The 144,179-nt window shown below is 38.9% G+C and overlaps 1 protein-coding gene across 1 annotated transcript; it reads left to right on the top strand.

The window, feature by feature from the left end:
* Positions 1 to 71,652: 71,652 nt before the first annotated feature.
* Positions 71,653 to 131,840, top strand: brinp3a.1 (bone morphogenetic protein/retinoic acid inducible neural-specific 3a, tandem duplicate 1; the record flags this gene model as incomplete). The annotated part of the gene is made up of 7 exons (XM_079244944.1): positions 71,653 to 71,906; positions 98,553 to 98,743; positions 103,631 to 103,815; positions 119,790 to 119,895; positions 120,326 to 120,562; positions 124,734 to 124,956; positions 130,724 to 131,840. 7 exons carry the CDS (start codon positions 71,653 to 71,655, stop codon positions 131,838 to 131,840), a joined length of 2,313 nt encoding a protein of 770 aa, XP_079101070.1.
* Positions 131,841 to 144,179: the final 12,339 nt, after the last annotated feature.

The following is a 144,179-nucleotide window of genomic DNA, read 5'->3' as shown; positions in this document are numbered from 1 at the left end:
GCAAAAGTCTACATACTACCATCTAGAACATGAAAAAATGTTGATCTTAAAACATAAACATGCAGCAACACCCCGATATGGCCAAGACACCGTGGATTCATTGTGAATGTATCAAGAATATAACTGTTTCTCCAAAAATGAATGTAGGAATAGAACATAGAGTGGAAATGACAATATGTGTGGAAATAAGCTGCTTGCTGGAGGTCTGGGCTCTCCGAGTGATTTTCCACTTTAACACTGAAATGGCCAAAGCGGCCATTTTTGTGGATTTGGAATTTAACCTTTAACCACTTTATCAAATGAAATCATAAAGCCATTCTGGTTCCTGACTTTTAATAAAAGTCTGTGAATTTCCATCCAAGTTAGGTTTTACATTTAGAATACAAATGACAAAGAAAATATGAGAATTTGACCTACCTGGTATTTCTGCTGAAGGTGATCATATTGACTGTGCATGATTTTGTGCTGTTCTCTTTTATTTTAAGTTGTGTGTCAGATTAAATTGTGATATTTCATAAAGTGTGGTGCATGTAGGCTTTTTCTTGCCTTTGGTTTCTTGTTTTACAAGTAAATGTTGGGGTAGTTACTCTTAAAAAAGATATTCGTAGCTTATTGCTTCTCTAAACTCTAATGAGATTATTTTACTACACTGCAAAAAAATCCAACTTGTGTTAGTTGACCTGAAACAGTCATTTAAGTAGGTTAAACTTGAAAATATGTATTAATGGCATTTAAAGCAATAATGTTAGTAATCACAACCAAACAAGCAAGTTGTTTGCCCCAAAACAATTAGGTGAGTCGTTAAAAAAATGATATTTTTAAGTTGGAGTTCAATACAAGGGACAACAGTTCTGCTAACTTTAATTTCCTTGTTGTGAAATGCAGGAAAACCAACTTTTTGAGTTTGCTCACCTGGCTGTGTTGCCCCGAGCTGGACTCCACGCAGGTAAGTTTTTATTTAAATTAAGTTTAAATAAATGGTATTGGAATTGTTGACTAGTGTTGTGTAGTATGTTGTAGATTCGTGTAGTATGTTGTAGATTCATGGAGGAGGCAACCTACACATTTTCAACATTTAAACACAAACAGCTTTTCACTCAGCAGAACTGCTGCATGAGTTAGCAGCTAGCTTATCTGGGCTGATACCGTTCAAACAGGACAAGACGTGTTAGCTTCTACTGGTTAGTACCGTTCAAACAGGACAAGACGTGTTAGCTTCTACTGGTTAGTACCGTTCAAACAGGACAAGACGTGTTATCTTTTACTGGTTAGTACCGTTACATATTAAAATGATAAGATGTTAGTCATGTCAGAGTTGATAAAATTATTATAGTGTAATGAAAGGCCAATCTTCCTATTTAAAATATTGTGTTGGTCATAATTTAGGCCTGCCCTGAATTTACTCCATTGCTTTTGAACAAAAAAAGATTTAAATATTTGTACTATGACCCACTGTGGGCTCCCAGGCCTGGATATATTTTCCTTCTGTTTAAAAACATTGAAATACATTTAGTTGACTGCCCTGTTTTATACTGACTGCTGACTTTCTTAACCTAAACTGATGTAGGTGTTGGGTTAAAGTATAGATTTATAGTTGATAACCTTAAAACAGTTATTTGTAATTAATGTTTACTGTGGCAAAATATATTCCAAATAAAAACACTGAATGTCTAAATGTGTAGTCTTTTCAGCTCAAGGGTCGAGTCTAGTCTTTGCATTGTCATTAAATTTATAAAATGTTATGTGTAATGTATGACATTTCGACTGACAGCCACACTAATTCCCAGCAAATTGTCATTGTTTTTCAGATTGAAATGAATGCAGAATGCAAGTTCTGCAAGTTTACCAACTCCATGGAAGCTGTTCAGCTGAAACATTATCGGCTACATCACAGAGGTTCAACATGGCTTAGCCAACACAGGGACTGCTGCACTTTCAGAACCATCAGTGCTTTGAAATCACATATTTCATGACTGCATAAGACTGTCCAACTGTTCTTTTTTATGAGCACAAGTTGTCTTTCATTTTTCTTATATTGATAAAAGCACAAGCTGTTTTTTATTTGCCTTTTTATTTGATTCAATGCTGCTACTTTAAATAACACTAAGTTTTGAGGATGTATGTTGCATCTGTAATTATTTATGCATTTGATAAGAAGTGATTGAAATTAAATTATGAAGTTGAGTTACATTAGCAGTGCAATTTTAAATTACTCTTAAATTATTCTGCTATTCTAACTTCATCAAATTCAAGTGGATTTTGTGAAAGAATTTGAGTTATTACAGTGTAAAATGATACATTATTACAACTTATGAAAGAGTTAGAGCAAGTAAGGATTAAAAGTTATAATCATGTAGATTTTTAAATTAGTACAACTTGTGGAAAGTTACCAGAAGTAAAGATGAAAAGTTATTACAATATAATATTTGAATTTAGTGGAACTTACAATTGAGTTGTAAAAAAATCCTCATTTAGAGTTGAGCAAGCTCAAAAGCAAAACTTAATATATCTAGTTTAGCTGTCCAACTTAAAATTTTATCTAAGTTTGTAGCCTTGAAATTTTAAGTTCACCCAACTTTTTCATTTTTACAGTGTAGTTACTACATTTGAAAAAATGTCATTTCTTATTAATTTACTTTTCTGTTTCTTTACCATGTAGATGTATTGAGCATGCATTGTGCAGACATGTGCTTTTGCAGTCATATGCCTCACTGTAAAGTCCACAAACTGTCATGATTTGGGTTTTTCGGTGCTTTGTTTTTGGGCTTCCTGTTTTATTTTGTAGTTTTTCCTGTTATTGAGTTCACCTGGGTTCATTTAGTTAATTTGTTTCACCTGTGTCTCGTTTTGTTCTGTGTATTTATACTCCTCAGTTTTCATTCCTTGTTTGCTGGATCATTTGGTTGTAGTTAGTCCCTTGAGTGTCCTTTGTTGCGTGCCTTTGTTAAAATAAATCCACTAGCATCTACATCCCTGTTCCCCTCATCTCTGCGTTTGGGTCCACATCTCCACTGCCACCATAACAGAATGATCCAGCCAAACGAGGACCCAGCGGAGATGATCGAATTTTTTCGAACAGCGTGCCTCGGGACCTACGAGCCTCTGGACCTGGACCCTTACCGGACCTCATCCAGGAGAAACAGGCGCAGACGGCATAAACGACTGGCTTGCCCGGTGGAGGGCCAGTCCCCTTTTCTGGGAACTAGGCTCGCGCTCCGCCCATCCGGACCACTACCACCGCCAGCGCCCAGGTCCACGTCTCCGGCGCTGCAGGCTCCCACGCCAGCGCCCAGGTCCACGTCTCCGGCGCTGCGGGCTCCCACGCCAGCGTCCGGGTCCACGTCTCCGGCGCTGCGGGCTCCCACGCCAGCGCCCAGGTCCACGTCTCCGGCGCTGCAGGCTCCCGCGCCGGCGCCCAGAACCCGTCCGGCGCTGCAGGCTCCCACGCCAGCGCCCAGAACCCGTCCGGCGCTGCAGGCTCCCACGCCAGCGCCCCGAACCCGTCCGGCGCTGCAGGCTCCCACGCCAGCGCCCCGAACCCGTCCGGCGCTGCAGGCTCCCACGCCAGCGCCCCGAACCCGTCCGGCGCTGCAGGCTCCCACGCCAGCGCCCCGAACCCGTCCGGCGCTGCAGGCTCCCACGCCAGCGCCCAGAACCCGTCCGGCGCTGCAGGCTCCCACGCCAGCGCCCAGAACCCGTCCGGCGCTGCAGGCTCCCACGCCAGCGCCCAGAGCTCGTCCACATTCCTTGCTCCATATTCCCGAGGGGGTCCCGGGACGGGACGCTCCTCCCTTGCTCCATGTTCCCGAGGGGGTCCCAGGACGGGACGCTCCTCCCTTGCTCCATGTTCCCGAGGGGGTCCCAGGACGGGACGCTCCTCCCTTGCTCCATGTTCCCGAGGGGGTCCCAGGACGGGACGCTCCTCCCTTGCTCCATGTTCCCGAGGGGGTCCCAGGACGGGACGCTCCTCCCTTGCTCCATGTCCCCGAGGGGGTCCCAGGTCGGGACGCTCCTCCTCTGTCCCCAGTTCACGAGGGGGTCCCAGGACGGGACGCTCCTCCTCTGTCCCCAGTTCCCGAGGGGGTCCCAGGACGGGACGCTCCTCCCTTGCTCCATGTTCCCGAGGGGGTCCCAGGACGGGACGCTCCTCCCTTGACCCATGTTCCCGAGGGGGTCCCAGGACGGGACGCTCCCCCCTTGCTCCATGTTCCCGAGGGGGTCCCAGGTCGGGACGCTCCTCCTCTGTCCCCAGTTCCCGAGGGGGTCCCAGGTCGGGACGCTCCTCCCTTGCTCCATGTTTCCGAGGGGGTCCCAGGACGGGACGCTCCTCCCTTGCTCCATGTTCCCAAGGGGGTCCCAGGACGGGACGCTCCCCCCTTGCTCCATGTTCCCGAGGGGGTCCCAGGTCGGGACGCTCCTCCTCTGTCCCGAGTTCCCGAGGGGGTCCCAGGTTGGGATTCTCCCCCACCGGCCCCAGCGCCAGCCCCGGTGTCCGGCGAGGAGTTCGCTCCTTCTCCTCCGTCTCCAGTGTCCGGCGAGGAGTTCGCATCTTCTCCTCCGTCTCCAGTGTCCGGCGAGGAGGTCGCTCCTTCTCCTCCGTCTCCAGTGTCCGGCGAGGAGGTCGCTCCTTCTCCCCCGTCTCCAGTGTCCGGCGAGGAGGTCGCTCCTTCTCCCCCGTCTCCAGTGTCCGGCGAGGAGGTCGCTCCTTCTCCCCCGTCTCCAGTGTCCGGCGAGGAGGTCGCTCCTTCTCCCCCGTCTCCAGTGTCCGGCGAGGAGGTCGCTCCTTCTCCCCCGTCTCCAGTGTCCGGCGAGGAGGTCGCTCCTTCTCCCCCGTCTCCAGTGTCCGGCGAGGAGGTCGCTCCTTCTCCCCCGTCTCCAGTGTCCGGCGAGGAGGTCGCTCCTTCTCCCCCGTCTCCAGTGTCCGGCGAGGAGGTCGCTCCTTCTCCCCCGTCTCCAGTGTCCGGCGAGGAGGTCGCTCCTTCTCCCCCGTCTCCAGTGTCCGGCGAGGAGGTCGCTCCTTCTCCTCCGCCTCCAGTGTCCAACGTGAGGGATCCTAAGCCAGGCCTGCCCCCGTCGTCTGGGCCTCCCGGCCGTCCTCCAGAGCCGAGGCTGCCCCCGTTGTCTGGGCCTCCCGGCCGTCCTCCAGAGCCGGAGCTGCCCCCGTCGTCTGGGCCTCCCGGCTGTCCTCCAGAGCCGAGGCTGCCCCCAGACTGTTTCCTGAGCTGGGCCGTTTGGATTCTTCCCCCGGCCCTGTGCCCCTGCACTTTGTTTTTTTTTTTCTCTTGGTCCCTCCTCCGGGCCCCCTCCTCCCACCCGTGTCTGGACTCTGATCTTTTTGGGCCGTCCGGTGGCCGGCCCTTGTGGGGGGGGGTACTGTCATGATTTGGGTTTTTCGGTGCTTTGTTTTTGGGCTTCCTGTTTTATTTTGTAGTTTTTCCTGTTATTGAGTTCACCTGGGTTCATTTAGTTAATTTGTTTCACCTGTGTCTCGTTTTGTTCTGTGTATTTATACTCCTCAGTTTTCATTCCTTGTTTGCTGGATCATTTGGTTGTAGTTAGTCCCTTGAGTGTCCTTTGTTGCGTGCCTTTGTTAAAATAAATCCACTAGCATCTACATCCCTGTTCCCCTCATCTCTGCGTTTGGGTCCACATCTCCGCTGCCACCATAACACAAACAACATGATGAAGAAAAGTACAGGGTCATGCTGTCCTGATACATGCTACCAGAACTCCTGCTGTTCACCTCTACATCATCAACTACATGTTCTTATGTAAATCTGATCTATTAACACTTCCCTGGAACAACCGCACCCCCCTTCAGATCCAACCAGCTCAGCTCAGGTCTTGTTGGTTTTTAACTGGGATTATATTCGTATTTTATATATTATCTTGTACCCCATCAGCATTTCTAGATCTCTGCTTGTGGAAGGATTTCACACAGCAGCTGATTGATCAGAATCAGTTTTCGCTGTTTCGATGGGCTCACATTCCACAACAAACGATGCTACTGTTTACAGTGATGATCACAGTGCTGATGACTGGGTTAGTTCGGAAAATTTAATGGATTCAGTGGAAAAAAAAACAAAAACACACAAAGCTGACAAATTAATGCTTCTCGTTTACCATCAGGAATCCTACAGAACTTAGAATGAAATGTAACCTGAAAGTGTGCTATTTTTAGAGCTGCCCCTCGCAGTCTCAGGTAAGCTCGCCAGCTTTACAAGGGGGATGTGCAGGAATCGCACCAGTAGAAGTGGCATGACCTGGGATGGCAGCAACATGTAAATAGTTGTGTAAACCTTACTGTAAAGCTATAATTTATATATAATAATTACTACACAGCTATAATTTATAAAATCCTACCTCCATATAGCTCGCTTAGCCAAATTGGAAGTTTTTATTTTTCTACACTCCTGATTGTTCCAGAGCATAAATGTTTACACTGCAGAAATTGAAATCTAAGTAAGATTAAAAATCTTAAACTGAGTACACATATGCTTATTTTTTTTTAAAGGTAAGATAATTCTTAGTTTTTATGCCAGAGAATTCCTCTTGTTTTAAGAGTATCTTTCCTTGTTTTGGGAAGTCTTGACAAACCAAATTTTCTTGTTCTGGTGGCAGATAATCTATCTTATTTTAAGCAACATTTACCTCATTTTTGTATATTTTTTTCTTGTCTTTTAAGGCTGAGTTTTTGCAGTGTATAACCTGATCAAATTCAGACTGAAGATTTTGTGTTTCTGTAATAGATAAGCCTTCCTTTTCTTTTTTATAAATAATTTAGTAAAACATTATTGAAACATTACTGAACTATAATTAAATGAGTAAACCCTAGCTGAATGCATGTAAGGGGAATTATTTGATGTAATGGTGAAAACGACTGTTTCCAGTAGTTGCAGAACAGTAACTTTTCTGGTGTTAATGTGACCATTTTAAGCTCCTTATTCACACACACAGGAACAAATGAGGGTCTTCGTTGACAGTTCTGTGACTCATGGTAGGGAATCAAGTCCTCATTCCTGGAAGCAGTAGTTGCTGACAGTTAATGTTGCAGTCATTGCACAGACATCCTCAGCAGAGGAGAAGTTCTGAGAGCTGAAGGCAGCAAAGCACGTCTCTACCAAAACCGTAGGAGGGGTGTCAACAAAATCAGCATCGCTTTTCGCTCTCTTCTATCAGTGACAAACTGATATGTTCCTGCCCCAAAATGAGATTTCTCAAATTTAGTCACAATATATTGATTGTGCAAGTTTTTGCTTTTTTTTAGTTGCATGATTTGTATGCATTAGAGTTGTTCTTGCAGTCTTTTGTGCATGACAAATAATTAACAGCTGTATACACTTTCATTCCTGCTTTGCTCATTAAAACGGGGGATGGCAGCTGATGCATTCGAAAAGAAATGAAATTGAGACTGGGTGCAGTGGACACAGATATTAATTTCTCAGAGGGCAGGGCCTGCTGTGGGGCATCAGATAAAATGTAATTAGGCTCACATTTCATCTGAGATTTTCACGACCGCAAACACAGACCTGAGGTGAACCCAGGCCGTTGCTTTGATGATAAGTAATATTGGATGCCAAATAATGTATCAATCAAAGCTGCAGGCTACTTAGTCAGAATTTACAATCTTTACTACCTCATTTTGAATATATAAGGAAAATGTTACAACTTCTCTGGGTATGAACATTTGCCATGAGAATGAGCATTTATTAAGCTATAGTGAGTTGCAGTTATTGAAAACATATTTATACCAATATTTTATTGTCAGAAAAACCCATCTTAAGGTTTAATGACTTCCTTGCTGTTTCAGTATTCTCGGTTGCCATGGACTTGAAATCCAAACTGCATACATAAAACATGCAGATCATTTGCAGAGTGGGTGTGCTGTCAAATTAATATTTCACTGGCCACACATGCCTTTAATGGCAGGAAGTTCTTTGAATTAAAAGCAGAACAACAAAGTCAGCCTCTCTTTCAGGATAGTGTGTTTACAAATTTTGGATCCACAATATTGCTGAGAAACAGAAAAGTTGTATTTTGAGGACGGTAACATCTGCAGACTACTTTATACCATGGCTGTTTTTGGAAAATACGACTCCACAGACTCTCAGGGTGACGAAGGAGTTCCATGTGCACTGCAGACATAACATACTTAAGTACTACAGTGGGGAAAGGCCGCGCACACACACTTGTGTTGATTGCTCTAATGCTTCACTTACTTTTTGATTAGAATGATCACGTTGGAGGAACTGCTCCATGAATGATCTGCATTCCTTATTACTAAACTCTCAATCCTTACAGATTCTTTCACACATGCTAATTTATGTGTGTATGTGTGCATAAATATATATATATATATATATATATATATATATATATATATATATATATATATATATATATATTATGTTCTTATTTCCAATACCAATATCGTTCAGTGCCAATATTGAAGATATATATCATGTGCATGTTGTTTAAACATTGTGTTTAATGTCCATATTAGCCAATAATGTTGATATGCTGATATCAGACATCTGGTACACTATATATATATTTATAAATATTCTTCCACCTGAAGAACATAAGCAGTATTTCCTCCCTGTTCTGCATCTGTAGCCCTTGTCACATCCAGACTTCTGCAATAGTATCAGTTGTTGTTCATCACACAAAGTTTTTAACAAGCTTCAATAGATTAAATAAATTCTGCCCATCGTCTCCTGGCTCACATCTCTACCCGTGACCATATCACGTCCTTCCTCCAGAAGCTCCACTGGTATACTACTTCACAACTAATTCAATTCAAAATCTTCCTTCTAACATTCAAAGCTCTTTATAACTTGCCCTCCTCCTATTTGACTGACCTTTTTCATTCCTGTATACCATCCTGTGATCTCTGGTCCTCTGATACCAACCTTCTTTCTATTCTCTTCATGATAAAGTGCAAATCCTGGGAGGTCCAAGCTTTCTCAACTGCTGCCCACACTCTCTGGAACTTTCTACCCAAAGAGATCTGTGATTGCTCAGATCTGACATTATTCGAAAAACTCACCAAAATGTATCTTTTAGACTTGCCTCTAATAGTTTCAATGATGTAAAATGAATTTTTGTGACAAGGTGTCCTAAGAATTTTACTGTTATGGATTGTTTTAATGTTTTTCAATTCTTATTCTTGCTTCTCTACTGTAAAACATCTCTTGAGTGTACTCAACAGCTCTCTATAAATAAGATATATTATTTATTACATTACATTTCCAGTCCCAGCTTGCCACATGCTGATGTTTGGTCACTTTTCATTGCAGGAAGCCCTTTGCTGTCTCTTTCTGATGCGCAAGAAATGACTATATTGCCAGTTAACCTTTCGCAGTAGTAAGTGATGTGCCGTCTGCTCCAACAATAAAATGCTTCCAGGAAAATATCATCCCCTGGAGCTGGTTTCTCAGCAGCACAGATTGCAAAAAGCTTAAGGACTTGGATTTGTATCTTCTTTGCTTCCTTGGTTGTTACTTATTCGAGGTATTTGGTTAAAGTCAAGAAAGAGCATGGTCGGACATTAAAATATGATTTATTTCCACCACAGAAATTTTTCTTTACATATCCTTAAGAGACACTTTGGGGTACAAGTCCAGTTTTTATGCAGCAGGTTCTTGACCTACGGTCAGTATGTCACAAGTTAAGAATCATTGCTTTGTCCATAAGCACAGCCTTCTGAAAGGACAGATGAAGAGAAGGATCTTTCCTGTGTTTCATTGTTAACATAATATTTACCTGAATCTAGCAAAGCGGTACTCAGCACTGGTAACCCAACCACAACAGCTAGTCAGATCAGGACATCTTAAACCCTTCTTCTATGTTCCATTAGAACATCCAACGGATTCAATAACACAGCCAGACAAGCAGCTTCCTCTAGCAGACAGATCAATTTTACCATCTGCTAGCTTGTTTCACAGACGTGTGTACAGCTGGGCAAATTGAACAAGAACTGACGCTGACCACTGAACATCATTGTAACTTAAAGCGATTTACCTTCCGTTTCCAATTTCAGTCCATTCAGACAACGAACAGCCAGTGACTGGTTAATCCAACCTTTTAGCAAACCGGATTTTAGATCAACTCTGCAGGAATGGTGACTCATCCACAAAACTAATTGAAACAGTAGGCAGAACAGCAGTGTGTTTCAAAAAACAGAATAAAATTGTGCACGCTACACAGTAAAACCGGATCCATCTGAAAAACAGATTCATCAATCAAACAAGAAAAGAAAAGCATCCAGCTAATGAAACAAAACCAGTCAGGTTGCTGATTTCTGTCATCTTTTCATGCATGCAATTTATGAAATCAGGAGAAGAACTCAAGCACAGCTATTGGCAAGGCAGGTTTGTATAGAAACCAATAGAATGACTTCAACTTTTCAATTGACATAAGACGTTGGAGAAACAAACGCGGTCATCTCAGCAAATGAGGATAGTTCAAGGAGAGAAAAACTTACAAGACAAAGTAAAAGCTCCCACCGTTGCACATCTTTTCTTCTGTTCTGAGTCACGATGCCGAAAAACAGACTGGAAAGTTTTTCCTCAGAAGATTATTATGACCTTTGGCTTCATAGACATAAAAATCCATTACTTCTTTATTTGATAATATTTTTGTGAAACTTTGTCATCAAGTATCCAAAAAAATGTCTTTTCTCAGGTTGAATGACCTTTGAAAACCAATATTTGATCAGTTCATTTTTCATTCCAGATATATGTGCCAAATTTGAAGAAATGTGAAGGAAGTGTTCCTGAGACATTGTGCTCATAAAACCGTGACAGACAGATAGACGAGACATTTTGCTTCTGGTGATGGCTAGTGAGAATCAGTCATTTTTGGTTTCATTCATCATTATGTCTCTGTTGGTGCCATAGATGGGTTTAATTATCATCAAAGTTCTACCTTAATTATGTTTTTATGATCTGATTAAAAAAAGACGAAATGCAACAGGTTACATATAAAACAAGTAACTTCACAAAGATGACCTATTTACTTAAAGCTTAGTGCCTTTTCTTATCCCTGTTATACAAAGCAAATTGAATTGAAGTTTTATGTTTTAAATGGGCAACACACACACACACACACACACAAAACTTCACCTTGCTAGAGTATAAAAATTAACAAGACATTACATATTAGCAAATGCATGTGTTCCTTGTTAGTAATTTAAAATATGATGCCTGTAGGTATTTCCAGTCAACACAGCATGTACCTCTATGATATGTTTCCTTCAACAAGCCAAAAAATCCTCAAAGGGGGATGGAAAGTGGGTACATGATGTCCCTATTAGTACTTTAAGCTGTGCAATTTGACCATAATCCAACAGCCACATCTTGCTTCCACAGCATCATTCATTCACTCTATTCCTACAGTCTAAGCTGCCATTTAATGCCTCACAATCACCCGTTTAGGGTTTAGCAGCTCAGTTTCCTTCTTAGGTTCGGTGTTTTAAAACATTCAGGGTCATTAGATTTATGGTTTAGAAGGGATACAAAGGCAAGATAAAAACTGGAATGAAATACATTATGATGGTTGCTCAGCTTTCATGCCAGCAGGGTTTTCTGCATGTGTTTGTTCACACAACATAACAGTGATGGTGTAGTTCCTCCAAAAAGCCATTAGTTACTCGTTACTTTTGTCAACTGTGATTAGATTAATTTCACTGCATTTCTTAATTTATCATCTAGAAAGATGGAGCATACACTGTGCAGACACGCTGTCTGCTGGAAATATTATGCCTCAGTGTAAAATCCACAAACAGCAGGATACAAGAAGCTGTGATGAGATCATGCTGTGCTGATACATGCTACTACAACTCCCTGAGCTGGAGTTTCTGTAGGGCTGAAGCCCCTCATGGCCGATCAGCACCTCAGCTCCTCATTCAGATCCAACTTCCGGCTCAGGTCTCTGTTGTAGGTTTTACTGAGCGCGCTAAAGGAAATAATATTTGTAATGAAATATAATCTTGTATGCCTCCAGCGTTTTCAGATCCCTGGTAGTGGAGGGATTTCACAAGTAATCAGCTGATATAAGAGACAGAGGGGTTTTCTTCCACTGATCTGCAAAGTCAAATATAAGAATTTCAGTAGAATGAAAACTCCAGTTAGTGAGAAACCATCTTGTTTTATTCTCCAAAGTCTAGATATGGGCATGCGAGCAGTTACCTCACTCAAACTGATCTCTATGGCAACATCTCCGTACAAGGAGACACACACAGGCAGCACGCATGAACACATCACTTTGACCAATCAGAACTTTAACTTTACACAGGCAAACGCAGCTTGTGTAACACAGGGAATCCCATTCCTGCAGTAAAGTCATTTTGTTACTGATGTTTCAAGTGTAATGAGTTGCTTTACTCGGTTACACAAAAAAGTAATATTTTTTAGAACATAAACAGTTTGTAATTTGAACAAATAAATGATGTTTTGTTCAAGGTTTAATGACAAAGTTCTGAGTTCATCTCTGAGTTTTCCTCTGCTGCTTTGGCTGCTTCTTCCTCTTTTACCAATGCCTTCTGCAGCTTTGGAAGATGGCGCCTAATCGGAAGTAGAGACAACAGGCCTTTCTTATCATCCATCATATCTGTCTAAAGAAGTAAATCATACACTCTACCAAGCTCATATTTGTTTCTATTTCTGTTCCTGTCTGTTTAGAAATGAGGAGGGTTGTTGAATGTTGATGATTTGAATAACACTATAGGTGTCTTTTGTTGTTTCATTTGACACAACAAAGCTGTAATATATAAACATATGCCTTAAAATAAACTGATTGACCTTATCCACTGTATAATAGACATTTTACGAAACATTTATGATCGAAAACAGACTGAAATTTATAAAACTGATCAGCAAAGAAATTCATAAATAGATAGTTTAATTTAGATAAGGTAATATTTAATCTGTCTTATGTTGCCTTGGACATACACAGAAGTTTTTAATTAAAAATGCAGATATAAAGTGTTGTTTTTCTGTCTATAAAGCCCTGTGTTGCTTCACATGAATTTCTTTAAGCTATAATCTGTACTGTAAGATCTTTAATAATAATATTTTCTCTCATATCCTCTCAACTCTCTTTGCTCTTTGTGTGGAAGTTAAATCTTGAATAAAAATATGCTGACAAGGTCAACTTCTGGACCAGCTACCATGTTTTAATATTTTACAAGGAACATCACAGGGACATCAATCAGACAGAGATCAGACATCCCTCAGTAAAATAAGCCCAGAAACAAAAAAATTAACAAAGATAACTCACTCAGACCAACACATACAGTAAAATAATCTCCAGCTCAATGTTTTCTTTTAAAAATCAAGCTTTAACTGCATGTATGCATGAAAAGATGGTAAAATGATGAGTTGCACAGGTGTGAGATCTTTGTTTCATGTGAAGGGGAAAGGCTATAGAGGGGGTTTAAACATAGTTCAACACAAAGCCAACAGACTGCTTTCTATTGCTTTCAATTTTCAATTTCAATTAAATTTTTTCAATTTTACTTCTACCGACTCCTTTTTGAATTTGTCTGGTTTTGATTATACTTACTTTTTTTTTGTGGTATGTCTTTTATTGGATATATATTGAAATAAACTTATGCCATCCAATTTCTCCACATGGAAGAAGGTCTTCAAGCTGTGGTTTCTCCTTTAAACTACCGCTAGCCACAACATCCGCCCGAGGCTGGACTGCCCTCACTGCTGCATGTGCAAGGCAGTTATTCTCCCATGCAAGAACTCAGTATGTCTGTGTTCTGCACCAAATGTTCTTACCAAAATACACTCATCCAAATACATGTACCATGTTAAAATGACATCTCTTGCATTTCCAAGGTAGCAGCTTTACCAAAGCACCTGGAACTCGTGCCTTAATCTTACTCTTTAGTTTGCATTCGATGATGGTCAGCATGGAAATTTTGGTGCAATTTTGTCTTACTTCCCCAAAGAAAGTCACTCAACACGGTTCACAAAGTGGATTGTATAGCTTCTACCATATATTAAGTGTGTCCATGTGTCTGCTCCTCTCTTTTTGCCAGGTGATATGTTGTTGCACTAGTTTCATTACAGCACAAAGGAGCTAATTGCATCATCTTCCTGAGGGTAGCTCAAATGTGCACACCTTCCTTACAACACAGACATTAGGTTTGATTGCATTTCTTTCCAACACATGCCATCTTTTTGGAATGTGTATGATTAAATCTAGTTACTGACAAATATACATATCTGGGTTTTTTTTTTTTTTTTTGGTTTTTTGTGTGTGTTTTTGTGTGTGTGTATTTGATGAAAATCTCAATATAATTCAACATGGTTTCTGTCCTTGTGCATTTGTACATTTATTTGGTTATCATCTTGTTTTTATATATAAAAAAAAAAAAAAAGAAGTTGTTGACAAAACCCATCGGTAAAAAACAGAGTGTCAACAGAGTGCCAGCAATACGTGTTTGTCCACTGTAGCAGAAGAAGTACAATTTTGCTCCGTTTGCTCGCACTTCACTTGTCACTATATCAAGTCCTGCTCATCCTCACAGAGGACAACTTTAGCTTTAAGATGACGTCTTACCCACGGCTGTTTTTTACATTTTCATTTTATTTCGAAATACCATAAACTTTGACAAAAAAAAAAAGAAAGATAACAATGACATCAACATTAACATAATTGTAAATGCTACACTCCAGTTGTTTCCAGTGTGTAAAGCTCTTAAGAGTGTTTAAGTGAGTTTTCAAGCAGCATTTTTTTTTCCCTTCAAAAAAAAAAGTTATTTTATTAACCTTTATATTATGTTCAGGGTCAATTTGACCCATTTCAGTTTTTGTGACAAACTACTGGTTTACCTTTCTATTTCTTTATGAAAATGTATGACTTTTCCTCTTCTGGGCTCATGAACTTTTGAGTGAAACTTGGTAACTTTGATGTGTAGTTGAACATCTGTGCAGTGTTTGTATACAAAGATGATGATGGGGGTCATTTTGACTGATACAATTTGGTGTGGGTAGAGTTCGCTGACTAGAGTCAAAAAATGTTCCTGTAATGTACTAAATTTTGATTGCTTATCTATTTTTTTAATGCTTTAGGGTAGACATTCATATACAGACACTCCGGTGTGTCTTGGGGATAAACTTTCCCGCCCCAGTACTGTAAGTCTGTGGAATGAATATCTTTCCAGCAACAATGTCTCTGGAGACATTTGACATAAAATCTCGAGTCATCTGATTTGATAACAGTGAAAACAGAGCGAATGGACATGAAAGAGGTAAGGTCGCTGCAATCCGATGAGTGGGATAAATAAGTTGAAATTCTACCTTGTTGTACAGTCTTGGTTTGCATGTTACTGTCGATGATCGGCTTATTTCATTCAGGCGGCGCTGTCCTTTCCGACAGTACATGACCAACATGCCTGCCAGGTATGGCTTAAAAATATGGATAGCCTGTGATTCAAAACCTAGCTATGCATAAAATATGTACGTGTACACTGGAAAGCCACCTGGAGGTGCATAACATCACATGTGACAACTTCTTTACATCCCACTGCCTTGGAGATGAACTTCTAAAGAGAAAGCTGTATGTTTGTAACAGTCAGAAAAAATAAGCCAGAAGTTCCAAGAGTGACATCTGCAGAAAACACACAGTTACTGTCTGTCCATCATCTGGAGGACGTTGAAAATGTTCAAACTGAGAACATCAGAGAAAATGGGGCAAGTTAAAAGTGTTTGTGAAGAGGGAAAAACTTTAAATAGTTCTTGAATATGGTGTTCTAGTTAAGAGATTATATTGAATGTCTCTTTTCTAAACGTTTACATGATCTGAAAAAAGTTGTTATTGATAGAACTAGAATTTTTTTAATGTGAGCAGATTTACACAGTGTGGGTCAAAATGACCCTCAACATGATCAACGTGAATTTTTTAAAAAATAATACAAGGGTTAATCTCCTCTTTAACGAACATCAGGACTTTATACCGCTTTGTGTCCCCTTTTTTTCCAGCGGACACCTCCATAACAGAGGAAGAAAACATCCTTAATATCACATTAAGTCCAGAGCAGGGGTTGCCCTATCTGTTCCTCAAGGGCTGCAGTGTTCCAGATGTTAGGAGTTTCCCTGCTGCAATGCACTTGACAGTCATCAGAATTAATTAGAAGACTTAAGCAGAGCTTGACACCAAACTGCTAATCACCCACTGATCTGAGTCAGGTGCGTTGCAGCAGGAAGACTGCCAACACTTGCTGGACTTCAGCTCTAACAACACTTAGCCAATTCTGGTGCAGAAAGGGAGGAAGAGACAGAAAAGGGTTTAGATCAGGAAGATCTAGATCCAGAGCTAAGACGTGCCGTTGTCCTTTGTGGGCCAAATTAACAATTAGGTTTTAAAGATGCATTATGTAACTTTCTGTCTTTTAAACTCTGCGTTTCAGATGTGTGTGATGACTCAGTGACATCATTTATGAGCATTTCTGGAGCCGCTGCTGCCAACCCGCATTCTGAGGCTGAGAAACCGCACTAAAAAAGTTATTCATCAAGAACGCTGCATGGCACTGCAGCAGAGTTTCACTTCACATGCTAGAAAACAGACATACCCACACACTGGTGATTCAGCAAAGAAACACAAGAAGATTAAAAGAAAGAAAGAGACAAAGCAGGAGTCACTGTAAGATCATCTTCTGCTGGCTAGAGAGAGCTAACAGCTCAGGTAGGATGCAAGATGGCTGCCTAGCTGTTAAAGGGGGACACGGAAAACGTCCAAAAACGGCAAAATCTCTGTAGTGTGTCTTGTAAATAAAAAAGTATCACATTCAGAGATGTTTACCAGGAAATACATCCCAGTACTTTTTTTTTTACTTGATGAAAAATATGCACAAGAGGCAGTGTTTTCTTCTGCATCTCCAACAAACCGGATTGCTTCATAAAACAGTGAAATACAGTATAACATGGTGAACATAAAAAAAGGTTAATCCTAAATGCTAAATCCTGGTTTTTCATGGATTGTTTAATAGCCTTTGTATTTTATGGATTTTTTTTTTCTTTTGTCATTTTTGGAAAATGTATTTATTCTATAAATTGAGTTTGAAAAGAAAAAATCTCAAAGCCCATGCTGGTTGACATCTTGCAAAATTTCAACCAAAAAAAAAAAAAAAGTCTATTCTTTGCAGTTTGTTGTTTTACAACCTGAACACTGAATTTATTTATAAAATAAAAAGCTAAAACTTCAAACACATTTTTCCACCTGGAGAATACCTTAATAAGCTCCTGGCTGTATTTGGAAAAGTGTGTATTGGTTATTAAAATGAATGATTTTCCTTTCATAATGTTATCTCACTCGATTATACTTTACATGCATTGATGTTGTTTTTATGCAAATTTTTTTCTCTGAATACATTTTTTCCCTGTGCTTCACACACTTGAACTTATTTATTTTTTAAAAAAAAAAAAACATCCTAATGTGCTTTCTTTCTGTTTCCTTGTTCCAAACTGGAGCCACAAGACACTTCTTTCCACCAGTGCGCAGGGTAATGACATAAATCATAAACATCTGCCTGCGTGGGTCACATCTGAATGAGTGTCAAGGAGTTCTTCTCTGGAGTCCCTGGATATCATATGCTCAGTAACATTTTCACCTCTCTGACAAAATAGGCAAATAACTGCTCTGTCTCAGTGCCATCCATACAGTCCTGCAGATAATGCATCTCTCGTTTGCGTTGTAACTTACACTGCACTTGTAAATTCAAAGGCATTTTGCAAAGCAGGCAGATGCATTAATCTAAATGCCACAACCAACCTCAACCCCCCCGCTTCCCCATCTTTCCAACTCCGTACAGAAAAACAATCTACAATCTGTTCTCCCCGTGGTGACTCCTCCTGACTTATGCAGAAATGAAATCTTGCAGGAGTAATTTATTACTTTCTTTCATGTTGGTGAATATATGTTCTTCCTCAGATGCTCGCGCATCATTACACACACAGAGACAGTGTAACCTGCTGACATGTCTTTAGTGTTAGCACTCCACACAAAACTCAAGCAGTGGTAAGCTTATTCAAGCCGAATCGGTGTGAACGTTACAGCTCTGAGCCTGGAATGGGTCACTGGCTTCACGTGTTCTGCCATTCAGAGTTCAGTTCTCAGTTTGTGCTCAGTTCATCTGGAGGACTTTAATGTCATGCCTTTCATGGTGAATCACAAGGACACTGAACCATGAGTCAGTGTGCGCACCATAAATGGGACTATTATTTTGAACTTAATGGTTTATATGAGGAGAAAATGCATTTATGGGATACGTAATATGAATTTAAATGGAAGAGTCATTTCCACCAAGCTGCTTTTTAACTACAAAGAAATTCTACTTGTGTCCTCATCCACAGAAAAGGTTTTCTGAAGCTACATTATAGATTGGCATGCTCCTGCTCTGTGGGTTTTGGTTTAGTTCCTGAGTACTTCCTTACTTCCTGGGAAGTGATCTTATGTCTGCCAAAAATGCCCTGAAGCCAGCAACAGGCAAAAGGGGTGTGTCCAAATGAAGCCCATCATGAAGCCCGTATTGTTTTCTCAATCATTACAGGACCAACTACAAACAGACCCTTGTCCTGAGTCTTCTGAGTGATTCGAGGTGACGTTGAGGATCAATGTGTGCTAAAGATTGATCGAGCTGACTAGAAAGAGGAACCACCAAGACAATAGCAGAGTTGTTTTGAAGCATTTTCAAATGATGCCAAACCAATATATAAATACAATGGCAAGAAATTAAACTTCCATGCAGTTGAACTCTATCATACAGTTCTTGCTACTTTAATTTACCACTTAAATCAGGAGGTGGGCAACTCCTGTCCTCGAGGACTGCAGTCCTGCAGATGTTTGGAGATTCCCTGATGCAGAAGGCATATTGTCAAGTGAGTTAATGTTAAAAACAACCCAACTTGGGTATTTTTTAACCCAACATCTGAGTAACTATTGGAAAAACCCAGCAGTAGTTAATTTTACCCAACAAAGTGGGTTGTGCAATCTAACCCAACTAGGTGGGCTACACATTCAATTATAAAAGCTGCGTCACAACCTTGGTTACATTCTACCATGTAAATTGGTTAAATATTATGCAAATTATATATTTTTTTTGTGAATCAATTAGTCCAATTAAGGACCGTGGGACGCTGGAGACAGGGTACACCTGGACAGATCACCAGTCCATCGCAGACCAATTATTATTATATATTATATTTTTACCTCAAAAATGGGGATTGTTGTGATGTGTTTTACTGTAACACAAAAACCATATCTCATAGATAGTTACCTTAAAAGGACAATAGACACTTTTAAACAATGTTATAATCTTAGAAATCTTTATTATATTTTTGGCACAAAGGATTACACTGCAAAACAAATGATATCATGTCATTTAATATACTGTAAACAAATTTGAATGCATCTTTAACAAAAAGGGACAAAATGGTTTGACAGCCCAATAAAAATGAACATCGTAACATTTTAAGAAAGGATGCTTCAAATATCCATTTGAATTATTTGCCTCAATAGGTACACAACCTGATTATAAATTGCTCCTTCTGAGCATGAGGTGACTAAATGCATTTCATGTAACAATATATTTTTAACATTAACACATTTGACAATTTAATCCAGACTCAGCATTTAGCAAGGTAGATCTACTCTCAACAGAAAACTAGTAGGATAGTTAGCTCACTAACAGCCAGGCTAGCACACCAGCGAGCTAGCTGCCTAACTCTGTGGATGTTTCATTAATTCATGCGACATGGCATGCATGGCAACTGTGTGTGTGTGTGTGTGTGTGCCACCATGATACCAACACCATAAAGATACAACTTTATTTGTAACACAAAACTGACATTGTGATTTAGATATGCAGTACACACACACCTCAGAACTTCCCTCGCTACGTCAGATGATTGGTCAGATTGCTGCCAAGTTCTTTGTGATGGACAAAGGGAGAATTCAATGTGATGACACAGAACTGTTGACCTTCCTGTTGACCTTCAAAGCATTCACAATCCAGGTGCTCGATTAACTGTTGTTTGTTGGGTTTATTGACTTCAACCATAGACTGTATAATTCAACTGTGTTTAACCAGTTGATTGGCTTACAAAAGTAACACAGGGAATAACTTCAATATTATAGAAACCAAATGGGTAACGCATTTCATTACCCAGCATTGGGGATTGGTGAAATATTTGGTTCCATGTAAACCCAGCTGCTGTATGGACTGTTGTTTGTTAAATAACCAGCAGTACTCCGACTTGAGCTTTTAACCTTTATATTATGTTAAGGGTCAATTTGACCCATTTCAGTTTTTGTGATGAACAAACTACTGGTTTACCTTTCTTTTTCTTCATGAAAATTTGTGACTTTTCCTATCGTGAGCTCAAGAACCTTTGAGTGAAATTTGAAGACTTTGATGAGTAATCAAACATCTGTGCAGTGTTTGTATACAAAGATGATGTTGGGGGTAATTTTGACCCAGAATTTTTAATGTGGGTAAGTTGATGATAAGAATAAAAAAATGTCTCTTTTATGTACTTAATTTTCATGTTTTTAATGCTTTAGAATAGACATTCATACACAGACACTCGGGTGTGTCTTGGGGATAAACTTTCTTCCCCCTGTACTGTAAGTCTGTAGAATGAAGATCTTTCCAGCAACAATGTCCCTGGAGATATTTGACCTAAAATCTCGAGTCATCTGATTTGATAACCATGACACCAGAGCGAATTGACATGCAAGAGACAAGCTAGCTGCGATTAGATGTATAGGATAAATGGGTTGAAATTCTACCTTGGCTTGTTGTACAATTTCGGTTTGCATGGTATAAGCACTTCGATAAGCACTTTATTTCATTCAGGCGGTGCTGTCCTTTTCAACAGTACATGCCCAACAAGCCTGCTAAGTATGGCAGAAAGAAAGAAGAAAGCTATATGTTTGTAACAGTCAGAAAAAATAAGCCAGAACTTGCAAGAATTACATCTGCAGAAAAGAAACAGTTACTGTCTGTCCATCATCTGGAGGAAATGTCCAAACTGAGAACATCAGAGTAAATGGGGCAAGTTAAAAGTGTTTGTGAAGAGAAAAAACAAAAATAGCTCTTAAATATGGTGTTCTAGTTAAAACACTTTGTTAAACGTTTACATAATCTGAAAAAAAGTTGTTATTGATAGAATTAGATTTTTTTAATGTTATGAGTAGATTTACACAGTGTGGGTCAAAATGACCCTCAACATAACCAATGTGATTTTTTTTCAACATCATACAAGGGTTAAATGGAAACTTGTCTGAATAAACCTTTTGCAAAGCAATTTGCCAGAAAGACGCGTCGCTTCATCACACAATTACTACTGGATGGGTTTGTGTTTTATGAATAGTTTAAGTTTTTTGGTTTGTTGATCTCGTTTCCTTTTTTTAATTTGTAGACATTTCCTCCTTGTGTTAACTTTCTCCCTGTTCATGACACACCTGGGCTTCAGAGTGGATAACCACACCCAAAGTGGATTCCCACAGCTGTTCCTCATTTTTGGTTTACTCCCTAAATGCTTCTTGGTTCTGTGTTTTATTGCCAGATCCTTGCTTTCTCCTGCACAGATTTAATGTTATGCTTGTGTTCCTTAGTCTGGCATGTGTTCTGGCCTCTTGCTGATTTTGAGTTGTGAATCTTGTTGTCTTGCATTTGCAGCGGTTTTTTTTTTTTTTAAAGCTCTTAGCTGATTTAATCAGCCAGACTCCTTCCCCCCCCGGCCCCATTATTAGTTGTCTTCTGCATGCATTGATGCAGACGTTCCCATATTTTGAAAGTCAATCAGGACTGCATCTTCCACATTATTCGACTGTGTGACTTTTTCCCGACTGATTTGCAGGTCTATGATTTTTCAAACCAACTGGCCCATTTTGTTTTGTGCACAGCAAGTAAATGACTGTGTGTGTGTGTGTGTGTGTGTGTGTGTGTGTGTGTGTGTGTGTGTGTGTGTGTGTGTGTGTGTGTAAACCTTCCGACAAACATTAACAGAAAAAAAGAGGCTGGATCAAGTTATGCTTCAATAAATATTTTTGTATTTTAAATTACAACTTAACTACTTATGCTCCTAGTTTTACCCCCTCTGCCCCCCCCCCCCCCCCCCACACACACACACACGCCCAAATAAATCTGATGCGAAACACAAATTTTCAAAATCAGCCTGATCATCTCAAGATCCTGAGGAGACTATTTATCTTGTGATAGCCAGTTACAGCAGCTGGTTAAATAAAATCAAAATAACAAAAAAAAAAAAGGTATGTTTCAAGTTAACGAAGAAAAAAAAAAAACTGGCAAATCTTCATATGCTGTCATTGGAAAAAAATAAATGCAGACAGGGCTTCTGGAAAATATTGTTGCCACTACAAGCCATTTAATCTGCTCTTTTTTATTCCTGCATAGAATAAACCAGCATGATGATCAGTGGATAAAGTTAATTTTACTTTTGCAGATAAGTTTGGAATTGTCATATTTTAATCAAACTGCAGGTGATTAATGCATTTTTAAAGTCATATTACGTAACTTTCTGATGTTAAAACTCTTCATTCTGCACTACTTCAATAGAACAGTAATGTTAAATTCTGAAGCTGTTGGTGCCCAGTAGCATCCCAATATGAAAAAAATCAGCAATATACTTCATCTATGTCTTCCAGACCGCAGTGTGACATTGCAGTTGCGTTTCTCTTTTTGCACTCTGTCACTGCTAGCAAGAGGATATAAACAAAGTTTCTATTTTGATAGATGCTGTGGCAGATTCAGCAAAGCAACACAAGAAAACATTACTGGAGGAAGAGAGGAAAAGTGAGAAAGGGACAGAGCAAGAGATAAAACACAGGCCAAGATAAGAATGTCTGACTTTTATTGGCTAAAGCAAGATGTTAGCGCAGGTAGGATCCAAGATGGATGCCAAACAAAGGGAACGCATCACTGAGAAAAATTGTAAATTTTCAGTAGTACTTACACGTACTAGATTACCAAAACATTGTCTCTGGATTTTTATATTTTGTCCTTTTTATGGACTCTATGTTCACATTTGTGTATTTAGTATTATTATTTGAATGTTGTTATTGCTGTTGTTACAGACCACAAGTCTGGAAACCCAGTTAAACGGGGGAACCGGTGTGTTTCCTGACTCCATACCTAAGTCACTCCACCAGTGAACGGAGATCCCATGTCTTCTTTTTAATAGCCTTGATCTATAAATTTTCCAAAAAACTCATTAGAATAAAAAGCCACAGTGCAGTGTGTTGCACTAATGGTGTTGGGAAAGGCTGCAGTAGAAATGTATCCCGTCATGACTCCAATTTTTTAATGAATGAATGAACGAAAGAAAAATAGTTTAATTATCAACTGACAGAAAATACCTTTGGGAATGAGCTAAAATTATTTTTTTAAATTATTTTCATTATTGTATTTCATTAAACTCAATAGCCAAAAACAATAAAACACTGAGTATTATCATGCCCCTCTCATATTAGTGTGACATGTTTTGTCTTTTTTTTTTCCCCCTTTTTTTTTCATCAGGATGATCAGGAGCACCTGGTCAGTTCTCCTGACAGTCCTTAAATACAAGTTCATAGTCTGTTGGTCCCTTCCCTCAGTAGCTAGCAGCATGTTTGGGGCAGTAGCAGTTTGTGTTTTAGACTATCATCGCTGTGTAACACTATTTGCAACCCATCCATCTGCTACGTCTACCATTCTGCTGACTTTCACACCTTTTATGTTTTGTTTGGTATTTTCTTTTAGTTGTGTTTAAATAGTTTCATTTGGTGGAAATCCTGCCTTGTTTTGTCATGGCTTCCAAGCCAGGTTGTGATAATATTCCAGAGCAGGGGTGTCAAACTCCAGTCCTCAAGGGCCGATATCCTGCAGGTTTTTGTTGTTTCCCTCTACCAACACAGCTGATTTCAATCAAATGGATCCAGCAGCTTCTTGTCAACCTATTTATGAATGTTGATCAGATGTGTTGGAGCACGGAGACAACAAAAACCTGCAAGATACCGGCCCTCGAGGACTGGAGTTTGACACCTGTGTTCGATGCATGTTATCCTGTGGCTCAAAGTTTAACCACTGACCTACGAAGGAAACCAAAATATGAATAATTTTATAAATGTCATAGTCTTTATTAAAAAGTTCATACATTTAGAAAAAAAAACTTGTTTGGAAGAACAACTAGAGAATGTGGCCCATTATTTTGCCACATATTTTTTCTTTTTTTTTTTTTGGTCATGATGATGATTTAAAAAAAAAATAATATATATATATATATATATATATATATATATATATATATATATATATATATATATATATATATATATATATATATATATAATAATTAAGGTTCAGATATTAAACCTAAAAATGACACTGAATGATATTCTATATATAATTTATATGATACCTCAATGGAGTTTAAGGCCCAGAGCACATGGTTATCTACATTTTTCAAAAGCAGAGCAGTGCGATTCTAATAGCAACTGTTGTCTCTTTGATTGATCATCGGCTTGAGTTCAGCGCCTCTGCAGAAGTCTGCAGGTAAAAACATCTCAAATTTCTAATTTAATGGGAACTTTGGGTTCATCTTATTGCCAGGAAGTGAAAAATCTTCCACTTTTCTACATTCTGAGCAACAGAAAACAGTAAAATATACTGTTGTAACATGAGCTCTGCCAGATGGCAACTACTTCACTTTCTCTGGATCTCTGGAAAGTGCTTTGTTGCTGCAAGCCAGTGTCAGACTACACATAGAGACATGGATTGAAAGGTCAGTCTAACCCATTCCAATTCCACCAGCCACTGCAGAGACAAGAAAGACCTGGAGGTTCATCTGAAACATTTTCGGACACAGTGAGGGTCAGAAAGAAGGGACAACCATCTATCTTGTTGCTAACATTACTGACAATTGGTTTCACAGAGAGAAACGGATGAAGAGGCATTACACAGGAATGTTCCTGTCTGTACTTACTTTCTTGTGTATACAACACAGAATTATGGATTTTTTTCTTGGCTAAGATATAACTGGTAATATGAGGCAAGGGAAATGAGGAGCAATGATAACAATATATGGGGAGGAGAAAGGGGGAGAAGTGCCTCCTGTACATTCTTTTTAATGGCATTCACTTGAGCAACATTTCTTCTTGCACTATAAGCAATTTTTGTTGGGTCAATAAAAGCCAGTATGAAAGTGTTTACTTCCCTTGCAGGTAAATCATTTCAAAATTGGTTTGATATTAAGGCTTATCCCTGGGAGTATGAACTCTCTGGTGATAGTGGGCAATTACAAAGTAAACCTCTAAAACCTTCCAGTAATTTGTAACAAACCCTGTAATTAGGTCCACCATCCACCCAGCCCAGCTTCTCCACACACAAGATAATGGTTAGGTGTGAATTTAATATGTTCAAAAGTGGGGTTTTTTTTTTGTTGTTTTTTTTTCTTTTTCTGACCAAGGTCCGTGCAGGTCTGCATGTTACATGGCCAAAACCAGTTTGTTAAGCTGCAGAGGTACATTGGTTTAAATTATATTATAAAAGTGTAATCAGGTTTCTATCCCTAAAAAATGTAATTGTAGAGATGAATAAGTATTTAAATGTGTTCTTAATTTATTAAAATCAATAGAGATATATCATTTTTACATATAATAAATGAATATGAATGTCATTTTTGTCAACCTTTAGTTAAATATTTTCTGGTCCCCATGCTGCAGTGTCAGACTCAACTGTCAAAATTGTGGGCGGGGCTAATGTTGAGGATTTATTCATGGCTTTGATTACTAAAGTCCACCCATCAAACATTTATACAAGAATAATTTAATCTAATGCCAATATTCCAACTGGCTCTGTGTTATTATCATATATTGCTAACTAGCATAATCTATTGATGAGTCACAGTTACAATTATGTTGATTCCCAATAGATTGCAGCCCAATGAACCAATCAAAATTTATTTATAGAGCACTTTTTCACGCACTGCAATGTAACTCAGTCTTTTACACACACACACACACCCACGCTTACTCTCAAACATTTTTATATAAAAAATTGGATGTTTTTATATAAAACATCGAATTAAATAGTAAATATTTCTGAATTTATTTCCATTCTTTACATTCTTCCCCCCCCCCCCACACCCCAAAAGGATCGTTTTCATTTTTCTGATCTTAATGATATGAGAGATTTCTTTTCATTCTCTATTTTTTACCAGACCAAGCGATTGGAGGATGTGACATACCGTGCCATGTCTCGGCTGTCACCTGCAGCTTTCCTCTGATACATCCGTTGTCGAGGTGTTATCCGCTGTTTTCAGAGGCGTGAACGTCCCTGATAGGTGTGTCAGTTATTGCATCCTTCCGAGTACAAAACAACTGAGGAGACATCTGCAGCTTTATATAAAGTTAAAAGAAAAAAAGAATTAATAAACGAAACCTATCCTCACCTATTTCTTTAAATTTCATACTGAAGTTATGCGTTTTTTTTCTCATTTTACACACTATAAATATATATATATATATATATATATATATATTAAAAAAAAAAAAAAGCTCATGTCTATGAATTTAAATGTTTGTTTTTTAATTTCCGTAGAAGTCTTAACTTTGTGAACACGGATGAAGAGGCTTTACCTTGATGTGAATGGCTGCCTACAAAGAATCATAATACTAACCTTGCTATGCCTTTTTGATTGTTTCATTGCACTTATTCTTAAGACTATTCTATTTTTTAGCACAGTCTTATGACAGATTTTATAACATGAACATTGGTGAGCAGAAAATGGGTCCCATTTTCCCCAAAAAGGCATTTTTTTTTTTTTTTTGTTAAATTTCCAATCCTCTGTTTCATTGGGATTCACTACTGATGACTTTTCCTCTCCTGATGTGGAGTGACAATATAAATTTGACATAATGATGTCAACAGTTACCACTGTCAACTTAGAAGAAAAACAACTAACTGTAAATGAGATATTTTTAGTTTCTTTTTTTTTTTGTCTTTTACATCCACAATTTTTTATTTAATTTTTTTGTTACTCGTAACGATTACACCTAAATGTTCTTGCTGATGGTTAAAACTAAACTATTAAAGACTACACATGTGATGCAACACTACCTAGCATAAAACTGCCTGCTAAAATTTTTAAATCTCACAACCTTCATACTGCAAAGACATAATTGCAGAAGTAAAATACTGCCACCGTGAAAGGAAAAACGTTGTGAGTCCAAGTTGCTGTTTTAATCAGTTAGGTTCAAATTACAGCTAAACAAAAACCTTTAAAAACTTGGCTGCATCACAGAGGGTGAGAAAAGCCTGGACATTGCCTGGCAATAAGCATCTAAAGATGCATCAGTTTAAATGGCTAATAAAACACCAGAATGATGACAAGAGAAAAGGTAACGAACTCAACATGCAAGTTGCAGAGAAAAGGAAGTAGCATAAACTGCTGTGAGAAAATCTTCATAAACCTGGTTTTGTTGCAGGTGAAGACAGTGATTACTCTTTCTCTAAAAGAAATTAGCAAACAGAGCTTATTGCAAAAGGGCTCAAAGAATTGTCTTTGTTTTGCACTGGAAACAAAAATCACATACACTCTAAAATATAAACAAGACTTATTAGAATGTGTATGTGTCCAGTTTATAAACTGTAGACAGAACAATGACTTGGCTTCTATGTAGCTGGAACATAACTTTCCCTGAAGGGTCCACAGTCATCCGCTTTGTTTAGACACCGTAACTCATCATCTAAGTACGCACATGGACTCTAGTACCGATTCGAAAAGTATCTTCATGTCCATTGTTTGCTTTATTTTATTTTTTATTATGTTTTCATCTGTTGTGTGTGCGTGTGTACATATGTGTGTGTTTGTGTATATATAGTTGTGCTCATTTGTCTTCACCCCCTTTCATTTAAGAAAAGGCTGAATTTACAACAGTCACTTAAATAACTGGAGATTTAAAAAAGCAACAATAACTAAACATTTGCAAAAATATAATTTAGTAATATAAGACACTGCTTTTTCATTTAATTGAGTTGAAGAAAGAAAACAAACAAATGTGTTCTGGACAAATGAGAGCACTTTTCTGTTGAACAGTGGGACAAAATACCTGTCAACAGGTGTAGAAGTCTGACTGAGAGGAACAGAAAACACCTGACTGGAGTGGAAACATCAAAGGATTGTTCAACAAAATATTAGTTTATGACTGATGTAATATGTAATAAATTCTTATTTGTTTGCTTTTTTAAAAAGTATTTCTATTGAACCAGAATTAGAAAAAAAAGGGGTGATTTTCAAAACCTTTTTAATTACTTTTGTCAATTTCAGCTCATTTTACAGGCAGCTGTTTTTTTTTTTCCTTCTTTAATGAAAGGGGATGAATAAATATGAGCACAACTGTATATATGTCACATATGACATGTTAGAACCTGTAAAAAAATTAAAGAATGTTTTCTGATGTATGAATTAAATAAATAACTTTATTTACCATTTTTATTGTTGTGCTTTTTTGACTGTAAGAAAATATCAACAGAGAAATAAATACTAACCATATCAATGCTTGCATAGTATTAAATGCAGTACAGAAAGAAAAGCCAGACTGGTCTCTTTGCACAGTTTTGTCCATCATGCTGCTGTTTACTTGTACAGATCTGTTGTTGTCATGGATTGTGTTGATGTCCATCATGTGCTCCATTAGTCTAAGGGTGATTAACTTGTGATCATCTTGTGTTTATATTGTCTTTTACCTGCCAAGTTTCATCCAGTTCCAACACTACAATAATTATTGTTATATTATTTCTTCCCTTTAGGTAATTATAAAGCACCATCACCTCAATGTAGGAAGATCACTGATTCAAACCTCAGCTGGAGCATTTCTGTGTTAAAATCTGAATGTGTTTTCCTTTTATAACCATTACAGATTTGTGTTAACATATTTTATGGTTCTTACCAGCCTGCTGAGTAGGATGCACCACTTGCCAACTGACTTTTCCATGTAGACTTTGTCAATCTGTGCATCACCTCTAAAGATCTAAAGTTAGTAAGGCTGCCTGCAGATTTGTTGTTCCAGCTTCTGGAGGATGTTTGTCGATGCATTTGCCCTTTTTAGATGTCTCAGTATACGCAGTGAGAAGGGAACGTATTAAAGAGCATGTCAGGTTTGCTCTGCGCTCTGCAAATAATGAGTGCCATAAGTAAACCACACATCTTTCTATAGAGCAGCCACTCCACTTGTGAAAGGGTTTGACACTTAACAAATTTTCAAATTCTCCATAGTCCTTTCAATTACACATTTATTTGAGCCCTTCGGGGATCATTCTCACTGAATGATTGCCTCTGGGAAAGGTTGTTTTTCACAATGAGGCGTGTTGAATTACCATACCAGCCATGTCTTTCAGCGCAATGAACAAATATTTCCTTTGTCAATAAACTACCAAGTGAAGGAGGAAGATGGTGATTTAAAGCAGAAGGAGAAATCCTGACTGCTGAAGTGTAAGTTTTTACCCTCACTGCACATTTGTCTTGTTAGCTGTTCATTAATAACAAACAGACTCCAGGAAGCAGTTTGTCAGCTCTTACCTAGCTTGTCTTTGTTTTCATACGGCATCATTCCAAAGCTCAGTGCAGTTCCTGCCCTCCTCAATGACCCATAACTCCAGACTGAAGCAACCTCATGAGGAAAACACAACAAGCTCATGAATCACAGCATGAGCCAGAATTATCTTGTCACACAAAGATATACAGAGAACAGAAAACCAAACACAACATACCCATTTTTGAATTATTAATTTGAAAGAAAACCTTTTGTATTACACATATGAAAAACAGTAATATCTGTTATGGCTCCTCAGTGCTGTGATTGATAAAGCACCGACTCTGCCAGGATTATTGCTTCTGTGTTCAACGCTGCAGGGACCTCTGAAAATAAATGAGCGAGCAGACTGTAGGAAGTGTCATTCGCTGGTTATTTAATCAGAATTCCTGTATTATGCTGGTATGGATTTCATTGTCAGTGTCTTTGTTATTGCTACATAAAAGTGATTGGCACTTTAATGCAATTGGAGCTAAACTCACACTTGGTAACGGCTGGCATTTATTACTTGATACAGTCACATCTAATTGTTAGCATGGGGATGGAGACATAGGATGAAACTGCTGAAACAGGACTCATTGTCAATACTGAATCTGCTGGGGTTTGGTAATTAAAGTTTATTTGTTGCATGCCAAAACAAGAAGAAAAAAAAAAAAGCACTGTGTATATCGAGCATTAAGATTTTTAAATTTCATTCACATAATCTGAAAGTACATTTAAATTGATGCAATGATTATTTAACATTTATTTATTGACAGAGGAATAACCCTTTGAGATGCACCATCTTGTTTTCAAGGGGGTCCTCTAAATAAAAGTAACAACACAAAACATGAGCAGCAGCGTCTACAAAAAAAAAAAGATAAATAACAAAAGAACAAAATAACAATATTATATGTAATACATGTAATAGTCGTCATCATCAATCATACATCCATACACACACACACACACACACTCGTAACCCCACTCTCTGGCCAAAACCTGTACAAGTTAAATACATAGCGACAAAGTGTGAAGATGTGATGCTGATAGCCACTCAGGAACCAAAAAGGGAGAGAGACGGAAGAGATGGAAAAAAATATGAAAAGATGGGCAAAAGATGGGCAAAAGATGGGCAGCGGATCCAAAGCTAAACCAAACCAATGTAGCCAAAAGACACGACTGTTGGAAAATAAGTGAGCTCATAAAATAAAATTAATAATAAAGAGATGAGCAAAACACGAGGGAAAAGAAAAACAGAAAACCACCATAGGAGTATGAGGAATTATATAAGTGAGGCAGAGAAGACGAAAGGTCAATGGAAATAATGAAGTAAGAGGAAGAGGAGGGAAATGTGATCGAATCACCGAAACAGCCCAAACAAATGAGGAAGAATAAAAGCGATGAAAATGAAAAAAACTGAAGAGTGATGGAGAGGGGTGTCAGGACAAAAGGAAGGACAGGAAGGTTAAGAGAAAGATATTGCAACAAGGCAAAGCAGGACAAGGAGAGAAAGACAGGATGGAGGGGAGCAAGAGAAAAATGAGAAGATGAAAAGGCAGGAGAGGATAAAAACCGATGAGGAGCAAGACCTTCACTGCAGAAAAGATAAACACTTGTTGTCACCTGTTTAATCCAAACTGTAAAAACACCGTATTCCTCAGTCAAACCATTCTGCACGCGTGCCAGCATGCATTTCTGTGCACGTAGCGGCAATAATTGCCCTCTCTTGTTCTGACTCCTTTCATCTTCAGTAATCCCTCTTTTATCTGTGGAAGTGTGGATTACATCCATGTGCGGTGGACTCAAGTTTTTATCCAGATGAAAACTTGACAACTTTCCTCATTCACCTTCACAACTGCTTGGCAACAAAAGCTCGCCACATGCCCGCCGTGCATGTGCCTGTAAAGAGGTGCATGTTTATCTTATGCTGCCAGAACCAGACAGACAGTGCAATTACATATGCTGCTGTCATGGCTGCCAGCAGCTCACCCGCACAGCCAAGCGGCGCTGATTTCCACGGAGGTAATCTGCAGTGGCAGAGGCAAGCGAAATTATGGGTAGAAGATGAGACTGTGGGCTAGCCATGGGCATCCCCCCAAGCTTTTGTCTGTCACGCTGCTATACTGAAGCACAGGGCACCTCTTTGGGGGATGAAAGGATCTATGTGTCTGTAACTGAGCTTGCAGAGAGGATGAAATGGATTTGGCTGGAAACGGCCTGGGTGAGGTCGGTGAAACATTTAAACATCTTTGCTAGACTTGAGTTGGAAAGCTGAATATATGCAGCACCACCGCTATTGGCTGGAACAGGTGTCCACAGCAACCATGTTAGACTGAATGGGGAAAGAAAAACAGCAGGCCCGAGGCAACCCACGCAGGCATCGCTTTCAACGGTGACAGTGTACCATCCATACAGAAACATGTCTACACTGTGAAGATGTTTCTTTCATTCATCATGTTTCATCTGCTGCCTGTGCCGGGTTGAAGCGCTCTTAGGCTGTTTGATGCTTTTCACGCATTTTCTGCAGATGCCTGAGCATGACGTTCTTTGTTCTCTGCAGTTTGTAAATTCCACGAAGCATAATTACGATTCCTACATCAAATAGTGGTTTGCTTTTAAGTACACTGATTCAATCTCACTGAATGCACATTAAAAAGTTAGAGAGGAATTAGCTATGTTTACACGGGAGTTTTAACCGCTTTATATGGTTGTTTTGCATCTGTTTAAACACTTAATTCCTAATGCTAATTTCTATTCGGAATTAAACTTAATTCTGATATAAGTGGCCGGTTTATTCGCATTTTAATTCCGAACTGTTTAATTCCTCTGTCATGTAAACCTTAATTCCGCTCTAAATTAATTCTGGTTGTTCTGAGCATGCTCGTTACCTTGTCCTGTCCCGATGACGCGCGTTGTTTTGCCTCCCGTGTTCGGTGGTCTATCCCTCTTCTTCTTTTCAGTTGCTGCAAAAAGTGAAGTGGTATGCTCGTGTTGAGCTGCTACTTTACATTTATAAAAAAAAATAGTGGTGAAACTTGTACTGATTATGTAGTTTTTATAAGTAATGACTGAAAAGACGAGAAGCAGGGAGCCAACTTTGTTTATTTCTAGTATACATCATATGTTACATGCACCCTCTGTCCAATCAGAACCCTTCTCAACCGCAGCTCTAAAAAGGAATTAAATATGTATATCATGTAAAACTCGTAGGAAAATATGTTAATTCCAAATTATTTAATTCCAAATTAAAAAACATCATGTAACTGTAGCCGTTGTTAGTTTCTACAGAAGATATGGCGTGAGCGGACACCTGACTAGGATGTGCACGTGCACCTTTTCATGTGTCTTGTGCTTTGTGTTTTGGGTAAAATCTGGTAGATCATGATTATCAGTTATTTTCCTTCACAAAGCACAGTTTGTATAAGGATGTTGCTCTTTTACAGGAAATGAAGATGAGAAATAAACATCCCAGTCGGGTGCGCTGAAGCAGGAAACACTGAAAACCAGCATGAGAGCTGTTCTCACAACGCTCTGCTCTTTTTCTTTACCTCTGGGAGGGAACACTGATGCATGTGATTTCAGTTTGAAAACTCTTCCTTTGTAACTTCTGCCAAGGATGTTGTAACTTCTGCCAAGGATGTTGTGTTTATCTGTTTGTTCGCAACTTTACACAAAACCTACCAGGTGGAGATTCTTTCTTTTTTTTTTTTTTTTTTTTGAGAATGCATCTGGGTCTAACTTGCTGTTTACGTCTTTCATTTGTGTGTGCAGTTCTGTGCGAGTGTGTGTGTGTGTGTGTGTGTGTGTGTGTGTGTATACACACCAACTTACCAAACTAAGCAATGACATTTACTCTATCAGTCAATCATCATCGGTGGGCGATGTCGTTTCTGCCACGAAGCCTCGGGTCAGATGAAGACAGCAGCCGTGTGCAGCATCACGCTGTATGTTACAAACTCCACGCGAAGTAAGAACTCATTTTGTTCTCGAGGCGGACGTGTTTGGTGACAGCCTGCAGCTGGTTCTCCACATATTATCCAAGCAGAGCTGTCTTGTCATGGGGCTCTAAAGTTTTGTTTGATTGGTCGGTTTAATAATCTCTGAATGCAGATTAGTGTCATGCTGTCCATTTGATTAATATGTTGTTTCTGTTCCTAATTTTTTTTTCTTTTTTCTAATGAATATACATATCACACAAAAACACATACACACAAACATACACACTTATTAATTAGGAATTTAATCTCGATTGTCATGTTTTGTTTTATCCTACTTGATGTCTATTTAATACTGTGTTAAAGTGATATTTATTTCTCTTAAAATGTTTAATTTTGTATTATTTTTGTCTCTTAAGTGTTAGGTGAGATATCCCATAAGCCCCTCAGGATTTTTTATTTTTATTTTATTTTTTTTATCTTGCCTGCACAATCTGTTTATTTTGTTGTTTATCCTGCAGTACACCTCCCATCCTATCGCAGAGGACGCTTCTTGTGGCGTCTGAAATGACTGGACTAACATGAACGATTTTCTTCTTCTTGCAGCTTTACGTATCAGAATAAAGTTTTTGGGTCTCCTGCAGAATGAAACAAACTTAACAAGATCCACGTCTTCAGCCTTATTAACTAAATTCTTATTGTGGGTCAGACAAATAATTCAGTTTTTGTGGTTTGAACATATTATGCTGCTTCATTCTTGGCATGCAGCCGGTCCAGAACACGGCACTGCTTCTTCTAAAACAATGGAACTATTCTTTAGTGTCAACTATATCACTGCACCACTTCTCCACTTTAACAGCACCACAATGTATTCCCAACAAATATGAAATTTATGTTTCATTAGTAATGTGCTTTTGGTAGCATGTTACCATCTGACTAATTACTCACTATTGGAGGAGAAATTGGCTAAGTGTTACTGCAGTCACGCTCTTTACTTCAACTCCCATCACTTGGTCATTTAGCCTCCAATCTTTTACATTCATTTTTAACACTAAACAGCTGGAAAAAGACAAATAACAGTCTAACAATGCACATGCAGGAAGATTTTCACCAGTCCCCAAGATGTCCTGGATGTCTGGGTGCATCTGAGGCCAGAATCACAAATAAAAACTGAGAAAGGTGTGTTAGTTCCCACTGGTACAAAAGTCCAAGAGAGCTGCTTGTAAAACTGAGAAGTAAAAAAATAAAAGCTGTAAAAACACAACCTGGAGATACTGCGATGTACTTTTAGACCTAAAGTTTATAAAGTAATGACTGCGGCAAAACACACGATATTTTGATTTGATTTAATATAAAAAGAAATGACAGAGGAAAGGAAGCACTCAAGGAAGCCAAATAAAATGCATTGTTTGCTGCTGGAGAAGAGTGTAATAAAAAGGAGGGAAAAAACGGCCCTTCTCCATCTACAACAGTATATAATTTAATTGAATGTTCAGTAAAGAAGATTACTGTTTCATCAAACTGAGCTTCATGAGGTGTATATAATGGAAAAGAGTATCTATATTTCATAAAACTGAGGTACAGTGCAGCACTTGAAGACAGTGTTTGCACAGAGAGGACAAAGTTTGCCGACCTATCTATTTCTGCAGTTTTATTTAGGTCTACTGTGGAAGATGTCAAACCACCCGAGGATATGAGTCAGAGGCGGTGTGTAGTAGATGGGATGTTACCTGTGGGGCGGAAGCATACAAGGTCAAGAAAAGCATTTGATGAAGCACCTTGTTTGTTAATGTGAAAAGAACTGATCGAGGATACTGCATGGTATTATCCCAAATATTAGGCTTCTTCTTATAATATGTACATCTGCATGCATGTGTTCAGCGCATTACAAGATGCCACGCTATGGATACAGCAGGTGTTAGAGATGGAGCAAACACTTAGCTGGGTAATCAAGTATTCTATCTATTAAGCAAGTAATTGGAGAAGAAATATTTTGTCTTTAAAGAGCAAAAACTGTTCCGAAATATGAACACAGACTGGTGTTTCGAAATGTTTCAGTCAGCACTTTTCCTTGAGAGGCTACAACAAATGTATTTATTGAAAGCATGTTAAAATGAAAATCTGGTTTTGGCTGAACTTCAGTGTAAAATGAGATGTGTATATTAACAGTTCAGTCTGCTCAGGCAGAGGATGACGAAGAAATTCAACAATTATTTATCAACATATTACCACTGGATTCAGATGATTCTCTCGTTCTGTTACATTCTCATTTAATTTTATGGGGGCTTTAACTGTGTTTTGTTTGTATACCAAAGCTTGGTCATGTCTTTTAGCTGAGTTTCTCTCCAACATGTCATAAGCTACATCTGTTTTTTTTTTTCTATAATATGCTACAATTTAGAACAGGTGCTGCCAATATGTAATATATGTAAGAATATTTACAGTTTTTTCCTAATTTTAACATATGATAAAAAAAAAAAATAAAAATAATATTATAGTCATGATACATTTAATAATTCATGCTTTAACCTGCAGGAATTATCAATAAATTCCTGATGAGCTTTATTTTTATAGCACAAACTTACGTCCTCTGAAGTCGGCTGAATGACTTTAAATTGGTTTGTTTGTGATGATATTGTAAGTTTGTGCTACAATAATAAAGCTAAAAGACACACACCCAATATCTAAGGTTTTTTAATAAATCTTGACATTAATTAGAGAACAACACTGGAAAGGGGGAAAAAAAACAAAACTTGTTTTTAACAGAAAGTAAAAACTTTCCCGGCTTGGGGGAAGGTGACCATCTGCCTCGACTTGCTGAGGTGAAGAGGACAAGAGATCAACAGGCACCACAACCTTTAGCCAAGGATACCTGCAGAGAAAGGAGAAATAATGATGCCAACACTGTCAAATGTTTAAACATGGATAATAAAGAGCAGAGAAATGAAAAGGGAAGGGAGTGATCAGTCAACACGAGACATCCATCAGCAGTCTCAGCCTTTGGTGGCATAACTACAGGGTATCTAACTACTACAAGGTTTATTGAAAAAGGAAGGTTTTAGGCTTGATCTTAAAGGTAAAACCCAAACTGGGTTTTACCTTTAAGAGAGAGGCTTGAGAGCCAAAAGCTCCACTTCTCATTATACTTGTCGAGACTGTGGGAACCACAACCTGCAGTCTGAAAGCCAAGTGCTTTGTTGGGAAAATATGGAATTATGTGATCTTTACAATAGAGTTTGGTCATGGAGACATTTATATGTGAGAAGAATTTAACATTCTATCCGGAATTTTAAAGGGAGACAACGGAGAGACCCTAAAAGTGGAGAAGATGGATCTCTCCCATTAGTTCTCATCAGAACCCTCGCTGCAGCTTTCTGCATCAAATGGAGGATTTCAGGACATCTGTGGGACAGTCCAGTAATAAGGACTTGCTGTGGTCTAATTGTGAAATCACCATAAAACATCCCACCACAGTACACGCTCACAATGGCCACTGTGTGTTGGTATCCAGGTGTTTGTGTTTGATGTGGTGTGTGAGGCAAACGTCAGCAGAAATGTGACACAGCATCCTGGAAGCACAAGTTGTAAAGTGGAAGTTTCTACCCTTGTTTTGTTCCAGTATCTTTATAAAATATGCATTTTGAATTGTTTTGATTGCACATTTACTGAAATCAGGAAGGGTTAAATAGTTGCACAACTGTCTGCAGAATTTTGATAATGCTGTCCTGTTTTTTTTTATCGTTTAGTAGAAACATTTGGTTCCATATCTTATATGGGCTGAATTAATACCTCAAATAGCTGATAGTATTTAGCTGCAGGTAACCAGAAAATTTGGAAGTAATCTGACATCAAAATCAATCACAGCAAGTAACTAATAACTCTGAGTTAACGCTACTGACCACCTCCTAACAGGCACGATGCCCTCTGCACCACTTGTAGGCGAGATCGTGTCCAATACAAGATCTTCCTCGCCTACAAGTCCCTCCATGACCTGGCTCTTCTCCACCACCATGACCTTCTGCAACGACACCACCCCATCCGCCAGCTCCATTCTACCAACACCACCCTTCTCACCAGTACTAGACACAGGCAAGGCTGCCACAGTGCACGGGCTTACCTGTAACTTGTAACTTCTGCTATCAAACAGCATCTTATGCACATTTGAGAGTGCTGATCCATCCAAATGAACTTGTTGCCACCTTGCCAAATCCCAACATGGACATTCTTTATATTGTGGATTTAAAGGACATAATGAAGCTTTCTGTGCAAAAGAGACCAGAAGAAAGTGCTTCCTAAAAGGACAATGTTTAGTTAAGGAATCTGCAGGTTTTCACATGTTGTGACTGCAATGTCTGAAAAGTCATGTTAAGATATTCCTGGTTAGGAAGCTTCACAGGGTTGTTTGATCTGTTGCTGCTGTTATTTATTCATTCAATATTGCATTCAATATCTTACATCATGGCCATGTTATTATGTTCATACAACTAAATATAGAAAACCTCGGTGTAAATCTGGATATTAGTTTCTATAATGAGCCTTGGCACATCTGGAGAACGGGACAGGGCCAACAAAATGTCTCAGCCTAGGGGCCCAGCAGTAGATTAAGGCGGCCGTGGGCACCTGGACCTTTGGGGACTTTAAACTACTCCTCAAAACCCACCTGTACAAAGTGTCTTGGTGTCCAAAAAACTCATAATACACAATCTGTTATCATTAATATTAATATTAATATTAATATTAATAACTACACCCATATCCTGCAAATATTCCTTCCCAACTCCAACATAAACTGGTTTTCATCACATAAAATATACATTTAAATCAAGTCTGCTGCGATGTAAACTGGCAGTGTTGCCAAATGCCCTTTAACAAAAATAGGAAACAAAAAAAAAACAAAAAAAAAAAAAACTAGCTGTTTGTTAGCTCTTCGATTTGTTGCCCAGGGGTACACTGACATCCCACCAAGTTGGGGATTGAACCAGTGACTGTATGACTGAAAGATGATCACTTTTCCTGAGGAGCTGCATCTGTTTCCAGCATTGCAGAGACATGATGCAGGATGCTTGTATGAGCCATTTTTAACTACACTAACAAACAACCTAAAAATAAATGTTATAACCATGCATGTATAAAACAACCATCTTTTTGTTTTATTCATGGTGAAATTATTTTTCATGGATGCATATATAGAACTCCCATCTGTTGCAGTGAAAGTTTTTCAGCAGGAACAAGTTTTCTTGTCAGAAGAATGATGCAAAAGATTGTATTTATTTATTTATTCATTTTAAGATGGTGGTTATTAAAAGAAACAAAACAAAAAAAAAACTTGTTTGTCACTTATTGATATTTAGATAACAAGAGAGACATGTTTCATTTTTCTCTCAAACAAAAGAAATTAGCAGATTTAATACCATGTTTCTTATTCATTTCCTCTATATAACGGTCATAATAGTGTCAACACACAGCTGCACCGGCTGTATATATTTCAGAACAAGTAATGATTATGCCCGATTTAGAAAATAAACAAAAAAGCCATAGCAAACTCCCTGCTGCAAGTAGAAAACCCCCAAATAATGCTACATGGCTACCTTGCATGAGCCACATTCTGGTAAAATCTTGTGAGCCAGGCGAGATTTTACAAGAGCTGAGGCTTATGCACTAAACACTGTTCAGTGGAAACACCTGCAAATGACAATTGTTGTTTGTTGAAACTTACAAATTTTGTTTTTATTTTGCAAAAAAAAAAAATGGGATTGAAATGCAGCTACAGATACAACCTGTTTGCCCCACTAGAGTTTAACATCTTCTTGACGAGAGCCCCCTGTTGAGTACAGAAGATATTAAAACACATTTGGTTGCACATAACACGATGCATTCCAAAATTATTAGTACCTAAAACACGTTAAACCCAAAGGAATAATAAGAGACTGTAACAAAAACATAAAAACATTACTATGTATCTGCTTTGCTTTCTCCATTTTAAGCAAACCACTGTCATATGAATCCACAGACTCTGTGGATTACAAAGATGCCCATCTTATCACTGTGTGATAAACACTGTGTGAGCCAGCAGCCAAAAAGCAACAAACAACTATATCACAATATCATAAAATATGTCTTGGATTTGTCGATTTGTGGTAAAAAATATTCTTCAGCCTTAAAAAAGAAACTGCGCTAATGTGTTCTCCTGTGACTGCCTTTGTTTTAAATAATTCATGAAGTTGCTGGTAGTTTAACATTAAAATGAAGGTGATATTATAATTTATATACTCTATGGGGGTTCACTTCTTTCTGGAATCTCTGTGTTTCTAAGATTAAGTCGGAGGCTTGTCCATCAATATTCCTGACTTTCAGGATTGATTCATGTGAATCAACATAGACTAATGGGTTACTGAGATACTTGCATGTGTAACACCTCAATTAAACCATCTGTAAGTCTGCCCAAGTTCACTCTTTTACCTTCTGCTTTAGCACTGTTCATCACCAGTCATTACTAATTCAGATGAATTGGGCTGCTATCAGTAATGTGGTTTTCTTTTAGGAAATGATAACCATTTTCTTCTACTGATTTCCAGGTGAATTTGCTCTGACACAGTGTCTTGATTCTGACACTTCTGTGGCAATCTCCCATCTATCAGGTTCCTTTTCAGACTCGGATTATGCTTACAGGTTGTGGAGGTGTGAACTAATTAAACAAAAAAAGGTTTATCTCTTCCATAATTGACAATTAGGTGTGAAATATTCTTTCAGACGGCTGAAATCCTGACAGTTTACTGTCAAAAGTACGAAATAGAAATAGAAATAGAAGTATCAGTTGAATGAATTTTGGTTGTGTAATGATAATCCATACTGTTTTCATCCAACCCCCACCAGGGCAACAGTTTAAACCTTCTGGTGTCTCATCCAATATAATTTGCAATGAAAATGTGAACTTCTTATTTTCTGGGAATCAATAGATATTATGTACATTAGGTACAGTTATTTTCACCGTCAACAAGCTTCTCAAGCAGTTATTTTTTTGTTTTCCATCTGTGGATGTTTTTATCCCAGCGGTCTCTGAAGGCATCCTTTCTCAGCCCTGATTGGCTGAGGCCTCCCACATGTGTCACTCCCTGTTTAAGCGTCTCCAACCCTGTTAAACCATATTCCTGTTTTCTGTGGATTCTAACCCCTTTTGTTTAGTTTTGAATACCCGTCCGCCGAACTATTTCCCTGATTTGTCCTTCTTGTGGTTCTTCTTGGTGTTTTGGATCTCGGACAGTTTTTGGACTTGGAATGTGGACTCACCCTGATTCTTCGTTGCTGATAAGAGTATATTTCTTCTTCCTTTCTCATTGGAATGGATTTACCTTGTGTGCCACTTTGCTAACCCTCCTATCATCTTCAGCTGCATTCTTTGTGAACATCTTCAGGGAAGGGTCATGCCATTCAACTGAAGAACCGGCTACCTGCTTCCCAGACTCAGTCAATAAATAAAATTTTACTCCTGATCCTGAGGTTTGTGGTATTTTAAGGTCTTAAAACTTTAAAAATGTGATTAGGAAAACGCTATATCCCTCCAATGTTTTTAGAGTAGCTTAGCCCTACCATGCTGGGGGGGGGGCAGCAGACAGCCCCACCAGGTATGACGGTGCCAGAATTCCAGCATCTATTCACCCCACTGAGAACTGAGAGAAAAAAAATATATATTTAAATGTATTTACCTCACAATTTGCTTTACATTTTTTTCTTTTTCTCATTGGTGTGAATGCACCATTGAAGGTCTTCTATGAACTGGAATGCTTTTAAAGCTCCTGATTGGCCACTTCAGTTATTGACTTGAATGCTCATGTAAACGCCCCCCTCTCAATCTGAATAAACATTTAGTTTAGGAGCTAATTTAGCCCCATAGTGCTTTGCCAATCAATCAGTGATTGATACTCATGACATATAGTGTGTGAAATAACTTAGAACAATATTTTTTTTTCCTTTTCATACAATGTACAAGCATGAATAGCAGTGAAAAATGCTGCAGTCTTCACATCAGGCTGCCATAATTTTCTGTGACATATGCTGGGAAAATTACTTTACCATTACACGGAGCTTTCCATTCCTCCATCATCATGAGATCTGCACAGTTGGTCTTCTTTTTCTTCTCCCACCATGAACCTTCAGAGGCAGTGGAAGTGTTGGCACATGAATCTTTACCAGGCAGGGAGGAGGCCTTTTGATGGAACTGCTGATGGAAACCTTGTGGTGGTGTTGGCTGTTAGCCTGTTGTGCTCTGCTGGACAGTCATTTTCTCACCAATTTGACATGCATGGCATTTTGTTATCGGGGAAAGACGGCCTGCTCAGGGGAGAGCAGATTATTCACTGAATGTCAAGAGGGGATAGTGATTCCCTTCCTGTCCTACAAGATCCTGAAACCTTCGTGACGGTTGTTCATTCTCTTTGCAATGGATTTTAGCAAAAAAGCACTTAAAGGTAATGACATTATGTTCTGATGCAATACCTGCAATGAGGAAAAGTTGGATTAAACTGAATCTGAGACAAGATGATGAGGAAAAAAAAGCATTTCTCTAAAAACTGTAGGAACTTTAAAAACAGTTTCCATTTTTCACCAATATGACTCAATGCTTCTGAGTTTAATTAGGTCATTTAAAGGTTACCATACAGATTTATCCAGACATATTTGAATTTTAAACTAAAATAGATGTAAGAATCAAAGGGTGGTTAAAAGAAAAAAACCTCAACACAACTCACAAGGCTATCTGGTGTCAAAATTAATTCTTGGTGCATTTCTTAGTGCTGACTAAATAAAAGTATTTCATAACCTGGAATCCACATATGGCACTGGACTATATTGATATTCAACCGTGTGTATAGCACCAATAAAAATTAAACAGCTTGCATAAACAGCAATGTCATCAATGCATTCAATCTATTGTCTGTATCAAATTACAAAGAAAACACAATACAGTTGTCTGATAAGACATGTCAGGAAGTATCATCATTATTTTCAAATGTCTTCCAAATAATTCGGTCTCACTCTACAGCTCCATCAGCCCAGAGAGTAACAGCATCTGTCCTTCTGACCACTCAAAGGGCTTTTATGCTGCAACTCACATTTCATTTCACACTCTAGCACATAAAATAAAGGTAAAAAAAAAAAAATACATAGCAAAAATATTATTTTGTGAATTGCTTAATGTAATTCAAAATGTAAGGATATTTATCATTTTGATATTGCCCAGGTGTTACTTTTTCATAAAACACTTTTGAGGAGGTGGATTGTGGCATCACACCTCCAACCATCATACAAGAAAATCATGTTTGATTCCCCACCGACCCACTGCTGTCAAACGTTTTATTGAATTTCAGTTGCAGCTGCTTCAGATTAAGACCAGAAAAGACATGGAAAGCTCTAGATATTATGAGTCGGGGTTTACATGATCTTACTCAGATGTGTTCAGAGCAAGGACCAGGTAAAAGACAAGCAGATAATCTGGGAGTTCAGCTGGAAAACCGATGAAACTAGAACCGTAACACGAAGGCCACCTGCAAGAAGATCCAGAGCCTACTCCGATTCTTGAGAAAGCCAAGACTTTCCAATGCATCTCTTTTAAAACTCTGTAGTGAAAAGCAAAGTCGGCTGCAGCATCAAAACCAGAAAGTTTAACAAAACTGGACAAACTGATGAGAGAAGTGGAAAGAAGTTTGGAGCTGCTGGAGTGAGAGGAATGCTGGTGCTGAGAAGAATCAGACACAAGTGGCTGAGCAATCCTTCGTGCCCTCTGCCCAACACAGCGAGGATGCAACAAAGTGAGTTCAGTGAGAGGCTTCTTCAGCTCCACTGCAACCATGCGGTGATTCCTGCCAACAGAAACTCTGTGAAAAAAAAAAAAAAAAAAACTTTAACAGAAATGAAAAATGATTATATCTTATGATATTTTATGATTTTCAACTACAGAAAGGACAGATGATAATGTAAAAAAAAAAAGCTGTATGCAAAAAGGAGAAGGCAAATGTTTACTCAACACCTAGCAGCATGAAAAAATGGCAAAAAATACATAAAAAGAAGAAAAACTGACACAGTATTTTGTTACCGTCCAGTCCTGCTGCCTCCACCAAGCAACACATGTCCAAACATCCTGCACAAACACCAACCAGAATCTGCCACCCCAGCTTAAATTCGTATGATGTTTAGCATGACATCGCCTGCGCTGTGAAGGGGTGACACTGCTGTGTAGTGTCTTGACACTGCCTATAACATGTCAAGTTGCATTTTATATTTTTCTTCCAAGTCTTGTACATTGACCCTGGCCCCGTACTTTTACCCTAATCTTATCTATTTGGTGTGTTATTTTAATTGAATAACCAAACATGTCAACCATCTGAAATCCATGTAAATGACATGCAAAAGCATGCCTGAAGGTCTGTGCAGTTAAGTCTTTGCCATGAGATCACGTTGGCCACCCTTCCCTGGTCCCACAGCCAGCCTCCACTATCTGTCACAGACATGAGATACTCATGAAATTCTTTGGCAGTACCGTCATGCAAAGTGTAAAAAAGGAATATGAGCAGATACAGGCTGCTGCACTTCAGGCTACATGTGGCTCATTGTTCAGTCCCGGGGTTCAGCGGAGACATCCTTCCAGCTCTCACTGGCGCTTCTTGGTTTTATGCTGTCACTTGCTCTGCCTTTAGCCACCACCTCTCCGGTGCACTGCTTGTCATTCAACTGGGCTGCTCTCTCTTCTGGGGCTTCTGCTCTGCTCCTTCTTCTCTCTTACTGTACCTGCTTCTGTCTATCCTCTACCACGGCTCCACACATGCTGCTGTTTGGCTAATTATAGCCTGGAGTTTATTAGTGTCTGTCAGTCTACTTTCTATCAACGACTCTGATACTTGCAGTAAGAAATGAACAAACAAAAAAAGTGCTTCAAGAAATTAGTAATCAAGGGTAAAAATATGTTTTACTATGGTGGAAAAGGATGTTTTATGTTTAGTAACAATTGTATTCATGTGTTTAAAAAAGGACTAGACTGCCAGTTTTATAGATGACAAATTCATCTGAAAAACATTTCAGAATCATTGAGCAGCTTAGGAGGAGAAACACAGAACTGAACTGAGCTCATAAAGCTGCTGCCATCTGTAGTAGCAAATATAACAAGTGAAAGTAAAAAGCTCACTACTTTAAAAGTGAAATTTATACCTGTCTCTGGGTTTACTTAGTCATTTGTTTCATAATTCATTTGTGGCTGTTAGGGTAAATCGTTTTGGGAGGATGTCTACCACATCCATTTCATTTCAAAGGCTGGTAGCAGACATCATGTAGAAACCAGCTTTAATATGCATGGAAGCAGAAAATAACAACGGATGGCATCACATAAAGCATGGGTTACAATGACAATTTCTTGTTCATGTCCTGATTAGTCCTGATCAATCAAGACCTAAACTGCAGTGGGAAAGTTCTGCAGTGGACACGCATTGAATTTGCAAACTAGGTTTGCATATAAATGCACTCATAATGATTCCATTTATGGACATCGGTCAGCTTCTATAAGCCGCACAGATAATATTTCCTGCAGGCCATCCAATGATCTGCATGACTCTCCTTTGCCTTATGTCAGTTTGTAAATCTTTAAAAGCGATAGTGGCTTAATATTATCCAAGAGCCGCTCCTGCACTTTCTGAGATACCTTTTATTTTTTAAGTGATGCCTGGATCTTTAGGTGCAGAAATCCCCCAAAAAAACTTGAGACGAGCAAATTGAAACTGGAAAATAAAAAAGGAAATTTTTATAAAACAATGCGTGAGATATTTCTTTCCCCGAACAAATTGCAATACTTTCTCTTTCTGTAACTTAACTAAAATACTGTTGGACTTTAACGCTTGTGGTTTTCTACCAAAAATGACTCATTCATTCATGTTCATTAACACGCCTTCAAAGGTTCACTTTGTATGTTTTTCTCTCCATGTTAGGCTATGTCCTCTTTTACTAATATAGGTAAAAAAAAAAAAAAAAAAAAAAAAGTAGAAAAGCAACTAGTTAAGAGTGAAACTCCAAAAATACTAGCCTGATATTGTAAATGTGCCGTCTGCTTTCTTTAACTTACCTCTTCAACTTTACCCAATGTCTCTTCTACTTGGAGTGACAGACAACCAGGTCATAAGATGCTGTTCTAACCACTAACTTTTGCTGCTGGAAAGGCATCCTGCTCTTCTGTAGCAGATCATCATTTCCAACTTAGAAATCCTGGCACAATGTTGTAATGAAAGGTATTCCCAATTAATATGTGCATACTCAATTCCACTTTTTGACACTTTCCACAAAAGCTGGTAGCCTGTATTTTCCTTTTCTCTGCAACAGGGTTGTCCAAAATTAACCTAACTTGTCTTATTAATTGTTTTGTTTTTACTTTTGTCTGTGATCAATGATGGGTAATATTGTCATTATACCTGCTTGATTGCTTAATCGCTAAGCTAATCAAGCAGCTAATCACCAAGACGTCTTTCCTATAATAAAAAAGTGGCAAATTAGTGTGGTACGATGTGTTAACATGCACAAATGTTTTATCACGGTATTCAATTCAACTTAAATATGAACTTATTTATTAATTTATTAATAAATAAGTTCAATTTATTAATATGCTGGTTAATGCATTGGATTGATTTTCAAATAAATACAAGTTTCAGTGAATGTAAATAAAAGAGAAAGAAAGTAACAGGAAACGGACTGATGATAGCAGTGAGAAGTAAAACCAGTGCAGAATGTGAGACCTTGCTAATTTTGTCATGCCTGCAGAGCGAGACTCCCACGTGGCAGCCAGCCTGCAGGTTGCAAACCTTCAGGCTTTGTATGTTTGCAGCGGCAACTTTGCAAAAAGATCCAGGGGAGCAGAAACCTTTCAAGGCACTGAGTTTTTGAGGCTTAACAAATGATCTTGTAATGGCACTAGTTAGAGCTCAGTCATTCAACACAGAAGGCAGTGACATTTCAGAGACCTTCGGGTAACTGAATCAACAGATTGAGGTCAGACTTTAAAGAAAAATAATTCATTTATGACCATTTCATGACCTCTAAATGCGTAGAGGGCTACACAGTAAAATATGGCAGAAATGCTGCATAGCTGGTTCAGTTGCACCAATAAAAAAAGAGTATAATGACTTTATGACCAGATTTAAATTCATGGTTCCAGCACTAATGCAACAGGATTTCATAATCATATTATCATATTACAAGCAGAAGGAGTTTGAGCGTAACACATTTCATAAGTGGCCATTTGGTAGACCAGTCCGTTTTCACAAATTAGACTCTTCTGGGCTTGTATTTTTAGAAAATTTAAATAAATACTGATTGGAGATAGAAGTCCATCAAAGGGGGAAATATTTGGGGCATTCACTTCTTAAGCAAAGACTCAAACTAGGCCATAAAATATGTAATCCTGCTTAAGGTGCCACAACTGTATATGGTTAGCATATAAATAAAATGTGTTTGAGATAATACAGATGGAGAAAAAATGAGTTGACTTAAATAAAATTATTTCTTTTAGAATTTTTTTTTTAACTGATCCTGCCATTCATCAAGATGAAGGATGAAACCCTGTTTATAACCATTAAAGATCACTCCCTTAGTTTGCATTTACTCTGTTGTGGTGTGTTTCTTCCAGTTTTTCTGAAATGTCAGTTTGTGCCACTTTTGGTCGAAACAGTTTTATCCACAATATTGAAAAGCCTCACACGCTGCACTGGTGCATTTATGTGTGTGTGAAAGGATGTGTTTGTGTGTTGAATCCACAAGATTCTTGTCTCCTGGCCAGCCAGCTAGCTAGCTAACTTTGCAGTCTGCTCACACCAGCACAGCTCTCTCCTTTGGACAAACACAGCAGTCTCCTTTGTGATGGATGTGGAGTCTAAGTGCCACCACTGTTTTTAGCCTTCTAAACATTTTTGCTCTCGCACAAACGCCTCCACTGGCTTCTCTGTTTGGCCTCTTTGTGTGCAATATTTGCACCTGTTCCACCCGTCTCTTTCTGCTCAACATGCTTCTTTTCTTATTTCCCAGTGTTTTGTTTCTGCCTATTTGTGTCTCTACTGGAAACTTGTTGTGGAAGCTATGCTAATTTTCCTGAAAGTGTGGGTGAGAAAACGTATTGGCTGTTATGAGGAAAATCTTTGTGTACACACCATGCATATGCTGGCTGTGTAGGCTTGCGCACGTTGCAAATGTGTTCATCTTCTCTCTACTCTGTATGTAAATTTGTTCTGCGTGCTGCTTCAACAACAGCAAAGTTTGACTTTTTTAGGGCTCATGTGATGCAGCATTACTGGAGAACCATCAACTCTATACTGCCGGTATTGTGCACCAAGCAGTCCCTTTATTTCTTAGATTTGTCAGAATAAAGACTGGGATTTGCTGCAGAGAGCAAGGTGACTGACATAATAAGTTAGTGGGACAATTCTGTTTGCAAAAAGCAAAACTTTTGGAAAACTGTTTGCAGTCTACTTAAAGTCACTGTGCAAAAGATGAATACCCAGTTCCATATAAGAATAAAAGTTTGACAGTTTGTCTTAACCCAGTTTTTGTTTGGTGGTCAGAATTCAGCAGCACCGCTTCATGAATGTATGTACACCATGAACTTTAAAGCCACTTTTGTAAGATATTTTTTTAAGGATATACTTTTGGAAGAAAAAACAAAGTATGTGATGTAATTCTGTTCATTTGAATTCAGCTTTATTTGTATGGAACACTTACCAACAATGTCATCTCAGGACTCCTTACAGAAACATAACTTCAAGACAACTCATAATAAAAAGGCTAGTTATGGAAAACCAACAGATTGCATCGAATCTTGACTTTGATGCAATCCCCTATCCTGAGCTGCATGAGGTGACAGTGGAAAGGAAAAAAGCTCTTCCCAGTTCTGATGATTTCTGGCTGATGTTTTGGTCACTTTTGAATGCTGGCGGTGCTTTCACTCCAGTGGTAGCATGAGACGGAGTCTACAACTCACACACGTGGCTCAGGTAGTGCAGCTCATCCAGGATGCCACATCAATGCAAGCTGTGGCAAGAAGGTTTGCTGTGTCTGTCAGCGTGGTGTCCAGAGCATGGAGGTGCTACCAGGAGACAGGCCAGTACATCAGGAGATGTGGAGGAGGCCGTGGGAGGGCAACAACCCAGCAGCAGGACTGCTACCTCCTTTGTGCAAGGAGGAACAGGAGGAGCACTTCCAGAGCCCTGCAAAATGAGCTCCAGCAGGCCACAAATGTGCATGTGTCTGCTCAAACAGTCAGAAACAGACTCCATGAGGGTGGTATGAGGGCCAGACGTTCACAGATGGGGATTGTGCTTCCAACACAACACTGTCCAGGACTTTTGGCATTTGCCAGAGAACACCAAGATTGGTAAATTCACCACTGGTGCTCTGTGCTCCTCACAGATGAAAGCAGCTTCACACTGAGTACATGTGACAGGCGTGACAAAGTCTGGAGACGCCGTGGAGAACGTTCTGCTGCCTGCAACATCCTCCAGCATGACCGGTTTCGCAGTGGTTCAGTAAAGGTGTGGGGTGGCATTTCTATAAATCCATGTGCTGGCCTTCATTATGTTTTCCCCTCTGTCTGTAAAGCGTCTTGAGATGGCATTGCCGTGATTTGACGCTATATAAATAAAGTTGAATTGAATTGAACAGAGGTAGCCTGACTGCCATTAGGTACTGAGATGAGATCCTCAGACCCCTTGTGAGACCATATGCTGGTGTGGTTGGCCCTGGGTTCCTCCTAATGCAAGACAATGCTAGACCTCATGTGGCTGGAGTGTGTCAGCAGTTCCTGCAACACGAAGGCATTGATGTTATGGACTGGCTTGCCTGTTCCTCAGACCTGAATCCAGTTGTGCACATCTGGGACATCATGTCTCGCTCCATCCACCAACTCCAAGTCGCACCACAGACTGTCCAGGGGTTGGCAGATGCTTTAGTCCAGGTCTTGGAGGAGATCCCTCAGGAGAACATCTGCCGCCTCATCTGGCATTGTATGGAGGTCATACAGGCACACGGAGGCCACATACACTACAGAGCCTCATTTTGACTTGTTTAAAGATCATTACATCAAAGTTGGATCAGACTGTAGTGTGTTTTTCCACTTTCATTTTGAATATAACTCCAAATTCAGACCTCCATGGGTTGATACCTTTGATTTTCATTGAACATTTTTGTGTGATTTTGTTGTCAGCACATTCAACTATGGAAAGAACTTTGGAAAAGTATTTAGTAAATATATTTTATTCATTGAGATCTGTAACATAAGTTAGTCTAGCGTTCCCTATCTACATATATATATATATATATATATATATATATATATATATATATATATATATATATATATATATATATATATATATATATATATATATATCCAATCTGGGGTATGTGGATACTGACATGCTGCAGGTCCCATTTAGTTTCTGTTGGCTGTATGAGCCCCATAAGGGATGTAGGTGGCCTAAGTGGGCATTGGCATAAACAGGGCACATTTAAACATGGGGATCCCATGTGGGCTGAGTAAATGGGTCTTAAATTAGGCTCCAGCAGTAATCCAGTCAAAACCATCTTGAAATCCATATGGGTAAATACAGGTGAGGCTAACATGGAAACTGCAGAAAATCCCATGTGGGACCCTTATCTGCAGCCCAAATTTATACATTATGTGTTTCACATACTGGTTGGGATCACAGTGGTTCTCCAACAGGGTGAGGACGGCCTGCTCACAAAAAGGCCCAGCTAGTTAAATGTATACTTAATGTGCTGCTAAAAAAGCTTTAACAGTGTTGATGTCAATTTAAAAAGGAGGCTCTGCAGTTAGAGAGCCTTTGTTTTCAACATCACAAGACCCAAATAAATGCATGGTTGTAATGTTCAAACACATTTACATTTTTTTTTTTCCCACCATTTTTCTTTGATCATCTAACATTCAGGAGAGAAAAACTAGAGATTTTATCATCAGTACAGTGGATGCTGGTGAGTACAATAAGCTTACTAAAATGGCTAATTAGCTTAATCTGCCTCAGCCTCACAACACATTATGAAACTCTCAAAATCTTTTGATGAGCTAAAACACAACTGCACATTTTATAATCATGGGCATGAGTACATATACAGAGTTGCACTGGACTTCAAAAAAGTATCCCTTAATTAAATTTTTATCAAGAAAGTTTTGTGATTTATTTTATTCAAATCATTTAATGATCCAATAATGTCAACCTTACTTTATAGCATAATGTAAACGTATCAGTCATAACTTTTGATCAGATCAGAGCGCCTACGTTAATGAAACTTCCAGGTTCATGTTTTCGCACCATTCATCCTGAACCTGTAGCAACACCGATACAGCAATATTTCATATCTTTGTCATATTTTCTTCATATTATTGGACCCATCTGCAGAGTTCATCTTTAGCAAATATTATAGCAAAACTTGGCTTATTTTGTCTAAAATTCTAAATACAGAATGTAGAGCACCATTTTTCATCATGTGGATCTCCGCAACAGATGCTAAATATATAGTGACTCCATTTCAAATGAGTGACCACAAATAAGAAAAAGAATCTGCATTTATTGGCTATAAAAACCACCAAAGGCAATGGAATGAGCGAAAGGTATAACTTGTGGTAATAAAAGGTTTTATGGTGTTATAGTGGGGCCCTAAAGTAACAAATCAATGTTAACATGGCTGATGCTCACACATTTATAGGCTGACAATGCTCCAAAAAAACTTGGTCAAAGGCTTTAAGGGAGACTTCATTCAAACAGACGTTTGCAGCAGCAGTCACAAACCGACCATGAAGGGAAGACATCAGTGCTGAGCTGCTGCCTGCCTCTTTAGGGAGGAGAAAGTGATGCCGGGAGACTAGCTAGGAGTCAGAGATGCACTGAAGGGTGTCAATATAATACAAAATTGAATTAAAGTGTAATTAGGGAAATCATTACCTGACACTTCTGCAGTGGGGGATTTGGTTAATTTACTGAACAATCCTTCAGTGAATGGACTATGTCTTAGAAGAATTTTGTGTCAAGGATGACTAAGTGCCTGTAAGTGGTTTGAGTTGAATTCATAATGCACTCCCTCAATAATGAAACGCAGATTGAATCAAATCAGCTTTAAATGTATTTATATGGTGTGAAAGATGTCAGAGTTGGTGCCGATGGCTGTAGAGCTTATACATCAAAACACGGGATTGACTGAGAGGTGAACGCTGTTAGAGGTAAACATCAGAAGTCTGTTTCTTAAATTACTTTTCTGTCTTTCTGATTAAAAATGTGGCTTCAGGTTGTATGATGTGGTGATTCAGTTGGCCGGGAGTACTGCACACGTGGAAATGTACATGTAAGTACATTAACAATAAGATCTGGAGCTAGAAGTTGATTCTGATCATATTGTGACATACTGGATTTTTTTACTTTCAGACACTTGATATTAAAAGTTCATATGTAAATATATCAAACAGAAATGTATACAATACAATATATTTTATTTATTAACTAAAGCAAAAAAATTTATGCATCTATGTAAATTAAAAAAAAATATAAAGACATAATTTTCCATACTACTATATGTATGTATATATATATATATATATATATATATATATATATATATATATATATATACACATATATATATATACACATATATACATAATTAACATAATTATTGATCAAATAACCTAAATAAAAATCAAACATAAACAGATCATTTAAATAATCAGATTGTGTGCTAAATATTGTTGAAACTTTATTTCTCTCTGGAAATTTCACGTTATTTCTTTGCATTGAAACAAAGAGAAATGTGGAGTTTTCATCGTTTTTAGCTTATTATGTTGTTGTTTTACTCCTCAGTGGCTCCTCAGTACTTTGCTGAGAATTTGTTCTGAAGGTACAATTGTAGCAAAATGTGCCTCTACTGATTATTTATTTATTAATTACCTCAGACCACCACTCACCCTTTTTAATTACCCTAAGGTTCAGGAGGATGAGACAACCTGAAATAAACTCAATTCAATAAACACAGTCTCAATTTGAAGGAGTAAATTCTAAGAACGAATGAACCAGAAATTGTGCATCAGAAATTATGACAAGTACGGATGAATTGATTACATATTTATTGACAATGATGATAAACAACACAGTAGGAGAAACCAAACAGTTAAACAGAGGTTATTAATGGAATGGTTTAATGGATGTCTGCATGGGTTTTCAATTCTGACATAAATAAGGAACGCTGAAATTAATTAAATGAGATGGAGCAGGAAGAAACTGGTTAATTAAGCAAATAAATCGGGATGATTATCTTACTTAAATCTTTGATAAGAATGTGTTCGATAATTCTAAATTTGGATAAGAATTCAACTTTAATTATTTCATTAAAATTTGATGTACTGGTTCATCACAAAAGTCAGAGCGCTATCAGATCCTACTTCTCCGGAGTGTGTCGAAGCGGGTGGTTGGTTCCCTATTCGGCGTGTTTCCAGGGAATTGGATCCTTGGAGCGTCAGAAGGGGTAGGTCTATGCAGCTACTCTGGGCTTCTGGGTCCGTTCAGCGGAGTTCCAGAGCGGCGTGATGATGATCCAGGTTGTCCCAAAAATAGATAGTTCCAGATTTTACGTGTTAAGACGCAGTGGAAAAAGTTGGAGCTACGGTTCTAGTTAATTACTGATCTCGGGGAAAAATGACTGGTTACAAATAAACACTTGTTGTACTTTCTCCCGTTCGGAAGAACGGAGAGGTAAAAGGCTTATAACGAAATAAAAACTAAGAAAGGAAGAAAAAGAAAGGAGAAAGCAAAAAGGAGAGAAGCTAAAAAAGGGAAAAAGCTAAACAAAAAGAGAAAAGCTGAGGAAGTCAGGCTGCAAGTCTAATTTAAACAGACCCGCCTTTCGAACTTCCAGCCAATCATGAGTTGCTTCTGTCAAAAGCTGACCAACCTTACCCAATCAGGTCAGCTCTAGTTCCTTCCCTCTGCATCTCATTAATGTGAACATGAGACTCAAATTCTATACTTTGTTTGACTCCAATACACATCAAATCACATTCTAAAGAGTTATGCAGACTCCTCGTTTGCTGGGAAGGAAAGCATTACCTTATAGTATTACTTTCACACATGAAAAGATTGGCTTCATGTATTTTTATTAAAGGTGGATTAATTAATTTTCATGACTCGTCTTCATCGGGCAATAAATCCTGAAAAGGAAACTCGCATTTTCTTCATTCACATTATTAGCTTAAGAGAGGTCTGAAGCTTGGAAAACATAATCAACAATTATTTAATGCAGTGTTCATGATTATTGGTATTATTGGTGTGTGATCAGTTCAAAGAATTAAATCACATATCAAGATAAAATAATGAAAAAGGATAAATTCAATCAAAACAATTAACCAAAGTCATTTAGACTAAGTTAAATCGGTTAGACAAACTTGTAAAGTAAGATCAATGAGGTTAAGCATCTAAAGTTTTCTTTAATTGGGGGAAGAAGTTTGAATCTCTTTCCAGTCTCCTTCTCAGTCAGGGGAGGGGTTGTTCTGGCGCCATGAAGTCTGGTACTTTGATGAAAGGTGTCATTTTTGACAAGAACCAGGTTTGGTCAGATGCGACTCTCGGCATCCCCCGACCTGCAACCATAAATTGCGTTCCACTTAGAAAAATCTCCCTGTGTTTATGCAGCTGCATTCTGTAGAGAGAAGGGAGAGTGTAAATCTCTGAGTGTCATCCTCCTTTGGGTCAAATGGTCACCCTTCTGTCTTGTGTGGACCAGTCTTACTGCAGAGAGAGAGAGAGCAGGAAACTATTGTTTAATCCAGTTCGAATGTCTTTTAATCCTGGAAGGTCAAGATCATTACACAATGTTGGCAAAAAATATTAAGAACCATGATCTAAGCTACTGTTAAAGGAATTTCTGTGATATTGACAAAGAATAAAACTGATTTCTTAATTCAATTATCCTTCTGACTTGTCTTATTTATTAACTTATCTGTTAAAATGGTATATATTACAATTTCTTTCAAAAGGAGCTTGGTCATTCCCAGAAGACAAACAGAATAATATTCAGACCACCAGTGACAGCAGTTACCCTTTATATTATGTGTCAACAACTTATTTTGCAGCTTGTCTTGATCATTTTGAGATCTTCTGAAAGCAAAGCTTGTTACTTATGCTATGATGACCAGCTGGTTATCTTGAAAAAAGACAGATGTTTCCACAACATGAGAAAAAGCTAACTTTGCACATAGAAATGAGCCTCATGAGCTTGATAACTGGATCATTATCATCTGACCGCAAGATAAACAATAGAAGAATGATCTCTGCTTCCACATGAATGACCACCTGAATCAGTGACCTAACGCTGTCGGAATATTTTAGGAATGTTACACAAGAATGAGTGATTTTTTTTCACACAGATTGTTGCTCTATTTGTTCATGTTTGCGGTGTAATTGGATATAATGCAGACAGGACTTGAGTGTACAGGCAGGTGCTACACTGGATGGAATAATGTTTGGCAAAATGAAGGGAAACGTGTGCGAAATGTAATCTACATGAGGATATTTATTATTTTATATTTATATTTTAGAGATAAACAGAAAACACTGGATGGAGCTCAGTTCACAGGCAATTAGAGAAAAGGGGAGCGCTGATACAGATACAGCTGACTGCCCTTTTGTCTGCAATAAGATTTTCATTGCTTCAAGATCCGACCATTTCCAGCCAACATGGAAGATGGTCAAAGCAGACCAGGTCGCGGGCAGACTGTGGTCCTGCATGGAGGCGGAAAAGCCACACGGTGTCTTCACTGCAGGCATTACTGAAGCTGTTCCCTGGTCGTCTTATAGAGAACACAGAAGGATATTATTGCTTAGTCTGAAAATTAATAACGTGTCATACATTTCTTTCAAAAGGACATAAATTTAGAGACTAGAATTTCATTTTAAGTATAGATTTTTCCTGGAAAGTATAAGTTATAAACTGACCTCTCTCCAAAACAGAACAGTTCTGATTTTATTTCTTTTTATATTCCGAAAGTAATTTATTTTATTGATTGAAATGTCTCTCCAACAGCCTGCTGTAAAGTTCTGTACAAGTCTGTTATGACTCATTAATGTAAATCAGCAGATTCAGATTATTGCAGCAAGGAAACACATAAATTCCTGCAGGACCTTGAACAACAATCATCCAGTTTCACTCAGCAAGACCTTGCTGCAAAATACAACTCTGAACTGAGTAAAATGAAACTTATCCAAATGATGTTACAGTGAATGTTTTGCTCCACTCAGAACTTTAGGTGGCCCTTCATTTGGGAGGAAATCCCACCTGATGGACTGCAATGAGGAAAGACCTTTGGAAAATGTTGCTGTTGGTCGACTATGGTTATTTTAAAGATCTTTTTTCTGGTTTGGAGTGCTTGTGTTGAGAAAACAAAAAAGATGAATTCACCACATGAGCCTGATTATTTTTATTTATTTATTTATTTATTTTTTTGTTGTCTTTTTTCCTTAAAATTTGTTAAAGAGCCAAATAAATGGTACTTATAAAAATATTTTGACCTTGCTTCTTTATTTTATTTATTTTTTTGTTTATGGGGCAGACCTTAAAAAGTTTTAAAAAATTGTCTATAATCTTGTTGTAAGTCAGAAAAACCAGGACTTTCTTCTTTTTTTTTAAATTTTTTAATCCATCCATCCATTTTTATTCCAATTCATTCGAGTTCAGGATCGCCAGCAAGCTGGAGCCAATTAGCATGCAGAATGGTGCACCCTTAGAAGGGTGCAGTTTATCACAAATTATTAAATTAATTCAGAAAAACTGAGCTTCTTTTGTTTTAGGTGAAGTTTGGTTCTTTCTGCATGTGTCTGAAATTAGAATGGTCTCATTTCATCACAATTTCCTCTAAAGTCTATTGAGAAGAATGTTCTTGTTATTTAAAAGAAACATATTTTAACATTTAAAGCGCATAAAAAAAGGAAAGTGAAGAACTGAAAAGTTGCTTCCAGGTAGATTCAGCATTAGCCAATGCTTGAGCCTGTGCCCCAATGCGTGCATTTTACCGTCCATGTCGTTGGATATAAATGAGCAAGCAGTGCTGGTGACATTGTTGCATGTTATGTGCTGATCTTTTTCAGGCTAAACAACAAAGCTACACACGAGCTACATGACCGCAATTAGGAACAGCAACTCCCTCTGGGAGAGAGATTTATGAGTAGGTGCGCACGAGCGTGTTTGTGTGTACGTGATCTTGAAAGTGTTGCACATGGGTAAAGTAGCATGGTGTTTGTAACGCCATTATTTTTACAGTGAAGCTGCGTTTGTTGGTCTTCTGAACAGATTAATTTATTCATGACAGTTAAAAATAAAACCAGGAGAGGACCCTTGTGAGAATATCAAGGCAGCGGAAGGAGCTGGAAGGGTGTCAAAACATCTGCTGGTCATACTGCAGAGCTGCAGCCACTAATGATCCAAAAGCAGAAAATGAAAATGTTACTTTAGACTCCATGGGTGCTGCATGATGGAACATGTTCTGTTTTTGTACTTCATCAGTTTATTTGGCAGCTCTACGGTCAAAACTTTGCATGTTTTTTGTTTTTTTTCACCTTGAGAAAAAAAAAAAAAAAAAAAGAGAGCTGAATCCTTAATCTTTATGTTTGCCTAAAATGCTCTTTTTGGATTATTGTCGAGGATGAAACCAGGACTTTAAGTTGATTGAATGAAAGGAAAAGTGAAGGATTTAAAGAAAGAAGCTTTAAAATGGCTGTAAAATAATAACATTTTAGCTTACTCCTGCAGGATCCACTGGATGCTCACCAGGTAAAACAAAATGAGGAAGCAAATGTAAACAATTTAAAGCAAAAAAAAAAAAAAGCTAGTTTTGCATTTTTTAATGCATATTTAAACTATTCCCCTCATGCAGTGCAATGATACAGGCGCTGCTTGGGTAATGATGCAACATAAAATAAAAAGGTGACCTTCAGCTGAATAACAACAGCCATCAGTTCTACTTTTGCTAAATCTTTGCAACATCTTTATCTTTTGTCTTACAGTCCTTGCGCTAACCTTCCCCCATACTTGTCATTTTCTGTCCCTCTTTTCTCTTTTTTTCCTCCCACCTTTCTTTGGCCTGAGTTGTGACGGCTAAGTCCCCACATCCGTCATTTTCCAGTCACCCTCCCTCAGATCACAACATTCCATTTATTTGGTAAGTGTTTGTGATCACATGCATTTTGGTTTTCTCTCCACTGTCCCACTGTCCCACTGTCGATGGCAGCTGATGAGGTCTTAGAGAGCCAAGCCTTTTATTCTCCTGAGATCATGTCCCAAAACAGCATCTGGCCATGCCTCACAGCCAGACACACACAGTCTGTCACACAAACACACACAACTATATTTAACCAGTTCGGTCCATCTCGCTGCTGCATTAGCTCTAAGTATTTGTCCATCTGTAGCCATTCCACTGCTTTGCAGTCTGTTGCCTGCTGTTGCAAACCTCACTGCTGTGTAATATTCTGATTGTATCGACATATGGTCTCTGATAAAAAATTATGTTGGGCCATATGAGAAGCTCAATTTACATTCATAAATATCACTCTGAGAAGAATTTGTCCACCTAAAACAAATGTATACTGTGTGTAAACAGCGGCAAGCTCATCATTTGCACACTTTAAAGCAGAGCGATGGACTGCAGACCTGCAGGCTTTCAATGTATCCCTGCTCCAACACGCCCAACTCAAACTAAATGCATCCAACAGTCTGTAAAGTTCTGCACAATGAGGCATTAACCTGCAGAACTGCAGCCCTTGTAGCACCCAACTGAGTCGCCTTGCTGCAAACATTCTGGACAGACAAGAGATGCAATATTTTGAAAATCTCAAAGTTTATTCATCTTTATGTAAATTATTTCTGTTGAATTCTTTACTTCAGTCAACATTTTTTCTGAAACTCAGCCTGAAGCCAAGAAATAATGTATTGTTAAGATACTGGGTTGGAAGGGAGAAGAGAAGAAAAGATTCAAAGACTTTTGCTTAAACTGCGACTGAAGTTTGCATGTCATTATAGCATAATGAGTTGGCTGGTGCAGCTTCTCTCCGGAAACAATGGTGACCTCAACAAGGTTATTTATAATGTGGGCAAACAATGACCGTAAAATTACTGCAAACATCTTGTGCAGCACTCTCCAACAATTCAAAAGTCTAATATTTACCTCATTATATCCTGGATTCTCTCCTCTCAAATGTGCTCATAAAGCCCTGCAGCACATCCAGGAGCCTTGCTGACATCTTCGAAGCATTAAGCAAAATATATGAAGAGAAATGATGACACCTGGAGAAAAAGCAGCTCGTTCAGTATTAATTGTGGTTGCAATCAAGTGAGGCATTACTGCTTCATACTGTCTGAGGAAAATAATGACTTTGTGTTGGATAAAAATCTTTCAATTAGTTGAGCTAAAACTTAATTAACATCATGCAGCTTTTTCTTTGTGTTTGCTTTTAAAATTCATTTTCATCTCACAAGTGATCAATGCTAAATAAAAGCGGAAGTATCATCTGAGGCATTATGTCCTTTTCTGTATCTTTTTTTCTGACTGGTTATTAACTGGGTCCTTATCTTGATAGTAGTAGAACGGCTGTAAATGTGACTTTTTTGTCCAGGTGAGTGAATTACAGCAGCTTTGCCTGCTGCTCTGATCCGTCACCTCCACTGTGGGTGTAAACTCTGGTTGAAAAAGCTGCTTTACCTTCTCTGCTTCTGCCTCCAGACTGAGGTCTGGGAGACACAGGGAAGATGACCGGCTCGCCTTAACAGTGTCGGAGCTAGACTTACATGGGGTATCCAGATGATGGGCAAGCCTTTTATCATCTGGATCAACCAATTGGAAATATTTCTAAGTTCAATGGGACTCATAGAAAGGTAAGCTGGTTGTTTTGGGGAGCAGCAAATGGGACTTGGTCTTGTAGTTATGGACTCATTGGCTTCATCCCCTTGCAGTCTGGTGGCTGACTGGATCTTGTCCCGGATCAATTAGAGCACTTTGCTGATGAACAGGGGGCAAAAATACTTGTCAACAGTTGCAGAAGTGTGACTGAGTTGCAGAAAATACTTGACTGCCGCGATTACATCGAAGGATTGTTTAACAAAACGTTTGTTTTCGAGTGACAGGAACTCTAACAGTTCATCGTGTTTGTTTGCTTGTTCTTTTTCAAATATTTCTTACTGAATAACAGTTCAAAGCAATGTCATGATTATAATAACACATTTATTTGGTATTACTTTTTGTCAATTTCAACTCATTTCAGTGGCAGCTTTTTTCCTTCCTACGGAGGGCATGAATAAATGTGAGCATGATTGCATGTGCTTATCTGGGAAGATAATTAGTTGTGATCTGCACATCGATACTGAAATATCAATTCCTTCTATATGAGCTATTTATATTCCACAACTGAGCCTCATGCTTAATTTCTCTGTCATATTATTAAGTAGGAATAGGTTTACTTCCACCATAGTAATATATGAAATAAGTCACAGAATTTGGGGAAGTTTTTTTCCAAGTCATTCAGCCTGTTTTTACTTTTTGTGCAGATGTTAAAACACCAGGAGCTCACTTTGATCTTAAAATGATCAAATCCCGTTATGTTCAAATGTGCAGTAATGAATCTGTTTATGAAATAAGTAATAAAATAAAGGCTACAACAAAGAACTGCTTGTGTTTAGCTAGCTTGGAGTAAAATGTGTCCCTGAGATCACCTTACATTAATTCAGCAGGCCCTGATTGTGCCCAGTAAGGTTACCTGAAGAGTAGATCTATACATAGACCAAGGGGTCATTAAATACTGAGCTGTGAGCTTAAAGAGATAACAAAACAATCTTATCAGGCAGTTTAATTTGTTCATACTTATGGGTAGCTGAATAATTATTAAATGTGAGGGTGGATAGCTGAGGTTGTTCATGTCCCTGTGATGTTTAAAATCAACAAAACTGAGCGTCTTCACACCATCCAGTGTGCATTACTGACCACAGAGAGATGTTTCATTATGTTTAGTGTCAGCTTCAGGCTCAATTTAATAAAAATAAATAGATAAATAAATATATATATATTACCATCTCATAGTATGTGTGTAAGACTGGAAGAAAAATTAAAATCACACACATCCACGATTTGATGAACTAGGTGCAGGAACTAAAAAAAAAAAAAAAAATGTAGGTCCGCACTCTGGAAATAGCTGCCAATGTGTTTTATTCACCAAGCAAAGGAGTCAGGTGTGGACAATTTTACAATAAACATGTTTGATACACTTTACTTCCTGTTTCTTCTACCAGAGGGAAGAAGAAAGCAAAAGGAAGAGGGCAGCATGGATGAGAGAGAGGACATGAGAGAGGAAGTGGTCTGTGTGCTTTTTAAATAAATACTGGTCATTATTTTGGTGTCTTGAAAGGTGTGGATGATAGTAAGTGGAGGACCTAAGTATTTCTAAAACCCTTGGGTGCAGCCTTGTCCACTTTTCAGGCCTAGCTATTTATTTAGCCACAAAAATAAAAATGGTTAGGGAAGAAAGGTGGGAGATGTTAATCCAGGAGGTTTTCTTTTCTATGATCCTTCCTCAGCTAAAAGCTGCTTGGAGAGTTAGGCAATAAAAGTCCATGATTTGGGTGTATAAGTAAGGAAATCTGTTTTTCCAGCTGTGATAGACGGCGACAAGTCCAGGGTGTACCCGGCTTCTTGTCTGCTAATTGTGAGGACAGGCTTCAGCTTCCCTGCGACCCTGGAATGGATAACTTGGTAGAAAATGAAAAATTAATGTTTTAACAGCTACGTAGACACATCCTGTACATTTTTACATTCATGCCTTGTGTCTAATGTCATGCGGTGTAACTGCTACTCAACAGGACACTGATAAAACATAAAGTATGATTTGCAGCTATGTACCATATAAAACAAGTGTCAAAATATACACACAATATATATATATATATATATATATACATATATATATATATATATATATATAGTTTTCTGCTTGGACTGAGTTTAATGTTGTTGCAAATCCTGAATCATGTTTGTTTGTTCCTCCATCAGGACACATATTTGTTCCCATTGCAGTTTGTTTATCTGTCAGTAAGATTGTGCAAAAATAGCGTAATTTCATGAAGCTTGATGGAGAGGTGGAGCATGGGTAAATGGAAACTGCATTAGATTTCAGAGCGTGTAGCTCACCTTAAATTAACGAAATGAAGCAGCAGCTCTGGTCCACGACGTGTTCTAGGAGTGCCTTTCTAGTTCTGACAGGTGATTTTAAAAACGTCAGCAGCTTGATGTCAAAGCTGTAGTTTATTGGTTAAAACAGTCACTTTGGGCTTCTCCTTAGTGTCACAACACAGCGCTATGAAGCCATTTGTGTCATTTTTATATCTGACGGCAGTTACACACTCAGTGGATGAGCAATCAGGCTAGTATATTATGTGAACACCATATGCAGATGATTCTTGCCAAGCTCTTGGGTATTTTGACTGGACCCTGCAGCCTGGGGACCATTGGCTGAGGTTATTCATCAGCAGCCAGCCTGGATATTGCCTATCCGTGACCCACGTCCCCTATAAACCAAGACAATGTTGCTCTAAAACTGGTTCTTATTCAGTGAAAAGTCTCTCATCATTGGAGAATTGTTTGCCTTTCTGTCTTTGAGGGGAATGCATTGTCCTTGGGTCTCTGGGACATTTTGACCAGCATCAAGAAGCAATAAGTCGAAAGAAGTAAAAGCAGAATACAGGAAAGATCCTTTTAACAAGGTTTATACAATAGGTAAAGCCAGCCAGGCAATGTGTTCAGTCAGATAAGCATTCTTGCCATGTTTTCTGAGACTCTTAACCACTCTCAGCCAAGCTGCACAAAAATGAAACCTGCAGCTAAGCTTGAAATTAGAGCTATTTTACAGAAAGAGGGATAAGAACATATCAGTACCTCTCTCTTTTTCTGTTTTATATTTTAATTGATATTTGGAAACCACCTCAAGTGCATCATTCAGCTAATAAACATGCCTCACATTTGTGATATAATCATAATCATCATAATAAATTGGAGACAATCACGTAAGTCAGTATTGTTTTCTGATGATGAATTTTGCTAGTTTTATAGACTGACAGTGATCTGAGCCGCTGTCTCTTTTCTGTCTGGGAGCAAAACATGAATAACTCTCATGACAAAGATGACATGAGCACCATTGTTCAGTCATTAAAAGGAGTCATGTGACACAGTTTAGTTGCGAGGAAACATTTTTAAAGTCACAGCTGCATCTTATGCTTCAAAAATTTAATTATTTCCACCGTCTGGATTTAACAACCAACAGATACCTGTGCAGTTAGGAGTCACTGGACAGGACTTCTTTGTATAATGTAGAAAAAAAAAGAAAAAGTAATATTCCTGCAGCTTGTGCACATGGGAACTTGGACCAGGATTCTTTACATCAAGTCCACCTGCATTAAGTTTCTCGACCAACACTATGTGTATACACTTGTTTTAGTAAATTAACAGGATAATTAAACTGACAATAAACATGATTCTCCGGTTTATGGCCTTGTGCATTTTCAAAAATGCATCCCTTTGAATGATAAAATATCTTTAAAAAAGTGGCGAAGATGCTGGGGAACCAATACCAATGTAAAAAATGGCAAGGAAGCCTTTTAGGTGGACGTTCTGCTATTTTACTTCAAAAAAGGATCAAAATTTCTTTTTTTTTTGTTTTGCATTTTTTTTCTTTATCTTTGGGAAAATATATATTCATACCACAATGCTATGTTATGTTTTCCTCGGTATTGGTAATGAAACGATGAAAACTCGGCCTGAGGCAACACACACCATTATGGTGAATTTGATATGTTGCCTTCAGGAAACATTGGACCATTATGGAATCAAGATGGCTGCATAAAATGATGGTATTGTGTGTTTAGGTGTTAAAAAGTAGATCCTTCATCACTACTGTGCTCTTATCTTTATAATTAAATAAAAGATAAACTCTATACTGACGCAGTGATGTGAAGTTCAGGCTTTTACTTTGTTCTGTTGGCCGTTCGCTGCTTTACAGTCAACTTCTCTTAATTTCTCATAATTTACACACAAATTCCTCCATTTACAGAATGAATTTAGTCACATTCTTTGCCTCTAGAAAGAAGGGGATATAAATCATAAGTCCAGTTGAGCATAGTGATGATAAATTTAAATTTGGTAGTTCCATAAGAGTTGAGCAGCAACATCACAAGGGGTGACATTGCATGGCAGGAAAGATCCAGAAAATGGATGGGAAACATGCAATAAATTTCAAGTTTTTTTTAGATGTTTCTCAAATAAAAGTTAATCAAGCTTGCAATGTTGCCTCTGATATCTAATCCCAAAAACTTGCAAAAAATAAAAAATAAAAAAAAAATAAGGAAAATATTAAAAAAATGTCCTTAGATTGCCATTTAATCTAAAATATTTTTATTTTTTTTAAAAATCATTGGCATCAGCATGTAGGGTATTAAAATGATATTTTATAGATTTTTTTTTTTTTTTGAAGAACATGTATTCAAACGGTTTTATGGGTGACATAAATTTATATTTAATTTTAAATAAATACATTTAAAATATTTTTATTGTTAATTTTTCATTCTTTTTTTCACATTGGACAAATAAATTTTTCTCTGTGTCCATAATCCAACTGGAAAAAGCGTTGAAGTCTTTGAAATTATTCTAATATTTTCTTTTTTCATTTTTTCTATTATATCCTAATCTTTTATGAGAATTGCTTTGATTCTTGGTTCCTTTCACTTACTTTTAGTTGCGGTGGTAAAATAATTTGAACATTTCCATTCACTGCGTGAACACCGGTTCCCATTATGCATGATGTCCCAGACAAGAAAACAAGGATACAGTATAATTGCTGTAAATACAGCATCTTGAAAGTTAGATATACTTTGGCTCGCCTTATTGGGCCCGTGTTTCCCCACTCAATAAAAATGCAATAATGTTTAATCATTACTATGCAACACAGTATATATTTCAATCTCTGGAGTTAATGGTTTCTCAACTGAAGTGGCCGCACTTGCAAATAACAATTTTGCTCCTGCAAATGAACTCAACTCCCTGATGAGGTGAAAAGTCTACCAGCCTTGACAGTGGGGAATGATTTTGCACAGGCTCCTTATCAAATGATATTCACACATGCGCGAACCCACATAAACACACCGGTTGTCAATGCAGTCGTGACTGAATATATGAATGTCAGAATCGTTCAACGGGAGAAGCAACAATGAAGAGACGCCAAGCAACTGGGGGAATCAGAGGGAAGTATAATGTTTTCCTGTCTTTGAAAATCCACATATGAAGATTTTATATATAGAAAAAAATAAAATAAAAATAACAACACTGATTTATATTATCAGCACAATCAATACAGCTTGTTCTTTTTATTATTCAGGCTAAGTACTCTGTATAAGTAATCATCATGGAAATTAATATGCAATAACTATGTTATTATCATCTATTGTGACTGTTTCTTGTTTTCTCAAGCTAAAAGTTGACATTACCAAACATTTTAATTCATTTTGAAACACTGAGACAGAAAAGATTAATATTATTTTATCGTATGTTTGTATTCAACACACAAGGTGCAATTTCTCTTGCACGTTGTCAAAAGCATGAACCCAACAGAGATAGAAAATCTTTTATCAAAACTGGTTCTTTTTTCTCTAAATGAGAAAAAAGTTTTAAAGGTTCAGGTATATCCAAATAATACATATGCTATTCATGTTTATAACTATCCTTCCATCCATGTATTGTATATATACCCACTTATTCCAATGTATGGTCATGTTGGGTGCTGGAGCTTATCCCAGCAGCTTTTAGGCATCCTGGACAGGCTCCCAGTCCATTGCAGGCCCAACACAGACACACAACCAACGATTCACGCTCATTCTTACTTCTGGGGAGAATTTAGAAACACCAGTCAGCCTACCAAGCATGTTTTTGGGCTGTTTGATGCCTGAGTACCTGCAAGAACCCATGCATGCATGGGGAGAACATACCAAACGCCGAGAACCAAAGCAGGAAGCTGCTTGCTCTGGGAGCAGTCCTACCCACCACACACCATGCATGTTCATTTCTAATACAGTATAAACTAACAGAAAAAAAAGACAAATTTAATAACATTAGTTTTGCTGTCAACGTTTAAACATTTATAACTTGGCTTAAAAGATCATTAGAAATTATAAACACAATAAAAATCTTTCTTGCATTTTTTTTTTCCGTTGTTGTTTCCAATAAAACAAAAAAAAATCTATAAGGTAAATAGGGAAGTCTGTGCAACCCATGATATGAACTACAGGAAGAATACATATGAGCAAATGCCCGATGGGAAAAAAATGCAAAAATCAGAATAAAGCAGAACTGTTTTCTGAAAAAGATGGAAATCTTATTTATCTAACAGTAAGATCTCCTCTTTTGGCACACAAGAATGAATTAATAATGGTAATGATACACCTATTTATGCATTTGCAGAGTAAAACAAACAGGAAGATGATACAGGCCCGGACAAGGAGACGATTTCTTTAGCTGATTAATGGCGAGTCTCAAGACCCGAATAAACAATAAGCAATCAACATTTTGATTAAAGCTCGGTCAGGCTATTGGCTTCTTTAATCTCCACATTATGTGTGCCTCTGACCCCCAGTGAGTTCTCTTTCTTCACCAGTGTCTGGAAGCAATTAATACTTGATACAAAGATGCATTTAACTGCCGTGCTGTGTGATTTAGTGCTAATTAGCCAAACAAAGAAGATGCACTGTCTTAATCATTAGATCTCATTTCCACAGATAACTTTGAAGATGCGTGCATTCTGAGCATAATCGGATCTACTTTGAGTGCCGGGGAGGCTTGTAGGTGAAATGTAGAAGATTAAAATGAACACACATTTTTAGCTTTTCTTTACTGTGTACTATAAGAACACAGGTAGAGCTAACAGTGTTGTGACAAAGCCGTGTCAAAGGCTGTCAGGTTCTCAAGCTAATTAAACCTCTGGCTCATTTTGTTCCCAAATCACTCTTCACAAAGACCCTTGAGTGGCATCAATGAGCAAGCTCAGGCTAAAGTGAATGTTTACCTTCTCTAATGACTATCTGTCTCGGTGCTGGGTAAAAGCGAGTGCCACGGTTCTCGGCGTAACTTGTCGAGGTTACACACACTCACGAAGAGACGAGACCTCGGTAAGAAGTCTGTGTGCCAGCTGTTTAATGACAAAAGACCATTTGCAGGTTGTCATTACTGTTGCTGTGCGTAATGATTGCTGAGCAGCATGGCAGCTCAATAATGCACCATGCTGCTTAACACAGATAAGATGCAAGGATGTCCTCACCTCATTTCTGCCTGCTTGGAGCTTTGTGCAACTTGGCTCCAGTTCTTGCAGAAATACATGGAAGAAGGAATCTTGGCTACCAGCTGTGATGCTATTGCATTTGGTCACAGACCATACATCCCGATAATAAGGAAATGAGGTGGTTAACCAGGGAGTTTTTTGATGATACATTCAGTTTTTTTTCTGCTTTAATGGAAGATCTCACAAGTAAACTTAGAATGTTTTGTCTTTCTGGATGTGTTGGATCAGGACTTAGCTCACAGTGTAATTAAGCTAACCCTGAGGGTGAAAAGCGTAATTATATAAGCAGTGGTTCCCAACCTATTTTCCCTGAGGACACTCCATCATGCAAATACTAAAAAGCAGCATCGGTACCATTCTTGCCTTTATGCTTTGTGATGTTCTTACTATAAATACTTCATCCTGGCTGAGTCTTGTCCGTAGATGACGCAGAAGTTAAATTAACAACATGTAGCCCTACTGTTTTTATTTCTAAATCATCTCCTCTGTGGTGTTTCTCAGACACGGTTCATTAATTAAATGGTGCAAGAAAAATCATGGTTGCCTGGATAAACATGAAATGCTTCACTACTGTAGCTCCACCTGCTCACTGACCCCAACAAACACCAGTACATAGATGGAAACTGATTGGATGCACAAGTCACAGACTTGCAACTGTTTTTTTCTTATTATTTTTTATGCGCATGTTGAAATAGATTACTCTTGTTAATTCTGCTTCCAGGCTCCCAAACACCATGAGAACAAAGCTTTCAGATGTTTAAACAAAAGAAAGCAAGAAACTTGAGCAGACACTCTTTGCTACAACTCATCTCAGTGCTGACACGGTCACAATGGCTCTGAATGGTCAAAGTCTCAGTCACCCCTTTGTGCCCTTTGGATGACCCCCTTGCAGGGTCTCGGACCCCAGGTTGAGACCCTCTCATGTAGAATGCTCAGAAGAGAGTCCCTTCTTGCACTAAAAGGAGCCAGCTGAGGTGGTTTGGGCTCCTGGCCAGACATCTCCTAATGAGAGGTGTTTCATGCATGTCTCACCAGGCAACCAGATCTCATGGCAGCAGGTGTGATGGTCACATCTGTCCACTTCAAATGTTGCAGTTTTACCAAAAAGACTTGAAAAATGGAATCATTATGTATTGAAATTGTTAGTTGGTACTCAGATTCAAACCTGAACCAGTGCATGTAAGATGGAAAACAAAAAGCATGCTTAGTGTTTTAGATGATTTATTATTCGTGCAAGTGTGAGGATAACCTCACATGGTTATTCACACACACACACACACACACACACACACTAGACAAGAGTCTTTGCATACATGGACATCTGATGGACAGGTAGTAATATCTACCTGTTGCAGTTTGTTTATGAGATTTGAGTTGAAATTGAGTTTATACCTGTTGGATGCATGAATGAGATCAGCTCACCAACCAGTGTTTATAATGCAGTGGTATCTAGCAGCTCAGATTGCACATGGCAACACCTTCAACACAACTCCTGTCCAAAAAACGCTGTAGTTATTTGTCTCATCTGGTTCGTTATAGTATAGTGTTATAGTTACAATATAGTGATGGTTGAGGCAGCAGAAGGGTGACTAATAATGACTTCTGATGGAAACAACTCATTTTAAGGTGACGGTGGCCTCCTAAACATTGCAAATTGAATGATGGGACTTTAACAGCACCTTATGGTGGAAACGCTTGTAACCAGGCACAGACATGCATTTAGAAATCATTTGAAGTCCACTTTCTGGCTCATCTAGAAAAGAAAAGTTCGATATGTGCCAACCTCTGAGGGAGGCTCAATTATGTTGTGAACTTTGAAGCTATATCTGTCGGCTGGAAAACAATAATAACAATAAAAAAAAAATTGTGTGTGTTTCTAAAGTTTTCAAGCACATGAATATGAGCTATTTGACTGTTTATTGCAGGTGTTCTCTGCTTGCTTTTCATCTGGCTGCAAGACAAATCTTTTTACAGAACAAAATGATAAATGGAGCCAGAAATCATCTTCCTTTTTTTGCATGCTGTAGTGGGAAAATTCCAAGTAACATTTCTTTGTGGCTTATAGATTTAAAAAAAAAAAAAAAACCTCGACTAGAGGATGTGTGTGTGAATACAGCTGCAGAGGTTCTGCTTCTGCAATCTTTTGGGGCCTCAAAGAACAGAAGAGTGACTCCTTTGTTACAGCTCACTGTGCAGCTGTGACCTGTGCGTCCCATACACCCTCCTGGTGCTTTAATGAGCACTTTTCCGTGACATTGTCTTTGATCTTTTTACCACTGCGCGCTTGGTTCGCATCCACATGGTTCACACAGACAACCTTATGCTCCATCAATTGACAATCAATTCTCTTGCCTCGCCTGTCTCTCAAAAAGAAATAAACAAGCACTCTTGCTTCATTCAGTGTGCACCACAGTTCCTTAAACATAATCTCCTCTTGTACACAAACACACTCAAATCAATGAATGATTTATTTGGAATAGTAAGTATGAGCTGTGGGGACTTGCTTCTCCTTCGCTTCTATGAGTTTCGGGGCTCTGAAACCTGAAAATAGTACTTTAAAAATAAAACTGCCTAAAATGTTACGTGAGTGTATGGATGTAATGAGGCATCACACTCTCCAGACTTTCATCTTTTATTCAGAACTTAAAATAGATAAATGTATGTGCTTGCAGAGCAACTTTAAGTGGTCAGCAACAAAAAAAAAAACCTCCATCCAGAAAGAACCCTATAGACCAGAGCCTGTCTGCTCCTATTAGGTAGTTGTCCTTCACAAGTCCTCAATCGCTGTAAGGCAGGGTCGGGAGAGAAAGGCACCCAATCCCAAGACATGATGATGAAACCGTGACAAATCAACTCATTCTTTCACTTGGGATTCTGCAAGTCGCTGTGCCGTGGGATTTCTGCCTCTCTTTGAGTTTGGGAGCTGGTGAATCTCGAGACTCAATGGTGTTCATTTCTCTAATCCAATCCCTGTATAAAACCTCTCTTTGAACGTCTGCAGAAAAGCTGAAAGGCAGCACATATCCCTCCCTTCGTTCGCTGCTCTCTGCCTCTGATCCGCGCTCAGTGTCCGACGCACGAGCGCGTGGATAGAGCAGATCTAATTAAGTTTCCTGATGGTGAAAGTGATGATTATTCTGCAGGAAAGGAGGGTGGGAGGGAAGGAGGAAGAAGGGGGGCAAGGAAGATAACGAGAATAACTCCAGGGTGGGTGCTGAACACACCCTCTGCTCATCTTCCTCACCATCATCGCCACCACAACCAGCATTAAAGTCAAAGCTTCTATAATCTCCATTTAGATCTGTTCCATCAGGGCAACTCTCACGTTAATCAAACATATTTACGTCACATATTTGTGTTTTTAGAATAAATTTTATTTCCAAAATGTTGCTTTTAGGGGGTTTAAAAGTATCATAACCGTCCTGTTAGCCTGGTTAGATGGGGACAGGGCGTCTCTTTTGGGACCAATTCCCTTCTTTCCTGTTTTTAATTTACAGCAGGGTCGCCTGCAGGTGTCTTCCATCAGTTTCCTAAAATGAAGCATCCAACACACCATCGTCCTCTCGCCATCTCCGCATCATGCCTGCCTCCCCCCTCCACTTCTGAACACCTCCTACTCTCACTTCCTCCAGTTACGTCCCAGCCAACCGGGAGTATTCTCACTGCTGGAATAAATTAAATAGAGTCTGTATGTTACAGGAGGGGAGGGAGGGAGAGGGAGAGAGAGAGAGAGAGAGAGAGAGAGAGAGAGAGAGAGCCCTGAATGCCATTCACACACTCAGAGCGTTGGGAGTCCAGTCACCGTCAGAGTCATCAGCTTCTCTGCTCGCCCCGCGTGCGCCCCGCGTGCGCCCCAAGCGCGTCTCTCCAGTCTGCAGGCGAGATGAGTTAAAAAGGACAAAACTCTTACCTCTCCCTGCTCAGGTGCGGGTGGTCTCTGGGCATTTGCTGATGCAGAAATCCGTTCCAAAGTGATCATTGAAGCCGGTGGGGGGTTTGAGTCCGCGAGAAGCTCCGCGTGCGCTACGCCTCGTCCCGCTGGATGACACCTGCTGTATCCTTCCTGCAGCGCGGCGTCGGCGGCTCTGCGCTGCTGATGCAGCCACGATGAGAGAGAGGAGATCACTGCGAGGAGCCTGGATGCTTTCTGTGTAGCTCAACTTGTGCAGCCTTTTCGTTACTTGCTTGTTTGCATTCCCTCCGAAAAGAAAAGTAGATTCCCAATGCCGTCCAGTGCGCGCGCACAGCCGAACCCAACTTCACGGTCCGTACAAGGGATTTTGTGGAAATTCATTCCGATCAGTCACGGACTGCAAGACTTGCAAAATCAGGTAAAAAAAACAAAAACAAAAAACACACCGTTAAAGTACACAAAAACAACATATCTGAAAAGAACATGTTTTAGGATTATTCCTTCTTCTGTTGATGCCTGCATTTGCTGGCACCAGCAGGGGACTGATGGCATTATGATGTCTGATAATAGTGGTCATTTGCCAACATTTCTGACCCGGATAAACTAAAAGCCACGTCGCTTCATCTTGATCAGTATTGTTGTCTGGAGCCAAACAGCTGATGTATTCTTCTTTTCCCTCCCTTTGCTTTGTTCTTTGGCTCTTCCTCCCTCCTCTTCCTACTTCCAGCAGGACTCATTGGGAGTGCAGGGAGAATGAAGAGTCACCGGGGCCGGGGGAAGCAGCATGAGTGGCCCGTGCATCTCCACTAGACCGGTGGCCCTCATGTTTCTATGGAATTGGTTATCACTAATCCTGCTCCAGAGCTGGTTGTCAGTGGGGGCAACTGCGACAGACTCTACTGGGGCTGGCTTCAGCGGCTCCACTGGGCCCCTGGGCTGGCTCCTCTCTGAAAAGGGTCCTTTCCACAGCTCGCAGGAGTTTGTTGATTTCACAGAGCGCTACCAGCAAGGATTCACCACCAAGTACAAGATATACAGGTGAGGGGAATTGGGCAACAATGACTGCATGGTCTGTGAAGAAAGATGAGGTTTTTTCTGTCTAAAATGAAGCAAATGGAGGAGATTTTGGAGCTCATGGCCTTGGTTTGAGGGGGAAAAGTTTCTTAGAAAGAAAACAGATTGCATTATAATTTTTCTTTATGTCCTAACAGATATAGAGTAAGTAGATGGAAAACAGATACAAGAAGCAGGGAGAAGATGTCTTAGTGGAGTTTTGCATACCAGTGGAGGCTCAGTGTGGGTTCGGTATGGATCCAAGCTTCTTTGGGTGGGATTGCTTGCCTCCTGTTTTGTGAGGAGCACAGACATATGGTTGGAATATGACAAACCCTCAGAATTGTGCATATCAGTGAAAACTCAGTGACGATACCACATGAGGGTTTGGGCAAAGCAGTGGGACATTACAGATATCTGACTGAGCCTGTTGATGTGTGACAGTGGGTAGACAGAGGGGCTTTAGAAGTGTGTGGTGTGAAGTGTGGTGGGTGTGTGCTTAGAAGCGGCAGGGTATTGTTTGAAAGCTTCCTGTGATGTGTGATGTCATCTTTCTACTGTCATTTCTTTGAAAGGAATGACATTAAAGACAGTGAGTGCACAAAGGTGCATCCTCCATGTAGCATAAGCAGACATGTACTTCTGGGTACAGTACAATACAGTACAATATACAGGTTCTTTTTCTATTAGGAAGTTGTTTTTTAAAAACAAAATGCCACCTTTAAATCATTTAATCTTAATAAAAAATATTATTATTTGATCATTTTTACATTTCTGCTAAGAGAAGGAACATTATTGCATCTATCAGGCTTCGGTTATTAGCAGCATGTGTCAAAGCAAGAGCTCATTTTTTGCTGGTAATCTTTAAAACAGAAACATTTCTCAAGCATTTCAACTCGGAGGAGTGAAATCCTTTTAGGTGGAGGTTCAGCACAATGCCTGTGTAAGTCAGCATGACCTACACAAGCCCCACACTGGAACTGAAAGGGCAGCGTTGCAGGAGTGTGTGTAGGTTTGTGTTATGGATCTATATTCCTGTCCTGTACATACATGTTGTGTTCTGAACAGGCATACTAAGTGGATATTTATGCATATACCGCATTCTGACTCAGAGTTTTAAAGGTCCCTTATAGAGATGATTTTTTTTTTCTGACATGAAAAAATTAAAGATACAAAAAGGCTTCTTTTTTTTTCTTTTTAGAGATTTTGTTGCTGGTTTTAGCTAACAATCTGCATTAGAAGCTTCTATGTGGAATATATGATGCTGTGCGTGCAAGGTAAGTGTTGTGATACGATGTCGGTGCGTCCACCACCGTGCAGTGGAGGGGCTGCTGCCAGCTGAACAGAGGGTTGACTGACACTGGCATTTAGCAGCTGACAGGGACGACAATGCCAGGCAAAGATAGAGAATGTAGAGCTGTTTGCTTCCCTACATCCATCATTTCCTCTTTCACTATCTCTCAGTTGGTGTCCTCTTTTTACTCTTCAGGATGACTTCATGCCTTGTTTCTCCTTCCTTGTATTCTTTTTCTTCCTCTCACTCTGCGCGCAACCCCAAGCATTAGGATCTGACAGATATTAGCATACATTAGATTTATGAATGCACAGGATTAGCAGTTTTACATAACTAAAACTCACTCCTTTCCTTTGGTTTCGGAACCAGCTCTTAGCCAGCTCAAAGATTCTGTCATCGACAGTGTTGATTATAATTGATGGCTGGAAATGCAAACTCTGGAAAAGTGTAGCTGTCCTTTCCCCCTTGGGTTACATTGGCCTTTTCATATGCATCTGACAAATAAGAAAGAAATGTGAGCTAAGTAGGGCAAAATCCAACAGAAGCCAGTGAAAAGGTGAAATGTCATTATGTCAAAAGGGTGATACATTGTTCCTGCATTGTCATTTGCTTTCCACGGCTTAAAGAAAAAAAACAAAAAAAAAAGTCTCTTTTCTTTTATGGCTTTAAATATCTTCCACTTCGAGCTCTGCCATCCATCACTAGGCAGTCATGGATGTTGAAAACTGAGGAGATCAGAGGCGCCTTCAGACTGCAACGGGCTGTGCAGTGATAATTTTAAGGGATCTAAAACAGACTCGTGTTTTTCAGAGAGAGAATTCTGAAACGTTGGGGTTATTTGGAATGTTGCAGACACTTTGCAGGCTTTTATGAGACAATTAAAGTCCTGTTACTGCTTCTTGAACCATCACCGCTCTGCATCTTAATCAAAGCGTAAAACCTGAAGCTGTTCTCACATGAAACTGATGAGCAACAACCCCCCCCCCCCCCCCCCCCCCCTTCCAATTTGGACAGCTTCCCGTGGTGCTTATGCAGATTTTGTTTCTGTAAGAGTAGCGATGCCGTAGTACAGAGAGAAATATAAATGATGAATTAGTGTTAATATTGCAGCAGGTAAGCAGGAGACTCAATAAGATAAATAAATAAATAAAATTCAAATCTTCTTCTCCCCTTTTCCATATACTCCATCCTTCCCTCCCTCCCTTCCTCTACCCCACCCCCCTCCCTTGCTTTTCGAATGATCTCAAACCAATTGCTCTCCCTAACTCATAAATATTCTCCAGAGCTCAGTTGGCCTTTTCCGTCAGAGGGCAAGGGAGAGGGAGTCGAGGGATGTGGGAGAGAGCTGGAGGACTTTGGAGTACAAAAAAGGGGGGGGGGGGGGTCGGTCCATAAAGGGACCAACAGCTTGATCGCCCCCTGCTGGCTGCCCATTGCACTGGAACAGCCTGTGGACAGTCCCCGTTCTAATAAATCTGAAAACGTATCAATCGTAATAGAGTATTATTCAGAGTAGAGGTTGTAAAGTGTCTAATTTTTACACTGATAATTAGTCCTCTTCTGTCTGTGTGACATTAGGGACAGATTAAAAAGCTTGGAGATTTACTGCTCTCTGTTGCAGCGCTGTGATGTGAAGGATTGTTGAAAAAAAAAAAAAAAAAAAGATTTTCCACCAGAAAAAATCCTCTTGAGTTCTTTTCAAGGTCTGATCAAATGCAATAATAGCTGTAATAGATTAATGGATTTGGTGAATTCAAAAGCAGTGAAAAACAGGCACAGAAGCACTTAACAATATTACATCCACTGTGATTGCAGAAAAATGTACCCGCAGGCCATGTCAGACATGGGGCTGCTTGTGAGACAGCTATTCATCCTTCCTCCTCTTCTGATGAGTAAAAAAAAAACTACAAAACAGCCGTGCGACTTTTCTTTCAGACTGAGAGGAGTCGGTTGGTTCTGTGTCCTTGTCCGGGCACTTGAAACGGACATGGATGAAGCAACAAAAAGCCATTTCTGACTGCTCCTCTCCTCCTTACTGATAACACGGGGTTAAACTGGAGATAATTTATGGAGCCGATGCCAAACCTTGCATCACAGCTGGTGTAAAATGAACAAAAGCATGTTCTCTTTAATAATTTACAGGCGTGTGTTGTTGTGAAATCATCTCTGCCAATGCGAGAAAGTCTTGCGCCATGATTTCCTTGTGTGTCGTCGAGTCATATCGAGAGAAAGTAGCATATTAGTCAAAATGTCACCGGCCCCTTTCTTCTTCTTCATGGGCCATAACTTTTACATCACGGCTCATCTCCTGTATTTTCTCCCCTCTTTTTTTCTCCCCTGTCAGCCTACTGGCTATTACACCGACTTCATTTGATGTAAGGAGTCGTCGCTTGTAATTATGGAGCGATTAGTGTTTCAATTACATGCAGACATGTTTGTGGAGAGAAGAGGGATGATTTCACAATACCTGTCATTCTGCCCGTTGAGCTTTATCAGACTCGTGTTTATGACTTTGTTATTGTGTTGTGAGCTTTGTAGATGGGATAGCACATTTTAAAGATATCATGAAATGGGCTGGAATAAATGGGGATACAACAGCAATGAAAAGAACAAAGAAAAACAGCTTAGAGGAGAGAATGAAGAGCATGATATCACTGCGATGCAACACAATGACCAACAGAGTGCTGATGCACATGAAGTTGATATTTAATGTTTATTTTAATACTCCTGAAGTCCTGTGTGTTTGGCAAAACAAGCCTAACTCTAGCAGTAATGTCAATGTGTAGCTGTACAGCACTACCATGGCTGGTGTGCAGTTGGGGTAACAGTCATTCATGCCCTTCAAGCTGCAGCCAAAAGTTCCCACTATGGACCAAACCATTCAATTAATCTGCACAAAAATCCCTGTCAGGATGTGGTCCAACTTTATCTATAATTGTTAATTGCCTCTTTATTTATGTTTCAAGGAAGCATTGACAAAGTAAAAGTTCTAGGAAACGCTGATGAACTCAAACTTTTGCAGGATGTGTTTGCCCTTTGTGGGCCGCTACAAGCTCCTCAGCTGGTTCCACTGATTTATAGATGTTGCACCACTTAAACCGGAACATCTCCCAGTGGGGAGTGGTGGCTGTAGGGCTGTTTTCCCACCACCCCCTGCAGCTTTCCTCACTGGGGTTTTGGACCTCAGCTTGTGTTCCTCCTCTGTAGCCACAACTACGAGCTTGCCTTCTCCACCTCCTTTCCCAGCTCCTTCATGGACCTCTTCAGACCTGCTTCTTTCATTCCTATGCTCCTGATAAGCTGAGTTGTGGGTATTCTGCCCGACTTCCACCCGGTGGATGGTAGCAGCCCAGCCACTTGCACGCACACGCTGCTGCTACTTTCTTCTTGCTTTTTGGCAGCTGTAGACTGCATTGCAACATCCAACCTGAGTGCTCTCGGTATGATTTTAGATGGAAAGACAAGCTGGGTACCCAGGTCACCTCCCGTCTCCCATTCCTTTCCTGTGGTGAGCAGAGATGTCGATCATCTCGGCACTGATGTCTGCACATCCTCTCCTGGTCTGATAAATGGAATAACTAGCCAACAGGAATCTGGGGAGCTGTTTCCCCTGGCTTTTCATATTTCTGGCTGTCCTGCCAACAACCTCTGGCCCTGCCACTAGAGGCACCATTGCATTAAGGCAACCTGATATCCAGACAGTATATGTTATAGGTCTGTGCTAGCTTTGCAGCACAACAAGCAATTTTCTCATTTCTGAACCATTGCACTTTAATCAAGTTAAGTTTATTTATCGAGCAAATAGCATGACAGGCAATTGAGGTGAAAATCAAAAGCAACAGAAAATATCCAATTAAAATAAGGTAAATGAAGGGGAGTTAATTACCATGAAGAGCCATTGAGAACAAATAGGTATTTGTCAGGTTTTTTTTAAAGTGCTATTAGAAACAGCACATCTAATTAACAAAGGATTACTGTTCCATAGTTTGGGGTTGCAACCACAAAGGCACATCCTCTGGGGACGGATGGCAAGAATGTAAAGCTAAAATAAATTTACAAAATGTTAGGAGTACGGTATTAGCGAATGGCGAGATATATTCAGAGACGTAATCAAGAAGAGCCCTAAAAACATAAACAAAAGTATTTTTAAACCAATTATAAAGGTGACTTGAAGATAATGGTGAGATGCAACACCAGGGCTGATATCTTGTCCTTGTTTTGGTTCCAGTTGAAAGTCTTGCAGCTGAAGTTTGAAACAGTTGCAGATAAAAGAGCTTGGTTGACGTCATAATAAAGCCAGTTAAAGTAATCCCACCTTGAAGTGATTAAGGCTGTAATAACTACTTCCGGGTTATTATTGGAAATTGATTTTTTTCTTTTTCTTTATTGCAATGTTTCTAAGATGGGAAAAAAAAAAACAAAAACAAAAAAAAAAACGATGCGTTCATCTGCTTGTTGAGTTTTAGTTATCTAAATTTACCCCCAAATTTCTTGTGCCACTAGCGCAAAAAAGTGACAAGCCACCCAAAAGGGGTTTTACGCTTGGAAAGAAATGAGGAAAATAATAACCTCAGATCATTAATTTTCATACTTGATTCTGTTTGAGGCTATATTACATCAGTTTGGAGAACACTGATAACCTTATGGGGGTATTTCTGATCACATGGTGATTTACAGGGACTGAATGTTCTGGCAATCTTTACATTTAGTCCCCAAAAGCAACTAAAGAGCCGTGGTTTATTTCATGTCATGAATGCACTATTATGTCTTTTAGATCAATTTAGCAAAACAATGATGTTTTAATTTATTTGTATTTGCATTGAGGAGCAATTTGCAAAATTCTGTTTCATAGATGACGGCAGCAGGACTGTTTGCTTTCCATTCCCCATTAATGTTGTTTTCTTTTCATCATGCCCACAATATTTACTTCATTTAATGAAATGCTTGTTTTACTGAAGCCCAATGACACCTTAATTACAGATGTCAGTTTTTTTTTTTGTTGTTGTTTTTTTTTTTAAAGGCAAATAAAAAGAGGTACCGTGCAAAAAGGGTTGCCGGATGAGGAAAATCTCAGGTGGTACGCTTCTAAAATTTTAATGACTTGCCAGCCGCTTTGTCATTAACTTGCTACTGAGAGCCAATGAAAATTGAGAAATTGGCTTGATTATGTTTAATATCTTCCATTCTACCAGCCCTATCCAGGGTCTGACTGGATTTATTAACACAATCTTTTGCTAGAATGTAAAATAGTCATGTTGCTTTACAATGAAACGCATAGACATTAAACAACACAGTCATCAAAATAAAGAGTAAATTATCAAACTTCATCGGGATAAAAAACAGTTTTATAGTCAAAAAAGTCATGGTTGTACACTGATGTTATATATTTACTGGATATATATATATATATATATATATATATATATATATATATATATATATATATATATATATATATAATATGTGGGGTTTTTTTGGTTTTTTTTTTTTTTTTTATTAATTTAAGGCTGGGAGGGGCTTCACAAGTGTGCCTTGCTTACCAGTCGACTTTTCTTGGGTGACTTGCTTTTTTTCTGTTTTGTTTGTTTGTTTGTTTTTTTTTTTTTATAACCTCTGCAAAGAGGTTGTAATGTATGTCTGAACACAGATTTGGTTGGCAAGATAAAAAGGTCCTTAAATCAATATTTTGTTGTTTTGCACATATTGAAAGAGCAGCTAGGCGTAGCTTATATACTTTTTATTTCCAGGCTGCATACATAGAGCTAGCTTGTAAATATAATGTTGTTTCATTAAGCAGAACTCTAACAAAGTTGCTTTGTTTATTTAAATGTTAGGTTATTTGAAAAGCTAAAAGTTATGGTAATAAATACTGTTAATTATTCAATTAATCTGAAATGAATGTTTGAAATGAATGCAGAACTATTACATCAGGTGGAAATGAGCTCATTGATGCAGATCTGGGCTCTGAATGCTTTTCTAGTTTGATCATGAAACACTCTTTATGAGACCTCTCAAAACTCAAGGATGGGTTTTTTTCAGACTATCAGAAAAGAAAAAAAACATTTAAATGAAATGAATCATCATTACTTTAAACTGGCTTTTGCAGCTCTCAATATTTCTGAATGGTTTAGTCGTTCCAGTTTTTATTTCAGTCCTTCTGTACTAGTCCTCCATCATTTCATCTGCAGCATGCTTCGAAAGTCTATTCATTCACTTTTTGACTTTAAATCTGTGAATTCCTTACTCCTCTGATGCCACAGTGACGTTTATTATGTTCATTTCTGGAACCATCTCTGCCCAGCAGCGCCCGGCCATGACAAAATTCACAACTCTTTCTTCTGCGTGACTTTGTAGCTGACCTTTGCTTTACACAAGGCATCATATACTAGCAAGCAGGTATAAACAGTGGCTGACTCAGCAAAGAAAGAGAAACAGGACATTATCAGAGGTAAAGAGAGGAAACCATTGGACTGACTGTTACTACTTGGAGAGAGGTCACAGTGCAGGTGGGATGTCAGACTGGGGGGAAGTCTGCCATGGTTCCACAGTGCCTTATTAAGTTGGACCTCTAATCAACCAACTGAGAAGACTAAAGTCCCATTTAGGTAAATAAATGGGAGCATCTGCTTCAAACATTGTCACATGTCAGTGCCCGTTGCCACAGTTGAGTAAGTTCATCCACAAGTGGACAGGCTCAAAATGTGAAACTGAACACCGAACACAACACTGTTTGGTAGTAGCAGAAATACACCACAAACATCAGGAGAAGTAAAACCACAACTTTTTTTTGCATTTCTCAGTTTACTTTGCATTTTGTTCAGGTACCTTTATTTATTTATTTATTTTTTTTTAGTGGTTTCTACATTGTCGTTCTTTTTTGTGTTTTTTTTTTTTTTCTTCTGCTGTTTGCATGTCAGCTATAAGACTCAACACTGCCTCTGCAATTTCCTGTGGTATTGCTTCATTTTCTGCATCACGTTACAAATAACTAAGCCCCGTGAATGCAGACCAAATTACATATAAGTATAACCAAATCAGGAAATGAAACAAGCTGTCCGTCTTTCTGCATATTTTTCTTCGACATTGAGCATAAATGGGCCTTTAAAGACCCATTACGTTACTTTCTGACATTAAAACTTCGGTTCCCGGACTTGTTCGATGACACAATGATTTATATCTTGTGCATTTCTAGAGTTGTGCTACCCAGCAGCGTCCCAAGGCTGAAAAAAACAACACTATACAACTTTTACATCCAGGACGTGACGTGACGTTGCAGCAGATTTTCACTTCATGAAATAATAAAGAACTGGCTGTTTTGAACACGCAATGTCACTGATTCAGCAAAGAAATGCAAGAAAATTAGAAGAGAGAAAGAGACAAAACAAGAGTCATCGTAAGACGTCTTTTGCTGGCTGTAGAGAGTAACAGGTCAGGTAGGATGAAAGATGGATGCTGAATTAGCCATTGATTGGGGGCGCGTGACGGGAAAATGAAAAAGTTCTGAAGTGTGTCTTTGAGGCACATGCTTGTTGAGCAAATACAGTGAGAAATTTCAAAATAAATGCATTTTTTGGCACTTGTTAGGTTCTATAACACAGACAAAGTGGTCAAGGTGGAGAGAAACACTTCAGCAGGTTTGAACTGATATACGTGACGGTTTTAATATTACCTTCTTTAAGCATTTTTCTTCAAATTAAATGAGAAAAAAAGAAAAATGAAAAATGGCTCAGTCTGACCTGAAGAAAAGGAGACTGGATGCTTTTTACAGCTCCCAAGTTGAGTGTCCATCATCAATGGAAGCCAAGGTTGTTGAGATTTACTGCTTGTGTTCATGTTTCAGACTGAATTTTGAAATGATTTTAAAGCTGAAGTAAAAAGGAAAAAAAAAAACAGCTTAGGGCTTAAGGGGTTTACAAAACCAAGGCTGTTGATAAGAAATGCTGCATGACCAGGAGTCTCAGAGTTTGATGGGAAGTGGTTTTGGGGGGGATAGAGCATCCCATTTGCATACTATTGGCAACACAGTGAGAGGTTTACCTCTCAGCAAATCCCAAACACAGATCATCTCAAGTAATTTCAGAAAATTAGACTTTAGGTGTGAAAGCAGCAAAAATATGTCATTGTAGTTTATTTCACGCCTCGTTTGGTGCAGTTTTCTTTGAATTCAAAACACATCACAATGCCTCAAACCGCATTTGCAGGCAGTGGATGTAAAACCCCTCAGTGCAGCGGTCCTGTTGGTTTGCAATTAATATATTTGTGTCTGGAAATGACTCTGGTAAAGCAGGCACACTACGGAACACGTCCAGAGAAAGCATGCACGTGTGAACATTTTCCACCATGCATGAGTGCCTTAGCAGTTTGCTCAGTGACAACTGTGCTGGACACAAGTCCATCCATTATTCTCCAGTTAGAGGTTGAAAGTGTCTTCAGGACAAAGACAGGGCCGCCTCCTCCACTTCATCCCCGGCAGCAATGGCGGTGACGAGGATTTCATCCAGTGTGGAGCTTATGGCTTCTGACAAGTGTGTGACGGGGGAGTTATCAGGGTCAGAGGCCGTGGAGGCAGCTTGTATGAAAACGAGAATATGAAGCAGATGACCTGAGCTATGAACAATGGGTTCCAGTGTCAGTAGATACTCATTTGTTCCCTTGGGGGGGGTCATCAAGATTTTTTCTCCATTAAATTTGATTAATTAAATGTTCATAATTTATTTTCTATCAAATTATGGCAATGACTGCAGCGAATTGTAGTGAAGTGATCAGTGCACTGCAGCTTATGGAGTCACATGCAAAAGAGACAGCCTGAGCTTATGAAATAGGGTGTGAATAACAAGCCTAACGTCATTTCACACGATGTACAGTGAGAGAATAACACCCTGCTATGTGCTTGTAGCTTAACCCTAACCATTTGTGTGTCATTTTAATGTCATGAAAGGGTGAAAAGATTAAAATGCTTGAGAGTGACACACAAAAGTGTGCCTGAAACAAGGTGCTATTTATATGCATCGCCTTGTGATCGTGTTGAAGTAAACAAACGCATTGCAACTTAGGGAAATGTCTTTCATAATTTGACAGCAGCTGTCATAGAAACGCCCTGCAAGCAATGACAACAGAAGATTTTTTTTCTTTTATACTTACTTTGTTGCAAAAGTGACAGACCAGTTGGACAAATATCCACTTTATTCCTCACATGCAAATGAATTATACCTCAAAGGTTGACTAAATTCTATTTCTTTGTTAAAGTCTAATATCTTAAACATCACAGAGAGACGTGTAAAACTATGAATAGCAAACTGAGTGAGTTCCAGTCAGTTCTATTCTCTGTCACTGGGAATCTTGCCCAGTATTGTCTGCACCATTAGCTGCTTCCTTCTGTATTTACCTTTGCTGTGAGTTGTTGGAGCTCTATAATCTATTTGCAAGTGTTGTGTATTTCTGTGCATGAGTTGTCACATTGATGAAGCTGTTTCTCGGTATGCTAGAAACTGTTGTTGTACATTTAGCCCTCTTGGCCACTGTACAAAACCTATCATTCCACCAAACATTACAACATCCAAGCAAATACCATCATATATTCTGTAAATTCTCTTTAGTCGGCCAATATATGTAAGGAAGAAGCAAATGTCAAAGTTTCAATTTATCTCTGGTTATGTGAACAGCAACATGGACAAAAAAAGGGCAGCAACCAAGTTAAAGAATAATCTGCATCCAACAACGGTGTCCAACTACCCCATGAATCCCAAAATGCTGCCCAATCATGTCCCCTTCCTGTGTGTTATTATGGTATTTGCTCAACAATTCGTATAAGAAAGGTCATAAATAAGAGTTTTACTGCACCTGCTTGGCAGAAGAAACAACAGCACAATGCTAGAAGTGCTACTCAGCTGTAAATGTAATTACATTTAAGCAAAGCCGCACTTTGATTTATGCATGCAGTGTTGATGCACAGTGAGAGGAACGCCTGTGTTTACTCAGATTCTACAGTTAAAGGGAAAAAAGAAAGTTTATTTGTTGTTTGGGTATAGGTTGTGTTAAGAGCCAAGGGTTGAAGGCAGGGTGGGGGTGTGAACCATACAGTAACAATGTGCTTTAACCTGCTTTTCTTTCCTTTTTTTTTTTTTGTTTTTACACCAAATGGCCGCTTTAGTCTACAGTGTCTGATTAGTTAATTGTTCCTTCAAATTTCAACCTTTTCTTACCTTTTAATTATTTTTTGTTAATTTGACTTTTAAGGTCTGAGTTACATCCCATGATCCTGCACAGTCCCTTTATGAAACCTTCCTAGACCTGTCTCTATATAAAAGTTTTTTATGTTTGGGATTGAGCCTCATGCCTCCTACCCTGCAACGTTAACCGTATGACGTTAGTGTTTGACAAATTTCAAGTGCCATCTCCAGCTGGCCGCCCCATTTCTTGCAGAGCAGAGTTAAGTCATCAAACGTTTTAAATAACTTCTTCTCAGACTGAATGCAGTTACTTGTTTAAGCTCCCATTTTGACTATCGTTGCTGTATTTTTCTTTCATCCCTGCATTTGACTCAGACTGATGAATGATGAAGTCTAAAGAGCTCGTACCAGCACAGTGCTCCAGCATGTTAAATAAAATCAACTTCTAGTCAGAGCGCTACATTTCTGCTATTTTCACGTCACAAAACCAACCACTAAAAGTGTTTTACTGTCTAAATGTTAATATTATTATTTGAATTTGTTGAAGTCAACATGATGCAGCACAGGCTGGTGGACAGCCGCTGTCCAATTTAACCCCATATAACCTTCCCTATGCTTTCCCTCTGAATTGGTGAAGATTTTTTTAACCAGTTTTAACCATTTAAACCAATTTAAAAAGTCCAACTTTCACACTTAATACATGAACAAACACATTCATTCATTTTGTAGTGAACCCAGAAAGTTTCTTCCAGTACATAAGAACTGAACAAGGTCTCATGTACTGGAAGACAAAAAGAATAAATTAAGTTATTTTTTATGTAAATGTTAGTTATTTAACTTTTGTTACCTAAAAGAAAGGATTTACAGTATTGCTTGATATTGGCTTTTTTTTACCAATGTCTGATACACCAATTGTGTCCAACTTCTAATTTCCCAGACTGATGTCAACCAACACGGATATGGAATTGTGCCAAGCACACAACTATCTGGAAAACTGAACAAGACATCTCTTATATTGTGTCATTTTGCGTTAGAGAAGAGTTAGCAGAAGAGTATGATATATAATTATGTGCATATTGTGTGAATGTGTTGTTAAAAAAAGTGAAAATCGATAGATTATTTCCCATATTGCATTTTAATGTTGATAATATTGGTATTCTGATAATATATATCTGAGTGTTGAGTCTAAATCTCTAATTTACAGAAAGGAGCAAGTGTTTATCTTCTTCCTGCTCCTTTCCATTTGTCATGCACAAAAAACAAAACAAGCCAAAAGATACTTTTAAATGTAATTATGTAAACCACAAATAGAATAAATAAATATAAAAGCAAAAAATAAATAAATAAAAGAAATAAAAAATGATAAAAGCCAATCCCATGCAAGCCTGTTGATTAAAAACCAACCCAAAACAAAACAAACGAACATGAAGTCATGAAGAGAAGGATTTACTGTCGCTGGTGGCTCTTCTGTGAACTCTTTCATTAATTTTTGTTTGTGGGGTTGAATGTGTGAACACAGTGTGTACAGTTTGCGCATGCCTAATTATGGAGACGATGTGATCCCAGGCATTCCTTGTTTTGTGTGCGAGGATCAGTCTCTCGTCAACAGTGTTATGACAAATTGCAGTACAAAGGGGATAAGCAGTTTACGTGTCAGCAAACCCTTCTGCGAAGCGTGATCTCCAGTTGCCCTTGTTGTCTGTTATCAGAGGCTTAGTGATGTTTAATAAAACATTTTTTTGTTTGTTTTTTGGGAACACATTTCTCCTACATAGTTTTACCTACATAGTCAGTCTGAAGTTTCAGGTTTTAAAGGTCACAGTGTGCACCTGTAACAAATATTGTTAAATGTTAAAAGGCAGCTGCCTGACGTGCAGCCATGCTTGATTACTGCAAAACACAGACTTCCACATGGAGTAGGCTTCTGGAGTCTAATCTGTCACCTGTTCTCCACCCAGATTAAGCAGCTGAAGATAAAACTGGAACCCCAACGAAATTGGGACACGTTGTGCAAAATGTAAATTAAACATTAAAATAATTTGCAAACCATTTTGAACCTATATTGAATGGAATCTACCACAAAGACTAAATGTTTGATGTTCAAAGTGAAAAAACTTTAACTCTTTGCCAATATTCATCTATTTTCATTTTAATGCCTGAAAAATGTTCCAAAAAAACTGGAACTGGAGCAACAAAAGACCAGGAAAGTTGACGATAGTGTTGAAAACACCTGTTTGGACCAATTATCTGAGCAAAATGTTAATTGGAAACAGGTGAGGGCCATCACTGGGTACAAAAGGAGCGTCTACAAAAGGCTCAGTGTTTAAAAAGCGATAATGGGGTGAGGGTCATCCGCTTGTGAACAGTTGCATGAGCAAATAAACCAACAGTTTATGAACAGTTCTCCATGTAAAATTGCAGGGAATTAAGAGATTTCATTGTCTACAGTTGATAACATCAGCAAACAATTTAGAGAATCTGAAGAAATCTCTGCATGTCAGTGGCGAGGTTGAATATCTGTGCCTGTGACCTTCAAACCCTCAGGTGGCACTACAGGAAAAAATACATCATCATGTAAAGGTCGTTACCACATGAGTTTAGGAACACTTTAGAAAATCATCATCAGTTAACACAGTTCTTTGCCTCATATACAAGTGCTAGTCTGCCATGCAAGTCACCACGGGTAACTTGCCCATCTGTGAAGGCAACATTAATGCTGAAAGATACATCAATATTTTGGAGCAACATATGCTGTGTCCGAGCAACGTCTTTTTCAGGGATGTTCCTACTTATTTCAGCCACGTTCTGCAGGTGTTACAACACTGTGGCATCATAGTAAAAGAGTGCAGGTACTAGTCTGACCTGCTTGCAGTCCAGACATGTCTCCCACTGAAAATGTAAAGTGCAAAATACCACAACAGACTGTGGAGCAACTGAAGCTGTACATGAAGAAAGAATGGAAAGCATTCCACAAAGCTTCAACAAGCAGTGTCCTCGGTTTCCAAACACTCCTTGTTAAAGGAAAGGTGATGTAACACACTTGTAAACATGCTCCTGTCCCAGCTTTTTGCTCTTGACATATGTTGCTGGCATCAAATTCAAAATAAGTGAAAACAGGTAAACAAGGATTGTATTGTTTTTATTCACACAGCTGCAGGAAATCTGTGTAAACATCTATAATGAGGAAGTTCATCCTTAAATTATTCTATTTGCACATCAGTAATGGTGGTATTTATTTATTTATTTATTTATTTATTTATTATGGTGGTATTAATTTCTCCTATTAAATTAGGTCATGACTTTATAAAAACCTAATATGTAAGAACCCTTCTGCCAGTTTAGGTCTGAATACACTCCAATAAAAATGGGTCTGTGCACTTTGTCCACAAAGACCCCACCATGCAGCCCAGAGGGCTGAAAGGATCCATTGCTAATATCTTGTTACAAGGCCCTCCAGTACACCCTCAGATATTCATTCTTCTTGCCTTGACTGTTTGGAGCTGTTTTGGTGCGATAAGAAGAGAATTCTTCATATTATTCATGATGTTATGGCTGATCGGTGATGGTTCCCTCTGTGGGGTGAGGTCAGTGTGGGTGAATGAGCACCTCATTCTGTCTGACCAGAAACTTATTGCAGTTTACCCTACGGTAAAATAAGTCCCCTAAAGAAGCGTTTTAGGAAACGTGAAAAGTCCCTTTCTTGAGTTAGTGAGGTTATCGTCATGGAGACTGGAGGAACTCTGTCGTCCATGCTAACATCACTGTTTGAATAAAACCTAAAGTTTATTTGTGGTAGTAAATCATAAGCATACTGTTGCAAATCCTCATAATTGACCCTAATCTCTGTATGTGCACCACCTTATCTGATTTTCACACCCACCCACATCAGCGAGCCTAGACTTCTACACACCAAACGCACCTTGTTTCACCTTCTTTTAATTAGCTGTAGTTTGCACAGAATCTGAATCCATGTCCTTCTTGTCCCCTGTACTCTTCTTTTGTGGCCTTTCTGCAGCTCCAACAACTTCCCTGCTTCTTATTTTTAGATAAATGAAGCACATTGTCACTCCTGCCAGCACATAACTGCTCCTGGCAGCCCGTTCTACAAGGAACTCTGTAAATTTATGATGCACTTCCCAACAGTATATCACCACATTTCACAATAATTAGTTGTTGCTGTGCTTTTGTTTTTGTTTTCTCTGTAAAATCACATCCTTTACATGTAAATGATCAGTTAAAGCTGCCAATTTAAATAAAAGCAGCAGCTACCTTTAATTTATATAAAATGGTTTAAAATAAACTTCACCACTTAGGCAGCGTGTCACCAGTAGGGGTTGGTTGCAGTACTCATGACAATATCCAGTATATGCCCATAGTTACTAAACTATTTGATTGTGTGGTTTCTCTTCTATGTTACTTGATGTCTGATTTTTAAAAAAAAAAAAAAATATATATATATATATATTGGGTGGTAAGCTAGAGGGGACTTTATCGCTGGACTGGCTTGGAGAATGAAAATGGATAAAGAGTTAATGCTTTATGGTAAAAAAAAAAATATTGCTGACCCATGCAAAATGCCATGGGATTACATAAGTTGAGTTGTAAATTCAAGGTGATTACACACACTACTCACAAAATTTTTGTGAAATTGAACTTCTGGTGGGTTTTTTTTACAGAAAATGTAAAACAGCTGATGCTCCACTGATACCTGTCAAGCACCAAGTGCATTTATGTAAAATCATAGAATACTAATCACTTTATCTTATACTGTGTTTTGGAAAAACTACAAAGAACCATAACGTGCAAATAATCTATCATGTGTTCGGAGTTTCCTTATAATTTTGATTAAAAACTATATAAGCAGTATGATGAAGAGGACAGAACCTGTACCACAACCTTTAGTCGATTATTGGTACACAGTCAAGGTCTGAATAAAACTAGGGACGAATTTTAGGAGTGCACCGTGACTTTGCAAGCCATGTCTTGCGCACACACACACACACACACACACACACACACACATACATACATGTATGTATTACTGCATGTTAGCATTGTCAAAAAGCACAATTAATGTCAAGTGACATTCTGCTGTTACTGTATGCAGCAAATAATATCAGAAGCATGCCCTATAGACCATTTTTCACGTCACATTGTTGTTTGCGCAGTCATGTTGGGTGGCAAAAATTTAGCTGTCATATTTGAGTGACTGACTTGTGAGATTACAATAGAAGAACTCCAGTAACAGAGACTGTGTGTATATATTTAGCACCCTGCAGTAGACTGGCAACCCGTCCAGGCTGTACCCTATCTCTTGCCCAGTGATTGCTGGGATATGCTTAATCTACTCTAACATCCAGTGTTTTTACTGCAGCTTTTGTTTCCCATCCTTTCATCTCCCTAATCTAATTCATCTTAATCTTGTTTAAATTGTGAGTTTTAAAGCGACAGTGGTTACCCTCTTAGCTGAAGTATTTGATGTTTTGAACATTTTCTTGAACAGTATCAAGGGAAAGACAGATGAAAAACGAGGAATCAGTACGTAGCTTTGTTTGTAGGACCTCCCAGTAGGTTTAATAGGATTTTCACAAATTAATGGTCTGATGTTTGTTTGATGTGTGTTTTGATAAACTGTTGGTGGCAATGTTGTGTTTACAACCTGCAGCTATTGCCTGCATCATTACACATTCTTCCTCCATCTCGAGCTTGCCTTCTTTCCTAATGCAGCCTGGCTTCGTGGTGGGTCAATGACTAGAAGACACAAACAGTCTGCCTTCAAATCTTCCATTCACTCCCCCCACCCCCTCACCAACTCTCTTGTTAGGACAGGATCATCAGTGGCTAAATTGTAGAGGTTAATGGATGCTACTGTGAAAGTGCCTTTCAGCTGGCATATGTTGATTTTCTTTTCATGTCACCCAGAAGAAATTGCCTTGATGTTTAGAGTTCTTAATTTCTTAAAATCACTTCTCGGCAACTAATGATGCTTGCATGTTGGGAAGGATCAACGTGACATCTGATTAAACGAAGAAGAAAGAAAAGCAAACTGCAGCAGTGAAAAGTCTGACATTAAAAACAGCAGAGTGATTGCTGTTTGCTCAAAATGTCCTCCAAATAAATGCAATTTGGTTTTCTTACTGAATGAAGCATGAAGGACTTCTCTCTCATTTTGCACTATTCTCTTTGGGGAGGTCCTTGAAATAACTTTGAGTCCACATTAAACAACTGTTTTGAACAGTGGGTTATTTTGGGATCTGGGGTAACGCTGCTACAAAACATGACAATATGCTTTCTAATTGCCTTTACTGATGGAAATCCAACATGTCTCTTATGTTTTGGATAATTTGTTTCCCTTGGATTTTTCAGAGTAATATCAAGATCCAAAAAAATCAAATATTGCCTCTTTTCTTTTTATATCATGCCAGTCTACCAAAGTTTTGTACAAAGTGCTTTGTTTATTTATTTATATATTTTTTTTGTTATGTTGGCACCATCTCCTTAAATTAAATTTTAAAATGACTATAAGTAATAAAGTTCAAGCAAGCCTGCTGACAATGTGGAAATATTGATGAAGTAACTGTTTCAAGGATGTCCAAACAGATTCTTTACATAATAATGCATTACATTATTACTTAACAAATGAGATTATAAAGTAAATAGAATACCCATCCTTCACTCTGTTCTTGTGTATGTAAATGTCAAGTACATGTAGGTGCATTTCTGTGCAAATTAGTAAAAGAAAAATGGAAAATATCCCTGACCATAAATGAGGAGACCTAAAGTTAAAGTGCTGTTTGAAGAACTTTAACTAAAAGCTTCAGCTTGTTTTTCAAAAAGAAGCAACAAAATATTAAAATACTTTTATTTTTTTAAATAGTTTTTGCCCACAGGCGTCATTAATAGGCATTCATATCTAACATTAAGCCAGAATGGGATCAGTCAGTGGAGCAGAGCTGATCATCGCCTGCTCTGATTGCAGATTATAAAGTTGAATGCTACATGAAGACCAAGCCTCTTCGGAGAGTTTTTGAATGGGGAAGGGAGCGTTACGAGTATCTGCTGCTCATTGAGGACGGTAAATGATTAGAGTGAATAAGTCAACAATAATGCCAAAAAAAAAGTGGCTGGATTTTTACATCCTAACCGTGGAAACAGTCTAAGGAGTCTGAAAGTCAGACTAAAGCTGCTAAGTTATTAGCCAGTGAAGTCAGTGTACCAGGATATCTCTATAATTTGAGCTAAATTTAGAGAAAATTAAGAAAAAGTTCACGCCACTTTGAGATTATACTATGCATGCATTGGTGTATAAAATCATGCAATGACAATTCCTTCATCTCAATATATTTATTAAAACAAAAGCTAGCAACACTGGTGGGTTTACCACAACACAAAAATGTCAGTAGCTATGTTTCCATTACATTTATTTTTTTCAAAATAAAAACACTGTTTGTAAGTTGAGACAAGCATAATGAGCCATCTTTGAACTGGTCACCCCCCCCCCCCCCACTTGTGTTGATATCTGCAGTTTCTCATGAGTAAATATTGCCTTCTTTCTCCATGAATGACAGTTTGAATGAGTGTCTGATATGTAGAGCAACAATTTAGACCCAACTAGCGTAAAGTCATCATCTGCTATCTGAGTGAAAAAGCAAAGAAAACAGCAATGGAAGGAAAATGTTTGACAGTAATCAGCTTGCTGTTGAAGATGGCGCATGAATGCAAATGGAGCATCATGCAAAACAAGTCATGTTATTTTAACTTTTTTTCCCTTTTATCTCATAGTGACATTCAAATATTTGAAGTTAAGGTGAAACTGAGTCTGAATTTTCACAATAATGAAGCAGAACTAATTTAAGCTAATTTATTCCAGCCAGCAGAAACAAATCAATTCAGAATACAATAAATATTTTTACATAGATGTGTATGTATTAACTGACATTCATCAATCAATCAAACTTTATTTATGAAGCGCTTTTCCAACATAAAATTTGTAACTCAAAGCGCTTTACAGTTTAAAATCAGACATTAAGGAAACACACAGACAGACACATTATATAAAAAGATACCTTCAACCCCCCTTTTTAGATACATCTAAATGAGAAAGCTAAGTGCAGATGGACTAGTCGTGGAAACCCCATCCGAGGAGCCGTTTGCACCGGGGTAGCGCAATGGCAGGCACCAGTAGCACTGTACCCTATCCACCACCACCCCGGTTGCAGACAGCTCCCACAAAGGAAACACTGGAAACACCATTTAAAACATATAAAATGTATTAAGACAAAACCTAAAATGAAAAAATTAAATGATATCAAATAAATAAATAAACCTATATATATATATAATATATATATATATATATATATATATATATATATATATATATATATATATATATATATACATACACACACACACATAAACATAAAAATGAAATATGAATAATCATTTAAAAGAAAAACAAGATGGAATAAGTTAACCAATTAAAGCTTAATAAGAAATCAAAGGCCAAACTAAAAAGGTGGGTCTTGAGCCTGCTCTTAAAAACATGTCGTCATACATAATCTTTGTATGGTAATGTAACCCGAGTGGGAAAAGGTATTTTTGTTCGTGGTGCTGTCCAATCACTGCTGACCGGGCTGCTTGGCTAGTGTACGCATTAGCCAATCACTGAAGTCGCTATCGATGACATCACACGGTCACATCAGATAACATTACATTACCTTACACGGTTATATTATCCAGTAAGATGTTTGTTTTTATAAATCTGTGGCCTTCGACGTGCGACAGTGTGTGCGGTATTCTTTAGGACTTGACCACAGATGGTTCAGACTAATAAAACGTAGCAGAATTTCCTGCCCAGAACAGTTTGCCCTGTTTTAAGCCGACACTCTGAGACAGATATTACAGAAGTTTGGATTTTAGTAGTTAGGGCACAATGACTGCCAAGAGATTCATAATTACATAAAAGTCTTATTAAGTTCTACACAATACTTAAAAATTTAAGTTTTAATTAACTCTAAATAGCCCCTTTGGTCCCAAAGGTATACAGTTTATTTTATTATTTTTTATTTCTTTTTTACCTTGGACTGCTTTTTTAAAGGTATTAAGTGACAGAGCCACTTTTTAATATTGCTTGGTGGTTTCTTAGTAATTTTAACAGACATGGGGGGGGTTAGCAGAAGCATATGCTCTCTCTGCCTCCTCTCTGACGGAAAGAGGGTGCAGACTGCATGGCTGTGCTCACTGGCATGTTTCAGCTGCATCACTGGGTTATTCACTGTGTTGATTCCCTGATTTGTTATGTTGGGCACCGAGAAGAGCCCCCAGGCATCCTGTGCTCCATGATGGATCTGAGACAGCTTTGCTATGATGGACAGGCAGCAGAGTACAACTCCCCTGCTCTGATCTTGGCCCCTGTAGCTCTGCCAGCTCTTTACGTATTGGGGCACCGGTTCGCTCAGAGGGAGGCTGACAGGTAGACGTGCAGGGGGCCGCCTGCCACATACAGCTCTGGGTGAAATAAACGTATTGCCTGTGTGTGTGTGTGTGTGTGTGTGTGTGTGTGTGTGTGTGTGTGTGTGTGTGTGTGTGTGTGTAATAGCTTATCCAAGTCTCTCAGGATCTCACTGAGAAAAGTAATGGGTGGTATAAACTTGCAGTCTATTATGAAACACAATATCTGTTTATGTGAACAAAATGTGCACTGCATGCAAAGTGTGAGATTGTATCAAGATGTAGGTGTTTGCAGATGGGTGTGTGTGCGGGATGCTGCGGTTTAGCTGTGACACCATTCGTAAAGGTCCATCAGTGAGCCCCGAAGTGAAGCTCCATTAAGCTCTTCCTCTTTATCCCTCCAGTGCTCCCCTCTCTTCGGCTGGCCCCAGCGGATGGTCAGAAACACTAATGGCTGCTTGTTAAAGAGAAACACAGACATGAAACAGGCCTTAATGAGCTGTTTTTTGTTTGTATTTTCCTCTGGAGGTCATTGTTATTGGTAGGAAATTGATTGGCAGCAGGCCTGCACTCATGGGGGCGATGTGATGTTGTGGGAAGCAGCGCAGTTGCTGCAGCAAGGGCTGCTTTGTTGGGATGTTTGCAGCTGCAGGATGTGTGAAAGCATGAGTCTTTGCATGAGCCAGTTTTCACCAGTCTGTCAAGTAAAGGGAAAGCACGAGCACATCAGAGTTTTTATGTCTTCCTTTTGCAAAGACAATTCCAGCAGTGAGCCATGTTCAGATTCTTTTTATTTTTTTCAATACGTCGTCCCTTTTATTTTGAACGTTTGAGAACTTTCACAGCTTAGAAGACTCACAGAGCTTATTTATTGCAGGCATGCTGTGCTGGAAAGGACTGTTCTGTAGAAAGAGCGTAGCGTTTGTGTATCACTTCATGATTGCCTAAATGAAACACACAAAGATGATATTGTGGTTAAAAACAAATCCTTGTATCACAATGTGGAACAAACTGCAGATGTCGAGGAACTCATTTTTCAGCCGACCAGGAGAAAAAAGTGTCTTATACTGAAATAGTTTCTCTTACATCTTGTTAAATCTATCAGTGGTCTCCTGCAGGTTTTAGATACTTCCCTGCTCTAATGCACACGATTCGAACAGCTTATATTCAAGTTATAAACAGAGCCATATTCATTTAAGTGGATAAAAAGAAAAGAAATGCCACTCAGTCAGATCTAAAAATCAGCAAGGAAATTATTTTGAAGTTATCTTTTAAAATGGTCTGAACTGCTCTGATGTGAAAAGGCAGACTGGTCTATAGATGATCCAGGGTTTTGCTTCCATAGAACAACATGCATGTGAGGATTTACAATAGATCCCAGTCCTTTGGATGGAGTTTAAAGCTCTAAAGGTTTGAACAAGCAAAATTTAAACTGGATTCATTAATGGACCAGAAGTCAGTGTAGAAAAGTCAGCACAGGTTGTGATCGTGCTGTTTCCAAGAGAGAGGTAATCAGAGCATGAATTACTCTTAGTCATGCAGATGGACGTAGACCTTATTTGGGAGCCTTCACGGGGGAAAATGTATGATCATTAATGTAGAGATAAATTAAGGAAATTACAAAAAAAAAAAAAAAAAAAAAAAATTCAACATATTAACCCTTAATTAAAGTTAATACCAATGTTATTTTAAGTCTGAATTTGCATTTTATCTCGGGGGTCATAGTTAAAAAAATAAATAAATAAATAAATAAAAAAACACTGGTCTACACAAATGAGCTAATCTGTTTATATTTAAAAATACAGTCAAATCCTCACAACCAGTTAAAAGTAGGAGCGCACATTAACAGAAATACTGGTTGAATTATGATAGTAAAAATTCAAATGAAAATTTATGTTCATTCATGATGCATGTTAAATTAGAGCCTGGGTGGATGTAGAGCTGTAGGTTCTAATTTTAAGAAAAAAATTAATTGTCTGCAAAAATAATGATGTATTTTCAGACAAAGTTCAGTAAATAATAGGTTTAATAAAGTTTTGCAAACTGCTGTGACTGAAGTATGCACAAATCTCATGTCATGTCCTCAGACATTAAATATCCTTTTTCTGCTTGGTGAATAAAACACAAGGGGAGTGCAGACCTACATTTTTGATTGCCAAAATAAAGTAACCACAGAAAGCAAATGCAGCCGTAGGAACAACACTGTTACGCGTTTACTTCACAGGTCAGTCTGTGTCAACGTTGGCCTTCCTTGGAAGTAGTATAAAACTGCTTAAGCTTAAAGCAATGGGACATACCTTTCCAGTCCCAAAACTCTGTTAAGTCTGGCTTGTTTTGATGTTATCCCAACATTCTTCATGTAAATTCCTGCAGCTGTTGTTGCCCTATAATATCTCAGGACTGAGGTTTTTTTTTTTCTTTATTTTTTATTTTTTTATTTTGCATGACAGCACTGTGGTATACATAGTAAAATTACAGTTATAAGTAGCTTCATTCAAAAAGTGACTCATATACATAATTATTTACTTACAAAAAATGTATGCATTACTGTTTAAAGTAACTATTTATTTACTGCTTTAACATAACATTTTTAAAATGCTCCAACTAATGTAGATGTAACTTAAAACCATTATTGTATGAAATATAATGCAAACTCGAACACAAAGTATTTTTTAACAGTGAGACATTAAGGTCAGACCAGCTGATAATTTGAAAAAAGTAAATATGAAAAAAATAGTATTAAGTAAATAAACTTAATATAAGAGCTGTTCAGCATATGTTTGCATGTATTCATACATTTTATTTAGCAATGTTGGTGGTTATTCATGAATATTGTCCTTGTCTCGCTGTTAAGGAAGTTGTGTGCAAAGTTGTGTGTGTGTGTGTGTGTTTGACGGGGGTAGTAGGTGTATGCTGGTTCAGATGAACATGGTCACCATCAAAACGGGCTGTGAACATCAGTACCTTTAAAAATAATGGATTGCTGCGTTGATGTTTCCTGTTCCGCATCCAGGGGTTATTTTATTGTTGACAGCTGTGAAAGAATCAACGTGGCTTCATAAAGTGAGCAGAGGAAGGTGAGTTAAGTTATCAGACTTCAGAGAACAAAGCCCAAAAACCTGCGAGTGACATTATTTAAAAGCGACTTCACAGAAAAACGAGCCCAACAAGTGGACTGGGCAGCACCGCCCATGTTGTGTTGCATCGCTGCTGTAAACAGGAGGAAACACAAAGCTGCTTGCAAATCTTTATTCATTTAGCTAGTAGCAGACAAATGCACCATGGAACAGTGGTAACTGAGTTACTTTATCTAAAGAGTTATACGTTAGACTATTAAAATGCATTAGCGCAGATGACAAACCAGCATCTGGAAAGCAAAATGCCAGTTGTGATTCACTAAAGAAACACAAGAAAATATTATATAAAGGAGTGAGGAAAACTGTGAGGAAGAACAAAAACAAGACTCAACTCTGGACATGGAAACTAATAACAGGTCAATGATGAAGTGAAAATTATTATCAGTACTTAACCAGGGGCTTGTTTTCTCTGAAAGACTTAACACTAGAACCGCCGAGAAAGCTCATTTTTACCACCCCCTGCTGCAACAGCGCACATAACGCAACAATGCTTTTAAGTTGTTTGATTCCATTTATTATGTTCATAGTTATAATTGAGAGTTTAAAAAAAACAAAAAAAACTAGCAAAACAGTAAAAAACATAGTATATTAAATAACAAAATAACATTTCCATATTCTAATTAATTTTACAGTAAGATAAATAAACGCTGCTCTTCAACTTATTTTTCATTCACTCGCATTCAAACACGACGTGTGATGTGGCGATGTGTGATCAGCTCCTCTTTCTCACTAGATGACTCGTAATCAGGTAAAAGAGACGGATCATCACTTTCTCCAGCTACTGATTCCTCCACCGTCTCGTCAGAATCCTCCACCGTCATCCAGAGCTAGTTCTCCTTCACTCAGTTCTTGAAATAACCAAGCTTCTTTGGCATTCATATATCTCTTGTATTTATCCATTTCTCAAATTCAGTGATCATAAAACCTTCTTACTCACTCTTTGACAGCTGTCAAACTCATGTGTGTTCCGAAGCTACCGGGAGTGGCGCGAATGGGAGTGGCGCGAACAACATCTGACAGATGAAAACAATGCATTTCATTAGGCGGTAGAAGTTACCTCATTGGTGGTTCTAGATATTTATGCTCAGGTTTCTTTCTGTTGTGATCACACACTCACCAAAATTCACTAGAAGTTCACTGGACCCATTTCAGGAAAAGTGATGAATTTGGAGAAATAGGGATTTTATTTTAACAGAGATATAAGTGTTTGAAGAGCCAAGGAGGTAAAAATGAACCGTTTGGCAGTTCTAGTGTTAAACAAAAAAATGTAAAGCTAAAAAGTTGTTTCAACTGGGAAAAAAAAAACCAAACAAAAAAACAAAACAGTGACAGCACAAATCAATACACGGTGGCTGCAAGTTGTACATCAATGATGTCCTGCATCACTATCCTCTATTCTCTATTATTATATCAACTGTGAACAGTAGTTTGCAGTGTTATGCATGTTTTGAAAATAAAATACTGTCTATTATTTCCAGATTAGCTTCATCCAAATCAAAATCAGGCAACAACTGCTGTTTTTTTTTTTTTTAAATTTTATGGATAAGTGAGTGATGTATGATTTCTTCTATTCTTGAAGTTTGTCTGAAGTGTGTCGATACAGCAGTTGGATATGTTTTCATAATTAGCAATTATGTTGTATTTGCTGTCCTATAATTAATAAAACCAAATTAAAAAGGGAACTCATGCAGATTTTTGTCGCCTCTGCTGAGAACTGGCTATCTTTTTCAAGAAAATTTCTAGCAGTGCAGCTCTACATAGCCAGAACACCTTCAAACATGTAAGATTTTGTTTGTAGCTTTTTTAGCCCATGATGTCAAGTACCTAAAAGCAGCTGAAAAGGTCTTACATCTTTCCCCCACCAGGTTGGGGAAAGAACCATGTTTATTACCAGCTGCACGTGAATGGTGCTAATCTACGCATCAAGCAGCAGCACTCGGTCTGCACTTGGTAGATAAAGGCAGCTGGCATGCTCTAAGGCCAGGCTGGATATCAAATGACTACAGATGAAGCCTGTTCTATCCAAAAGTGTCCCTGAAAGCAGCGAGACTCCATCCATGATTACAGCCTGTCTGGCCACAGTGCCTCAAAAACTGACTCAAGATGAGAAGAGATTGTGCTATTATTTAAAAATCGGTGGAGACAATGTTTTTCCACCATGGTGGAAAGCAATTTTCCGAGCTGGAGGTTGAAACTGCATGGGATCATTCATCTTTTAAGGAAGTGGCACATGGGATTCACTTAGAAGTAGTGCATGCGTCGTATTATACGCCTGGCAAGAAGCGATGTGGAATATTAGCGCCACTGCGAATACTGGGCTAAACAATGAAGCCTTCTTTTAAAAACAACAAATAAAAACAACAAATAGGCATTCTTTCTGCTTTTAAGGAAGAAATAATGGGAAGGATCAACATTTTCATCCTGATAGCTTTTTGACATGAACGCCATATTGTGTGGGAGTCGCTAACATTTGACTTGTTTTGGATCTTTCTCAAGTCAGCCTGCATGTTGCATTCATGACATCTATGTGCTGTTCTTCCTTTCCTCAGACTGAACATGTGTTTGTCTGACATTGCAGGGAGTTTGGCCGTTGGAAGGTGAACAGCTTGGCCCTGGAGAGACAGGAGAACAATGGCTTTTCCTTGCCGCTGGACCCAGAGTTCCTCCAAACCATTAGGCAGCTGGGCAGGAGGCCCAGTCTTAGCGCCATCACTGACAACATTATCAGGAAATACGGAACTCATTTCCTGCTCTCTGCTACGCTGGGAGGTAAATTAAGTACACATGTGCTTTATTTTGATTTTATTAAGCTGTCTTAATACTAGTGACAAACAGTCTTAAAAGGTGAGGCTTTGGGATTCTCTGCATCCTAGACCTTCTAAAAGACCAAACAGCCCTTTGACATTTAATTAATTCTAGTGAAACCATTTTATACCCTCATAAACTTCATCAGAAAGACTAACCAAACTACAAAGAGTATGCTAGATTATGTATATAGAAACAGTTGCCACCACACCAACTCCAAAGCTCAGGCTACATTCCAGCTACTTTACTGAGATAGATCTTGAGCTTAAAAATAAATGTAACCAGTTAGCCCTGAAAACTCACTACTGTATAACTTCTTATTTTGAAGAAAATGCAAGTTTTAACATATTTTCTTGTGCGCCAATATTATAATAAACCTATTTTTTGTTGTTAACATGTAGCTTTCAAAGAATTTCAATAAATGCCAAACAAGGGTTAAAAAAATTTAGGCAGTTAAACCCATCATGTCTGATGCTCTGTCATGTCGAACGTTGTGCTCATACGTGTAAATAATTGACTACATATTGGTTCAGCTATGAAACAGATTGTTTGTGGTTACTTAAGCTCATACTTTTCTGACTCAACATGTGAAAATCTATCTTTGTAGCCTGCATGACAAAAATATCAGTGAATCCTCTGTTTCCAGAATAATAGATCTAAGTTAGCAAGGGTTCTGATATTGCAGCAAAGCACCCACAGCTATCTGATGCACTGTCTCCTCCCTTCCTCTCTTCTGCCGACTCTTTTCATCTCCTGTCTCTTGTGCATAAGTTCTCATGTGATGAATACCAACAGTATTTAAACAGACTGGGTTGACAATCTTGTACACGATCCCCTACAAACAAAGAGATGGAAAAACAACTAAAGCATGTTGCACCAACAGCAGTATCACTTCTAACCAGTTTTACTTGTTTCCCTGTAGTGTTTTGAAATTCTGAGGCACTTGCCAAAATGCCTAGTTTGTGTCCTTGCAGCATACGGGATGTTGAATGCCTTCCTTTCCTCATTAAACATTTGCTAAGCTAATATTTAGTGGATTCTGGGGTAACTTCTCTGTCCCAATTTGTGGAATTTCTGGCTTTTGTGTCTCATAATAATACACTGTGTATGTATGGAATTAAATAAAGGCCTAGAAAAATAAATTTTTAATTAAAGCCTGATACAGGACAATCATCAAGGACTTGGATTGTGGTCTATAAGGGGAAATGATACAATACTATGCAACATTACATGATACGGTACGACACGTTGGGATACGACACGTCGCGATGCGGCACGTTGCGATGCGGCACGTTGCGATGCGACACGTTGCGATGCGACACGTTGCGATGCGGCAGGTTGCGATGCGACACGTTGCGATGCGACACGTTGCGACGCGACACGTTGCGACGCGACACGTTGCGACGCGACACGTTGCGACGCGACACGTTGCGATGCGGCACACGATGCGATATGACACGTTGCGACGCGACACGTTGCGACGCGACACGCTGCGACGCGACACGCTGCGACGCGACACGCTGTGACGCGACACGCTGTGACACGACACGTTGTGGTTCGACATGTTGTGGTTCGACACGTGGTTCGACACGTTGTGATGCGACACGTTGTGATGCGACACGTTGTGATGCGACACGTTGTGGTTCGACACGTTGTGGTTCAACACGCTGTGATGCGACACGCTGTGATGCGACACGCTGTGATGCGACATGTTGTGGTTCGACACGCTGTGTTGCGACATGTTGTGGTTCGACACGTTGTGGTTCGACACGTTGTGGTTCGACACGTTGTGATGCGACACGCTGTGATGCGACACATTGTGATGCGACACGTTGTGGTTCGACACGTTGTGATGCGACACGCTGTGATGCGACACGTTGTGGTTCGACACGTTGTGATGCGACACGTTGTGGTTCGACACGCTGTGATGCGACACGTTGTGATGCGACACGCTGTGATGCGACACGTTGTGGTTCGACACGTTGTGATGCGACACGTTGTGGTTCGACACGCTGTGATGCGACACGTTGTGGTTCGACACGTTGTGGTTCGACACGTTGTGGTTCGACACGCTGTGATGCGACACGTGGTTCGACACGTGATGCGACACGTTGTGATGCGACACGTTGTGATGCGACACGTTGTGGTTCGACACGTTGTGGTTCGACACGCTGTGATTCGACACGCTGTGATGCGACACGTTGTGGTTCGACACGCTGTGATGCGACACGCTGTGGTTCGACACGTTGTGGTTCGACACGTTGTGGTTCGACACGTTGTGGTTCAACACGTTGTGGTTCGACACGTTGTGATGCAACACGCTGTGATGCGACACGCTGTGATGCGACACGTTGTGATGCGACACGTTGTGGTTCGACACGTTGTGGTTCGACACATTGTGGTTCGACACATTGTGGTTCGACACGTTGTGATGCGACACGCTGTGATGCGACACGTTGTGGTTCGACACGTTGTGGTTCGACACGCTGTGATGCGACACGCTGTGATGCGACACGTTGTGATGCGACACGTTGTGGTTCGACACGTTGTGGTTCGACACATTGTGGTTCGACACGTTGTGGTTCGACACGTTGTGATGCGACACGCTGTGATGCGACACGTTGTGGTTCGACACGTTGTGGTTCGACACGCTGTGATGCAACACGCTGTGATGCGACACGTTGTGATGCGACACGTTGTGGTTCGACACGTTGTGATGCAACACGCTGTGATGCGACACGTTGTGATGCGACACGTTGTGGTTCGACACGTTGTGATGCAACACGCTGTGATGCGACACGTTGTGATGCGACACGTTGCGGTTCGACACGTTGCGGTTCGACACGCTGTGATGCGACACGTTGTGGTTCGACACGTTGTGGTTCGACACGTTGTGATGCGACACGCTGTGGTTCGACACGTTGTGATGCGACACGCTGTGGTTCGACACGTTGTGATGCGACACGCTGTGGTTCGACACGTTGTGATGCGACACGTTGTGGTTCGACACGTTGTGGTTCGACACGCTGTGATGCGACACGTTGTGGTTCGACACGTTGTGGTTCGACACGTTGTGATGCGACACGCTGTGGTTCGACACGTTGTGATGCGACACGTTGTGGTTCGACACGTTGTGGTTCGACACGTTGTGATGCGACACGCTGTGGTTCGACACGTTGTGATGCGACACGTTGTGGTTCGACACGTTGTGATGCGACACGCTGTGATGCGACACGCTGTGATGCGACACGTTGTGATGCGATACGATACGGTGTGATATAATACTGCTGTTATTATTAGTGTCTGACATTTGTTTTGCATCATGTCAGGAAGGTGTTACCCACCTTCTTTTATAGAATATTCTTTTACATCTTTTATATCTACATCAGTTTTTCTTTCAAATAAAAATCAAGCAGCTCTCTATAGAACTGTACAAAACTGGAAATGAAAAGATTGAAATGCTGAGAATAACAGTATAAAATCTAACTACACAAGAAAAAAACAAGTCATAAAAGCCTCCTCATAAAACTAGACTGATTTAAAAAAAAAAAAAAAGAGACAGTATAATCAATACAACAGAAAATAAAAACAAAGGAAGCACATTGCACACCTGAGGCCTGAAAGGAATTGTCCCCCCAGGTCAGATTGTCATCTGCTGACAATCTCCGGCTATGTCTGAAATGTGACAAGCTTTTCCACACAGAGCTCTAAAAATGCACATTTAAAATGGATTGTAACATGAACTGGTAACCAAAAGAGTAGGTTATAATACAGCAGTCACGTTTCCAGTTTAAGTGTTTCCATAGTGTTTGTTAGAGGTTGAAGAGAATCAGGACTTTTTTTTTTTTTCTTTAAGACCAGAGATGTAATAGAGATCAGATTAAATAAAAGGAGGGATAATCATCTACAATTTGACCCCAGCATTCTTAGTATTTTAATATATTCTTTAAGTTCAAAAGACCTTTTTGAACGATCTGTGTGGCGTAGCAGTTTAAAGATGATCAGTCAAACATGAAACACACCCACATGACTGAGGGTTGATTGGACGTAGAAGAACCAATTGACTTTTTTAAATCTTACACTCTTCTCATCCATAAGTGCAAACTCACATTATTGTTTGCTCCCTTTGATGCTTTCATGAGCCACTTATAGATGAGTCAGGCAGCACCAAACCATTGGCATCGCTGTGCTTTTAAACTTAAACTTGAACAAAAGGAAAACCCAGTGCAAAAATGAAATGACAGAGTTTAACGACTAAAACAAGGTCCTTTAACATCATCCATTTACTGCATCTTTACATTCTATTAAAGCATTTCACTGAAAAAAAACAGTATACTTGAGAAAATGTGGATGCAAGTACAAAACTAGATATTCTCCAATTAAATTAGGGAAATGTTACTTTGGTTGTTCTTTTTGCAAAACTTACATTATAAAAGAGAGTTTTGAAAAAATAAAGTTAACTTTTGTCTGCCCCCAAAATTGGTACAGTATGTATTTTTTCCAATGTTTATCCAAATTAAAACCACTTCACCTGTAAAACTTGATCCCACTAGGAAGGATCTTCTAATCAATCTTGCACTCCTTCCACCGCCTGTCAATACACCACCCTCCTCCCTCCTCGGCTTATTTTTATTGAATGACTTGTTTTTTTGAAGCATCTCAATTTGTTGGTTATGGCTGCAGATTTATTGCTAAGCTTGAGTGTTGCAGAGCACACATTTGGTTTCTCAAATAGTTTGTAATTGTTAATGTGATGACAGAATGAACTTCAGTGGATGCTTCAGCACAGACAGTGTGTGGAAATTATTGGTTATAAAGCAAGTGCATGCATCACTGTGTGTGTAATCATAGGGGAAGAGTCACTGATGATCTTCGTGGACAAACGGAAGTTGAGTCGGACGTCTGATGGGAGTGAATCCAACGGCACAGCTGTGACGCTGGAAGCTCTGCACCAGCTGGCTGCTTCCTACTTCATTGACAGGGAGAGCACCTTGCACAAGCTGCATCACATCCAGATTGCCTCAACTGCCATTAAGGTAAAAGCCAGCTTCTGTCAAAACACAATAAACACAATCAGAAGGTTTTTGTTTCAAATTGTTTGGAATTTTTTGATTTTCTTTCACACATGATTTGTCTTTTAATGAAGTCACTGTTCCAAGCTGATTGTGCTGCACTTGATGAATTTTACAAGTGTACTTTTTATAACATCAAGTGGTGCTGATTAGATCTTTCAATAACTAAGGGGGGGGGGGGGGGGGGGGGGATCATCACCTACCTGGGGCAAATATACCCTAAAGTACATAAAAAGTCATTTGACCATTTTAATTCTATATTTAGAGATGACAAACAGACTTGACACAGTTGTGTATAAAAGACAAGATTTAAGGAAGGAATACTTACAGCTACATATACTGACCTCCTTCTGACACTGTTAATGCTGATTTATACATTTATTTATTTGATTTTATAAAAACAGAAAACATTAACTAGATTATCTCTTGTGAATGCTCCCTTTTTATTTTTAGCTCCAGTTTAACAGACTATGAGTCACGGACTGACTAACAGGCGTTTCTCTGCTGATGGTTGTGGGATGGTAAATTTCACTTGTTCCAATTCTCTGGGGATAAGAAATAGAACAGCTAAAGAAAACTACACACTACAATACTACTAACAATACTATCCTAATACTAGTATTAGTAGACTTCATATCATGTATTATTATTATTATTATTATTAGATCATGTATTATTCTGCTTACTACAAGCAGTTTGAAGTCTAAGAATATCCTCTATTGTCATCTTTATATTGCTTAAAGTAATGTAAATCACTGTTAAAATATATTTTAAAGCAGTGTTTCCTAAACTGTGAGTCAGGATCCCAATGGGGGTTGCAAGATCATCTCAAGGGGTCGCCTGATAAAAAAAAAACCAAACAAAACAAACTAAGTTAAAAACGTTAGAGAACCATTGTGATAAAGTTCTTGCTTGAGGGGAATTGGAGGTATTTAAAGACTTTAAGCTCTGCACTGACCAGTAAACACAAACTTTTTTTAACTTAATAAACAATGAGGAATGCATACACCCACACTCACATGTTGTGCTCGCCAACATTATCTACAGTGAGGAAACCTTTAGATCAGAGGTGTCCAGCACCGGTTCTCGAGGAGCAGAATCCTTCATGTTTTCCATGCATGTGGGATAATATTAGCAGAAAACTGCAAATTTCAGGAAAATCGTTCATTTCACCAAAGCAAGACTCATAATTAGCACACATTGCTCTTTTGATAAACCCCTTCGCACGCCGGCCCCACTGCAGGTGGGTATCCAACTGACTACGCTGAAGACCCCAGATTCTGAGACTGATATATGATTAAATGAAGCCAGTGGGTATGACTATGGCTCCAAATTGAGATTCTACGTAATCAAAAATGTCTGACTTGGCACCAAGATAGATGCAGGTCAATGAGATGTCGCATGTTTATCTGTCTTTCCTGTCCTCTCCATCCCAACCAGTCAAGGCAGTCTGCCTTCCTTAAGATGCTGGAGGTTTTACCTTCCCGTTAAGTTTTCCCTTCCACTGTCACCTCATGCATGCTCAGGATGGGGGACTGGATAGAAGTCAATTCAATTCAAACTTTATCTATGAAGTGCTTCTCCTCAGGTCAAGATTTGATGCAATCAGTTGGTTTCTATTAGCTAGACTGTTTATTATGAATTTGCTGGAATTAGTGTCTGTAAAGTGCCCTGAGATGATGTTGAGAAGTGGCGCTATACAAATAAAGCTGAACTGAATTGAATTTTATTGCAAAAGGCAGTTTTCGTTATACTCAATGGCAGCCATCTTGAAAAATGTCATCTTGAATTTTTTCAGGTGGCTAAAGGGTTTTATCAGAGTAATCCTCAGGGAGAACAAATGCCAATTTTGGTGCTTGTTTCCAGAAATAAAAGATTGTTACAGATATCTACTCTGCTTAATCTTCCTTACTTCCTTATCTTACTTTCAGCTGTGGAAACGAAATGTCCACTGCACAGAAATAATAGCTGTGTACTGTCAGGAGCGTTTTACACCCATTTATTTCCTGTGTTCTTGTCCCTAAAATACAAGCGAAGTTTGGCATGTTGTTGTCACAGTTTGGATATGCGGATTAGAGGCAACTCGGTTTCATTGAAAGCTGTGATTCTGTTTTCTAAATGTGTTCAGTCCACCTTTCTGAGGACAGCTGCCTCTGCTTTCAATATGCAGAGTGATGTTTTCTGGAACAACTCGACTCACGTGAGACTCGTCTTTCAGTGACGTTTAAGGATAGATTCCCCACCTGATATAGTCAGACATGTATCACAATCACCTGCTGACAGAAGCACTTTTACTTCACCACATGATTGTCTTGTCTTCTCACATTTTGTTGCTGGGTAACAGCAGCTAGCCAGGCAAGATTATAATACATAAAGTAATGAAGATTTTTGCACCCATTAACATTTGAAACCTGATTTTAAAGTAGAAAGAAGTCGAAGGGAAAAAAATGTCCTTCCAAAAGACTTGATGAAACTAAAAGTTGTTTTCTATCTCAAACATACATTTCTAGTTTAAAGACAAAACTTTATACAGAAGACAAACTGAATGGTCCACTTGACATTATTTATCTTGTTAATTAAAAATAGCTTCTGCATGTGTCTCTGCTAACATGGCATTACGTGCATTTTACGGTGCTTTGATGTGACATTTGAGTTAACGTGCACGCTCAATGAGCATGAGACAGTTCGGCCAAAAGAAGAGATGAAGCGAGAGCTATTGTTTATTTCCCTCCTTGCTCTTTCATGTGTGTTTTCACAAGCTCATATGGAGCAGCATGCTGCGCATATGAAGTCACACTTATGATGTGAAGATCATACTGCATCTTTCACTGCTTAATACCTTCAGGGTGTGTTCATCCATCACTCTGTCAGTTGTTATCGGGCCAAGTGACTTACAGAAGCCGATTTTGCCCTTCACACAGGATGTTTTTCATGGTTTTTCGAGGAAACAGTCTTTATATTTTATTATACCTGCTTGTGGTAAACAACAGATTAACGTCATCGTTTCATAAGTAAAAACAGCCATCTGCAAAAACACCAAGCTGAGGCGCTGTCAGCTTCGTCTGCGTCTTACTGGACTGGCTTTAGAAGTGATTGCTCGATTCATTTGACCTGACTGAAAAGTCCACATTTATTGTCTGACAGTGATTGCATAGATAGACTGTGATTCACTGGGTTCAACTGGTGCTACATGACAGAGGACCCGTGTTTTAAAGAAATGTGCAACTCATTCTCATTTGTAAGCTTATCTCGCACCGACACTTGGTCAAGAGCCGTTTGCATTGGTTTAAATGCATGAGATGCTTCTTTACCAGGAGCAAGGACGAGCTCTGCAGCTGCATATTTCTGTTCATTCTTCTGTGGCTGTCCTGATAATAAATGGCGATAGAAGATAGCACTGCCAAAGTAAGCACAGATATCATTTTTACGTGGCTAATAAATGTGAAAAACAGCTATAAAAATGTAAGTTAAATTGTTATTAATCGCCTCTTTATAGTCTAATAGTCTTCATCAGTGAATAAACCTGCTTCAGGTATTATAACATTACATAATTGGTAAAGATGGATGGACGGATGGATGAGGGGTGGGACTCAATAAAAAAGTTATGGTTATTATTGGAGGCTTTGTAATGAATTGCTATCAATAATCTCATGTTACCTGAGTAACAATATTTGCCCCAATATCGAACAAATTAAATAGAATTCTGTGGACAAGGGGGATAAATAACAGACACAGGCATTCATTTAAGTTCAAGCTCTTGTATTGCCTGCAAAGATGCATGATTGAGTTTTTTATTGAAAGCAATAGAAAATGAAATAGAAAATATCCCTAACCAGACCTAAAGTTCAGCACTTTAACCAACATGCCCAGCTGTTCTCTAATTAAGACTCTGCAACATGTAATAGTACTTTTTTAACATTTCCGTCCACACTCTTCATTAAAAGGCTTTAATATCTGACGGTAAGCCAGAGCAGGATCAGCCAGAGGTGCTGTTGGACTTTTCACTTTCAGTCCTGTCATGGAGCAGAAGTTTTCACCTCCTGTGCAACCCGGAGCTGGATGCTGGAGGAGGACCAAGCTTGTTGCGAGTGTTTATGGATGGGGGAGGGACCCGTGTAGTGCCGATAACTCCTGAAAAAGTCACTAGATTTGTGTCTAATTACACAAGAAATTGTCATTGTGGAATTTGACATTGTTTTATGCTCTTTGAGTCTTTTTTTTGCCCATGTTTTGTCTTTGGTATAAATATAGTACTTTTAACTTAATTTTTCCATTCTATCTGTCTGTTTTCTCTTCCACTTAATCCAATTCAGGGGGGTGGGGAAGCTGGAAACTGCCCCAGCAGTTAGCCGGTGAGAGGCAGGGTCCACCCTGCACTGGTTCATCAGTCAAATTATTTTATTTTCATTAAATGAATTATATAGGATTGTAACAATTTTTATAACATTTTGCTGGTTGTTAGAGAACTGCTCTTCTACAGAAACTCTTGTTCCTTTGGATAGTCTATGTAGAATGGCCATTTCATGTCATTGACTTTATTTATTGAGTCTTTATTGTCATTCGTTGTCTCTTCTGTCTGCTTGAGTCCAACACAAACCTTGGATTATACTTAAACTGTGTGAAATGACAAACTGTTTGTGGGCAGTGAAGTTTCAGACATGTTGGATGTCATCAGTTGTTATTACATGTTGTTACAACGTTATTACAACATTTTGTTGCAAAAATGACTCTTCATATATACTAGGTCATAAAAATACACTGAGGCTTGAGTTTTCCTGTTCTTAAAGCAGAAACATGATTTCCCCTCATTTTGTCGCAGTGGCCTGAAAATCTAAATTGCCTGCGTTTTTCCGAGAGGAGGCCGTTTTTCATTGACTTATCCTTAGTGGTGTCCTACAATACAGTCCATCAGAGATAAAACTGTACTTTCTCTAAAGTGAATTGGCAAGAGGATGGCGAGCTTATTTGGCTGCCATCTCTGAGGCAGAGTGCTGCTAAAAACCCCTCTGATGGAGATGAATAGAGAAAAAGCCCTCCGTGCTACATCTGTTTGCGAGGCGCTTTCAGGTGACTGATGCTAAATATTCCCAGCATCAGCAGCCTCTAATTTCGAGCGAGGGCTTTACCTCATGCCAATGAAGAAAGATGCCAAAACAAAGATCCCTTTAAGGAGATCACTGGTCCGCTGGTTTTTAGAGATAACATTTGTGAATGGTAGAAATGGCTAGCCGGAAGGCCTGCTTCGCTGAGCGCATTGGCAGTGGGAAATAATCAAAGGAGGAGGAGAAAAAAAATGAGAGAGATATTGAAATAATGGCTGTGCTCTTACATAGTCTGATGAATCAGCTCTTCCATTCCAGTAATTTCCTTTGAGAGCTTCTGGTATTCGTCAAATAACAGAAACATTTGTCAAATTTGTGTTATGAGTTGAGGCGACGTGCAGCTGAACAGAGGAGATGAGACAGAAGAAGGCCTGATAGGCCAGCTTTAAGGCATCTACAGGAAATTCTCCTTTAATTGTGCTGCAGTGGAAGTTGAGAAAAGATTTCTGATAAAGAAAATGCACGTTAAAGAATTTCTTCCCTAATTTGCTATGAAAGTCTTTAGCATTCGGTCCGTTATGTCGTGTCATACTTCATTTCTCTGAGTCGTAGTGAAACAGAGACATCTGAGAAATCACGTTACTGCTGAATAATAGTTGCAGAGATCATGGCTCGCTAAGTTTTGGGCATTGTTAATGACAGAATAACTAAAACTACACCACTGTCAGCTGTTTTCTGAGTGTAGACAAGGAATTTCTGGTCTTTTTTTTTTTTTTTGCCATTTTTGTCACCAGGTTACTTTTGGAGACTTTATGGTGCAAAATACAGTGGACACCTATTGGGCAGCTGTTTCTGGTATGTTCTTGGATTGGGATGGAATATTCATAAATGTGGTACTTTAGTAGACATAAGTGATTGAGTCTAATGCACAGCAGATTTATTTATTCTACAGAGATTGGCATTATAATTACCAAATATGCAGTTGCAGTTAAAAATAAATGGATACAGCCATGCTTTTATTGAATGAAAACAGTGTTTTACACATCTTTTTAAAGAATATATCCAAGAAAAATGTGACTGAGAAATTAAAAAACAAACAAAAAAAAGCATCACTGTGTATTTCCGTAGCAGTGACATATTTTATGGAAAAAGAAACGTATATCGGTTCCTTCATAATCGCTGCATCAAAGGGTTAAAATAATTACATTTTACCCCGATATTGTGCTTTAAACTGCAGCCATCCCAAAGAAGCGAAGCCTGAAGAGAAACAAGAAAATACGCTGTAAGATTTGTTCCCTTGGCCCCTCTTCAAGTGACTGTAACTTCCTCCTAAAAGCATTTTCTTTTGTGAACATAACACCATATACGGTATTAAATTGCTCTACTTCCAGAGGTTCCCCTTTTCTGCTCCCCTATGGCTTTGGCTGCACTCCCCCCCCCCCCCCCCCCCCCCCCTCCCCCTTTCTGAAGGCACAAGATAATCGTATTCTGATGCTATTTTCTCCCTCTTCCCCTTTTTCTTGCTTATACTTTAAGCTTATCCCTCTCTGCTCAACATTAGAGTGTAAGCCATTGCAACAAAGTGGTTTTAAAACATGCACCAAAATCCTCAAAGACTGAATAAACAGGCGGAAACGTATCTGAGATGCAAATGTGGATTTACGCATCTCCTGTGCTGCGGTGATTAAGCCAACGACAATTCTTGAAGGTGCAGCAAATGAGGCGATTTTGAGATGAGCAATGATTTTCATGAAACATTAATGCTGCCGTGTACTTTTTCCTTGTTTATGTCATTTATTTATTTATTTATTTATTTTTTGTCTTGAGCAAGCAGATAGTGCAGCAATTTAAAGTCCATTGTTTAACCACCCAACAGCCCCAGCTCCCTAAGTAACATTTTACGCTGTTTTTGTGGAATTATTCATATGAGGGATTTGCTGTGGCAATAAATCACCAGTAACATGCTCTCCTCTTACTGGTTCTGTAACAATATTAAGGCCTTGCATTTTTAAATAATAAATGCTCCTCAGAGCCATTTGTATCAATGGAACATGTTAACAGGCTAAGTGATGTGTTGCCCTGCCAAAGCTCTGCATCATTAAGCTATCATCTATCCACTGTGGATTCAGTGCAAGACATGACATGATCCAATTTAGATAATGCAGGTATTTTTTATTGTTGACTTGTAGCATCATTCCCCTTCATCAATTTCATTTTATTCAGTTTGTTAACTGCACAATTTCAATTTAGGCTTCCAAATAAATCAGATAAAAGTGTATTGCTGTTCTAGTATCACGTTTCAGAGAGAAAGGATGTAAAACAGCATGTATTTTGTACATTTAAATGTGCTTTTTTAGTTGCAGTTCCACCAGCATTGCAATTGCTTTTGTATCAAACAAAACATTGGCTAAAAGGGGATATTTAGGTGCATGTTTCTGTTTGTGCATTACATGTGGTTGAAAATTGTGCTTAAATATGATTCCTACAATATCATCAGCAAAAAGTGAATGAAACTAGCAGCTGTGCAGTTTTCGATCCTGCTAAGTTACCACACGCTGGCTTTCACATGTGCCAAAAGTTGATATCACTCACTCCTCATTGAGCTGCTTTGCTGTCTCAGAAGCAAACTATATCAACTTTACAAGCTGCAGTGTTTCCCTTGACTAGTGTGTGGCAGCAGACATGGCAACATTTTCTCAAAAAGGGAGGAAAAGATAAAGAAGGATGCCTCCAGGGCTCGCTGGGGAGTTCTCGCTTAACTATAAAGACAAATCAAAGGCAAAACATGAATGAGACAGTGGAAAAACAGGGGAAAAAAAGTACAAATAAATCCATATAGGGCACAAAAGCTCACTGAATGTTCAAACAAAAATAATATAAATGCAGTGGGATTAGAAAGAATCCTGTTCATGCTCATGTAGTTGAAGAAGGAGCACCAAAGTTGTGGAAGCAACTTGTATTGATCTAATATCTTGTACGACTGCATTTGTCACCAATGCTCCATCGATTTTGTGCTCATTATCTCAATTCCCTCTAAAAGCATGTAATTGGTAAAAATGATGTGATGTTTGTTGCTTATCAGCTGAAATGGGCTTGTTGCCCGACTCTTTGCACAACTGCAATTAGAGAAAAACACAAAGGTAGAGGAGGGAAAATCACCAAAAAGGTCAGAATCAGTGCCTAATGGTTCATTGAGATGAGCATTAGCATCTTTATTAGCATACTTGACTGGAATAATTAGTCAGTTTGTGTTTGATGCAGTCTTTTCTGCAGATTTTCCTATAAAACCTGCAAACCTTTATTGATCTGCCTGCTTTCATACAGCATGTAGGCCAGGATGGATCTTCGACATGTTAATTCTCCACTTTGATATTAATCTTAACTATATCAGCAAGCCCTTAAGGCAAATACAAACACACACAAGAATATGTAGGTATTTACACCAGCGATGTTTCTAGGCTTAATTTCCAAAGCAGTGTTTAGAGAGGGGGAATACATCAAGAGGTGGGCCTGCAGGGCATCGTGACATTCATGGTGATAGGATAAACAAGTCACGTCCGCAGTTCGAGCATCGCAAACTGCTTATTCTAGAAAAGCCTTTAAGTGCAATTAAATGTTCCATTAAATGCAGCTGTTAGTTATTCCAACATAGTCAGCACAATTATCTTGTACTCAGTTATGGCACATTAATAATTACCCCGCCAGCTGATCCATGTCATTTACATCTCATATTTTCAGAATAACTTGAATGTTTTCCTTTTTTCAGCAAAGTAAAGAGGAGTTGAATGAAGTATTGAAAGCAGTGAAATATACAGACAGGATTTCTTTTTCTTCCACTTTCTTTTTTTTTCTTTTAAATATGATTCTGGGGTCGCTTTCAAATTAAGAAGGCTGACTGTGCACACATGCTCTGCTCCACTGGGCACTTTTTGCAGATGGTCTCATTGCTATGCATAGAAGAGCCATCTCTAGATTTGCATTTGGTCAATTTTTCCGTTTAAGTTGGACATCTGTCTGTAGTAGAATTTAATCTACAGGTCCCCATGGAGGCTGCTTGGATTTTAATTAATTTTGTTAACGCATCGATAATAAAAAAGAAAAATGGAAGTCGGTTTCTCTCCCAGACAGACGCGTCGGTAAGCTCGGTTGCCTGTCCTGTTTAAATTAATGTAACTCTATTTAAAAGATAATACTTCTATAGCTGTTGGTTAAACTACTAATGCACAGTTTAGTTTTCTTATAGATACACTTTATATCCAACACAGCCAGCTTGCATTCTCCTTCATGTCTTTTTCTACTTAACTTTAGTTCCATATTGACCTTGTAGTTGTCAAAAGCGGATGTCAACAGAAGCAACTTTTCTGCCCACAGCGGCAGAAGTCTTCCCTTTCCTCCTGGCTGGATGGTTGTTGTGATTAATCTAGCGAGGAGATGTGGTTACTTTTTTTTTATTGACCTTTGGGAAAAATATTAAAAGCAGACACTGTCATGGTGTTTGGCAATAATTCGCAAGTGACAGCGAAGGAGATGGATTTCCCTTCAGGATGGCAGTTTATCTTTGCTGCCCGTGGAGCCTGGGTACGCTCTAAATCAAGCTTTTGTCAAGGATGATTGAGCTGAAATAGTGAACAATCTAACTATAAGCTCAGAGGAGATGAGAGATTCTACAGTGTTGTTTTAAATGTGTGTATGTTTTTTTTTTTTTTTATCGTCACACATCTGGTTTTGTCTTTGGGGTTTAGAAATGCAGCGGTAGCGTCTTTAAAGACTTGCTGCTCAAACTCATCTTTTCTTGTGTCTGGTAAAAACAGAATAACTTTTTTAGTCAAAGTTTTTTTTTCTTCCAAGTTGTTGTTTTTCTCGATTCTCCAATGCAAACTCCACAACATTAAGAACAATTCTTCTTACAACACAATCTATTAAAAAAAAACGCCTCTCAGCTTTCTTACAAGGTTGGTTTGCATCTTGGTTTAAGTGACCTTTCATGGGTAAATAAATCCTGCACCTGGGTGCTTTGAAGAATTTAATATTTCATTAAATTTGCTTTGCCTTGTGGATATGTTTTTTTTTTGTTTTTTGTTTTACATACCTTTTTATCTACTTTTTGCTTCAGTAAAAACTTTTCACAGTTTAAACTAATTTATTCTTCAGAGGCTCACCTGAACATTTTTTCCCTTTGTGATTTTATGATCACACATGGAAAGATTATTAAGTGTCTTCAAGCCGGTGCTATAAGTGGGTTATATTAATATACCAGTAGCTCTTGAATTTTCTACTTCTGGAGTGTGCCGACTGTGGAGTTGAGAGCTGCAAGGACACGACTCATGTGGTCACATTAACAATAAAAAAAAAAAAAAAAACCCTTATTTAAAAATACTTCAATTTATTTCAGAAGCAGTGCCTTTGTCTTCAGCAGTTCTTTTCCACTCCAAAGCACACGTGGTTGTTTTTGAATATCTTAATCCTCATGTGTTCTTATTATTTGTTCAATGAAAGTGCAGCTTTACAATGTCTGTTAACTTCTGCCAGACTGAACACATTCAGAAATGTTCTGTTTAGCTATATATTATGACATCTGCAGGTTTCTGACACGTATTTCCATTGTTGGAAACGACATTAATCAGATGTAATGGTGCATGTGTGGAAACCACTGTTAGAAACATCTGTATCAAGTGGCACCATGACCAGAGATAGATACTTTATTATTGTTCCAAGAGGAAATCTATGTTGTCACTGAAATATTCTAAGATTTTAGGAACATTTCAGGATGTGGATATACTTTGCTCTGCTATAATGGGTATATATATATATATATATATAATATAATATGCTGTACCATTAAGTGCACTTTCATTGTGATGCTTTAATATAATCTAAGTCTTCATTTTTCCATGTTGATGTTTGTAACTTCACAAAGAAACCACAATAATAGACATAAACATGTGCACAAACACACATGCATTAAAAGAACAAGCTCATGTATTCATGCAGAAGAGATATGAGCTTCCAGATTCACAAGCTTCCCATTTGTCACAACCATGACAAAAACGTGCTTCTGTTTTGTTTTTTTGTAGTTTGAGCATAAATTTACCGAACGTTTCAGAATTTTCTTTCTTTGGACCTTGTCTTTGTCTAGACACTCTGATCTAAAAATGAAAGTCTTGAAGGTAGCTTCCCCCAAACTTCAAAGAAATCCATCACAATCATGTAAGCTACCCTGTTTTTGCCTGTTTTAAGAAGTTTGTGGAATACTTTTTCTGCAGTTTTGTACAAACTCTCCCTTCTCCAAACTGTCACACCGCGCTTAAGACGTGATGTGTGCTGCAATGCGGCAGTCAAGTCCCAATCACGTGATGTACTGAAATGCCCCATCACGTATATTATCCTTTTTATTTTTTCCTGTATAGTATTGATTGCTCTGATATGGGGTTTATTAAAATGCATATCCCTTATAGAATGTTTTGGTGTCTGTATTTGTGGTGCAGAATGAAGGTAATTCATGAAAACCCGTATTACCTGTAATAATTAAGGAGCTTCCTGTGAGGAGATGAGCTACAGGTTTATAAGGTGCTCATTTCGGAGTTCAACTTGTGGAGAGTGGAAGGTTGGATTAACTATTGTAGAGCTGGCATTTGGAAAACTATTGGTGAGAAACCATTGTAAATATTGAACATATTGGATAAGGTCACTGTATGCATTGCTGCACTTGGGGGTTGTCCATAAACCACCTCAACAGAGCCACGACTGTGCCATCATTTATTGGGAACAACATCTGAACCTTGTGACACCATCTGTCCACAATCTACCTCCAACGCTTCAGTGTATTATATCCAACAGTGTGTTATTGCAATAGCAACAGAAAACCAGATCAGTTTTTCTTAAGAACTCTCAGCTTCTTGTCTGTCTGTCATTGTTTTATGCTATTCAGTCAATGCAGTCAATCACAGCATTTTAATTTGTAAAAACAAAACCTCTAAATAGAGGATATGTGTTTGAGTTAATCCAGCATAGAATGCTCTGCAGCTTCTAATAGATCACCCAACCGGTAGTGAAAGTAAACACATTCAGCTTGAACAGTGCTGGGGATCAGTTATCTGCCTCGACAATTTCGAAAGGTTCATTTGTCCCAAAGAATCGTTTTCTCTTGGCACACAGGAGGCGACTAAAGAAACAAAAGCAGAAAAGCTCATAGGTAAATACAAGGAAGCATCAGATGTTGCAGAAGAAAATCTATAATCTTCTGTTCCGTTAGACTTGCAGACATTTAGTCGTTGCATTTCCAAATGTTACATTAGCATGGGACACTTCAGAAATTTCACACCTGTTACAGAATCTGCTTTCACTTCATACTGTTTGAATCATTTTGGTTCAGGTTTGCATCACAGATGAGCTGCAGAGCTGAGCACCAATCACAGGTGGTATGAGTTTACCATGCAAACTTCTTTTATTGACTCTCCAGCACAGACAAAAGGACGCAGCTTTGAATACTACACAGAACCATGCTGTTTGTCTAAATAATCTGGACAATCCTTGAGCACACAAGCCACTGATTAGCTGTCCACAGGCCTCTGTATGTACACATCTATCTGAAAATAAACAGTTATGAAAAATATGAACTGGAAAACAAATAACAGAATTGTTTCTACGTGCCTCCCATGATGTGTTTTCTTCTTTTTATCCCCCCATCTTTCCTACGCCTGCATATTTGAACCTGCCACGAGTCAATTAACCCAGATTTAAAACAGGTGTGATAAAACCAAATGCCTTCATCTCCTCCAGCTGGTGCCTCCAACGCTCCCACTGGAGGCAGAACACTCATGTTTCCACACATTTTTCTCCATCATGATTGTATAATGTGACTGAAATTTGAACCCTGAAATGAAATGCAGGAGAGTTTTTACTGCTAATTATCGACAGAAAGCTGTTGTTTGAGAGATTGTCTGTCTGCATGTAACATCCCCTTAATGGCCCGTGGCATGTGGATAAATGAGGTTGCCATATCTTCAACTGACTAATTGTTAAATGCCACTCAATTCAGGCCAAAAAACCCAGCAATTTCTGTCAACTTGTTTGGCTCCTCAATGCATTATTTTTTTTATTTATTTATGTTTTTTAATATGCAAGAGAATTCTCTTGTGGCAGTTCAAGCTTGTGCTCACCAAATGTGGCGATTCCTTTCAAACAACCTACCTACAGTGGAAGTAATTAATTCACTTCTGAGGAAGTTTACACCCCACACACAGACACATTAGCTTCCACTGGGAAAGGGATGTGGCAAAACTGGCTTCCACTCTCAGATGCAAAATTGTCACAGATATTTAAATGCATGTTTTTATTTTTTAATAAATTCTCCACCAGCACAAGAAGTTTTACAATTTATTCGGATGTAAAATCACCATGTGCTTTCCATGCATGGACTTTTGTGTTGCACGGCTGATAAATAAAACCCATAAAAAGAGTTAGAAAGTCGATGCATTGCCTGTAACTCTTCCAAAAAAAGACACTTCTCACACTGACGTATTGAAATAAAATATTTGATTTTTTTTATGGTTTTGTCTGTTTAAGTGACACAATGCAACTTGTAACACAGAAAACACAAAATGATTGATAAATACTGATGTGTTGTGAACTTTAAATTGAAGTTCTTTTAAGCTGAAAACAGAAAATACAAAAAGTTGAAAAATAAATTCCGTTCAAGCACTTATTGATCTTTTTCTTTTTTTTTTATTTCTTCACTAAAAAGTCTTTGTCCGGAACTGTTTAAATCCTTCTCAGTATCCCACTGCAAAGCCTGTGATCATTGTCGTTACCATGAAGCTTGTTTGCATGCCTTCATTGGGATTTTGTACCACTCCACTTTGCCAATGTCCTTCAAATATCGAAAGTCGGAAGGTTTCCCGGCCAACACTGATCTTTAGTTGCATCCACAGATTTTAAAGAGGATTTAGGTCTTGACTCAGGGCCACTGTAATACGCTGATGCTGTTTCCTGTTAATATTTCTTGATCATTTGGTCGCTATTTGTCAGGGATTATCATCTTAGTGGAAAATCAAAAGCTGCCCTATGTTTTCCTGCATAATCTTCATGTAGCCATCGTTTCCAGAGATTGTGAAATACCAACAATACCCAGAAGACATGGACAAAGCTGGTTTTGGATTCCACACAAATGAGGACTCCTTGTTAGCAAAACAGCTCACTTAGACAAAGGAAGAAAAAAAAGCTCATGACAGGTCTATGAAATAGACTCATTTAGACCCTGAATGTGGCTTCAGTGCTGCCATTTGGTGGAAAACAAAACGCACACTAGACTGTAATTGTCATCAGTGGTGAAAGGAAAGTAGTGTGACAATAAGAGGCTGAAAACACAAATATTCTTTATTTCCTGAAGAAACTGGGCTCATGCAAACAACTTAAAAATGGTTCCTATTTGTTTAAGGAATTGTGAATAATTATGCGCATAAATTCAGGTTTAATTCCTGATCATGTGATTGATATGAGTTAATTTGACAAGATTGCTGCTGAGTTTAAAGATTTTCTTAGTTTCCACTACAGAAACATCTTCACCCCCCCCCCCCCCCCCCCCCCTCCTCAGGCTGGAATCTAATGACTTATCTCTGCAATACCAACAAAACTAAGGTTCAAATTAGCGATGTGCTCAACCAGTTGATTAATCAAATTGGCACTCAGAGCTGACAGGTAGGGGCAGGAGGAGAATTATGTTTCTGTACACAGAAATGTGGAATTAATGTTTACAGTGCTTTTCCTGCTGGCACTTGGACTTACTGCAGAAACAACAGACAGACCTGAGTAAATGTTGGCAGTGGCATCAGAACTAAGTGGGCTTAACAACAAAGTCAACTCCACATTAAGGGGGATGAAGCTAAGCTAAGTTTTTTGTAGCTAAATGCTCGTATGGGGCAATATTTACCCACCTGGTAGAGGAGCCGCTCCGTATACAAGGACCTCGGTTTCTCAGTGAAGCCGGCCCAGGTTTAGATGCCAATCTGGGACTCTCTGAGGCATAACCCACCCCTTTCATCTGAAACTTCTCTCCTGTCTGGCTACTGTACAAAAAGGCCAATAAAACTCAGAAAATAGATATGGTGTCTCCTTGTTCTAATAAACACGTTTGCTGTCAGCTTCAAAACATAAGTGGGTGTCCACAATATCACCAACTCATCCTCCCACTCAGGTTAATGTTTATTCAGGCTAAATTACAGTAACATATTAAAATGAATAAATAGGGGGATATTTCATTGAGCAGCATCATCAAAATCTGATTTTGTTAGACCCCATTAGCGAGCACGTCCACGGTTTACTGCGATGCGGGTGGGCGCCAATCCTCTCATCAAATTTCAGCCCATGCAGACCTGCACCAGTTTTGCATACCTCTCATATAAGTTTGCACCATGCAATTACATAAATCCTCAGGTGCATATATAATTGAAAAGGACATGCTTATTCTGGCGAAGAATGGATCTTAGCCTGTTATGAATGTCAGTGGGCTTTGTTATGGGAAAACAAAATGGAGAGATGAATTTGACAGATGACACCACAACTTACTCATTACGCTTTACACCAGAGATCTTTATCACAACTCAATTTCCAGCTCACCGACTCGCAAAGTCATTATCCCAAATATAATTTGCACAGAGGACAAGACTAAATAATGTGGAATATATTTTGTGTTTCTCAGGAGAACAAACTGTAAGGGGAGTGACTGTTAATCTTATCCTACATGACGTTAAGTCATAATCTTTCTCTTCACTTGTTCTTTGTTTCGCTCTTCATCAGTTTCTCAGTTCCTTTTGCTTTTTTTTTTTCATTTTTAATGTCATGAGTGGGTTTTTTCTCAGTATGGATTATTGTTATGTGACTCTGCTTTGCTCCCTTTAGGTGACCGAAACAAGGACGGGCCCTCTCGGATGCAGTAACTATGACAACCTCGACTCTGTCAGCTCCGTTTTGGTTCAGAGCCCTGAAAACAAGATTCATTTGCAAGGTTGGCCATCCATAATTGAACTCCCCCAATTTCTGATGGAATTGTCACAGTGTCTGTTCTCTGGCAAGCTTATAACTGCAGCATGAGAGTGTCAGAATGAATTTAGCTTCAATCACTCTATCGCTTTCTCCCCCCCTCTTTCCCCATTGCATGCTTGCAGAGTTCTGAAGTGGATTCCAGGCAGTAATGGTTCAGAACAAAAGTAGCCGAAGTGTGCGGCGAAAAATAAAAAAGAAGAGAGCTTTAAGTGAATCTCAGCATATTGCATGTGATGCCAAATGTAGTGAAAGAACAAAGAAAAATCTGGTTTAAAGTGTTTCCCAGCAGCCATTTGTACACACTTTTTTGTCCAATGCATAAAGACCTCAGTACACCACAGCTTCTTCCTCTCTCACACATGCATGCTTCCTGTTTTTTGTCCTCCCCCAAGGTCTGCAGGCCATACTGCCGGAGTATCTGAGGGCCAGGTTTGTTCAGGCCGCTCTCAGTTACATCGGCTGTAATGAAGAGGGCCAGTTTGTGTGCCGGGACAATGACTGCTGGTGTCAGTGTGCCATCGACTATCCGCGCTGTAATTGCCCCGAGGTGGATCTGAAGGCTATGGAAGCCAGTTTACTGCAAATTCGAGATTCCTGGAACGTGGCCAATCAAGACTTTGAGGAGTCAGGTCAGTGTTTTTCCCCCCCTTTGCACTCATTCAGCGATGGTGACCCTTCTCCTGACAGCAAATTACACCCTGTTGTTGGAGGAGATGATGAGGGGAAGAAAACAAAGCAGAAAAAGGAAGGACAACAACATCCTGCTAAATTACACACACTGCTTAGAAAAGCATTTCTTCTGCAAACGCTCTAATTAGTCTTTAAAACAAAAAACTTGGTTTGGAAACAATTCATTTTAAAATAAGCTTTAAAATAAGCTTCTCTACATGTAGAGAAGCCCACTGCCGCAACATAAGACCAGTGAATTCAGTTGTGTGAAAAATGCACTGACTTGTACCATTTTTCTGGGTGGGCTAATGCACATCTAAGGGATAGCTTTCTCAGCAGAAGCAGCACGGCTGAATCTCTTAAACTTACAAATGTGACATCCCATCGTGTAGATTGTCAGAACACACTGTCCTCCTACCTGACATCCAAACAACTACCTTATGCTGCCGTCTGAGCCTCTCTGTGTGGAGCGATGGCACCGCTCTGATTTCAAAGTCCAGAAAATGAAAGGAGGGGGAGGTGGGGGTGGGGGCATTTAAAATGATGTGACTGTATCAACAGTGATTCAGACAAAGAAAGGCCCTCCAGTAGCCCGAGGAGGATCTGTCATGCTCCAGAAACAAACTACGTATGCTATAATCTGCTAGCAGTGTATGATGTAACCGCTAATATAATACATCACGTCTCAGTTGCTCCCATTTTCTCACTAAACCTTATTGGAAATAAGCTGATAAATAATGCAAAAAGCATGAATGCATCAACAGATTCATATAAGCTTTCAAAGAAGCTTTTTTTTTCCCTTTTACAATAAACTGACCCTGTCTCGGAGACTTTTTGACCGCTATGTGAAATTTGCTCTCGGTGTTGCGCATCATAAATAATATCTCAATGTATTCTTCCACCACGGCGCTCGCAGGGTGTCTCCGCGTTTCAGACGTTTCCTGCTCTGCCTTGAGCTGCTTCCAGTGCACCTTGCTGCCTGCACGCTTCTGCACCCAGAGCAACTCCATTTGCACACAGTTGGCAGTAACTTAAGCAGCAAGGTGCCCTGAGTGCTGCATTTGTAGGGTTTTATTTAATAAAGCAAAAGATGAGCCCCCACCAACCTCCCTGAGGATCTACTTGTACTGTTGATCGTATAGAGAACAACTTGCAGAGATATTAATAATCATAACTGGGATTTTAAATGAGGTTTCTGCAGTCAGATGTGTTGCTTTGATCTCACACTGACTTTAAAGCGCTTTATTACAGATCATCGATTCTTCAGCTTGATCAGTGTCTGTCTTCAGGTTAAATTCATTTGTCTGCTGCATGCATGACGTTAGTGTAGAGGAGAACTGGAAAAAAAAAGCATCAGTTCAGAAGAGCAACATGTTAGTGATAAGAGCATGTTTTAGAAAAATAACAAGTTTGGTCTGGTCCTGCAGTACAAACTCTGGAATATTAACAATTATGCAAAATAAACAGAAAAATAAAATAAAAATCAAGAATATCAAGGGGATCATTGTATCTATAAAGCTTGCTTAAATGCTGGACAAGACATTATGAAAGAAAAAAAAAAAAGAAAAACAGAAAAATAACAAGCTTTTTGTCAAATAATTATAATATTTGTAATATTAAACTGGCTATTAATACACACAAATTATTGTGTGTATTAATAATAATTCATGTAAAATCGAGGTATTAATAAATACAGCACCATAATAGCTCATTTTAAAAGAAAAAGAAAACCTTGATAGAGATGTAAATATTGTTAATAACAGAACATGTTTGGGATAAACTCCACAAGAATACGCTTTTTTTTTTTTTTTTTCTTTTGCTCTTTCCTGAAAACAAAAACAGAAAAAAGACACCGTCCCTTTCTGACAGGAGTGGTTACATTTGAATTTTGTTGTTTATTCAGGCAATTTTCATCTTTTCTCCACATACTTGATAACTTGATTTCTCATTTTTCTCAATGTGTTTATTGTTATTAAACACTTTTTCATCCTGCTTTTTATTTTAAAAAAAAAGAGCATTGTTTTTCTTCAACCTGTCTTTGTTCGCTCTTTAATTTCTCCTTTTATGCATTTCTTTCAACAACCGCTGTTTGCCTTGTCTCTGTCAGACTCCAGATTATTCCATTGCATATCATGGTGAAGGGTGTTTCAATAACTCAAAGAAGTGTAATGAAAGCTGGATGTTGCATGGCATCTTATCTCCCTCTATGACTCAGAGTTCCATTGTTGTTTAAAAATGAAACATATCAGCAAACTATGCTGCCGATGTTGACGTGCACTGTACACAAACATGACAGATTTTCACAGAAAGACAAAGGCATTCATCATCGTTTGTCTTTTTTATACTTATCTCTTGATAAAAGTAAGACAAATGAAGATGCATAATTAAAGTGTGGAGTCCACACCTTGTAAGTTTTCTTCTTCTGCAGCCTCTGAAAATCACCCTCACACACGTATATATTCTTCTACAACCTCTGCAGTCAGTTTATTAGTTTCACAGAAACATGAAACCCACCTTACATAATCAGTGGGGCAGGCATTGACACTTAATTGGTTTTCTAATCAGATGCTTCATTATCAAGATAATGTTAACTAATTACAAACAGCCATCCGGTCATTTTTAATCAGAGCTGTGCACGCTTCGATTTTCCATACAGCCAATCATGATATTGTTGCTGGATGTCCTGGAAGTGCAACCTGTTTACTATGCTGTGTGCATGAGGCTGTCAGCTGCTCTGTGGATGGCTGAGGGATGTCCTCTGAGCTCCATCCATCCAGATTTTTCCAAATAATCCCAGGAAATCCTGTTGATTGTTTAACACTTCAAGCCCGATCAGCCTTCAGAAGACCTGAAGACTTTGCAGAAACCATCATCTGCAATTCAAGATGAATTAAATGGGATTTCTTTGTTTTTCATTTTATTATTTAGGATTTTGTTTTGAACCTAAAAACAAGTAAAAAAGAAATGAAACCTAGAAATCAACAATAAAACAAACAGTCCTGGTTCAAAAGTAGCGGAAAATGGTTTATTTAATCCCACCACCTCCTCATACGCCACTGCATTCGAACAAATATCAGCATCAGAGCCCCGACGCCAGGGGTGCCCAAGTCCAGTCCTGGAGATCTACCATCCTGCAAACTTTAGATGCAACCCCTGTCCAGCACAGCTGCGTCAAATAGCTGAATTCCTCTTCTGCATGTCATTCAGCTCTGCAGAGGCCTGCTAACGAGACACTTATTAGATTCAGGTGTGTTGGAGGAGGGTTGCACCTAAAAACAGCAGGATGGTAGATCTCCAGGACTGGACTTGGGCACTCCTGCCCTACGCATAGCATAGGCACAGTCATTATTACTAATATACACTATATACACTAAGCCATATAACATTATCTTATAGTGAAACAAAAATTGTCATTTTACTCAGCATATATACATCAGTTTCATTTTTAGGAGGTAAAAAATCAAATCACTTCTTTGCAGTTTCAGCTGTTGTTCGCATCCCTGGAGACCGAAACAAAAGCCACACCATGTTAAGATGATAAAACTTCTCTTTATCTCTGTTGTTTATAGAACATTTCCTGATATGTCTTTTTTTCATGTGCAGATTGTTTGGTTTTTCGTTTTTTTTTTTTGTTTGTTCTTTTTCCCCACACACAGACACACAAAAACACATTTTCAAAGTTGCTCAAAGTTTAGACCCTGCTGTTCACTAACAAGATGAAATTGATATTTAGGTGAACGCGTTCTTTTTACTCATTGATTTCTTGCTGGAGGTGATCAGTGGCAGTGGATCAGTGTGTGTGCACTGAAAGCATCATGTTGTCTTCTGTAAAATACGGCAAAAAAAAAATCAACAGAATTTTACATTTACTCGGGAATAGTGACTCTGATTCTCTGAGGTCCATAGATGTCCTTAGACACAAATTACTTGTATTTAAATCCTCTTATTACAGAGCAGTTCATTTAATTTTATGTTATGATAATTATGAAAAGAGCTGAAAGCAAAAAAATCTTATTTAACCCAACTAAAGGAACCAAATATAGCCGGAACATCGGTGAGCTTTGGTGTGGCCTGTGTTGGAAAGGGAAGATCTTCTTCCTTTCTAATTTCTCATGTCTTCCTGCTTTCCAGATGAGTTTCAGAACTTTGTTCGGAAGCTTCCTACATTCTACGCCCTGAACGCGTCTGCCATCCAGTACTTCTGGAAGTCGGAGCCCTCCGTTCACCAGCGCTACAAACAGCTGGAGCTCAGCACCCAGCAGCTCCTCAGCAAAGTGCGGCGCATCATCAACAAGCTCTTCACCCTCAGCAAAAGGTGTCAAACTCAGCCCAAAATTATTATGCTGAGAGAGAGGTGAGAAATGGATATGTTTCCCCAGTTACCTTTGTTCATTTCTGGATGTGAAAGTGTGTGTGTGTGTGTGTGTGTGTGTGTGCGTGTGTGTGTGTGTTTTGGAAGGTTCCTTTCTAACAAGCTTTGGATGGCAGTGCTCATTCATTCTCCTCAGCCCGTTCTGTGTGCAGCGCTTTGTTATCACCTGAACAAGGAGCCTTAAGAAAACACACGATACATCACTGCTTTGATATTCAGCTGAAGTTCGCAGCGCGTCACAGCCGATCACTTGGCTGCACTTCCATCTCTGATCTCCTGTACATCCAGGAAATCAAGACTATCCTCCTGTGAAATTAAAGTTTGCTATGTTTTAAAGAAATATGCAAACTTTGGGGAGCTTTGCCTGCTGGTTAACTAGACTGTGATGAGATCTTCAAACCTATCGGTTGATCTTTGAATTATTCCATCGAGGTTTTTATCGTGGAAAATCAGCCAAACAATCTGCAGGGGAAGCTTGTGAAAAAAGTGATGTATTCCTTCTCTGTTGACGTGCATTCAGATCGCCAATAAGCTACATAGTTAATAAATAATTACCTTTCGTCACACTTTTTTGTTCTTTTTTTTATTACTTGTCACCATAATGCAAAACTTTTTGCATAACTCTTGAGAAGAATTCCAGTCTTTTTAAACCCCATGTCAGTGTTTAGGTCTATGAAATGTATTTGCAGGATATTTAAACACTGGCTGTTGTTGAACATCAGAGACTGACCTTTGCAGCAGAGACAGCTGAAATCTAAACAAATCAGTTTCCTCTGTTCGTTCTTCAGTTCATCATATAGCCAACATATGAAACAAGTTTATTTTATTTGTGTATTTGCTGCACCACATCACACCTTGTCACTTCTGCAGATTATTTGCATGGAATTAGTACATTTCCAGCTAATGACTCTAATAAGCTAGTGGCAGCTACTGACTGCCATCATCCCCATTTTTTTATTTTTTTGGCTATGATTTCCCAAAGAAATACCTCCTTGTTTTAAACAAGCCCTGCCTTAGGAAGGCTGACATTACTTTGACTTTTTCCAATGTGAAGAAAAGAGGAAGAAAACAAATTTAATTCTAGGTCTAATGTCTCAGTATAACTTTCTGAGATATTGCTTCTTGTCACAATGTTCATAGCATTTAAATCACACCTACTCAGTAGACTGGAGGATTATATCAATTCGTACTGCAGCTTCTAATTTATCATCTTGTCACTGACGAAGATCATCGCTGCTGTCTTAATAAGGCAGAGATGTGAAATAGGACGGGGTTAGACATATTCTTCTCTGCATGTGGTTTGTATTGTAGCTCTAAAAGCTCATTTTGGTAAAATCAGTAACTTGCTGAGTATCTGGATAAATTCTGAAGAATTTACTGATTTAGGGGGACTGATTTGTAAACAATATTATTCTGGGGACAACTGGGGAAAATGTTTATAGAGCAGTAACTGCAGAGATGAGACGATGCAGGATGGAGAAAAAAAAGGACATTTTGGATCCTTCTGCAATAAATTCTGAGGATTTTTTTTTTGCCTTTTTGCCCCTGCATCTAGCATGTTTAATAATGTAGTTTACTTTCATATTTAATTAAAAGTTTTGAATTGTAAAGAAGAATGAATTTCTTGTTTTTGTCCTTTACTAAACTAGAAAAAATACTACTGTCTTTTCATATCAAATATTAGATGTAATATCTTAGTTCTGGGAGTTCTTTTTTTTTTTTTTTTTTTTTTTTTTAAATCTTTGGTCAACAACAGTTATGCATTTTTCTTGCCATTATTAAAGTACAGCAGCGTGATGGTCTTTTTTTGGGATAAATGGAAAGCAAACAGGAAAATGCTGCAGCCATTAGTGATAAGTAAAATCTCTTTTAGGCTGTACAGTCTGGCAAGAGGTTCCAGGATAGGATGCTGCTGCACTAAACATCTCATTTCATGTTTTTTTTCCTTTTCTTTGTAAATGGTGGGAAATAATACATTTCATGTGGAGGAAATAAAAAAAAAAAACATTCACTGGTGTAAATTGGAACTGGAGCAGGAGATTTTATATTCCTGTGACATTGATCTGTGAGAAATGAACTGTCAGACAACGAACAGATTGCAGATCGTGCACGCAGCTTCACTTCGGCCCGTGCTGCACGCTGTGTCTCCATGACACTTCACATGTCCCGCTGACACAGAGCTCTATATGATGGTGCGATAGCTTCCTTCCTCACTGCATGCAGTCTGCACTTTAGAGCGACAAATGCAGATATGTTAAGACTAACTGATGAGTTTGTGAAAGGCTGTTAACTGTTCATACATTACACAGTGTGTCTACTGACAAAATGCCATCAGATTTTACATTTAAACAGGTTTTTTCTATTCATTATGCTAAGAAAAAAGAGGCGTGTTGCTATAAGTTATAGCTGTTTTCATGATAAAGATTTGCATGTTTTATTGATAGGAGGAAAACAAAACATAAATCTTAAAGATGTCTGCCGTGATAGTATCCATGCACATCAAATCTGTTTAGTCCTGTTAATTTCTACAAATTAAAATGGAAATGTTGCAAATGTTTTATTTTACATTGCTTAACCAAGAGGAGGAAAAATGGTGTGTAAACTGAACAGTTTTTATTCTTAAGATGACATGTGTGGTGCAGAAATGTGAAATATTTATCTTTACATATGAGCATTGTGCTTGTTCTACCATGAGGAGGGGAGGAAGAGGAACCCAAATGTGAAAATCACTTCTTTTTAAAATGACAAAGTGTGGCAAAAGCATGAAATTCAAGGAAGTTGATAAGTAGAGATACAGAACAGGTGCTGAAACAAATAACTTGTAAAAGTGGGGGAAACAATGAAGCAACGAGCGGAGGAATACCCAGAGTACTAAAGCTGTAGACGGATAATTACAAGCAAGGAGCAGGTGTGGCAATCAGTACCTAAGGAGCGGCCACGACAAGGAAAAAGAAAGTAAACAGCAGAATGCAGAAGTGAATAATCTCTGCCCTATAAAAACAGGATGCATCGTGTATATGTTATCACAGAAGAACAGAACTAAAGCATCGAAACCCCAACCTGGACTTCAGAAAGCCTAACTGCCTATAAGGAAATAAAATGAGACTTTTGCACCAAAATTCTGAATTTTCTAAGGAAAAAAGAAAACAAATCAAATCCTGACAAGTGATTTAAAAAGATAGATCACAACCAAACCAACAGACCATGACGAAGTCAGCTGGAACACAGAGGAAAACTAAAAACCGGATGTGGAACGAAAAGGCATCATGAAACCGGTCCAAACAGGACCAGAAGAAGCTTACAGGACACAGCCTGAACTAATGAAACTCAAACAACAATACAACAAAACTCCCAAAAACCTTAATCCACATCCAGTGCTGGGTACCACCACCCCAGTCTCCACTGATCCCAGTTAATGAGATGGTTCAGCAAAAATCAAGATCACCAGATAGACATGACCTTCTCCACTAAGGCACCGAGTGCAGGAATAAACACAAGCTCTGGCCTACCAACTAGTTTTTTCTTTTTTTCTTTCTTTCTTTTCTTACTGTTTTAGACCAAGTTTATAATTTTTTTTTTTTAATTATTGCTGTTCAGGAGATTTTCACGACCCTTGGTTTTCAGACTCTCAAATTGCAATTTCCATGTGAGCAAAACATCTATAAGCTGACCCACCTCAACTCACCCCTGTGTGGACATGATCTTAATTTTAATAATCACAAAGGCTTTAGAAAGTTAAACCCTCCCCTGTGGGTTGGGAGCTTAACCCTAACACAACTTCACTCTTTTTATACATAATCTGTCTTCATCTCTGAGCCAGGAAGAGTCAAAATGATCTACATCTGTCTGAAGCAAAGGAAAGATTTTCAAACTGATTGGAGTAAAAATAAGACATATAATCACGTCATATTGTCTAGTTATTCTGTACTAAATACTGACTTTTAAAATGGTCTTCATCAGCTGAATTGTAGAATTGCAGGTTTGCTTCATCTGTTGTTGTGTGTCCATGTGTCCGTGTTGCCTTGGAAGTGATGCTGATGCAGACGTGGACATATCCTTTAATTTTGCATGATGGAACAACACCTTGTTTAGAAGTTGTTAAAGAAAGTCTCCAAACTTTGAATTGATTCACAGTTAATGATTATAATTACAGTTAAATCTTCCACTGAGCAGCAAACTTATTATTTAGTCAAACAGCTGTCTGGAAAAGTGTTTTTTTTTTTTTTTTTTTCTTTCAAAAGCGTGTTTTTATTTGTAAATAACTCACATGTACTGTTGTCTCCACTAAATTAACTTGGCAGCAGAACTCAGCTACAACAACAGAGCTTTTTACTTCATTAGAGAAGAAAAGGTGGATTCAAGACATATGACAGATGTGGGACGAAGCAAGTGAGAGACTGATTTAGGACATTAGATTCTTGTTGGCAGTCCATCTGCTCCTTTATTCACAAAAAAATATCTCTGGAATTTGGCTTTTGTCATTACAATATGTCGCATCGAATGAATAAAACATGTAGCAGTTGTTTCTTTCATCTGCGGCTCCAGACAACGATTCGACGCCTTGACTTCGGAGGCCATGTTTCAGAAACTCTTGATGTTTTCAGAGGACATTAAGCAGTTTTCCTAAAGGCTCTGAAGACATATGAGCTTTGTCTCCCTTTTTTCTAATGCAAATGTTATTTATATAAAATTCAATATTAAGAGATCAAAAAAATGATGTAAAAACTTCCTAGATTTGCTTATTTCAGCCTATTTTTCTGCATAAAGATGCATAAAATTGTAATGGGGAGTGAAGACTACATAAAAATTGACTAAAAATTTTTTTTAAAAAAAATGTAACTTTATTCAAGGCAGAGACAAATAGCAGTTAAAACATCCCTGCAGACAGACGTTATAGGTCTATGAATTTGATCAAGATGCCCAAGCAGTTTATCATATATGCACATATTAAGATATTCTTTTCATGCCTTATTTCAGCTTATTTCAGCCTATTTTTCTGCATAAAGATGCATAAAATTGTAATGGGGAGTGAAGACTACATAAAAATTGACTAAAAATTTAAAAAAAAAAAAAGTAACTTTATTCAAGGCAGAGACAAATAGCAGTTAAAACATCCCTGCAGACAGATGTTATAGGTCTATGAATTTGATCAAGATGCCCAAGCAGTTTATCATATATGCACATATTAAGATATTCTTTTCATGCCTGCTAAGCGAGACTAAGAGTTGATACAAAGCTGTGAACGCCTCTCCTCCCCCTTTTACATTGTCAGATCAGGGAACACACGAGGGAGGTGTTAGAAGTCAGTCATGTTTTTGATATCAACACTGAACCATATGCCAGACTCATGATATCTGTCTGCTGGCTTCTATGACAGCCCATATTTTATATAATGGCAGGGTTCATTTGGCCTCCCTAAATCACATTTAATTAGATGGTTTTTATGCAAACGTTCCTACATGCAAAAATATGCTTGTATCTCTCAGGGAGAAGATTTTTCCCTTTATTTCTTATAAGGCAACATGATAGGATTTTAGATGCACCACATAACTCATCACTGCAATTTCTGCATTTTGTGAAAAATATATCTGTTGCATACATCTATAAAAAGAAAAATGATTAGTTATATGCACCCACTCAAGTTCATTCAGCTTTTCTGTTTTTATTCTGCATTATGAAGTTGTTTAAACTGTATAATTGTACGTAAAGCTGCGGTGAATCTCACCTGGTGGTCTGTTTTGTTTTGCAGACCCTTCAGCTACTGGCTGAACTACATCCTGTCCATCATGTACTGCAGTGAAAACAACCACATCGGCTCTTACCTGGAGCAAACCCGGAGCTGCTCCTGCCCATACGAGCACCCTCCCTGCCAGGGGGTGATCCCCTGCACGGTGGGCGAAGGCACCTCCTGTGCATCCTGCTCCTATGAGAACCGCTCCCGCTGTGCCACCTGCAATCAAGGTCACATGCTGAGCCAGGGCGTGTGCCGCAACGAGGTGCCGGACTCCACTGACCACTACATCGGCTTCGAGACTGACCTGCAGGACGTGGAGCTGCGCTACCTCCTGCAGAAACGGGACAACCGCATCAGCATCCACGGGATCTTCGTCAGCAACGATGTCAGGCTGAATAACTGGTTTGACCCGTCATGGAGGAAGAGGATGCTGCTGACACTGAAAAGTAACAAATACAAGTCAAATCATGTCCACATGCTCCTGGGGATGACTCTGCAGATTTGCCTTACCAAAAACAGCACCCTTGACCCCATGATGTCTGTCTACATAAATCCTTTTGGGGGGAGTCACTCAGAGAGCTGGATCATGCCCATTGACCAGAACAACTACCCAGACTGGGAGAGGACTAAATTAGACCTTCCTCATGACTGTTACAACTGGACTTTAACTTTAGGCAACAAGTGGAAAACCTTTTTTGAGACGGTCCACTTTTACCTACGGAGCCGGATCAGGGGCCCCTCGAGCAACGGAAATGGATCTGTATATTATGAACCCTTGGAGTACCTGGAACCAGGGCAGAATCTGGGCTACATGAAGATTAACAGTATCCAGGTGTATGGCTATAGTATGCACTTTGACCCAGAAGCGATCCAGGACTTAATCTTACAGCTTGACTACCCGTACACTCAGGGATCGCAGGACTCGGCCCTACTGCAGCTGCTGGAGATCCGGGACCGGGTCAACAGACTTTCCCCGCCCGGAGCTCAGCCTCTGGATCTCTTCTCCTGTCTGCTCCGGCACCGGCTCAAACTGTCCACCACAGACGTTGCCAGGATCCAGGCAGCACTGCAGACTTTCAGTGCCAAGCAGCCCAACTCCATGGAATACGAAACAACCAAATTATGTAGCTAATAAGTGGGCGGCTGGCCAGGTGCACAGATGCACAGATGGAGCGGTTATCACACAGGCCTGATGATGTTTAAGAGCAATTCTGAAGCTGTGCAATGGACTTTCTGGGGACATTTTAATTGTCGTTGTGTATCTCAACAGAGTCGTTGAGGTTCTAATGTCAGCTTTTCCTATAAATTTGTATAACATCTTAGAACTGAGGAGGATTTCACCATATTTGCCTCATAGCTTTTCTCTCCTGATGAAAATAACTTTGACAGTTCAGTATAGAAATTCAAAACTCTGCCGTCACTGATATGTTGCCAGTTGTGCTAACATTTGTAGATTGCACTGGTTTCACATGCGCAGACAAATGCTTTCGCTGAAAACGTGTAATCCATGCAGTGTAATCATCTCACAAATGCAAACATGTCATCACCAGCATGTTTTCTTTTCTCCATCCTTTTTTTATTTTTAAGGTAAAAAATAAACAAAAAGTGCTTGTTTTGAATGAGCCTCCCTTTTAAACTGGGACATAATAACCATTGTTTTTATTTCCACATTTGTTTATTATTTTTCATCCATACAAGAATAGTCACTCACTTTTTAAACTGTAAAACACATTTTTGTAAGAAAGCTCTAAATGAAATCAAGTGAATAAATAGATGCTGTATGATGCAGATTTGCTGAAAATAACAATGTACCATGATCATGACATATGTTACATGTACTTTTATTTTTATAATGCTGTTGTTTGTGAAACAAACGTTACAAAAACACTGTCTATATAATGTATAGTACAATTTGTTAATACACTAAATAAAATACATTTTTATGTGTCGTCTATTTCAATCTAAAAGTGAATGAAAACACCTTAAACTGCCGTGATTTTGCAGCGTCTTCATCATTCACAGCAGCCTCTGTGCACAGCGAGTCTGCCGCCAGTGAATGCACCACCGGCAGGGATGGACATGTCTTCAGAATATTTAATGACATGAGAAAACTCAGAGACTCAATAAGTCTACATCTAACAAGGATAAATAAAAGATAAAATCCTTGTTAAGCATCAACACCCAAGTCTGTTTCAGATATTAATAGCACAAGTTGGACCATGTCTCACCTCTATTAAATTTTTATTGGAAATATGTCAATTACCAAAAAATCCAATCCGCGTGCATACACAGTTTATGTGTGGAAGAAAGGCCAGGAAGGTTTGTGTTCTTGGCCCAAAAAAATATGGTTTATAAAAGTTATGGTTCACTTTTCAAGTTATGAAATCCCATCCGGCCAGAAACTGATTCAATGCAACATTTTTCACAAGAATGTCTTTAAACTTTAAAAACTCTGCTGTCTCAAGGGTTAAATGAATGCAAAAAAAAAAAAGGTTTTGGGCATCAGCATAGAACTTGGACAAGAAGGTCTTGCAGTAACGTTAGGGCAGTGTTACTTTTTATGTAATGTGTAATATGCATTATAATCCATTGTTACACATGATAAAAACATTTCTGACAGTGTTTGGTTTTACAAAGCCCAGCTATGTGTGTAAATAGTCTAAAGCTAGGCTGTATATAAAACATGGGCAGAGCCTCCGTGACGTCACCCGTAGGTTTCTGAAGATATGAATTGTAGCTCATTGGACAGTTCTTACCACCGCCATCTTGGCAGCGTCACCTGCAATGTCTGTCCCAGAAAATACAAAAATAGGAAGAGGTAGAGCTGAGAGGGGGGCTGTGAGCGTCATGGTGGATGATTGACATCGAGCGAACTCCCACCTTCCTGTAACTAAGCTAACCGAGCTAACCTGAATCCCAACGGAGTTAAGCAGGATAAAGTACCAGGCTGTAAACATGATTATTTCTGCTGTGAAGTTGTTTTTTTTTTTTTGTTTTTTTTTGTTTTTTTAATGGGAGTCCATAAAGATTTGCTTTGTTTTGGAGCCCCTAGTGGATGAGGACGGAACTGCAGTTTTTGCACTTCCGCATCGGCTTCACTTTTAACTGCCGGGGGTTGCCGCTTGGTCTGCAGCCATCTTCATCTGAATGGGGTCTTACGAGGGGGGGTCTGACTGACTGATGTGGAGTAAATTGTCGTGGCTGAATTGGCTGAATCAGTGTGGGCAGCCACACACACAAACAACCAGGAAGTGCATAAAACATCTGTGAACCCTGAGAAAACAGGAATCAGAAACATCATTTTTCCCTGACGGAGCTAAAAGACAAGATTGTTCTGAGAAAAATGCTCATTATGAGCAGAAAACCGTATGGTTGGTATGGATAAGAATTATTATCTTATTCTAATATAATATGAAGAAGGACGAAGAAGAAAGATAAGAATAATTACTTTTCAGAGTAATTAATAACTCTTATGCTGCTCTAATTTAATTCATTTATGAAAGAAGAAGAATAAATATGTTTTTCTTCATAACATGTCAACGCTGGTGTCTTGCTACATAAAGAAGCAGCTTCGCATGTTTTGTTCTTGTTCCGAGATACCAAATGTGACATGTTTGTTTATGGCTGAATGAAATCAGATGATAAAAAACTTCATGCTTTTCCAAGCTCCTGTCTCTAGACACTGGGACTTAGCCCTCTGCTGACCAGAGTAAATGAGGCTCTGGAAGAGGCATCGGGGGCCCTCCTGGAGAGTCCCGGGGCTGTCTTGCTGCCGCTTGTCTCGCTGACAGCAAGGGTTGGAGGAAATCGAGAACTGGAAAAAAGACATAACACATTAAAATAATATACTTTAGAGTTAATTGACACTAAATGTAGACCGTATGCATCTTCACTGCTTAGAAGGTCAGCTCTGATCCAGACTCTGCCTCAGACAGGCTGCGCTGCTTTGCTTTGTCCTGGACATGGAGCCCAGGCAGCTCTGCTGGCATCAGAAACTGAAACAGCGTGTCGTAGTGCTGAGTGAGACTGCACTAATAGTCATCATTTTATTGTGGCACAGTTGGTTTTTTGTTTTTTTTCCACAATTGCTGAATGCTGCAGAAAATCAGAAATGGCGGGTAAAGATGCAGACAAGGCCACTTAACCTGTATGTGATGTATCTACGCTCATTTATTGAATGTGATAGAACTTTCAATCTGTAAACAAACTTTTCTTTTCTTTTTATTAAAGACTGTATAATATACAATTTTACAAACCACCAATGTCTTTTTATTTTGGGGGTAAGGATTAATAACTGCTGTTGCCCTTTAAATAACTATATATGCTTGCAGCTGTTGTCACACACACCTGCAGAGTTAATATTTGAGTCGGCAGGTGTGTGTGAAGACACAAACCTGCATACCTGATGTATCCTTCTGATTGTGTATAAGAGCAGAACAGACAAAAAATTAAACCTTAGAATGAAATACAAGCTTGTACTCTCTTCCTTGCGTGAAAAAATGGCTGCAATATCTTCAGATTTTAGAGGTCTGATGGCAAAACCAACCGTTTTTAGGTCTAATTTGCAAAGCTTCAAATAAAGATAAAAGCATCTGATGACTTCTGTCCTTCCTGGCTTTGTTTTTAAAGTAACTTTCCAATTTTCAGATACATGTCCAGATAAATTGAACTCAGGTCTGTTGACGCTTAATTTAATAATATAGTACATTCCTTTAAAGAAACCTTAATTTTTTAAGGTTTAAAAAAAATAGATAAAATCTTTTCCTTCTGTATGATGGTAAACAGACTGTATCAGGTCTGCCACCTTGACAACGCAGGCGTGACTTTTCTTTGTTTCTGCTACCCTCTCCAACTGCTTTCCCCAGCAAGGACTGGGAATAGTTACTTCCAGTATTCCATGTGGAACACAAAGAAGCCAAAGGCTTAACACAGACAATGCTTATATTAATGGGAAAAACACTGACGGTTAAGAAGTAATGCTCATCAAACAGTCATATATTCCTTTTGAAGATCAATTCATCATACTCGGCATCAGCACTGCTTCAACACTGTCCAATTGACAAAAGGTATGATACAAATCATACATTTGTGTCAAGCTGACTGACATGTACAGCTGATGTACAAGCGGGCAATGCACCCAGCGCCTTGCAGGAACAGGAAGCGAGTTTCAGGGGTTTAGATCTTTTCTCAGCTTTAGATTTTTGTTGATGGATGGCTGCTTGAGGGCAGCGGGGAAGACACAGCATCAAAGCCCTTTATCTCAGGTGCCTCTCGCATTGGTTTGTAGTCTGTTGTAATTTGCAGGGGTTTATGTCTTACTCCAAGCCGTGAAATAAAAGCATCGCACTCCGTGTCCCCCAGGTGCTTCGCGCTACTAGTAGCATTCAGCTCACACAGCCATTCTCTGAGACTTCTCTGATGTTTAACCATTTCATATGATAAAAGCTGTCAGTGTGGAAATGTAAGTTCAGAGAGGGAAATCGCCCAAAGTAGAAGCGATCACACGTTTAGGCGGCAGTGATGTTTTCTTGTCAGAGTTGTCAGAAATTGTAAATCGCTTTTCATGCTGGGAGAGTGAAAGGACAAAGCGGAAGTCGCAGGCAGAGTTGAGCAGCGATACAAAGATAATGCATCATTAGCTGAAAAGGAGTTTAGTCTTATCGTAATCTCAAATCTGAAAAAGTACAAAAAAAATAAAAAAGAAAGTAATTTAAAAATCACTTTAGTCAAGTAATGGACTGCTGTCATTAATCTAGAGGTAGACTTGTAGAAAAAATGGATAATTTTCTAACACTAGCGTACTACAATGTTAGAACTAGTGTGTAAAAGGATTTATTTGCTGGCTAAATCAAGTCTCAAAAGCATGAACTATTCATTTTATTCCTCATATCTGAGTTAAACCTCAGTAACATAATAACATTGCAATTATAGCGCAGCAGCAGGGAATATTTCTTTCCAGCTTCTAATGGAACTCTACATATGCACCAGTATGGTGCTGGTGTCATTATTTTTCTGAATGGTGATTTGGTTTGAAATTAGCCATAAATACAACAATCAAAAGTAGCTTCTGCATGGAATGTGTTACTCCATTGTTCCCTGTAAGACAAAACAAACAAACTTGTTTATTTAGCTGTCATCAGAATTGTCTGTGAAACTACAGGTTGGACTGGGTAGAAGAAAACAAACTTGAGTCCAATTTATTTACGCTTACACGGACGTCATAACCCCATGACTAAATTGAACATGCAACACTTCTAGTGTTAATTGGAGCGTTTGGGTTTTGCTCATGTGGTAACAAAGGTTGTGATATCTTATTTGCTAAAAAATGTATCTGAAAATATGTATTTATTCCTTTTTTCAATCATGTATTTATGTCCTGTCAGTTTACAGATAAAAGTAGGGCTTTAGAAACAAGTAAAGGTGAATTCATATCAGGATAGTCCTGCTAGACTCGGTCTGATTGGGGACTCGGCTCAGTTGTAGTGGGGGTGTATCCATGCGAACCGAAATCACGTTCACGCTGCACGAGCCAAACCATGAGAGTGATATATCCCCATTCTTACCAAAGGTGGCGCTGCACTAGTATTTAGCAGAAGAGAGGACATATGAAGGAAACTGTTTTTCTCCACTTGCGAGTTAAACATGGAGACTAAACTACCTCTGTTTTGGGTTTTTTATGTTGTCTCATGCAAGTATACTGCAGAAATACACTGCAACGATGGACACAGTATGAACAACAGACGAAGCAGAGGACTCTTAACGTGATCGCTGTTTGTTTTATGGCGCATTCCTATTTCCCTAAACAAAGCGGACTTTCGGAGTAGGAAATGGAACAGGATTCGAATCAGAAAAGCTGATGTGAACGTGCCCTAAGTGTGCAGATGAATAGGTTACTGACAGACTTTCTTTCATAATAACAGATTTCATTCAAAGCCAGTCATTACTACAGTAGAATTAATAACCCAATAAAAACTTTAGATTTAGATGTAAGAAGAACTGGACTTGTTTCTTCATCAGTATATGTTGAACTTTTAAAAGTACTATAACAGCATATGTCACTTTCAACCTTTCACACACACTTATATGCATTGTCACACATTGGGAAACAACAAGGGGTCTTGTCTGAGAATATTTAGGCCAGTGGGTTCCAACCTTTTTTTCATGAGGACCCACTTCTTGTGAATACTTAAAGCTCGGGACGCCCTACCCAGCCCCAATCCAATACTAATACCATGCTTATGCCATGTTTTATGCTATATTAGTAAGATTCTCACCAAAAGTGATCTATTCTGGCTTTCCTGTTCTCTGTCCTGTTTTGTCCACCTCAACGTGTGGTCATCATCTGGCTCTGGATGGCTTCCTTCCTGAGCTACAGCTTCTATTTAAACTTTATTGTAGCCTCTGCATTGATTAAAGAACTAAATTGTATCAATTTCAATGAGAAAATATAATCCATCCATCCATCCATCCATCCATTTCTAGCTCTTCCTGCAGGGTCTAGAGGCATTTCCTGGCTAGAGGGGGTGTACAATGTCTCCAAAGAGTCACGGATCTGCCCCGGAGTTCCCTCCCTGTATGACCTTTAAGGAGATCTGATAAATGAGCTTCTCACCCCATCTCTCCGGCCACATTCAAAAGTAAACTCAATTCAGCCACTTGTCCCATGGCTGATATTTGTTGTCGAATCACTACCGACATATTAAGACTGTAGGTGAGTGTTGGAACATTGGGAAACTGGTAAATCGAAAGTGTTCCCATTTAACTCAGGCTGCATCATCACAATAAACTGCTGTAACTCCCCTCATTACTGCTGACAAAGCTCTTATCTGTCAGATCATCTCTCACTTCAGCCAATACATCAGTTGTAAACAAGGTCCTGGGATACTTAAATTTCTTTGTCTGAGTCTGACTCATTTCGCATCCCAGTGGGAGCATGGCACCCTTTTCTCAAGCTCAGTCTTAGACAAGCTGACTTTCATCGCCAACCATTTTGCACTCTTTTCCAATGCATAGTAAAAAAAATCTTGGCACATTAAAGCCAATAAAAGCCAGAGGTTGCTACTCCAAACACCCTCCTCTCATCAGATCTCCTTTTGGATCCTCTCCACGAATATGTTTTATCTGGACAAGTTCAACTTTGTGCTGAGAATGTGATCACAGCTCTCACTTTGGGCATACAAAGACCTAATAGCCTACACCACCAAAACCACCAAACCCCATGCTCTTACAGTACACACCACAAAACAATAGAAAAAGCAAAAAGAAAAGAATTTGAATAAAATATCCTTGAAAAGTAGTCAGGGGGGCTGAGTTAAAAACCAACAGCTGCTGTTTGGCAGACTGACAAAAATGTAACAACACATTTGTGCAAACAACCTCCCTGACCAGGACCAAACATTCATATAGCAGTGATTGACTGTTTGTGACACCGGAGACAAGGTGGGGTGAAGTGTCTTGCCCAGGGATACAACAAGGGATGAAGTGAGACTCAAACCACCAACCTTATCACTTATCACCTGACCATCTCTACCACCTGAGCCACCAAAGGGACACAGATATGAAAGAGAAATAATGCAAAAGAAAGCAAAAACCAATGCTACAAAATATGTTTATGTCTTTCAATAAAGAAAACACAATGATAAGTAGATATTGGGTTGTAGGATTCCTCTTTTGCATGTGAGAAAATAGGTTATAAATGGATCAGTGAAATATGAAAAATGCAGTTCCACTACATGCAAATGTTTCTGGGAGCCCTTCTTTGTGCACCTGATTGGTTCCATTTGGCCTCAACCAAGGACTTCCATTAATCACGGGGGCATTTCAAGGAGATGCTGTGGATTTCCACCAGAACAATCACTAGACTTGCTGGTTTATGGGGCAACAAAGGCTGTAAAGATGTTTTTCTTTTTTTTCCTAACAAAAAGAGACTGTCAGGTTTTTAGTTACTATCAATGTTGCAATCAGTAATATTTGGCAATCCTATAAAGATCCGAGGTGCATTAAATGCTGGTAGTTAAATTGTGCATATTACTCTCTGCTGATTAAAAACACATGTCCCTTGGTTGCAGGTCTTTAAAGATGCTACAAGGTTAACCTTGGTAAAGCAGCTGAAGTGTGGTTTCAACCATTCAATGTTTCCAAAATAGGATTTATTTACCTCTGAAAAATCCAAAATCATCGTCTCTTACTTACTTTTCCAATATGCTTTAGTTGAACTTAAGACATAATGTACTGAAAAATAATCATCTGTTCTTGAATTCTGCAGCTATTCTGATTTAGAGTTATCCTTCTGGTAGAAGACAGACCAAACTACTGCTGAACATTCAATTCTAGCCATTATAAATATTAAATATTCACAGAAAAAATTTAGAGTGCTTACCCAGTCTTTTTCTTTCAAACATGTCTGGTCTTTTACTGTATAATGGGAAAAATGTCTATATCTTCATGCAGCTCAGCAGATTGATTTTCATACTTCAAATGATAGCCTTGCAAATTTAAAGGAAGTAATTCCATCCCGAAAAAAATAGATCTTCTCTGATTTGAAAGTCAAAACATCTCTTTAATCGGCATGTGCAGCTTCACTTTTATTATCCAGCTATTTTATTTATTTTTTTTATCATTTCTCTCTCTAGTTCAGTCCTAGCTGGAGAACAATCTGTGTAGTGTACTTTAAAGTTCACAGCAGAAGTTGCAGTCAGATACTTTTTTTTTTTCAAAATCACAGCTCTTTCTGCAAGAGTAGGAAAACATTCCTAATAATGCTGTATTAGTAGCACAAAAACATCATGTTAAAGGATAAAAGAAAAAGAGCACAGTCTGCACAGAATGTGGTGGGCGAAGGTGAGGATATTATCATTATCTCAATGCCAGATCCAGAGAAAATATTTCCCTCAGAAACTTGAAGTAGGCTGTGAGAAATGACATCCTATCCTGTCACCTCTTACTTTTGGAGGAACTCAAATCAAAAAGTGTGAGTTTTTCAATTTATACCATAACCGAAAGGGGAATGAAGGAGTTTGAAGGTTATTGACATTCATATGGCATACCTACTGTGCACTTGAACAAATGTTTAGTGGTAGAAGTTATTTTCATGCAGATTATGCCTCCTTGCCAGAGGGTGCAAGTGGATCTAATTTAGCTGCAATAAAACTAAATTAATGGACTACAAGCATCGGAGTACATAAAGAACTAATTCCATCTGAAAGTAACATTAACACAGAGAATTTGTAATTGCAAAAGAGGCCTATAAAAATAGTGATTTGGTTGCTGAAATGCAAATGCGCTCCACAGTTGCTTCTGCCAAGGTCTGTTCAGGCATAACATGAGACCAAAATACGAGGGAGGCTCTTTTCCCATTTCAAAAAACTTTCTCCAAAACTCATTAAAGTGAACAAAGCCCAGCTTCAGAAATCAGAAAAAAGCTTTTTTTCTTTGCTTTTCTCATTGGTTGAAGAGTTTTAGTGTCAGTCAGCTCTCAGCATGGAGCTCCTCACACTAGCATGTTTCTATCACTGCTTTAATAGCTTTTATGCCTTATTGTAATAAGGAAGAAAGCTTTAAAGACAGCACACGGCTTCAAACAACAAAGTTAAAATCCAACATCAAAGCTCAAGTCGTCACCAAGGCAAAGAAAGTAGAACTGGGTGATAATACCAAGTCAATTATGAGCCAAGTATCATCGACCCAAATTTTGATACTGACCGTTTTTGTTTGACACTTTAGTCTTTTAATGACTTAAAAAAAAAAAATAAATAAATAAAAAAGAAAATCAAAGAAATTAAATTATGTCTTTTTTGCTTGCAAAACATGTACAACTTTATCATCAATGTAACAAAACAATAAAATAACTGTTACTCCCTTTTGTCACATGTTTGAAAAAAATAGTCAACAAATTAGCAGAAAAAATAAACATAACATTGGTTGGTTCTTCTTCACCTTCTTTTGCTTTTTCCACCCAAAGCCATCAGCAAGACAAAAAAAAAAACAACAAACAAACAAAAAAACATTGATCCCATTATGCTGGGATCAAACAATACAGACGACAATAATATTTTGATCGGTGCGCCCAGGCCTGCAAGTCAGCGTCTGCGTATCCGTCTCCCCCACCTTTAGGTGGGAGTGGGGCACTATTCCAGACTTTTTATGAAACTGTCATGGCCTCTGTTGTTCTCCCATCTTCCATCATAACTGGGCGTAAAAGCAGCACAAAGAGAGACGGGGAGAGACTTCTGAGAGCTGGATCTGTCCTGGGCCGCTCACTGGACTCCATCGAGGAGGTGATTCATAAGGATGTTCACCAAGCTAACATCCATCATGAACAACTCCACATACCTGCTGTATCCTTCTGTACTCGCCTTGATCATCTCCTTCAGCTCGAGACTGTTGACCTTCAGTGCAGAGAGGAGTGTGGTCACAAGTCCTTTCCGTCCACAGCCATCAGACGGAATAAGACTTCCATCTAACACCCACATGCTCATGTCTACAGTTTGTTTAGATGTAGATAATCATTGTTGCAGTTGCTTTTTCTTTTTTTTTTCTTTTGCACTGTTCCTGCAGTATGTAAAAATGCCTCCCTGCCTCCCCCTCATTGCTTCTGTGCTGAATCTGTGTCTCTGAAGACCCCTCTGCAGGCTAGAAGCATCGCAGCAGCAGAAGATGCTAAATTGACATTTGTGAGTGACTATCCAAGCAGTTACTGGTTCTCAATGGGGCATGCTGGGCCACTCAGTACATGATGTCAAAACAGTTTCAAGTTCTGCTTTAATTAAATGTCAAGCATGTGAAAGGACCCCTTTACCCCAACCAGGATGAGGTTGCGGTTGTTCCTTTTATACAATAAAGTAGATGACAACTTGACCCACAGTGCCTTTATGTTACATTCAACACACAATAATGCTGTAATCAACCTGATGGGTATAATTTTCTCTCCCTATATCAACATCGAAAGAAGGCAATTTAATAGCGTACACACAGTTTCCTTCTTCATTTATTTGTTACTTGTTCATTACAAGTCACAATTAACCTGAACACATTTTGACATTTGAAATTTTAATTCATAAAAGTTTTTTTCATTTAGTTTTTCCTTCATCACCAAACGCTGCAGCTCTTTTTCATGCTTTTTATTTAGCGCCAGCATGGTGTTGATGAAATTATGGCACTTCAGAGACTTCATGCCGACTATAAATCCCAGTTATGAGCAAATTGAGTCCCTGAAAAACTCAGTGACATCCAATCTAAAATCTATTCAAGTTTCTGGTTTCTGCAATTTGTCATATTACCCAAGTTAAGGTGCCATTTTACTCTGTCTTTAAACATGCAGCTGAAAAGCGATGTGTTGTAGCTGCTTTGGATTAAAGCAGGCTGATAACAGATGTCAGTGGCATTTCAAATCAAACTTTAAAAAAGAGGTTTCCAACCTCTGATGTGAAAACTGAACTATTTCTGCTCTGGGCTTTTAAAGTTAGCAGCAGCAAAATGCAACACACAGCTCTGATAGTTCTTATCAGCCCTCAAAGCATATTACTCTGATCTTCCTCTCATTCTTTTAAGAACAGGAAAAGAAAATGCAAGGCTTGGAAGGAAAAGTACAGATGCTAACCTCATTTCATTAGAAAATGAAAATGCATTTTTTTTTTTTTTTTTTTTTTTTTTTTGTTCCGCCTTTGTTTTCATCACTCTTTGAACATCACAGTTTGCCCTCTTACCCAACCCAGTTATGCATGCCATGAAAGGAAAAAAAAATATATATATATTTTTGTGTCCATTTCTATTCCAATTGCCTATGATAGCAGGAGCTCCGTCAGTCCCTCTTGGGTCTTGAAATGCTCATTTGAAAAATTGCCCAGACGTGCATGGAGGCTGCCAACCTCAATTTTTGATGCAGTTGCTCATTTTGCGTGTTTTCCTCAGGAGTTGCAGCCTGGCCCCACCAGAGGCCTGGCTACTGTAGCCTGCCAATTAGAAGGGCCTTCTCTTGCACCTGCCCACTGCTGCCCAGTGTGCAGCTCTGCAGCTCCACTTCAGGCCAAAGAGCCATCAAAGCTCATGTTCTCTTACAGTTCAAGTCTCATATGTAGAAAAAATCCAGCTCCGGAAGACAAAAGTGACATTGAGTTAAATGAAACAACTTAAAGTCACAGTTTGTAGCCTTAAAAAAACGTTTGCATGAAAGTTTTCTTTAGAACATAATATTTTTTTACTTTAGTATTCTTTTTTTTAATTATCATTATTTTTATTTTCTTAACTATTTTTTATTTAAAATCTGTGAAATATTTGATTTGTGTTCATTAAAATGATTTTCTTTCATGAATATTTGCCATTATCAATGAAAATTGCCATTTAAACATAAATTTTACATTGCTTTTTATAAGTAAATTATATAGTTATTATATAGTAGTTACATAGAAGACCCGGGCTTGAGATGAATAGCCATCCGCCCTACCCAGAGGAGATGGGAAGGATGGAATAGGAA

This window comes from Telmatherina bonti (genome assembly GCF_933228915.1).
Source record: "Telmatherina bonti genome assembly, chromosome: 8".
Lineage (NCBI taxonomy): Eukaryota > Metazoa > Chordata > Actinopteri > Atheriniformes > Telmatherinidae > Telmatherina > Telmatherina bonti.
The sequence above is the reverse complement of the archived record's forward strand: the minus strand, read 5'-3'. Positions and strand labels throughout refer to the sequence as shown.